Genomic DNA, 144179 nt, shown 5'->3' with positions numbered 1-144179 from the left:
CTAAACAGTGACGGGCACTTGTTAGTTCTTTGAAGTTGTCTGACGTTGTCTGTTCTTTCAGCTCGTTCGTTGAAGTGTCCAATTCATTTCGTTCGGTCACTTAGTGTATTCTTTTTTGGGTGAAATGCCACGAACGTCGGCCTCAAACAAACAACTGGTTGCTAAATATCTTCGCGAGTTTCCAGCAGAACTTTTTCGAAGTGATATAGACATTTTGTACTGCACAGCTTGTGACAAGCGCGTTTCTTGCTCTCAACGTTCCCAAATCACCCAACATATTGCCACCGGATCGCACAAAGAGAATAAAAACAGAAAGAAAGAGAGGACGTCTTATCAAGCCTTCCTTACATCTCAGTACCCACTGTGATTCACAGCCTTACAGTCTGTGGTTCACAGTTCCTGTCAACCACCTCCCAATTATGAAAATATTCCCAAAATGAAAAATATGTGAATATTTGGATTAAATATGTAGAAATATTTATTTATTTTAATCAAATATGTATAAATATGCGATAACATCCAAATATGTGGAAATATGTGAAATAAAAGTAGACTCAAAAGGCTTAATAAGTGTCAGTATGAATACTTCTAGTTGAAAAACGACTGTAAATTGCCTAGAAAAAAATATGTAAATACATACGAATCCGTTCTCTATTAATAACACTACTTTCTAAACTAACCCTGAAGATGACCTAGTCCCTAGGTCGAAAGCTCGGCATAATAAATTTTACTCGACTGAAATGGTAATTATTTTTTCATCCTATTGAAACTATGAATCAGTCACCAAAGTATGTATTTTTAAAAAAAAAGTGCAATTATATTGACTAGACGCATTATTTTAGAGGTCAGATGTCTTCAATATCCTTGTAGATGGCAGTATATATACAATACCATCCAAAGCAAATCCAAATAGTCTTTACTTGGAAGAACTGCAGTCTACTTCAAAATGTAAGTATAGTTTGTGCTCTTTTCATTTGCAATGCAAAATTCTTTGATATGCATGATTATTATTAAAGTTTAGTGGTTTCAATTTTTAGGAGCCTTTGCAATATAAAATAATCCTTTATAAAATAATTCGGAGTCTGCTAGTGTATGTTGTACAGTGAACATCGTGTCCGTCTTCAAGTCATATTTCTTTGGTTTCTGAGAGACATAAGTTGATAAAAATTTGCAAAGTGGAAGATACAAGTAAGGTGGTTAGTTGGTGAAAATTTAAAAAAAATTTATTGAACAGTTTTCATGAAATTAGGAAAGTTTGTGATAGTTTTTCGACTATTGTTTGTTAAACTTTTGGAGTTAGTGAACGGGAGCGGGTAAGAAGCAGAAGAAGACCCGCCTACTCTGTTGTAGTAAAAGTAGAATTTGGATTGTTTTCATAGAGATTATTGGAAAGTAAATAATCATTTCTTCGTTGGTCTGTAAGTACTATACTTTTGTTACGAAGTAAGAGGGGATTATTCAAGGTCATCGTAACAGCTGACATTCAAAATCAATTATATTGGCTAGACGCATTATTTTAGAGGTCAAATGTCTTCAATGTCCTTGTACATGGCAGTATATATATAATACCATCCAAAGCAATTCCAAACAGTTTTAATACAATTAATTTTGCAACAACACAGATCTAATAGATTTCGAGAAAAAAGTTGCTGAAAATGAGCAAAAACGGCATTTTCAAAAATTGGTCTTGTTCTTGTTCTTGTTGTTGTTGTTGTTGTTACCTTTTTTGTAAAAACGTAGCGCCTAAACGCGTGAACCATTCGATTCGGACTTTTATGTAGATGTGCCTTTTGGGGGTCGCGATGCTGTACATCGAATGGGAGAGGAGTTAGCCCCCTTTATGTAAGGCCTCCTCCAAAATGATTATTACTAATTACTCTGTAAATCAGGGCCCGATTTTGATAAAATTTGGCAGGATGATAGGGTTATGGCTCCCCTACGTAACAATAAAGCGACGATCTGCTCTTACACTTATTAAGGGCAAGTATAGCAATCGTTTCAAATTATCGACATGTGAACCGATTTTCATGAATGAAGTGTCATTCGAATCGAAATTTGCACTTTAAAAGTCTCGACGCTGTGCCTCATTAGGAGGGGAGTTTGCCCCACCCAAGTAAGGCCCTTTCTAAAACTATTATTACCAATATTTCTATAACGTTTAGTCCGATTTTGATAAAATTTAGCATGAAGAAGTGATTAAAGCTCCTCTACATGGCTGTGAAATGTTATCATGCTCTCACAACTACTAAGAGGAAGTAGTGCTATCGTTAAAATTATCAATGATTGAACCAGTTTATAACAATGAATTGTAGTTCGATTCAAAATCTTTGCCTTTTTGCCTTTTAGGGAGAAGTACTGTAATCGCAGTTTATTTTTCTTGCTCCTCTTAAAAGGAAGTCCCGAAATCGCAGTTTAATTTTGCTGTTTACGTACAAATACCTTCCTATTTTATTCAAAACGCTTTCTCAAAAAAATTGTTATTGAGGATGGCAACTATAATCATGCTTTAAAAAGATCTCTCCAATGGTAGTTACGACTTAACACCTTATAAGGTTATAATGATAGAATAGCTTATTCCAAAATTTAAAAAGAAATCTGTAAAGCAGATCTGTAACTTTGCAAAATAGACAAAAATGAAAATCTATCCAAAAGGTACAAAAATCTCCTTAACAAAAACTTACAGTTTAAAATGTTAAGTATAAGAGTTGATCAAACGCCAAAAGGTACACAAATCAGCTAGTACCCAACATTTCATTCATGCTTAGCTGATATAATTTAAGTAATTTTGCCTGCATTAACTTTTCCTTCACATTTTTTAGAAATTATTAGATGTCACAGAACCTTGTTACGCCACCCTCTACAAATACAAACACCTCTGGAGAAGGCAAGTTCAGTGGTGACGGGGGGGGGGGGGGGGGGGGTAAGGAGAAATGAGAAAACAAGGAAGAGGAAATATGCTGAATAATAATAAACAAATAACGATAATAGTGATTAGAATTAAAATTAAAACAATACTTTGATAATAAGGGAAAAAAAATAAAAATAAATTTAGAATACTAACTAGTTACCTAGTAACAGCTTCTCCGTTAGCAAATCTGTGTAGTGTGCCCCATTATATACTTCATTAAATAATTAAATCTATTGTCCATGTGAAATGTTGATAGGGGTTTAAATAAAGATTCAGGGTTATGAAAATATTATTATTGATCACAACAAAAAAAGTCTTTTTACAAAAAAATACAGTATCGTAAACCCTGCTAACTACTGAAGAATACAAAACTTGATTAATAGGTAATGAAATAATTGTCCTCAATAGAACCAGAAAACTAGTCTCACTCTTAACTATATTTTCTACACTTACAGTCAATCCCAGGCCTGGTTTTGCTTCAATCTACACTTCTTTCCTAGTCTTCTTATGGGAAGCTCACCACCAGTCAGGTACTATTCCTTCTAGCTACCCTTTGGAGAAGTAGAGGTTCTCCGCTCAATGAATCCTCTCCCTGAGGCAAATCCCGCCTAGGTAAATTCTTTTCACTCCAATTTGTTTTGGCTCCAACCAGCTCCGCACAACAACCAATTTTTTAACCCGTATTTTTTTTGAGTTGGCGTCCGTTTTTTCAATCCCCCATATGTTGCTCGCGTCGATTGTCTTTTTTTCCCTGCTGCCCTCTTCACACAGCCATGTGCTCTTCAAGTATAATTTTATCCACTTTCTTCATTTCTCTTAATTAAATTTCCTAGATTTATTTTCTTAATCCCTGATTTTACCTAAATCCAACTAACTGACCTGGACAAAATCTAGAAATAATTACAATCATACCCTCAAAATTGGTTTCGTTTGGAAAAGCTGTTACATCGTAAAAACCTTATGCTGGCCAGTTCATTCATAATATTATTTTGTTATAATTATTATAAAATGTTTATTACATCTTCGTTTTTAAATAGGTACTTTAACTCTATTCCAAATTATTCTTCGGATTTATCTTTAATATGCCCTTTATTCAGAGTAGTCACATATACATGCATGTTAAAGTAGAAAAAGACAAAGTTAGAGTCGGCTACTGTTTAAATTTGAATCACGGATTTAAAACAATATTTCAGTCTTTAATTCGTCTTACCGAAATATTCATGAGCACAAATAACACACAGTTAATAACTAGTAGATTATTCAACAATAAATTGTAATTTAATTTAGTCCCTCTAATTTTACTTATAGTAAAATACTGGAATAATTAGCTGTCCTAAAAGAATGCTTATCTTATTTATTTTATATTACAAATATACAACATTGTGAGAAGAACAGCTACATTGAGAGTGTAATTGAAGAAAACTATATTATTTGCGATAAAGCCAGATAATTATTACCTATTATTATAAACGTTTGACTACTACATAAAATAACAATTACTTTGATCGATGTATGAACTTAAACAGACGATTTAAAAAAAATAAATAAATAAAATAAAATCATTGATGTATGTTGATGTTAGCATTTTTTAAATTTTATAGCCTCATAATTTTTTTTTTGTAACTTTTTCTTTTTAACCTGTAATTAATAGTTTGATTATTATAGATTAATAGATATTAAAGTCAATCTACAGTGCTACTTGAACAAATATTTTGAAGATGAAAATGGTCAGCATAAGGGTCTGTGACATCTAATAATTTCTAAAAAATGTGAAGTAAAAGTTAATGCAGCAAAATTACTTAAATTATATCAGCTAAGCATGAATGAAATGTTGGGTACTAGCTGATTTGTGTTCCTTTTGGCGTTTAATCAACCCTTATACTTAACATTTTAAACTGTAAGTTTTTGTTAAGATTAAAACTTTCCGGTAGGACAGTTGTATAAGGGTTGATCATAAAAAACTGCACGAAAAAGCGAAACGTTGAAAAATACCCAAATTTGACAATTTTTTTCTATTTTTCTATAAAAGATAAAATTCCCAAATTTTCTTTAAAATATAGGGCAAGTCCTCCTTTATAACAGTAATTTTTTTGGCCAAACCTAGATTTAGTAGATTACGAGAAAAAAGTTGCTGAAAATGAGCAAAAAAGGAATTTTCAAAAATTGGTCTTGTTCTTGTTGTTACCTTTTTTGTAAACAACGTAGCGCCTAAACGCGTGAACCGATTTTATTGAATAAGGTGTCATTCGATTCGGAATTTTATGTAGATGGGCATTTTCGTGGTCTCGACGCTGTACATCAAAGAATAGAGGAGTTAGCCCCATGTAAGTTAGGCCCCCTCCAAAATTATTATCGCTAATTACTCTGTAAATCTTGGCCCGATTTTGATAAAATTTGGTAGGATGATAGGGTTAGGACTCCCCTACGAAACAATAAAGCGACAATCTGCTCTTACATTTTTAAGGGGAAGTGTAGCAATCGTTTCAGCTTATCGACACGTGAACCGATTTTCATGAATGGTCATTCGAATCGAAATTTTGTACAGATTTGCACTTTAAAAGTCTCGACGCTGTGCCTCATAAGGAGGGGAGTTTGCCCCACCCAAGTAAGGCCCATTCTAAAACTATTATTACCAATAATAATTTCTATAACGCTTAGTCCGATTTTGATAAAATTTAGCAAGAAGAAGTGGTTAAAGCTCCTCTACGTGGCTGTGAAGTGCCATCATGCTCTTACACCTACTAAAAGGAAGTACTGCAATCGTTAAAATTTTCAATGAGTGAACCGATTTTCATCAATGAATTGTCGTTCGATTCAAAATCATTGCCTCTTTGCTTTTTAGGGAGAAGTACTGTAATCGCAGTTTATTTTTCTTACTCCTCTTAAAGGGAAGTACTGAAATCGCAGTTTAATTTTGCTATTTACGTACAAATTACCTTCCTACGTAAATAGGCTGTGTGAATGTTGGTGGCGGGTGTGTGAATGCAGTGTAGATAAATTTCCTGTACCATGTACATAGCTTAGTTATACATATACAGAAGCGAGAAAGCGTTCCTTATTAGTTCCCATCATGCGCTTGATAAAGCAACATCACACCCTCTCTGTGCAAAACCTTGACGACCGGGTCTCTTCCAAGAAATGCTCCAAACACGGTCCGCTTTTCCCAGATTCCATTAGATGTTTAATATGTGGACCGTCTAATTGTGGGAAAACTAACCTGATGTTGAGTTTAATATACGATCCAAAGGGGTTGAGATATGAAAATATATATTTGTTAGCAAAGTCATCACAACAGCCCAAGTACCGGAAGCTAGCTCAAATTTTAGAACCTTTAAAAGATATTGGGTACTTTGAATTTGAAGACAATTCTCAAGTTCCCCCACCTAAAGAGGCCCTGCCAAATTCAATAATTATTTTCGATGATATAGCATGTGACAAGCAAGATAATGTAAGAGCCTATTTTTGTATGGGGCGCCACAGTGGAGTTGATATATTTTATCTAAGTCAAAGTTATACTAGTGTTCCTAAGCACTTAGTAAGAGAAAATACAAATTTCCTAATACTCTTTCGGCAAGATGAATTAAATTTGAGAAGAATTTACGATGACCATATCAATTCCGACATGGAATTCAAAACATTTAGAAAAATTTGCCACTGGTGTTGGAAAGAAAATAGATATGGTTTTCTAGTGTTAGACAAAGATAGACAGATTACTGAGGGAAGGTATCGAAAAGGTTTCGAAGCCTATATAATACCTTAACTATGTACTTGAAGATCATTGTTCATTGAGCCATGGAGGGGTCAACTAGTGACGTTGTTATGCGTGAAATAATCGAAACCAGAAAGGCGATTTAAGAAAAATGTAATTTATTGAAGAGAAACAGAGAAGAGACCGATGAATATTTGAAAATGAAATATCAACCTTTATTGAGTCCATTGAAAGCATTGGTGGAAAAGCAGGAAAAGACACCACTTGAATTGAAACAATCTCCTAAACCGGAAGTAGCTACTAGTGAAACACCCCTTCCACCTTCAAAGAGACTAAAATTTCTGAGGCTCGAATCGGCTACAACACCGCCGTGAAGATTAACAAAAACATGGCATGAAGAACTTTCAACCCCAAAACGACCGGAAGTTCTAAAGTTATCTTCTACTGTTTCTGCTGAAGCAACAAGCCCGCTTCAAGAGGTACGAGAACAAGCACAAACTCCCGAAGGGAAGGAAATTTCAGCAAAATATTTGAAAGAAGTTGGAGAAATGTCTTCAAAATATATCAAAAAATTTATTAAAAATGAGACCAAGGACTTGGATATGATATATGGTATAGTTTATGACGGCCGGAGATTTAGTATTGGTGACACAGTGGTCTCCATCAGCAAAGATATTCTATCTGTTGGTGATAATACCTATTGCGGCACACCAGGTCTTTTCGAGTTATTATTCTTGACAAATCCAAACTTGTCTATGGTGAAAAAGACGGATTATATCAATTATAAGAGCATACTGCAACAGACGAACGCTTATAGAGAAGGGCACAGCCCTTCCGAACCGATTAAAGTTCTGAACACAAACATGAAATACAAGAATGTGCTTTCAAAATTGTTTTCAACAAAAAGAGGTGCCGGATATATTGATCCTAACATGCTTGTAGATCGATTAAGAAGCTTACTTGGCACCAACAATGCCAGCGCGGAAATAAAAAGTATTGAAACCCAACTGAGAGATGGAGGTATAATAGCGTAGTGTGGACATGAGCAAGCTTCATTTCATCATGGCCTCTGTTAAGGAATAGATTGTAAACGAGTTGAATAGACCAGCAAGAAGAGTGTTCAAGAGAAGAGCAGTCCTTCTAAAGGGCTTAGATGACCTATCGCAAGCCGACCTGGTGGAACTAATACCCTATGCTAGATTCAATAAAGGCTATAAATATCTGTTGACCGTGATTGATTGTTTCTCCAAATATGCATGGGCGATCCCACTGAAGAATAAGACAGCCCTGGAAGTGAGTCAAGCATTTGAGAAACTATTAGTCGAACGGAAGCCAAACAATTTGCAAACGGATAATGGAAAAGAGTTTTACAACAAGATATTTGGCAAGCTGATGAACGTGAACAGTATAAATCACTATTCTACCTATAGTAACTTTTTTTTTTTCTTTTTTTTTTGGCATTAGCTTACACACTATATAGCCATTTACGTTAGTAAGATTTTTAGGGAAGTTTTAATTATTAGTATTATTATTGTATATAAAACTCTTTTTATAATTCATATAAAAAGTGACTATTGCTTCTAATACCTCTATGTTCTTCCTTAAAATGATTGTATTATTATTGAAGGGACATGTTTCATGTTTAGTTATTATATTAAAGAGAGGGTCTCTTGCAGTTCCATAGTACGGGCATATCATCATCGCATGTTCTAGATCTTCCCAAACCCCACATCTGGGACATAGCGGAGAGTTAACTATTTTTAACTTACTCAAGTAGGCTCTACATATAAGGTGATTGCTTCGTATTCTGCATATACTGGTCGCTGTTGATTTACTAACTGACATTTTAGCAAACCACGGGCGTCTCTTTAACTTGGGGAATAAAAGTTTATAGAATCTTCCTTTCTCTTTGTTATTATTATACTGTTTTTGCCATTTTTCTGTTATGGAAGATCTAATAGTTGAGGTGAAATCTTGGAATGGAATTTTTATTGTTAAGAGTTCTCCATTGGTAGTGGCATCCTTGGCCAGCTGATCTACTAGTAACTTAAAAGCTTCAATAGTGGAGAGATTCAATCGTACTATGAAAGCGGCAATGTGGAAAAAATTTAGTCTCCCAGGATCGTACGACTGGTTAACCAGTATTAAATCGCTAGTGAACAAATATAATAACACTAAACACAGAACGATTAAAATGACGCCGGCTTCGGTACGGGGAAAAGAAATAGAAGAACAGCTGTTACGTGAAGTATATGCGAAGAAAACTTTGAAAAACGCCAGCATTCCCAAGTTCAAAGCTGGTGATCATGTACGCATATCCAAATATAAAGCGCAATTTGCTAAAGAATACTGCCCTTCATGGTCTACAGAAATATTTAAAGTTGCTGAAGTGAAAAATACCATACCGGTCACATATCATCTGAAAGATTATAAGGGGCAAATGATTGCTGGAGGTTTCTATCAAGAGGAACTGCAGCTGGCCAAACATCCCGACAGTTACCTAGTAGAGAAGGTTATTAAACGGAAAGGTGATAGAATTTTGGTGAAATTGTTGGGCATAGATAATTCACACAACAGTTGGGAGAATGTTAAAAATGTTCATATATAGTATAAAGCCAGAAACAACTAACAACGATTTAGTTTATCATGAGATGTGCTAAAGATAAGAAGAAAAAGAAGAGAATCATCCCCACTCCTAGACGGATGGGTGGCAAATCTTCAAAATTGAGTGGAAAAGCTAAACGAATGCTGGATACGCTACCTCGCCTGCGGCTAAGTAATTTTGATCTAATTAAGTTGGCGAAATCAAATAAAATTCCTCATTTCAGAGGAGTATTCATGATTGATGAATTTCCAAAGAAACCTTGGAAAAATGAACGAGCCATTTTTAATTTGGATAGCAGCGTTGGCAGTGGTACTCACTGGGTTTGTTACAAGAAGAGAGGAGAATATGTTCAATTCTTCGATAGCAGTGGTGCCAATCCCCCTGCTGAATTTGTCCGATATGTAAAGGGAAGTCGAATTTCATGGAACAGGAAGCAGTATCAGAAAGTTGGCACTAACAACTGCGGTCAGCTTTGTCTACTCTTCCTGCAGGATATCTTATAAAAGAGAGGCTCACAACTGAAGTTGGCCATTTGATCACTAGACTGAGATGGGTTTAGACTTTAGAAGAGGCGATAAAAGAACAGTTGCGGAGAAAAAGAGCATCATTCCAGTAAGAACAGTTGCCGAGCGAACATCGCTGACCAACAGCAGTATCCGATTTCTTCAGGCAGCAGGTTACTACGTTCTATCATCATCATGGAAGTGTTAGATTTGGAAGAGAAATGTCAGTTTGACAATTCAATCGAGTGCATAGAATTGCATTCCCATCACCCATATGCTTCTTCAAAACTACTGCCAGGCGAAGAAATATGCATTAGTGTAAACATCAAGATCTATATACGCTACCCAGTCAAAGTTTGCTCTACTTGGAAGGCAAGTTTTTAAAGGAAGACGGCTCTGCAGTTCCTGTTTCATCCAAATTGACCAATAATGTTTTTGCATTTCTATTTGATGAAATAAGATACGAACTAATTGGAGTTGAAATAGATCGAGTAAAAAACCCAGGAATAGCTTGTACACTTAAAGGGCTGGTTTCGTTTAAGGCAGGCTGTCAGTATATTACAAACTGGTGCTGGTGCTATCCTCAAAGCGATGCTCTCAACATCACTTCAGCAGAAGGATGTTTTAATTTATGCATTCCGCTGTCATCGCTGCTGGGATTTTGTGAAAATTACCAGAAAATTGTGATTAATGTTAAACAAGAATTGATACTTGTTAGAAGTAGACAAGATGGAAATGCCTATAAATTCAACAGATTGAATGAAGAACAAGCGGTGGAGAGGTGTAAAATTGAAATGGTGAAGCTTTGCTGGATGCTGCCCTATGTAACAGTCAACGAGATTGGCTCTTATGCGTCATCTTAAACCTGCTAAGGTATTTGCTCTAAGTTTTAGAAATTGGGAACTCTATGATTACCCTTTGTTGCCGGCCACTCAGAGGCAAACTGGTCAGTAAATACTTCTAGTCAAATGGAAAAGCCTCGATATAACATTCTAGCTTTTCAGACCGGACGTGCTAATAATGTGGAAAGCAACGCTAGTCACTTTGACCACTGTTCTATTTCAAATGTAAAACTTAATCTTAATTGTAAAGCTTTCCCATACGGTGATTTGAATGTAGATTTTTCCTCTAACCGTTTTGCCATTCTATATCATATGTATGCTTCCTTTCAAATGTCATATTATGGAGAACAAATGTATCCTCTAAGTTCTATTCAAAATTTCAAAGAGAAAACACCCTTAATTGTAATAGATTGTTCTAAGCAGTGTGAATCTATCAAATGTGGCCCGGTAGATGTTAGATTGGAATTTGAATCAAAAGAAATGTTCCCGCCCAACACCACTGCATATTGTCTTATTATACACGACAGAGTGGTAGAATATAATCCTTTAACAGGTATTGTACGTCGTATGGTATATGAAGGCTTGAAGAGCTAGTTCAGTGTTCAGTATGGCTCAAACAGGCGTGCTGATAGCTGACTTCCAGTGCTTTGTAGATAGTGTAGGAGGTTATATTGTTAAAGAGCTTTCTCTATTAGACTATAATTTTCAATCAGTCAGACATTGGATATTCAAACCACCTGTCCAACATAAACAATGTGAAGAACCAATTATTGGCTAGAAAATTATCATCATAAAATTAAGTGGAATTGTGGGGATATTGAATATGAAATGATTAGAGATATTTTCAAGTTTATTGATTGTAATTATAAATTTGTGTTTGTTAAGGGTTATGAAAAAAAAAGATTTCTTTTGCAAAATCTATACAGTTGTTGTGTAATTAATTTAGAAGATTACGACTGTCCGAAACTTGATTCATTAGAAACAGCAGGAAATCAGTGTATTATACACAATACTTGTAAAGAGAAATGTACGCAGATCGAATTAAAGCCATCGATTGCTGGCTCAATTGTAAGTTTGGTTGGAATGAGACGGAAATATTTTTGCCTTGAAGAACGAATGTGGTCACTGGCGAATGCATTGAGTTGCACACAAACCTGAATGTTGGTCACTGGCGGGGTGTAAAATCCCCGTAAACCATGAATGGATTTGTGCAGATTCTGTACAATGTATGAATGCGATTGATGCAAGGCAGCTAAAATTCCAACAACCTTTAAAATAAACTGATTCTATAGCAAAACATTTCTTATTTATTTCACTTTAATGTACTAATTAGAAATTAAATATTTTTTTTGCATTTGAAGTTGATTTTTAAGTTTTTATATTTTTCTGTAGATATGTATCTTTTTAAGTTTTATTTCAATAAATGTATTAAGTTAAATTATTGCTTTATTTTTCAATTATTCCTTTTATTATTATAAAATTATTTAAAAAAAAATAAATTAAAAAATAAATTAAAAAATAAAACAAAAAACAAAAAAAAAAAATAAAAAACAATCTTCCTCGATGACCTCCACCTTGACGTGGTGAGGAAGCTTAAGGCGGAAGCCGAACTAAGAGGGGCGCATATACAAAATTTATTTAGAAAAAAAAGGAAGAAAAAACTAAGCTGCAGCTTGTGCACGTTGAGGATATGACAATGGTATGAGTCATCATTATTTTTACTTGCCTGATCAAACATGTAGTGCAAGCTTGTTAACATTTTTTAAAAAGTAAGTTTTTAAGTCTACAAACATTCAAAGTTTTATTATTTATAAAGCAATAAAAGCTAATAAGGGCAAAGTTCAGTTTCAAAAATATTGTTTTTTCTAAGAAACTTATACATATGAAGTTAACGGACAGGTTGAGTCCTGCATCAAAGGTGGGAGGTATGAATCACTTTATAGAGAGAGACACTTGCAAGAGAGAGAGAGAGAAAACAAGCACGCAATTCTACTGGCTAACTATAAGTGACGTCAAAGAGTGGGGGGACATCCGTAACGGTAAAGTAGTGAAGCATGTAAGGTAATTCGTCATTCGTTGCCCACAGCTCGAGAGGCTAACTTCATACTTTAAAGGTAAGTAATCATACTTTTTTAAAGAAACAATATTTTGATAATGATGTGATACTTTCATATAATATTCTTCCTTTAGATTTCTAAGTTGGCAAGCTTTTTGAATGATGTAAATACAAGGTCTGCGGGCATTGGCAAATTATCAGATCTAAGAACCGGATACTCATACGAAGTGAAGCAATTCGAAAGAATCAACACTAAATTTGGAGATGCCATCGTTGTCCATTTTCATTATATTGGCCCGACAATGGACTACCCAACGAGGATCTTCCTTCCACGCAGATTTGTGGCAGTGATAACTGATGAAATGGTGGAAGATTACCAACAATCGAAGAAAAAACTGTTAATAATGTACAAAGGCTTTAATAATGGAAGATATGACATAGAATTTAAATAAAATTTATACTGTGAAATAAATTTTGTTATTTTACTTGTATACTTCCTTTAAATAAAAATAAAATGTTTTAATTAATGTTTGTTTATTCTTAGTTTTCCTTTTTACACTTAAAATTACAGGAAAGTTTTATGGGGTTAAGGTAAATAAATTATTAAATATAACCGGAAATAGTATGAATCATTCAATTAGGGTAAGAAAGCAGGGGAAAAAGGACATGCTCATATAGGTTTGTACGTAAACGGAAGATACATATGTTAATTAGTTAAGGTTGCTACAAGTTGCGTCATAATAAGTTCAAATTTTATTAAATTAAAAAAAAAAAAAATTAATAAATGCAGCGCATATGTATTTGGGTGCAATTGCCTTCTGTATTAAGGTCTCACACAATTTACTGGAGTTTGCGCATGCGCAGATGATTAAGTTAGCAGTGTAAAACATATTCTTATTTAAATGGCAATGGTTATATATATATATTACTTGAATTAAGAAATAAATCGATATTAATCAATACATATAGTCGATGTGATAATCGATAGGGAGTTCTGTGTTTACCTTCAACGTTTTCACATCGCTCTTTATTCAACTTGTTTTTTTTATAAGTTTAAGTTAATCTAGGGGCTTAAAAATTTACTAATTTGTTTCATTTATCATTAGGATTAATAGTGCGAAATTTTATTTCGGTAGCGCTAGTATTTGAAGAGTTATTGGTGATTAACTTTAATGTTAATAAACTAATAAATTATTTATCAGTGGACAAGAGGTGATGTGTGCAGTTGGTGTGGTGGGAGAAGTTATCATTACATTCATACTGAGATCTCCGAGCTGACTGGTAAATACTGTTTAAATTATAGAAGTTATTTTTTATAAAAGAAAAAAAACAAAAAAAAAAACGCATTTATCATAAAGAATACAATTATCCATTTATTTTCTGCAAATTCAGCATGTCTTCTGAAGTAACAAACGAGCAACTTGCTGCATTAATTGAGAAAATGAACTTAAATCTCCAAGGTGAAATTCGCAAAAACTCTGTAGAAATAAAACTCTTTAGAGAACAATTAGAAGTGACCAATAAACATATTATGGAGGTTGAACATGCTCAATTAGATATTGTTAAACAATTAAGTGAACAAGAGAGTCAAATTAAAAAGTTAAATAATCTCTACAGAAGAAATAATATAATTGTATTCAATTTGGAAGAAGTAACGGAAGAGAATAAGCTTAATCTAATGCAAACTATTACAGAACTATTCTCTACTAGAATGGAAGTCACTCTGACCCCACAAGATATTGATGATGTTTTTCGTTTGGGAAAAAGTAGAGGTAATAGACCAGTACTCCTCAAATTGCATTCTTTTTGGCAAAAGACGGTGATACTTAAAATGGCCAAAAAACTTAAAGGCACAAAAATTGTTGTTTCAAATGACTATTCAGAAGAAGTAAGAGCTGTAAGAAGGAAATTAATACCATATTTGAAAGAGGCTCGCGAAAATAACAGCAAAGCATTTTTAAGACATGACAGACTAATTATTGATAATAAGGAATACAGGTTAGAAAACTGCGAGAAAGGTCTACATAGAAATACGGAAAATCAGACACCAAGTGTATCCGCAAATATCGGTACCAAAGAAATTACAACATATACCAGTGGAGGTGAAAAAAATCTTAAGAATAAGGTCAACCATCCTAAAGTTAAGAGGAATCAGTCAATGAAGAGGAAAACTGTACCTAATGGCTCATCGTCTGGGCAGCTCAGAAAATTTGGATCGCTTGAGTCATTCATCAGAAGATTCGAATTTGATCCTGAAGATAGAGCTTTGGCTAGTCAATCAGGTAAAGATACGGTATAGCAGAGGCCTCATATCGACAGGAACACCCAGGTATCAGGTAATCGGAATTATAAATCAGGCTTAGGTAAATTTGATCTTTTAAAGGTTTGTTTTTGGAATATTGACGGGTTTCAAACGCTATTTAATTTAGATAATAAAGAAATAGAATTTTTATGTAATTATAATATTATTTGTTTTGTTGAAACATGGCTTACAACATCTGACATAACTCTGCCCTCTTATCTAAAACACTATACTTTGTTTACTTCAAAAGCTATTAGAGAAAAATCGAGAGGCCGAGCCAGTGGTGGCCTAATTATTTTAGTTCAAAATTCTATAAATAATGTAAGAGTCATTGAATTTAACGAACTATTTATAGTACTTGAATTTTCTCTAAAATATGAAACTTTCATTCTATGTAACGTCTACTGGCCTCCTCATACTGATGTTGACGTCTACTGGCCTCCTCATACTGATGTTGAACTCTGTACTGAAAAGCTTGATCTTCTACTGCTCAATTTAGAGGCTAATTTCCCTAATAGTGTTCACAAAATTTTCTGTGGGGATTTTAACTGCAGAATAGGTAATCTGAATGATTTCGAAAACGAGTTCTTTGAGGGTCTCAATATGAATGGAAAAAGAATCGTTTTAGATGGAATAATAAATTACAGAGGGAGAAAATTAGTGGATACTATGGAGGCGTTCGTCTGTAACGGAAGAAGTAATTCTGATAGTCCGGCGAAATTTACCTATATTTCCGGTAATGGTAGTAGTACAATTGATTTGATATGGGTGGATCTACTAACTTTAAATATTGTTAATGATTTTGAAATAATTTATTTTAGTGTACAATCAAAACATCTATTGTGTGCCCTAACATTAAATTTAAATAATTACAATAATAAAAGCATTAATGATAAATTATACACAAGAAAAGAGCGTATCAGATGGGATAATAATAAATTAAATTTGTTTCAAAAAAACTTATTGTGTAATAATATATATTTTAACAGTAGAAATGTTGACGAATTAAATAATAATATGTTAGTAGCCGTATATAAATCAGTAATAAAGAGTGACATGTTAGTAAAAAGCCGAACATTCAAAAATATCTTTAATTACAACAATAAACCTTGGTTTAACTCAGAGCTTAGAGACATGAAAAGGCAGGTAACATGTTTGTATAAGAATTATAGAAAAGATGTAAATAATTCTGATCTGCTCTTTGACTTTCTATTGTTTAAAAAGAACTACAAACAAACATTAAAAAGAGAGAAAAATAAGTATACTCTAGAAATGATGTCTAAACTTGGTAATATTAGAAATAGTAAAGATTTCTGGAGTACAATTAAACTTTACAATATGAAATCTGTGCAATACGATAACATTGACGTAAATACTTGGATAGATTATTTTAAAACTGTTTATCCGCCGAGAAATAATGTAATTTATTCATTTTACTCTGTAAGCCATCCGTTTCTTGACCGAAGTTTTGAGTTAAGTGAAATGCAAACAGTAATAAAATATTCAAAAAACAACAAATCTCCCGGTTTAGACAAAGTACCCAATGAAGTATTTAAAAATCTGACACCAGAATGGCAACATTACCTTCTTAATATGTTTAATGTTATCTTAGAAAATGAACAAGTTCCCAAATTATGGAGTAAAATCCAATTAAGTCTTCTGTATAAAAAAGGCGATAATTCCAATCCTGAAAATTACCGGGGAGTTGCTTTAATCAATTGTATATGTAAACTTTTTACAGGAATGTTATCAAAGAGAATAATGCAGTGGGCAGAAGAGAACAACAAACTCCCTGAGGAACAAGCCGGCTTTAGAAGTAGCCGGGGTTGCCTCGATCATATTTTTACGCTCCACGCAATGTTGGGAATCAATACGCGTCTTAGAAAAAGTTATTTCAACGGCATATTTGTCGATTTTAAGAGAGCGTTTGATTCCATAGACCAGGAGAAGCTATGGAAGAAGTTGTATTGCCTTGGGTTGAGCGGAAAAATAATCAGAATTTTGAAAACAATGTATGACAACGTAGGGATGTTTTTAAAAAATAAATCTCATAAAGAAGAGATAGAAATCACGCAGGGGGTTCTACAGGGAGATTGTCTGAGCCCGTTACTGTTCATCTTGTTCATTAGTGATATTATTGAATTTTATGAAGAGCGTAATTCCAAAGGTTTAAATATAAATAACAAAAAAGAGTTAATTATGTTGTTGTTTGCCGACGATCTGGTGTTATTTAGACAGTCCTGGTCTGATAGTGTTACAAAATTAAAATTATTAGAAGATTATTGTAGAAATAATTCGATAACATTAAACCCTTTAAAAACTAAGATATTGCCGTTCAGTGCAGCTAACCGTACAAAAAACATTAAAAATGTCTATTGGCAAGGCGAACCTCTGAAAATTGACAAACAGTACATTTATTTAGGAGTCCCTTTCACTACTAATTCCAAATTTAAATATGCAGCGCAGTATTTTTTTAGAAAAGGCTACCCCTCAGATTGGGAAAATTATAAATATATTATGTAAGAGTAAATGCAGAAGTTGGGAAGCCAGACTAAAATTATTTGACGCTATAGTCTCCTCTACACTGCTGTATGGCGCGGAATTTAGGGCATCACAATATTTACATTCTGTAGAAAGAGGGCAGGTAAGGTTCTTTAAACAGCTCCTTTGTTGGCCTAAATGTACTCCCGACTATATAGTCAGACTAGAAACTGGAAGGGTGCGCTTAAGCGTAACTATCTTTAAGAAAATGTTGTCTTTTTGGATTAGAGTTCTGGCAATGGAGGAAAATCGATTACCAAAACTATGTTTTGAAAGACTAAAAGAATTAGATAGAGTAAGTGATAAAGGAGCAGAGAGAAATTGGTTCGGTCAGTTGCGGAAGTGGCTAACAATTATCGGGGAAGAAGATATTATCTATAAAACGGAAGTAGATTCAGTTAAAAAGATGCTACCTGATCTTATAGAGAAGTGGAAAAACCACGAAATTTCAGTAGATGTTCAGAGGGCTATTAGTTCAAGTTACAGCACTGTTTATAGACATATAAGTGGGTTAGGTGCGATAGAACAATATGTAACTTACAATAGTGCGATAGATAAAATTAGAGTGGTGAGCCAGCTAAGGGTGTCTAGCGACAAAATAATAAGAATATGGTATAGAGCTGGGGGCTACCACTTTATTGACACTCAATCTGTTTGCAATGTCTGCAATTTAAATAAGTTTGAAACTCTGGAACACTTTTTACTAGAATGCCCTAATTATAGCCCATTCAGGAAGCGTTATTTTTCTGAATTTATCGCCGATAAAGTCGATATTCATTGGCTCTTAAACATACAAAATAGGAACCATTTAGACAAAATATATTTTTTCATTATAGCAGCTCTAAAATTAAGGTCATTCTGTTTAAATGAATGAAAGTAAAACATAAATAGTAGGGGCAATTAATTTTATTTAATATGTAAAGAAATTTATAAATTCATTGAAAAATTATGGTCATTATTTTTGTTTTCATTTTTATTTTTAAGTTCAAGTATTGAGCAAAATTTAAGTAAAATTAATGTATTGAGAATGTTTTTATTTGCAATGTTTGTTTTCAATTTGTTTTATTTTATTTTTTATCTGTTCTTGTGGAAAGTATTATTTTTCTTTTATTTTTATTAATATTCATTTTTATTTTTAAGTTGCCACCACAGCTATTATTATGTTTACTACTTCAATTTATATTATTATTTTATCAGTTAAACTTTTGTAAAATATTCCATGTAACACAGAACCCCTGTAATGTGTATATATACACTAAATACAGAATATTATCTATCTATCTATCTATCTATCTATGATAATCGATAGGAATAATCGATATTGCAACTGCCTTCTGTATTGCGATCTAGCACAATTGACTGTAGTTTACGCATGCGCAGTTGATTAAGTTAGCAGTGTAAATTATTTTCTTATTTAAACCAGCTGGTACAATTGACTAAGGTTTACGCATGCGCAGTTGATTAAGTTAGCAGTGTAAAACATATTGCTATTTAAACAGCAGTGGTTATATATATTATTATATTAAGAAATATATCGATATTAATCAATACATATAATCGATAGGAATAATCGATATTACAACTGCCTGCTGTATTAAGGTATCATACAATTTACTAGTATATGCGCCTGCGCAGATGAGTATGTTAGCAGTGTAAATTATTTTTCTTATTTAAAAAAAAAACAGCTGTTGGCATATATATAAATTAACAGGTATGATAAAAGCTGTGGAAGGGAAAGGGGGGCTTGCTACAGACACCTGTCCAGAGAGGTATTCATTTGGAAAAAAAGATGCAATTCTATTGGCTAGTTAGAGTGTGACGTAATTGTGGTGGGGGGTTAATGCTAGTGTAACTGGGCACTAGAATTAGTTGCTAGGTATATGTTCACAGCTGGGGTTTTTATTGGATAAAAAAGGTATTTTATTGACTTTGGGTCATTCTGAGTTGGGACTTGCTGGAATACAGACGAGGATTGAGAGATTGTAGAAAAGCCAAGTTTCCCTCTTGCTGACCTGCGACTTTTCTTATCTGCGGCCCATGCGGCGTATGTATGTTTATTCATGTATCAAATATTTTGTTAAGTAAATCCGTTAAGTAAATTCATCAGACTTATTGTTATCATAGCTTTGTTCAAGTAGTTTAGTTGTCCTAACTATCTGTGAGTGTATGTACGTGTGTGTGAGTGTGTGCTTGAGTGTGTGTAAGTGGCTCTCTATAGAAGTGTAGTTCGTACGAGGTAGCGGCTGGCCTACATTGGTGTCAGGTGTGGGGTATAGTCGGAAACCCGTAACGTTTCCCCATCCTTAGTATTAGTGCTCTGGAATTATGGAAGAGGTGAAGGCACTAAAGGAGGAGGTAGACAGGTTGAAAGAGGAGGTGCGCTGGATGAACTCCCAAAGGGAAGCAGCAAGCTTATCCTCTAATGAAGGGAGGGTTAAGTGAGATCTTTCCCTTCAATCGTTAATCATGCCTTGGAGTGGGGACATATCAGATAGGCCTATTGACCAATTTCTGCAAAATTTTTCTTTAGTGGCCGAAAGAGGCGGGTGGTCAGAGACGGATAAAATTATGATATGTCGTCTTAAACTAAAAGGGGCTGCAGCAGATTGTGTGGCTTGTCGACCGGAGCTATTGCTACCCACGGCAACATTTGCGGATATGGTTGATGTGATTAGAACTCGCTTTGCGGGGGAGGCTACGCCTGAGCAAAAGCTGTTGGAGCTTAACTCTCTTGAACAACTGTCGGGTGAAGATGCGCGTCAGTTTGCAGATCGGTGTCGGCAAGTCGGGGAGAAAACATTGCCTATCTCGGTATCAGTAGCTGAAGCAGGTGGGCTAGGGCTCAGCTTGAAAGAATTCTTATGGCTGCCTATATAAAAGGGCTCAAAGGAGAACCAAGCCGGCAACTACAATACGATCCCCCGAAAACTTTTCACGAAGCGGTGGCACGGGCTTCGCGTATTGAGCAAGTGAGGGTGAAGTCAACCTCTCCACGGGAAATATGGGCTGTGCAAGGAAGTTCCGGTCTAGAAGGGAAGACAACAGGGGAGCCCCAACGATCAGGGGGCATGTGCTTTCGTTGTCGGAGACCGGGACATTTTGCAAAGTCATGTGATCTGAGAAGGAGGAAGAGCCTTGGGTGGGGTAACCAACGCAGTGAGGCTGCTCCCTCAAAAAGGGAGACAACCTGTTTTGTTTGTGGCCAAATGGGACACTATGCGCGAGATTGCGCTCGACGAGCTACCTTAGCAAAAGTCAGGACTTGTTATGAGGGGGAAGGCCCGCACCCAAAAGCGGAGGGCTCGACCGATGGCCCGACGTCGAATGCCCGTTAAAACCGAGGGCCCCTGCCCTGGTGCCAAGTGTAGCAACGGAGAAGTCTAAGGGTTTAACAATACCTGTGTTTACAGGAAAGAGTCAGTTGGAATTACTTGTTGACAGCGGGTCAGAAATTTCCATTTTAAAACAAGCAATTCCTGGAGTGGTAGTCAAGCAGTCCCGGATTAAAGCAACAGGAGTTATGGGGAGTTCGGTACCCATTAGAGGTGAACAGGAACTGGAGTTCTTTGTAGAGGGGAGCCGGGTGAACCACACCTTTGTGATCGCTGCGGTAGCCACTCGCGGGGATGGTCTCATGGGTTGGGACCTAATGAGGAAACTAGGGTTGGTTGTAGACGCTGGCCGAGGTCAGGTCACAATTAAACCCAGAAACCCGTCAGTAGCACTGGTGGAGAATGGCTGCAAGGAGAAAGCAGTGTCCTATGGGACGGACAATCAGGAGAACAGGGAAAGGAATCCTAACAGGTCTCGGGAAGGCAGTGCAAGCGAGATCGGCGTGAAGGTAGCACGCTGTCAGAAGATACCAGGTCACAGCGAATGCTTAGTGGAGGGGAAGATAGCCCGTGACCTGGAAGGGGACATTCTTTTAGAACCCCTGATGCCGATTGAAGGGGGCTTGAGGATAGCGAGGAGTTTAAACCGCGCTGAAGGCCGCCGGGTTTGGGTGAAAGTGATAAACCTAACGGAGTCAGAAGTGAATGTTGGGAAGGGTCAGTGGGTAGCAACAGCGGAGAGGGTGAACTTAGGAAGCGAATCGTCTCACTCGAAGGTGGTGGGTGCCGTGGGTCAGGAAGTGATCCCAGAGGGAGAAGTGGAAGTCGAATGTATTGGGAAGTTAAGCCACTTGGCCGAGGGTGATCGCGGTAAATTGATGAAAGTGCTACGAACGTATCTACAAGTCTTTGTGGAGCCAGGGCCAGAAGGGTGCAAGTTATCTGTGTATCATAGAATTAAGACAACAGATGACGGCCCCGTTATCAAGCGTCCCTACCGGGTACCCTATAATCAGAGACCAATTGTAGAAGAACATCTCCTCGAAATGCTAGATAAGGGGGTAATTGCACCTTCAAGCAGCCCATGGTCCGCCCCGATCGTGTTAGTACCAAAGAAGAGTAGGGATGGCACGTGTAAGTACCGTTTCTGTACTGATTTTAGAGGGCTTAATAAAATCACGAAAGTAGACCCCTATCCTTTACCACTGATAACGGAAACGTTGGAGAACTTGGGTAGAAGTCGGTACTTTTCCACTATCGATTTGGCCAGTGGTTACCACCAAATCCCCATCCACCCAGAGGATTGCGAAAAAACCGCTTTTTTAACTAAAGGGGGCCATTTTGAGTACAAACGGATGGCTTTTGGTCTGGTTAATGCGCCGGCTACGTTTCAACGATTAATGGACCAATTATTGTCGGAAATCAAAGGGGAGGAGTGCCTGGTTTACATGGATGATATAATTATCTACAGTCCTACTCTCGAAGAACATTGCCGACGATTAAGTAATGTACTACATCGCTTGGAGCGGGCGGGGTTGAAAGCAAATCTTGGGAAGTGTGCTTTTGCACAGCGAGAGGTGCAGTACTTGGGGCATATTGTATCTTCGGAAGGCATAAAGCCAGATCCGAACAAATTGGTCGCCATCAACTCGTATCCCGCCACAAACTCTGCGAAAGAAGTAAAGAGTTTCTTGGGTCTTGCGGGGTATTACCGTCGCTTCATAAAGGGGTTTGCTGACCTTGCGCAACCACTCACCTCGTTACTAAAGAAAGATGTGGCATTCACTTGGGGCAAGGAGGAACAGTTTGCGTTCGAATCTTTGAAGGGAGCACTGTGTTCATCATCAGTGTTAGTGTACCCAGATTTTCGAGACAGTTTTATATTAGCGACCGACGCTTCGGGGTTAGCGCTAGGAGCAGTACTCTCCCAAATGTGTGCGGGGCAAGAAAGACCAGTGGCTTATGCTAGCAGTCAACTAACACCTGCTGAGCAAAAGTATTCCACCACTGAAAGAGAATTGCTAGCAGTGGTCTGGGCCACAACCCATTTCCGTTGCTATCTTTTAGGTCGGAAATTTAAACTCGTCATAGACCATGCTGCTTTGAAATGGATGCTAAGCCTGAAAGACCCCTCCGCGAAATTGACACGTTGGTCCCTAAAATTGTCCGAATTCGTGTATGATGCGGAACATAGACCAGGGATTAAACACCTTAACGCTGACGGGTTAAGTCGAAGGGTCGCTTCAGCTTCCAAGCCAGAGTTGTTCAGTGAAGTGCAGTGGGCCACGGGGAAAAGCGACCAGTTCGGGCAAGAGCAGTCTAAAGATCGCTGGTGTAGCCAAACCAGGAAGTCCTGGCCGGAGAAAACCCATGTTCACGAATCCGGGCTCTTGTACTGGACGGATGGTAAAGCCCAGGAAAACCAGTGGCGATTGATCATTATGTGGGATCGATGGGTGCCATTTGTTGTGATGGCGTACCGCTCTACTGTGCATTCGTCAACAGGGTTTACTCCTCATTATTTGTTATACGGGCGAGACTTTGAAATGCCATTTGATTTTCCGTAAACTTGGCAGCAACGGGCGGCGTCAGTGGAGGACTATGTGATGCAGTTAAAAGAGAGGCTCTCTGCGGCGTATGCCCAGGCCAAAGAGAGTGAGGCTAAAGCCCGAGAGTCGTGGACCCGTTTCTATGATGCGGGGAAGAAGGACCGGGTATTTCACGTAGGCGACAAAGTGTATTTATTGGAACCGGCCATACCACAAGGTCAGGCGAAAAATTTTATAAACCGTGGACCGGGCCACATGAGATAAGTGTACAACTTTCTCCCTGTGACTATGAATTGGCTCTGAGTACAGGGGGTCGATATGTGGTACATGCCAACCACCTCAAACCTGCCTATCAGGCCAGAGAGGACCATGGTAGTGGGCAAGCAAATGTAGAGGCTCACCCCTCAAGGGTTGCAGAGGAACCAACCACCTCAGGTAGTAATTCTCCGGCGGATAATGAGCAAGGGTGGTGGGAAGACTTGAGTGAAACCCCTCCCAAAGTCTCCCTAGCACCATCCACACCGGGTGAGGCGGTGGAACAGGGGGAAGAAGACGCTCCCGAAAGTTCCGAATTTACGTTGGCAGAGGGAGATTCATCGTGGCATCCCACCTCCGGGGAGTGGGATCCAACAGAAAACCCAAGGTCTCCTTATTTGTTACGTGGGCAGGAGAGCGAGCAGGAATCTAACTCCATTCCTAGGGAGGTTAGGATCAATCTGCGGCCGAGGCATCGTCGAGAGTGCATGGAGGATGAATAACGGCGAACTACCAGATTTGGTTCTCTTACCTACTGATTGACGGCAAAACTATTTGAATATAAGCTTATGAAACAAAACCAAAGTATTAGTATTGATAACTCGGGCTCAGATGAGCAGTATATGGATAGGCGTGTGCGGCGGTGGGGATGTGGACGAAGAAATGGCCGTGGGAAAATGAGAGGATCTACAGAGTAAGCTCAAAATGGATCTTTCACAAGCTGAATACCAGCAAAGAGAGATTTTGGTAGGCCAACACAGAAATCCAGTCAGCCATCTAAGAGCGGAGTATCTTTGAGCTGGGGAGATCATAGGGCTGAAGATTACCTTACGTAAGCCACAAACATAGGCAACGAGATCGTTGAGGCACCTAGGAAGAAAGAAACTCACCCTGAAAACCTTACCCGAAGGGAGGGGTAGCGTTGGAAGCTGTGCGGGAAAAATGGTAGGGCAAGAGGAGCCCTCGGAGCGATAGCTTTCCAGATGTTAGAGTTCGAGAAGTGGCAATATTCTCGCCAACGGGATACTCCTACATCGCATCAACTGCGAAGAGAGCGACCAGGAAGATTCCAGGTTCAGCTGCCTGGGCACTAGGAGTGAACCAGAAGCTGCGGAGTTAATTACCTCCCCTGAGCTTGAAAAGTGGAGTCCACTTTTCTTCAAAGGGGGGATAATGTAACTGGGCACTAGAATTAGTTGCTAGGTATATGTTCACAGCTGGGGTTTTTATTGGATAAAAAAGGTATTTTATTGACTTTGGGTCATTCTGAGTTGGGACCTGCTGGAATACAGACGAGGATTGAGAGATTGCAGAAAAGCCAAGTTTCCCTCTTGCTGACCTGCGACTTTTCTTATCTGCGGCCCATGCGGCGTATGTATGTTTATTCATGTATCAAATATTTTGTTAAGTAAATCCGTTAAGTAAATTCATCAGACTTATTGTTATCATAGCTTTGTTCAAATAGTTTAGTTGTCCTATCTATCTGTGAGTGTATGTACGTGTGTGTGAGTGTGTGCTTGAGTGTGTGTAAGTGGCTCTCTATAGAAGTGTAGTTCTTACGAGGTAGCGGCTGGCCTACACTAGTAATAGCTAGTATCGCAGTCCAAGGTCAGTTCGGATTTAGTTTTCAGTGAGTGTAGGTCGCGTCATTAGCAGCGAAAGCAGTCCAGGTGGAGGGGGTAAGTAAATAATTTTTCTATTACCTAAAGAGAGGTTATCCATTTTTATTTAAGTTGAATATTTTTGTGATAGTGTGGATAATGTGATAGTGTGGATAGTAGGGTTTGGGGAGGGGATGGGAGGGGGATGGCTGCCATTTTGTATTTTAGGTGCGCCAGGATCGGCAAATCCTCTCTACTCGTGATCTATGAATTTTATAAATTTGCGCCCGATGTTTTTCATGAAAAAATGCTCATTTTATTCAATAGAATGTACGACTTGGAGTGTACCCCGTCCTCTTTTAGCAGATCGCTGATTTTTCCTTTGTTCAAGAAGGGTAACGCTAATAATGTAGCCAATTACAGGGGCATTTCTTGTCTGGATTCAATTGCAAAGATTTTCACCGGCCTTTTACTTCACCGCCTTGAAGCCTTTGTTGTGGATGGATGTCTGTTGAGTGAATGCCAGTCCGGTTTCCGGAGAGGCTACTCAACATTTGACAATCTGTTTGTTCTTATGAATACCATCCAAGTCAAACTCTCACGTAGAGGGGGTAAGCTTTATTGCTTTTTCATCGATTTTAAGGCGGCTTTTGATTCGGTGGACCGAGGGTCTCTGTATTTGAAGCTCTTTAACTTAGGTTTATCGTCCAAATTTATTAATACTTTCAGAAGTCTTTATTCGGAAGCTTCATCTGCCGTTAGACATAAAATGGGAAATACCGAGTTTTTCAGTGTGAAAAGTGGGGTTCACCAGGGCTGCCTTCTTAGCCCTATTTTATTTTCCCTTTTTTTGGATGATTTGCCCTTGGAACTCGAAGGTGGTGTAAGAATTGGTGGCACTGTAATTAATACTCTTATGTATGCTGATGACGTGCTCCTTTTAGCGGAGGACCCCATAACCCTTCAAAGAAACATTCGTATTCTAGAATCTTATTGTGATCAATGGAATCTTACAGTTAACTTGAATAAATCTAAGGTGTTGGTTTTTAGAAAGGGTGGTAGACTCTCTGCAAGGGAGCGATAGTTCTTTAAAGGTACCCCCATTGAAGTAGTGAACCAATACAAGTATTTAGGTGTAACACTGACCTCCCGTTTATCTATGTCTAACCATCTATCTGAAAGAATTTCGGTCGCTAAGTTTGGTATTAATAGGCTATGGGCTGACTTTGTTTGTAATAAATTAGTCCCTCCTTCTTCTAAATATAATTTTTTCAAAGCAGTTTCTCGTTCTATTGTATGTTACGAGGCCCTAGTCTGGGGATTTCAGCATTATGATGTGTTAGAGAAGTTTCATCGTTTTTTTATTAAAAAATTATTTGGTTTGCCTTCATTTACTCCTAACTATATGTTCTTCTTGGAAACTTCCTCCACCCTTCTTCATGTATTTACTTTGAATCTGCATTTCAGATATATTATTAAAGTTATTAAATTTCCACATCATCGATTTGCCCGAATTGTAGCGCTGGAAACAGTTAAGAAGAAAGTATTTTGGTTTAAGCACTGGTTGTCTCTGGAAGAAAAATACTCTTGCGAGTTCGACCCTGGATTGGATAGTTTTGATAAGTGGCAAGGTCAGTTGTCGGCCATTGTGCAATGTTTGAGATTGAGGCATTATGAGGAGTCTGAACAGAGAACCCGTCAGTCTTTGCGGTTGTCTTTGTATAAAGAACTTGAATATTCTTTAGACGAACTAAATTTAGAGTCCAGCCTAACGGATATTTCACTCAAAGACTTGAGTTAGTTTTTTAAATTACGTTGCCAGTTGTTACAACTAAACTATAACCCTTGGTTTGAAAGAGAGCCTAGTCGCTGCTCTTTGTGTAATCTTAGTGAGAGGGAGGATATATTCCACTTTTTGGGGGTATGTCCGATACTCTCTGAATTTAGGTATCCTCATTTAGGTGCAAAAACATTATCAAAGAGTCAGCTAGTTCAACTTCTTAATAAATTTGTAAGCCTTGTTAAGTTTGCACAGCAGGCTTGGATCTATGGTCAATACTTGGTTAATGAGTTTAATTTTAATCAGTAACTTTTTTATTTTTTAACATTTTTCCATTGTATAGATACGTACATATTTTATTTGATTTTATTTTTAATGTAATTATTATTATTACCCCTATTTTTATTTTAGTATGAAGTTACTTTTATTTTTTATTTTGTATTTTTTCTCACCCTCTCTCTGTCTTTTATCTGTTATTTCTATTTTATTTTTTCTTCATTTAATTTAGTTCAGTTATTTAATTATGTACAACATTTGGATTATTTAAAGTATTACTGTATATATTTTTATGATTATGTTCTTATTTATTTTTTTGTAATTTGGATGGATTCCTTTCTTTTCTTTTTATATTTTTATTTATTTATTTATTTTATTTTTTATTATTTTATTTTTTAGTCTCATTATCAACTTCCGGCAGACGGTTCTACCATGCCGTAGAATGTGTGGAATTTCTTTATTTTTGTATATATTGCTTTATTAATAAACATTATTATTATTAACAAAAATAGGCTAGTCAAATATAAAAATTAAAGCAACTGCAGTTTTGTCGTTATCTAGCTTGACCACTGGAGTTAACATGATTCAAGAAGAAAAACGGTAATGGGTAGGAAATTATTCCTATAAAAAAAAATTATAACCCTTCAAACAAAATGATAATTACTCATAAAGAAAGAAATATTTATTTACTATGAATTGAATATCAAGCTTTTAAAATATCTTATTATTTTACAAAAAGAAAAAGCTGTGTGCCAAATCTTTAACTTAGCGGTTGGACGCTCTTTCTCTTATCTTCATTGGCGAAAGTTAAATCGTGTACAAGTCACGACAACGATCAAAGTAATACTGAGCTAAAAAATAGTATTACCTAACTGGTTTACTTACTGCTGTATCCCTCCCACTCTATCACCTATTTCACAAACATTCGTCGATTGGAAATAGGTTGTAGTTAAATATTCGTTTCATTTGAAAACAAAAAAACATTATAACGCTTTCTCAAGATGTTTTTAATTTTTAAAAATTAGTTTTTGTCCATTACTCTTATAAAATACGAAGAATTTCAAATAAAATATAATATACAAACACAAATGATCTAAAATGCAGGTGGAATCAGTCGTCGTTGCCTTGGCAATGGAACCGTTTAACAACTCCGGTTCCAGCTCCATCATTTTCTATTGGCTAGATTCAGTGAACGAAAAATGGAACGAGTCCGGTTTCAAAAGGATTTAAATCACTCCGGATTTAACTCCACCAATTACAGTGGATTTAACCAATGAAATTTCTGGTGTTGGGCCGGAGTCGTTAAACGGTTCCATTACCATGGTAACGACGACTGACTCCACCTGCACTCTAGATCATTCTGTGTTTGTATATTATATTTTATTTGAAATTCTTCGTATTTTATAAGAGTAATGGACAAAAACAAATTTTAAAAATTAAAAACATCTTGAGAAAGCGTTATAATGTTTTTTGTTTACAAATGAAACGAATATTAAACTACAACCTATTTCCAATCGACGAATGTTTGTGAAATAGGTGATAGAGTGGGAGGGATACAGCAGTAAGTAAACCAGATAGGTAATACTATTTTTTAGCTCAGTATTACTTTGATCGTTGTCGTGACATGTACACGATTTAACTTTCGCCAATGAAGATAAGAGAAAGAGCGTCCAGCCCTAAGTTAAAGCATTTTCTTTATGTAAAATAAAATATATTAAATAATAAGTAAAGCATTGCTTTTTAATTAATGAGATGGGTGTGCCTGGTGTTTCTTTGCAAGGTTCGCTATATTGGGTACGAAATTATTTTTCCTTCGACTCCCTGTCTTAGATCGACCCCTACTTTTGTTTAGAAATTAACAAAATAATAAAATGAATATTATTTTAGAATTGATATTCTAAAAAAACCTTGGAACTTATTTTATTCTTCAAGCATCAGTATTTAAGCTCGCCAGGTTTTGTATTTTGGTGTGGATTCTTCTTACAAGTTGGAATGTGTCAGTGAACTTCTACATAATAGCCTGAAGTCAGTTTTATTTTAGTGTAAACGACTACAGTATTAATTATTTTCATTTTAATTTGCCTCAATTTTTTGGGGCGGGGCGTAATCACTTTTTTTTTAAATAGGGATTTGAATCAACTCGTTCCACCATCGGACTCGTTCCAGTGGAACGAGTGGAATGAAGTGTCCAATTCATTTCGTTCGGTCACTTAGTGTATTCTTTTTTGGGTGAAATGCCACGAACATCGGCCTCAAACAAACAACTGGTTGCTAAATATCTTCGCGAGTTTCCAGCAGAACTTTTTCGAAGTGATGGAGACATTTTGTACTGCACAGCTTGTGACAAGTGCGTTTCTTGCTCTCAACATTCCCAAGTCACCCAACATATTGCCGAAGAGCACATGGTGGTGTGAAGAGGGCAGCGGAAAAAGACAAGCGACGCGAGCAACATATGGGAGAGACTGAGGCGATCGGAAAAAAAAGAGATTACGAGTTGTGAATTGGATGCGGTACCGTTTTGGTTGAGTCCCAACACAAATTGGAAGATAAAGAAATCACCCAGGCGGAATTTGGCTATTCCAGGGTATTCCGCAAGCGAAGAATCTCTACTTCTCACAAGGGAGCGGGACGGAATAGCGCCTGAGCTGTGGTGACCTTCTAATAAGAAGACTGAAGAGAAGTGCCTACTGATATCAAAACCAGGCCTGGGGTTGATGTAGGTGAGACAATTTTGTTAAGAGTGGGACTAGTTCTCTTGTTGTATTAATGACAATTTCTTTTCATAACGTTATCAATCAAGTTCGCTTCTTATTTTGTTTCCCTAAATTTAGCATTAAGTAGGGTTTCTTTTTTGTATTTCTTTGTAAAGAGAATTTTTGGTTTTGTGAACAATAATAAGTATTTTCTTAACCCTGAATCTTTTATTTGAACCTCTCCTAGCAACAACAGCACATGTATATGGAATTTAAATATTTAGTAGAATATTAGTGTGGCTGCCTGGTTCGAGTATCGGCCTATAGAGTCGCGCAACGCAGGTTCGCTAACCGAGGAGCTGTTACTAGGTAACTATTTTTTTAATTCCAATTTTACTTATTTATTTTTTTTATTTTTATTTTCCCTTATTATTATTGGGCTTATTATTAGTCATCATATTTCCTCTTCCTTATCTTCCCTTTTCTCCTTACCCACCCCGTCACCACTGTGCTTGCCTTGCCCAGAGGTATTTGTAGAGGGTGACGTAACAGTCAGTCTCCCCCACTGCCCTGGTGCATCTTCTTGGAGGGGATGGCCAGTGGTATCGCGCTCGTGCCCTGCTGGATTCAGACAGTGAGATCAACTTAATGACTAAAGCTTTTGCCAAGGAAAGCAAATTGACTTATAACCCCATGTCAGGCGCAGTTCGTGGCATAGGGGGCAATATTGCCACCCAAGTCGTGGGTCAGGTATCGACCAATTTAAGACAAGCCCCTCCTTTTGCCCAACTCAAAATCCCTTTCTGCGTAGTTACCAAGACTGTCCCAGATGCACCATCCTCCTATTTTCCTGTCAAGGATTGGTCGCATCTAATAGACAAACCTTTAGCCGACCCAACCTTTAATGAACCAAGGCCAGTGGATGTGGTCTTCTCAGCCTCAGTCTTTGATGCCATCGATCTCAGTAAGATAATTCGTTCCCAAAATGGTTCCCCTAACGCAAGATTGACCACTCTTGGTTGGATCATGTCTGGTCCCTTGAGAAGCTTCCCCACGAGAAGGGTTCGGTTTGACTCCTCCGTCAAGGACAGCAGGTCCAATTCTAAATTATATCGGACCTATTATAAAACATTATTCAAGCATAAGTATGGCCAATTGACACTCCCTAAGGTATCTTTTAACCAGTCTATCCCAGAAGATGAGCCTTCGATCGGCAACACACCTAGTAACTCCGAGTCTGAGCCAATTGTCCCTTGTGACAACCCTGAAGAGTCAGACCAGCCCAGCTTACCCAGTTTGTCAGCATCCTCCCCGCAAATCCTATCCTCTTCCTCACAGGAAGCAAATCTTCAAGAACCTCCTCGTCCCATTGTAGCTAGTCAACTCCCCTCACCGAAACCGCAACGTTCAATTAGAACGCGGCGTCCAATGCAAATTATAATAACTCCTCCTACTACCATACCTACTGCGGAAGACATTCCCTCTGAAGGTTCCGCTCTACCTGTCAATCTCTCTTTAGTCAATCCTGTGTCGGCAATTTCTTTTAAACCAACAGTACTTCGCCTCAGCTCTGGAAAAGCTTCACCACCTATTCCGCACCCCCCTGACTTAGTCTTGCCCCGTCTCATGGAAAAAATGTTCGCCCTGGAGGAAGTATCTGAAGTCTCGCCCCTTACGCCAGAGGAGTTGAAGGCCGAAGAGTGCTTCTCTAAGTCCCACTCTCGACTCCCTGATGGTCGTTTTTCAGTAGCACTACCGCTCAAAACCAGTCCTTGTTGTCTCGGCGAGTCTAGAAAGGTTGCTCTAAAGCGCCTTCTTCAGACTGAGTCTCGCCATGCGAAGTCTCCACATCTCCGCCCTCCCTATGTCGAGTTCATGCGAGACTACCTAGAGTCGAAACACATGGCGCTAGCTCCCCCCCTAAAGTTGGGTCAAGTCACTTATTACATACCCCATCACGCGGTACATCGCCCAGATGACCCCCCGGAGAAGATCAGAGTTGTCTTCAATGCCTCTCAGAAGTCCTCATCAGGCGTTTCCCTCAATGAGCTCTTACTTCCTGGGCCCAAGTTGCAACTCGACATTTGGAAGGTCGTTACCCGATTCAGATTTGACAAGTGGGTGTTCACTGCTGACATTCGTCAGATGTTTCGGCAGATACAACATCCACCGGAAGATAGAGACTTATTGCGTATCCTTTGGCGATTTGACACCATCCAACCGGTTCAGGAGTACCGTTTGTGCACTGTCACCTATGGAACCACGTCAGCTCCCTACTTAGCATGTCGCGTCCTTCAGGAATTAGCTCTTACTTCTCAGGCTTCCCTCTCCCTGGCATCTGAGATACTACGTGACCGCACCTATGTAGATGACATTTCTGGGGGAGGCCTTACTTTAGAAGCGGCATTGCAATCAAGAGATCAGTTAATCAAATTATTAAGTCAGGCTCAAATTGAACTCAGAAAATGGGCATCAAATCACCCACAATTGTTAAGTGAAATACCCTCTGAGCATCTTCTCCCTGCCATGTCCTCAGTCTGTTTGGAGAACGATGAGGAGTCGCAATTGAAAATTCTGGGACTTTGTTGGAACCCTTCTCAAGATTACTTCCATTTTCTGATTCGTTCTGTTCCTAGTGTTCAAACCAAAAGACAACTAGCCAGTCAGATTGCCAAAGTCTTTTACCCCTTTGGATGGCTAATTCCCATAACAGTTTTTGCCCGTGCAATATTTAGAATAGTCTGTCAAGCCTCGTTTGATTGGGATGATCCCCTGCCCTCATCAATTGCCCAGGAATGGGGTCAGTTTGCTGTTTCCTTGCCTGATCTGTCCAAAATTCGCATACCCAGATTTTTGTCCTTACCTAATCCTAAGTGCTATTTAGTGGGTTTCGCTGACGCGTCTGAGCGAGCCTATGCGGCAGTGGTCTACCTAGTGTCCCAGTCTGAGAACACTGTCATTAGCCTGGTCATGTCCAAAGCCAGAATGGCCCCCATGAAACCGGTCACGCTCCCTCGTCTGGAGCTCTGTGCGGCCCACCTACTTGCCCTTACGATTCACAAAGTCAGTCAGCTGTTCCCTCAGATAACCACCCAAAATATCCTAGCCTTTTCTGATTCGACCATTGCCCTTGCGTGGATCACAGCAACTCCACCTCCGCATTGGAAAGTGTTCGTGGGTAATAGAGTAGCGGCTATTTTGGAAAAGGTTCCCGCCTCGCAATGGTTCCACATTTCGTCCTCACAAAACCCCGCTGACTGTGCCTCACGTGGACTGCGACCCCAAGAATTAGTGAGCCACCCGTTATGGTGGGAAGGTCCCTCTTGGCTGAAATCAAACCACGAGTCATGGCCCCTTGGGCAAGTGAGGGCCGATTTGTCTGACCCTGTCGTAGGAGCAGAAATTCGCTCCCAGGCCCTTAATGTGTCAAGTGTAATGTCCTGCCCTGAGGAATTGGAGGCTAAATTTTCCAGTCTGTATACGCTGCAGAATGTAGTGGCCTGGTGCCTGCGATTTGCACACAATACTAGAAATCCAGTACATCGGATGTGAGGCCCATTGAATGTAAAGGAACGCAGTGAAGCCCTGCGAGTTCTAATTGTCCGAGCCCAGCAGCACTCGCTTACTGAGGAAATTGAAGACGCTCAGTCCCCCCGGCCTAGACTACGCCTAGTCAAAACCTTTGGCTTATTTTTGCACCCTGATGGCGTGTTGCGAGTTGGAGGGAGATTAAGACTGGCCGACATCCCTGAATCGCAGAAGCACCCTGCCTTGTTGCCCTCGCAACACCCCCTTACTGCCTTGATTATACAGGAAGCCCACATCTCCAATCTTCATGTAGGCCCTACTGCCACCCACGCTTTTCTTCGAAACCGATACTGGATTACCAATGGAAAAAACGTGGTTCGACGGCAGTTGTCATCTTGTAATAAATGTTTTAGCATTAAACCATCACCTTTCAACCCTATCATGGGGCAACTGCCTGAAGGAAGAGCCAGTGCTTCACCACCCTTCACGACTACGGGCATTGACTACGCAGGCCCCTTCAATGTGAAAATTGCGTCACTACGTTCCGCTAAGACGTTGAGGGCAGGTATATTGCCAATGCAGTTATTGGAAAATTTGACAGTGATGCTGATGTGGATTCAAAACCATTCCTTTTGAACTGTGAGCTTCTCGAAAAATGCAATCATTCCACCATTTCACGATTGTTCGATGCCTCAATGCATATCCTATGGCCCAGTGGAGTTTTGAACGAAAAAGTTCTTTTGTTTCTCTCTGATGCTGCCCCCAACATGGTCAAGGCTGGGAGTAGAGAGGATTTGGCGGTCCTGGCACACCTAAAATACAAAATGGCCGCCATCCCCTCCCCTTCCACCCCCTTCCCTAACCCTACCCCCACCCCACCTTATTGACCAATCATCGTACTCGACGAGAGCTTTAGGCCACGCCCCTCCCCCCACCCCACCCTTCTTAATCGACCAATCAGCGAATTCGATGACACCCCTTTTACCCCCACTCCTTCCCCCACCCTTATTAATTGACCAATCAGCGAATTCAACGACACCTCATTACCCCCACCCTAGCCCTACTCCTATTACATGACACCTACCTTTACCCCACCACCTCTAGGTCGTCGTATTCGTTGGCCTCTTAAGCTCCTCCTACAAGATGGCGGCTCTCCTAACAGCTGTAGTACATAAGATGGCCGACCTAGTACCAGCTGATGACCACAAGATGGCGGACCTTATACCTCCACCCCCCTTGCCCCTTGATAGACAGGAGGGGATTTTTTTTTTAATTATTTTTACTTACCTGGGATTCGATCCTACAACCTTCGTAATAGTAGACACGTCATCTGCACCAGTCGGCCACAGTGGTAGTCTCGCTTACTCTAGTTTTGAATGTTCTCTTATGTTTTAACTTGGAATTATTTTTTAAAAAACCTAACCCCCCTCACCAAGAATTTTTTTTTTTTTTTATTTAAATTACCCCCACTATCACAAAAATATTCAACTTAAATAAAAATGGATAACCTCACTTTAGGTAATAGAAAAATTATTTACTTACCCCCTTCACCTGGACTGCATCCGTTGCTGATGACGCGACCTACACTCACTGAAAACTAAACCCGAACTGACACTTGGACTGCGATATTAGCTATTACTAGCATTAACCCCCCACCACAATTACGTCACACTCTAACTAGCCAATAGAATTGTATCTTTTTTTCCAAATGATTACCTCTCTGGACAGGTCTCTGTAGCAAGCCACCCCCTTTCCCTTCCACATCTTTTATCATACCTGTTAATTTATATATATGCCAACATAGCTGAACATGCTCCAACAAGTCTGGACATGTACCCAGCTGCCTCTTTCGCTTTAAGAGAAGATTTGGCGGTTCTTGCACACCTAAAATACAAAATGGCGGCCATCCCCTCCCCTCCCACCCCCCTATCACTCTACCCCCACCCTTCCTCATTGACCAATCATCGATTTCAACGAGGGTTTTAGCCACGCCCCCTACCCCCACCCCACCTTATTGACCAATCATTGAACTCGACGAGGGCTTTAGGCCACGCCCCTTCCCCTACACCACCCTTCTTAATCGACCAATCAGCGAATTCGATGACACCCCTTTTACCCCCACTCCTTCCCCCACCCTTATTAATTGACCAATCAGCGAATTCGACGACATCCCTTTACCCCCCACCCTAGCCCTACTTTTATCACATGACACCTACCTTTACCCCCACCACCTCTAGGTCGTCGTATTCGTTGGCCTCCTAAGCTCCTCCTACAAAATGGCGTCTCTTCCAACAGCTGTAGTACAGAAGATGGCGGATCTCGTACCAGCTGATGACCACAAGATGGCGGACCTCGTACCAGCTGTTGACCACAAGATGGCGGACCTCGTACCAGCCGATGAAATCTATCGCACTATCACAAAAATATTGAACTTAAATAAAAATGGATAACCTCACATTAGGTAATAGAAAAATTATTTACTTACCCCCTCCACCTGGACTGCTTCTGCTGCTGATGACGCGACCTACACTCACTGAAAACTAAACCCGAACTGACATTTGGACTGCGATACTAGCTATTACTAGCATTAACCCCCCACCACAATTACGTCACACTCTAACTAGCCAATAGAATTGCATCTTTTTTTCCAAATGATTACCTCACTGGACAGGTCTCTGTAGCAAGCCCCTCTTTCCCTTCCACAGCTTTTATCGTACCTGTTAGTTTATATATATATGCCAACAGCTGTTTTTTAACTAAGAAAAATAATTTACACTGCTAACATAATCATATGCGCATGCATATAACCACTGCTGTTTAAATAGCAATATGTTTTACACTGCTAACCTAATCAACTGCGCATGCGTAAACCTTGGTCAAATGTACCTGCTGTTTTAAATAAGAAAATAATTTACACTGCTAACTTAATCAACTGCGCATGCGTAAACTACAGTCAATTGTGTGATACCTTAATACAGAAGGCAATTGCACCCAAATACATATGCGCTGCATTTATTAATTTTTTTTTTTGAAAAATTAAATAAAATTTGAACTTATTATGACGCAACTTGTTGCAACCTTAACTAATTACCATATCTTCCGTTTACATACAAACCTGTATGATCATATCGTTGTAGTCTCAATATGATGACTCATATATTATTTCCGTTTTATTTATATTTTTGAATAAATATAGAAAAAATTAAAACATTATGATACAACTTGTTACAACCGTAACTAATTAGCATATATCTTATTATTTCCGTTTACCAACTATACAAAGCTGTATGAACATATCGTTATAGTCTCCAATAAGATGACACGTATGATTACCTGAACATGCTCCAACAAGTCTGGACATGTAGCCAGCTGCCTCTTTCGCTTTAATCATTTTTTTTTTTTTTTGTAATAGAATGATTCATATTATTTCCGGTTAAATTTAAAAATTTATTTACCTTAACCCTATAAAACTTTCCTGTAATTTTAAGGGTAAAAAGGAAAAATACGAATGAACAAACATTAATTAAAACATTTTATTTTTATTTAAAGGAAGTATACAAGTAAAATAATAACATTTATTTCACAGTATAAATTTTATTTAAATTCTATGTCATATCTTCCATTATTAAAGCCTTTGTACATTATTAACAGTTTTTTCTTTGATTGTTGGTAATCTTCCACCATTTCATCAGTTATCACTGCCACAAATCTGCGTGGAAGGAAGATCCTCGTTGGGTAGTCCATTGTCGGGCCAATATAATGTAAATGGGCAACGATGGCATCTCCAAATTTAGTGTTGATTCTTTCGAATTGCTTCACTTCGTATGAGTATCCGGTTCTTAGATCTGATAATTTGCCAATGCCCGCAGACCTTGTATTCACATCATTCAAAAAGCTTGCCAACTTAGCCATCTAAAAGAAGAATATTACATGAAAGTGTCACATCATGATCAAAATATTGTTTCAATAAAAAAAAAGTATTATTACTTACCTTTGAAGTATGAAGTTAACCTCTCGAGCTGTGGGCAACGAATGACGAATTACCTTACAAGCTTCACTACTTTACCGTTACGGAGTCCCCCCCCCACTCTATGACGTCACTTATAGTTAGTCAATAGAATTGCGTGCTTGCCTTCCCTCTCTCCCTTGCAAGTGTCTCTCTCTCTAAGGTGAATCATACCTCCCACCTTTGATGCAGGACTCAACCTGTCCGTTAACGTCATATATGTTTCTTAGGAAAAAAAAAACAATATTTTTAAAACTGAACTTTGCCCTTATTAGCTTTTATTGCTTTATAAATAATAAAACTTTGAATGTTTGTAGACTTAAAAACTTACTTTTTAAAAAATGTTAACAAGCTTGCACAACATGTTTGAACTGGCAAGTAAAAATAATGATGACTCATACCATTGTCATATCCTCAACGTGCACAAACTGCAGCTTAGTTTTTTTCTTTTTTTTAACTAAATAAATTTTGTATATGCGCCCCTCTTAGTTCGGCTTCCGCCTTAAGCTTCCTCACCACGTCAAGGTGGAGGTCATCGAGGAAGATTGTTTTTTTTTAAATAATTTTATAATAATAAAAGGAATAATTGAAAAATAAAGCAATAATTTAACTTAATACATTTATTGAAATAAAACTTAAAAAGATACATATCTACAGAAAAATATAAAAACTTAAAAATCAACTTCAAATACAAATAAAATATTTAATTTCTAATTAGTACATTAAAGTGAAATAAATAAGAAATGTTTTGCTATCGAATCAGTTTATTTTAATGGTTGTTGGAATTTTAGCTGCCTCGCATCAATCGCATTCATACATTGTACAGAATCTGCACAAATCCATTCATGGTTTACGGGGATTTTACACCCCGCCAGTGAACAACATTCAGGTTTGTGTGCAACTCAATGCATTCGCCAGTGACCACATTCGTTCTTCAAGGCAAAAATATTTCCGTCTCATTCCAACCAAACTTACTATTGGGCCAGCAATTGAGGGCTTTAATTCGATATTGCGTACATTTCTCTTTACAAGTATTGTGTATAATACAATGATTTCCTGCTGTTTCTAATGAATCAAGTTTTGGACAGTCATAATCTTCTAAATTAATTACACAACAACTGTACAGATTTTGCAAAAGAAATCTTTTCTTTCCATAACCCTTAACAAACACAAATTTATAATTACAATCAATAAACTTGAAAATATCTCTAATCATTTCATATTCAATATCCCCGTCATTCCATTTAATTTTATGATAATAATTTTCTAACCAATAATTGGTTCTTCTACTTTTTTCACATTGTTTATGTTGGACAGGTGGCTTGAATATCCAGTGTCTGACTGATTGAAAATTATAGTCTAATAGAAAAGCTCTTTAACAATATAACCTCCTACACTGTCTACAAAGCACTGGAAGTCAGCTATCAGCATGCCTGTTTGAGCCATACTGAACACTGAACTAGCTCTTCAAGCCTTCTTATACCATACGACGTACAATACCTGTCAAAGGATTATATTCTACCACCCTGTCGTGAATAATAAGACAATAGGCAGTGGTGTTGTGCGGGAACATTTCTTTTGATTCAAATTCCAATCTAACATCTACCGGGCCACATTTGATAGATTCACACTGTTTAGAACAATCTATTACAATTAAGGGTGTTTTCTCTTTAAAATTTTGTAAAGAACTTAGAGGATAGAGTTGTTCTCCATAATATGACATTTGAAAGGAAGCATACATATGATATAGAATGGCAAAACGGTTAGAGGAAAAATCTACATTCAAATCGCCGTAAGGGAAAGCTTTACAATTAAGATAAAGTTTTACATTTGAAATAGAACAGTGGTCAAAGTGACTAGCATTGCTTTCCACATTATTAGCACGTCCGGTCTGAAAAGCTAGAATGATATATCGGGGCTTTTCCATTTGACTAGATGTCTTTACTGACCAGATTTGCCTCTGAGTGGCCGGCAACAAAGGGTAATCATAGAGTTCCCAACTTCTAAAACTTAGAGCAAATACCTTAGCAGATTTAAGATGACGCATAAGAGCCAATCTCTGATGTTCGTTGACTGTTACATAGGGCAGCATCCAGCAAAGCTTCACCATTTCAATTTTACACCTCTCCACCGCTTGTTCTTCATTCAATCTGTTGAATTTATAGGCATTTCCATCTTGTCTGCTTCTAACAAGTATCAATTCTTGTTTAACATTAATCACAATTTTCTGGTAATCTTCACAAAATCCCAGCAGCGATGACAGCGGAATGCATAAATTAAAACATCCTTCTGCTGAAGTGATGTTGAGAGCATCGCTTTGGGGATAGCACCAGCCCCAGTTTGTAATATACTGGCAGCCTGCCTTAAGCGAAACCTGCCCTTTAAGTGTACAAGCTATTCCTGGGTTTTTTACTCGATCTATTTCAACTCCACTTAGTTCGTATCTTATTTCATCAAATAGAAATGCAAAAGCATTATTGGTCAATTTGGATGAAACAGGAACTGCAGAGCCGTCTTCCTTCAAAAACTTGCCTTCCAAGTAGAGCAAACTTTGACTGGGTAGCGTATATAGATCTTGATGTTGTACTCTAATGCGTATTTCATCGCCTGGCAGTAGTTTTGAAGAAGCATATGGGTGATGGGAATGCAATTCTATGCACTCGATTGAATTGTCAAACTGACATTTCTCTTCCAAATCTAACACTTCCATGATGATGATAGAACGTAGTAACCTGCAGACTGAAGAAATCGAATACTGCTTTTGGTCAGCGATGTTCGCTCGGCAACTGTTCTCACTGGAATGATGCTCTTTTTCTCCGCAACTGTCCTTTTATCGCCTCTTCTAAAGTCTAACCCCATCTCCGTCTAGTGATCAAATGGCCAACTTCAGTTGTGAGCCTCTCTTTTATAAGACATCCAGCAGGAAGAGTAGACAAAGCTGACCGCAGTTGTTAGTGCCAACTTTCTGATACTGCTTCCTGTTCCATGAAATTCGACTTCCCTTTACATATCGGACAAATTCAGCAGGGGGATTGGCACCACTGCTATCGAAGAATTGAACATATTCTCCTCTCTTCTTGTAACAAACCCAGTGAGTACCACTGCCAACACTGCTATCCAAATTAAAAATGGCTCGTTCATTTTTCCAAGGTTTCTTTGGAAATTCATCAATCATGAATACTCCTCTGAAATGAGGAATTTTATTTGATTTCGCCAACTTAATTAGATCAAGATTACTTAGCCGCAGGCGAGGTAGCGTATCCAGCATTCGTTTAGCTTTTCCACTCAATTTTGAAGATTTGCCACCCATTCGACTAGGAGTGGGGATGATTCTCTTCTTTTTCTTCTTATCTTTAGCACGTCTCATGATAAACTAAAACGTTGTTAGTTGTTTCTGGCTTTATATATGAACATTTTTAACATTCTCCCAACTGTTGTGTGAATTATCTAAGCCTAACCATTTCACCAAAATTCTATCACCTTTCCGTTTAATAACCTTCTCCACTAGGTAACTGTCGGGATGTTTGGCCAGCTGCAGTTCCTCTTGATAGAAACCTCCAGCAATCATTTGCCCCTTATAATCTTTCAGATGATAGGTGACCGGTATGGTATTTTTCACTTCAGCAACTTTAAATATTTCTGTAGACCAAGAAGGGCAGTAGCCTTTAGCAAATTGCGCTTTATATTTGGATATGCGTACATGATCACCAGCTTTGAACTTGGGAATGCTGGCGTTTTTCAAAGTTTTCTTCGCATATACTTCACGTAACAGCTGTTCTTCTATTTCTTTTCCCCGTACTGAAGCCGGCATCATTTTAATCGTTCTGTGTTTAGTGTTATTATATTTACTCACTAGCGATTTAATACTGGTTAACCAGTCGTACGATCCTTGGAGACTAATTTTTTTCCACATTGCCGCTTTCAGAGTACGATTGAATCTCTCCACTATTGAAGCTTTTAAGTTACTATAGGTAGAATAGTGATTTATACCGTTCACGTTCATCAGCTTGCCAAATATCTTGTTGTAAAACTCTTTTCCATTATCCGTTTGCAAATTGTTTGGCTTCCGTTCGACTAATACTTTCTCGAATGCTTGACTCACTTCCAGGGCTGTCTTATTCTTCAGAGGGATCGCCCATGCATATTTGGAGAAACAATCAATCACGGTCAACAGATATTTGTGGCCTTTATTGAATCTAGAGTAGGGTATTAGTTCCACCAAGTCGGCTTGCCATAGGTCATCCAAGCCCTTCAAAAGGACTGCTCTTCTCTTGAACACTCTTCTTGCTGGTCTATGCAACTCGTTTACAATCTGTTCCTTAACAGAGGCCATGATGAAATGAAGCTTGTTCATGTCCACACTACGCTATTATACCTCCATCTCTCAGCTGGGCTTCAATACTTTTTATTTCCGCGCTGGCATTGTTGGTGCCAAGTAAGCTTCTTAATCGATCTACAAGCATGTTAGGATCTACATATCTCTTTTTGTTGAAAATAATTTTGAAATCACATTCTTGTATTTCATGTTTGTGTTCAGAACTTTAATTGGTCCGGAATGGCTGTGCCCTTCTCTATGAGCGTTCGTCTGTTGCAGTATGCTCTTATAATTGATATAATCCGTCTTTTTCACCATAGACAAGTTTGGATTTGTCAAGAATAATAACTCGAAAAGACCTTTCTGGTGTGCCGAAATAGGTATTATCACCAACAGATAGAATATCTTTGCTGATGGAGACCACTGAGTCACCAATAAATACTAAATCTCCGGCCGTCATAAACTACACCATATATCATATCCAAGTCCTTGGTCTTATTTTTAATAAATTTTTTGATATATTTTAAGGACATTTCTCCAACTTCCTTCAAATATTTTGCTGAAATTTCCTTCCCTTCGGGCGTTTGTGCTTGTTCTCTTACCTCTTGAAGCGGGCTGGTTGCTACAGCAGAAGCAGTAGAAGATAACTTTAGAACTTCCGGTCGCTTTGGGGTTGAAAGTTCTTCATGCCATGTTTTTGTAAATCTTGACGGCGGTGTGGTAGCCGATTCCAGCCTCAGAAATTTTAGTCTCTTTGGAGGTGGAAGGGGTGTTTCACAAGTAGCTACTTCCGGTTTAGGAGATTGTATTAATTCAAGTGGTGGCTTTTCCTGCTTTTCCACCAATGCTTTCAATGGACTCAATAAAGGTTGATATTTCATTTTCAAATATTCATCGGTCTCTTCTCTGTTTCTCTTCAATATATTACACTTTTCTTGAATCGCCTTTCTGGTTTCGATTATTTCACGCATAACAACGTCACTAGATGACCCCTCCATGGCTCAATGAACAATGATCTTCAAGTGCATAGTTAAGGTATTATATAGGCTTCGAAACCTTTTCGATACCTTCCCTCAGTAATCTGTCTATCTTTGTCCAACACTAGAAAACCATATCTATTTTCTTTCCAACACCAGTGGCAAATTTTTCTAAAAGTTTTGAATTCCATGTCGGAATTGATATGGTCATCGTAAATTCTTCTCAAATTTAATTCATCTTGCCGAAAGAGTATTAGGAAATTTGCATTTTCTCTTACTAAGTGCTTAGGAACTCTAGTATAACTTTGATTTAGATAAAATATATCAACTCCACTGTGGCGCCCCATACAAAAATAGGCTCTTACATTATCTTGCTTGTCACATGCTATATCATCGAAAATAATTATTGAATTTGGCAGGGCCTCTTTAGGTGGGGGAACTTGAGAATTGTCTTCAAATTCAAAGTACCCAATATCTTTTAAAGGTTCTAAAATTTGAGCTAGCTTCCGGTACTTGGGCTGTTGTAATGACTTTGCAAACAAATATATATTTTCACATCTCAACCCCTTTGGATCGTATATTAAGCTCAACATCAGGTTAGTTTTCCCACAATTAGACGGTCCACATATTAAACATCTAATGGAATTTGGGAAAAGCGGACCGTGTTTGGAACATTTCTTGGAAGAGGCCCTGTCGTCAAGGTTTTGCACGGAGAGGGTGTGATGTTGCTTTATCAAGCGCATGATGGGAACTAATAAGGAACGCTCTCTCCCTTCTGTATATATATATATATAACTAAGCTATGTACATGGCACAGGAAATCTATCTACATTGCATTCACACACCCAACACCAACATTCACACATCCTATTTACATAAAATAAAATAACTTAAACTAAAATACCCACCACCTTTTTTTTTATTTATTAATTTTTTAATTTTTTTTTATTTTAATAAACTATTAATTAGAAAAAACTTAATACTAAATACCAATAATAAATAGAAAAAAAAATTTACAAAAAATAATAATATATGGAAAAAAATATTTACAAAAATACGTTTAAAATAATTAATAAATAAAGATTGACTAGAACAAAAAAAAAAAGACCTACTCTAAACAAGGTAACCATGTACATAGTATATGAAATATATATATTTACAAAAAATCCACAACATTACACAGGCAAGTCCGCTATGGTAAAGTGGCCATGGGCGAGAGTATGTACACGATCGACTAGATGGCGTTTGTCGTCGTGGGGCGAAAGGGATACTTTTCTCTGTTCGACGGAAAAGAGTTTATGTTCTTTAGAAATTATTGTTCTAAACGTGGTTGTAAACTCTTTTCCTTCGAACCATATAATCATCAAAGGTGATTTTTTTATCTACGGCTGCCTTCTTTATCCCTTTCGCCCGTTTCTTCTCTAGGCCGCGGATGCGTACTGCGTACATCTTTGCGCGGAGGCCCACGAATTCAGAGACAGGCTCTCCACTGGCTTCATCCTTGAACTTCCCCAACACCTTCTTGTTTCTATTGTTTTACATGGATGTCCGTCTGGGTAGTCGCTGGTGTCAAATTCGTCCATCATTGTAGTTATATCCTCGTAAAAGTCTTTCGTCTTTACTAAGTACATGAGGCTGTCAGTGTCTGTGTATAAAAGTTTTAGTTTGTCAGGTCCGTATTTTGTCAGCATTGTAGCTTAGTGAAAGTCATACATCCGGACTTTGGACAGATCAAGAATGGCCATCCCAACATAAATTGGTTTGTTCATCGTGATCTGTTCAAAGTCCAGATGTACAGCAGTCAGCGTCTCTGAGTAGATCGTCCTGTCTTTAAAAGTAGGTTTCGCTATTAGTTTCCGTATTCTACGTTCGTCAGTTACCAGTTCTATTTTTGTTCGTTTTCGTACGTCCTCCATGAATTTGCCAAATACTGCGTTGTTCATCTCTTGTAGAAGTCTTTGTCAAAGTCGTTGGTCGCCTGTTGTCTCATTTGGGTGTTGAGGTCGATGTAGGGGCGAAGCCAACGGGACTGCCTGAATCGTAGCGCTCTGTGTACACGTACCAACCGCAGACCTAAACCCATAGCCTGCCTCAAGTTGACGAAGTGAACAACGTATTTCTCCCTGTTGGTCAATGGAGCCAACAATTTCTTATTAACCTGTCCCGGAGGCACCCTATTCTCCGGGAGAAGGGGGAAATCGTTGTGCAGTTCGTGCAACTCGGCCGGATACTCAATATCGGCTTCGACAATATACCCGAAGGTACCATCTTCCTGCATATTGCCCCAGTCTAGAGTATCCGGATCTGATACCCATTCGAAATCCCCGTAAGGAAGCGGATTTGACATTGCCCACCCGTACAAATTATTTGCATCTAGGTAGGCAATGTAGCTAGATTCCTTATGGGGATCTCGATCTGGGTACAGATAAGCATTGTCAGCTTTACCATAGCGAAGACTGCATTGGCAAATGCCACCCCTAATACCCCGCTCAACCATCAGGAGCTGGTCATAATCAGTGAGTAGATCTAACTGTACCCCTGTACACTTCAGCATGGCATCCCAAGCCAGTCCTGGGGCCGTGAAATACCAGGCAGGGTCCAGCGAATATGCTCTTATGCAAACATCTCTGAAATTTTCAAAGATGTCACATAAGAGCATTACGTCTACCTTAAGGTAGAGTTCGCTGTACCCCCCTAGGGTTCTAATTTCAAAGGCCTCCCAAACTGACTGGGCATGCTGATAGTCTTCGTCCGAGATGTGGCATTCATTAAGGGTGCTATAGAATCCCTCCTTAGGGGGTAGACCCGTCTCCCTAAGTTTCTCGAACGAATCTGTGTAGTCATAGGGGTACACTCCTTTTCTTACGACCAGATCCATCTTGTCGGCGGGGAAGAATTTGCCCGTGTCTATAAATTTATTGTTGGGCAAATTCTTGGACAACCTATCTAAGCTAGAAGACATGAAACGGAAGGTGTCCACAAATCTGACGGTTAGAGCGCCCACTTGCTTGCTAAATGAGATGTATTTCTCTTCGCTGTTGGGGATGACGTCAATGCGACTTGAGTCATACCCCAACTGGCGAACAATAAAGTGGGCGTCATAGCCGCTCAGATTGTGGAGGAAGACGGGAAGGAAACGAGGAGTGCGGTAGAGGATATTGCAGGAATTGTGAGCAGGACCACGATACACACCAGTGATGTGATCGTGATCCGCCACTTTAGGATCGGTTCTGTTGAAGGGAAGATAACAGAGGTGACATTTTGGGGACCGTTTAAAGTCTTCCAGCTGAGATGGTGTCAGGGGTAGCATTGGCCGCTTAATGGAGTACACCAGAGCCACCTTCTCGGCCACCGCCTTTATGTAAGCCATAAATTTCTCTGCGGAATCTTCACCCGTATAGATGTAAGGTTCCGCAGGAAAATCGGCAGGAAGGCAGTGGCATATGTCTTCTGCAACTTTCACATAAGTGCAGAAACTCATAGGAAGGTGGCTCTGGTAGGGAGTTGTGTACGACCGGCCCACATTGTTTCCGTTTGTATCCATTTTTTTTTAAAATTGCCTCAAAATCAGCATAAACGACGAATGGAACCCTCATTTGGTTTTGTATTTTTGTGAAAGATATTTTTGGAGGGGTCCCATCGTCGTTACAGGCTGGCAATACCATCCGGGTCGGTCTATTTACTCCACAATACTCCATATGTTCCCTCACCCGCTCGGCGATGCTTTCACCATCCATGTTGAAATGGGTAAAGCACCGCTTGCAAACGTGTACCCTTTGTTCATGAGCAGTAATTTGTCGGACCACTAATCTATTAAAATCTTTGATGTAAGTGTAGTGGCTCCGTCCATTCTCTAAAGTCAGGAGAAGGAGATCGCGATGGTCTTGCTTCTCCTGTTTTACCACCTTTAAAGGGTACACGTTTCCTTTCTCTCCAAGGGTGAAAACATTTATCGTGATGTTGTACTTTTCAAATTTTTTCACCTCATGGAGAGGAGTGGGGAAGGAAATGCAGTCAAAATTGTACCTGTGCTCTATGTTAGCATACTTACTAACGCGTTGTGGATTCTTTGTGATGAAGCAAGAGAGTAACGCGTACTGAAAACACCGGTCATCTGTATTTTGGACATTGATGACGGCTTTTTTATTGGCAATGTGAGGAGGAAGCGGAATGAAGCTGGAGCCGCCGAGAGGGGAAAATTTATTTACTTTTAAGAGGACTCCGTCGAACTCTTTTAGGCACCAGCCGCTCCCCTTTAGTGTTGACTCCTCCATCTCTACTATAATCTTCTTGAAGCTCTCATTAAGAGAGTCGTCGATGGAGGAGTCTTCATAAATTACTTTGTTCTTAGTCTTGAAGGCGCGATCACAAGTTTCACCTTTGATGTTTTCAAAGGTCGCCTCCAAGACCAAGTTATATTTCAGGGGAGAATCGCTGTCTGCCATTACTTCCTGAAGCAGACGACGCAATGTTTCTATCTGACCTGTTAGAAATTCCATTGCGTCGACTGCCCCGGAACTTGGAAGGAAAAAAGTTCGAAGAGTCCTCCCAAAGGCTGACTCCACTTCGTATAAATGGCCTTGAGCTGCCTCAATACGAGCTCGTTTTGCCATGACTGGTGTTTCAGTACCGCAGCGTCGCAAATGAGCAAGCATCGTTTTTCTAGAAGAATAGCTTTCTCTACAATTCGGGCATTGACGAGATTGCTCATTTGCGGCGCAAGCACGTTCATGACGCTCCTTATAGTCCCCCCGTAAAAATATTTTTCCACAATACTGACACTCCATTATCAATAAAATAGTACGTAACACGAAATAATAAATACAAATATATATATATTATCAAAGCACGAATATTTAAAAATTACTAATAAAAATTAATAAGAATATAAACTAGACTAAGATATTACTAATTAAATATATACAAGAAATAAAATTAACTATACAGAATGAAATTTAAAATTGAAAACTTAGAAAAAATGAAATATAAAAAAAGTGAAATAAAACGAATATATATATTTGTTGAAAAATAATAAAAATGTACTTACAGTTCAAAGAAGGCAAGATGCTGGAAAAGCTGTTGACACTAAGAACACTAAACACTTTATGACCGCAGCCGAATTCGGAGCGACTTTTATATCATCAGAAGGATCGATTATGATAATCGATTATTAGTAAAAACATGAAATGCTATTGGCTAACTATAAATGACGTCATACCCAAGGGTGGGAGATATCAGTTAGTTACTGACCAATACAAACAAGGCATGCTCAGACAAGCAAGTTGAGCAATATTAAGCCATATACAAATAATGAGATAAATAAAGAAAAGTTAATTAAAACTTATTTATATTTTATTAATAAGTTCAAAGTTCAACTTACTTTTAACTTCATAATAACAAAAAAATGATTAAAGCGAAAGAGGCAGCTGGCTACATGTCCAGACTTGTTGGAGCATGTTCAGGTAATCATACGTGTCATCTTATTGGAGACTATAACGATATGTTCATACAGGTTTGTATAGTTGTAAACGGAAATAATAAGATATATGCTAATTAGTTACGGTTGTAACAAGTTGTATCATAATGTTTTAATTTTTTCTATATTTATTCAAAAATATAAATAAAACGGAAATAATATATGAGTCATCATATTGAGACTACAACGATATGATCATACAGGTTTGTATGTAAACGGAAGATATGGTAATTAGTTAAGGTTGCAACAAGTTGCGTCATAATAAGTTCAAATTTTATTTAATTTTTCAAAAAAAAAAATTAATAAATGCAGCGCATATGTATTTGGGTGCAATTGCCTTCTGTATTAAGATCTCACACAATTTACTGGAGTTTGCGCATGCGCAGATGATTAAGTTAGCAGTGTAAAACATATTGCTATTTAAACAGCAGTGGTTATATATATATTACTTGAATTAAGAAATAAATCGATATTAATCAATACATATAGTCAATGTGATAATCGATAGGAATAATCGATATTGCAACTGCCTGCTGTATTAAGGTATCACACAATTGACTGTAGTTTACGCATGCGCAGTTGATTAAGTTAGCAGTGTAAAACATATTGCTATTTAAACAGCAGTGGTTATATGCATGCGCATATGATTATGTTAGCAGTGTAAATTATTTTTCTTAGTTAAAAAACAGCTGTTGGCATATATATATAAACTAACAGGTACGATAAAAGCTGTGGAAGGGAAAGAGGGGCTTGCTACAGAGACCTGTCCAGTGAGGTAATCATTTGGAAAAAAAGATGCAATTCTATTGGCTAGTTAGAGTGTGACGTAATTGTGGTGGGGGGTTAATGCTAGTAATAGCTAGTATCGCAGTCCAAATGTCAGTTCGGGTTTAGTTTTCAGTGAGTGTAGGTCGCGTCATCAGCAGCAGAAGCAGTTCAGGTGGAGGGGGTAAGTAAATAATTTTTCTATTACCTAATGTGAGGTTATCCATTTTTATTTAAGTTCAATATTTTTGTGATAGTGGGGGTAATTTAAATTAAAAAAAAAATTCTTGGTGAGGGGGGTTAGATTTTTTAAAAAATAATTCCAACTTAAAACATAAGAGAACATTCAAAACTAGAGTAAGCGAGACTACCACTGTGGCCGACTGGTGCAGATGACGTGTCTACCAGCACGAAGGTTGTAGGATCGAATCCCAGGTAAGTAAAAATAATTAAAATAAAAAAATTCACCCTCCTGTCAATCAATGGGCGAGGGGGGTGGGTGGAGGTATGTTTCATCGGCTGGTACGAGGTCCGCCATCTTGTGGTCAACAGCTGGTACGAGATCCGCCATCTTCTGTACTACAGCTGTTGGAAGAGACGCCATCTTGTAGGAGGAGCTTAGGAGGCCAACGAATACGACGACCTAGAGGTGGTGGGGGTAAAGGTAGGTGTCATGTGATAAAAGTAGGGCTAGGGTGGGGGGTAAAGGGATGTCGTCGAATTCGCTGATTGGTCAATTAATAAGGGTGGGGGAAGGAGTGGGGGTAAAAGGGGTGTCATCGAATTCGCTGATTGGTCGATGAAGAAGGGTGGGGTAGGGGAAGGGGCGTGGCCTAAAGCCCTCGTCGAGTTCAATGATTGGTCAATAAGGTGGTGTGGTGGTAGGGGGCGTGGCTAAAACCCTCGTCGAAATCGATGATTGGTCAATAAGGAAGGGTGGTGGTAGAGTTAGGGGAGGGGGGTGGGAGGGGGAGGGGATGGCCGCCATTTTGTATTTTAGGTGTGCCAGAACCGCCAAATTCTCTCGACTGCTGGGCAATCTAGTCAGGTATTTTATCCTAAGATAATTCATGTGACGTGTATTGCTCATGCCTTGCATCGAGTAGCAGAAACTGTCCGATCTTTGTTCAGTGACGTAGATTCCTTAATCTCCTCGGTTAAAAAAGTGTTCTTAAAAGCACCAAGTCGCATTAAAATGCTAAAAGATCTCTATCCAGACTTGTGCCTTCCACCAGAACCATTATTGACAAGATGGGGTACTTGGCTGGAAGCAGCTCAGTATTACTATGAATACTACAATGAAATCAAGAATGTCCTTTCACATCTCGAAGACGAAGCAGTAGCGATAAATACAGCCAAGTCTTTATTCGAGAAACCTAATTTAAGGAACGACCTTGCGTTCATTTCTGACAATTGCGAATTTCTTGCACAAGCCATTTCCCAACTTGAGTCCCAAAATGTTCGACTGACAGAAAACGTGTCCAACGTTAAAAAAGTCATCGAAAAGGTGGAAGGAATACCTGGGAGTAAGGGAGATCTGATCAGATCAAAACTGGTAGAAGTACTGAGCAAGAACAAATGGTGGGAGACCATCTGCCAGATTTCTGATATTATCAGTGGAACAGAAGTCACCTCAGAATATCGTGTACCCTTAACAAACAACGAGATAACTTCTTTCAGCAAGGCGGCACCTATAACATCTGTAGATGTTGAACGATCTTTTAGTCGTTACATGTCCATCTTACGCCCAGATCGTCGTCAATTTACGTTCCAACATTTGAAATTTCATGTGGTTGCAAACAATTTCGAAGAGTGAAGTTTTCAAAATTGAAAATTTAACACATCTTTTTATAAATAGTAAAAATGTTCTTTATTGTATAAATCATTATAACTTGTAAAAACAAATTATTTTGTACCTAATAAATTATTATAAATTGTAAAAATGTTCTTTTCTTGTATAAATAATTATAACTTGCCCCTCCAAAAAAATTCCATTTTCATAAAAAAAATGTCCATTTTACTTAAATATTCCAGAAAATATTTTAAGAAAATCACATATTTTCCACATAATTGACGAAAATAAATGCATATTTTAATTAAATATTTGGCATTTTTAAATACATAAAAATCCGTTCCTTATTTATTACATTTCACCAACCCTGAAATGTAATAATATACTTTCTAAACTAGCCCTGAAGATGACCTAGTCCCTAGGTCGTAAGGTCGGCAAAATAAATTTTACTCGACTGGCAGTTATTTTTTCATCTTATTGATTTTTTTATATTTAGTCTCCAATACTGCAAATATTTTTTTTTTTTTTCTTCCCTTCTACAACTTTGGAAATAACTATTCTAATATTAACAAAAGTTTTTTCGTTTTGTTCTGCAATACTAAGCAAAATATTCCCGTGTCAAGTTGGTCTTGCAACTTTTTATTTTTGGATTTTTTTTATAATTTGTTTGAGTTGGCGATTTGCCAAATTTTCGCTTGGTTGCTGAAAAGTTAATGTAAGATGTGTACTTTAAATAATAATTTCTTTTATCATCAATTACTACGTTTCCAATGCAAGATGAAAGTAATTGCATTCCTAACATAATGTGGCCTTTATATTCATTCATTGTTACTTTTTTATCTTTAGAATGCATTCTTGGTTTTCGTAAGAAAAGTTTTTCTTTTCTGAGTAATCACATACACATGCAATGAAAATGGCAGAATACTTACTGTTCGGCCCTCCCCTGGCTTGAAATTCCCGTTTTCCCCAGTTTGCGGAACTGTGAGTGAGAATGAGAAGGGGTTAGCTGGTGCAGCGTCTCCTAGACCAGCAGTTGCCCTTTACTATAATAAGAAATCACATGTCTGTAAAACGTCTGGTGTAAAAATTATAAAACACTCACTCCGCCATTAAAAAGCCTCGCTTGTGCGCGTCTCCCCAAGTTGTCGACTGTGTTGGTGTTTATATTAAGCTGTTCCCTTTTGTCTATGTTTTTTAATTTAGTCATTGTCAGGCTGTCTTTGCCAGATAATATAAAACAATTTGTCAGTTGTGTAAATTGGTGTATTAAGAATAGACGTCATTCTAAAAATTCATTCTTGCCAGGCAAGTTGTAATCTGAACTTTATGTATATAGAACTTAGACTTAAGCTGTTGCCTTGTCCGAATAATTTTAAGAATAAATACCATTGTTTTCTATTTCATTGAAATATCCTGAGAGTTGGTGACGTTCCCCACCCTTACCTGCCTTCAGTTGATTGCGTCTTATTTGTAAGTATAACAAAATTGCAAGTACAATTGTCCTCCTTGCCAAGGCACTTATTTTCACTTACTTAGTTACTGTAGGTTAGAGTTGAATTTTGAATTAAGGAGTTAAAACAAAATTTGAATATTGTGTTGGTCTTACAGAAGTATAAGTAAGATAATTACACTAAATTATCAAATAAATTAGTAAGCAATATTTATTCATTCTTAAATTAAAATTGAATGCACTCCCTTTAATTACTTGTACTAAAATAATTTACTAAAAATATGCGTATCTTTACCTATTTTATATTATATGTACAAAACATAGTGGGAAGAACACTTACATTAATATTGAAGAAAACTATATTATTTGATATTAACCCAGATTAATTAATACATATTTTTAATGATTGGCTACACTTAATAAAATAAAGTAAAAAATCAATTTCGTCTGAGAACGAACTTCAACCGATTATTTTTATTTACAAAATAATTAATACAAAAAAAAGATTTTTTTTTCTCCCAAAGGTTGACGAATGGAAGACAATTTTTATTAAGGAACATCATTTTATACAAGTTCTTCCTAATGTTTTACAAATATTTTGGAAACCAAAAACAATGAAATGAAATGAAAGCCATTTATTAAATCATTTAAACAATACATTTAAATATTTAAATCAGCTAACGCTGTGGCACCCCTAAGGGTAATTTGAGTTGCTAATCATTAAAAATAAAATTTATCTGTTCTTAGTTCAAATCAAATAATCTTCAACATAAATGTACTTTTTTTTTTTTTTAATTCAAAATTATTTAAATTTATATAGTCTTAATAAAATAGTTTAAAAAATATTAACTTACACAAAAATACTAATTTAAACAGAATTTTACAATTTCAGAGGTTATCATTTTTTATTTTATTTACATCTTTATTCACACAGAGTATTACACTAATAGACCAACATATTTTAATTTAATTATTTTTGCTTCTAATTATTTTAATTTTCACCGAATTTATTGCTAATATTTTGTATTGTTTTTACTTCTCCTGTGGTAGCCAGGCTTCAACATATATTGCGCTCATTCTCCTCCATTCTGCTCTGTCAAGGGCGACTCTCTTCCATGCTACTCCGCCGCAGCATTTCCTCATCTCGTGATCCCATTTTATTTTAGGTCTACCCCTCTTTCTTTTTAAACCCAGGGGGCACCATTCCAGTATTTTCTTGGCCCATCTGCCATCCTCCGAACGCACAATGTGGCCAGCCCATTTCCATTTTTTTTCGCAGATCACCTTTATAATATCATCCATTCCAGTCTGTGCCCTTATCCATTTGTTGCTTTTCCTTTCTCTCCTACTTATCTTCATCATGCTTCTTTCCATCTTTCTTACTGTCTTTCTTATCTTCTCCAAATCTTTTCTAGTCAGACTCCAAGTTTCGCATCCATATGTTAGGACTGGTCTCACTACGCAGTTCCATAGCTTCTTCTTTACTGCGATACTCACGTCTGATCTAAATAATTTTCTGTATTTACTATACATTCCCCAGCTTAGTCTTATTCTTCTGTTAATTTCTTTATCTATTTTCTCTTCTTTATCAATGAGTTGCCCTAAATATACATTTTCAACTACTTCTTCTATTGGTTCTTCGTTTATCATTACCATCATATCTTCAGTGTTATTTATTTTCATTATTTTAGTTTTTTGTGGATTTATTTTTAATCCGAGTTTTTCGGCATATTTAACTAGGTCTTTCAACATATTCATTATCTCTTCATGAGACTTTCCAATCAGCACTAAATCGTCTGCGAACTTCATAGTGACCAATTGTTCACCATTCACTTTAATACCGTAGTTATGCCACTGGCAACTCTTAAAAATTTCTTCCATTACTACTCCAAATATCTTTGCAGAAGGTACATCTCCTTGACGTAGACCTCTTCGTATTTTAATATTCTTTCTTTGATTTCCAATGTTAACTTGCAGTTCGGCGTTTTTGTAAATAAATTCTATAATTTTAATGTATTCATATTTAATTTGTTTACTCTTTAAGGTTTTCAAAATTGCTTCGGTGTACACACTGTCGAAGGCTTTCTCGAAGTCTATGAACAGTAGTAGCAGGGTGATTCCATAATCTTGTGCTTTTCTTATTAGTTCACGAATCACCAGAATAGCATCCAAAGTGGAAAAATTCTTCTTAAAACCAACTTGATCCACAGGTGAATCGAAATCCAAATGTCTATCCATTCTTTTAGTTAAAATATTCATAAATAGTTTGTATATTACAGATAAGAGGTTTAATGGCCTATAGTTTTTAATATCTAATTTATCTCCTTTCTTAAAAAGTAAGATTAATTTTGATTTCAGCCAGGACCGAGGAACGCTTTGTTCTTGTAAACAAACATTGAACAAATCGCATAGCTCAATTGCTAGTTTTTCACCACCCACTTTCAGCTGTTCGTTCACAATATCGTCTAGTCCTCCAGTCTTACCACATTTCAATTTACTTATAGCATTTTCAACCTCGCAGGGTAGTATCTTTTGAAGTTCCGCTAGGTCTTGATTATCGTAATGCACTTGATCTATCGGTTCTGGTGCACTATATAGTTCACTATAGAAGTCGCAAATAATATTTAGTATATCCTCCTTTTCTGTTTTAACTATCCCATTCTTATCTTTCATCGCTATAATGCTTTTCCTTCCTAACATTTGAGATTTTATACACTTCTTTAAGCTACTACCTGTTTGTATGACTTCTTCCATTTCTTCTATCTTTTTCTTTGAGTTCCATTCATTTATCATTCTTCTTATAGTTTTAGAAATTTCTGTGAATTCTCTTTTCTCTCTTCCTTTCCTCTTCAGTTTACGTCTTTTCTGCATCAGTTTATTTATTTCATCAGGAAATCTTCCTTTTTTCTATTCTTATTTCCTTTGTTTCCGATTACTTCCTCTGTTGTTTCCTTTATGGCTTTCACTAATCTCTTTTCCATTCTATTAAGGTCTTTAGTTGTGTCTTTCTCCTTATCCAGGTTTAATATTAATTTATTTTCGAATTCTTGCGACATTAATTGTTTCTTATCTATTTCACTCTTTCTACTTTGCTGATAAGTTTTTCTTCTGAATTTTAATTTAACTGTAGCTTTAATAGCTTTATGATCACTTCCGATATTGATATTGTCTTCAGTATCTACATCAATCACTATTTCTTTTCTATTTACTATTACATAGTCTATCTCATTTTTAGTATTTCCGTCTGGACTAATCCATGTCCATTTTCTTTCTGGATCTTTTTTGAAGAAAGTGTTCATAATTGCTAGGTTATTAGCCTCAGCGAACTCAACCATTTCATTACCTCTCTCATTCCTTTCTCCAAATCCAAACCCTCCCACTGCATTCTCTCCTTCCGTTTTTCCCACTTTAGCGTTCCAATCACCTATTATAATGGTGAATCTGCAGGGATCTTCATCTACTGCTGGTTGAAGTTTACCATAAAATTCTTCTAGTTCTTCTTCTGTAAAGTCACTTGTCGGGGCATAAATTTGTATTATCTTAATTCGTCCTATTTTCTTTCTACCAGGGTTCCATATTAGTTTTGATACTCTTTGTGAGTAACTTTTAAATGATGTTATCTGGTTTGCCAGGTGCTTATTAACTAAAAAACCAGTTCCCCCTATACTTCCATTGCCATTGTAGTAAAATTTCATATTGTTTTGCAATTCTATACACTCTTCTCCGTTTCTTCTTACTTCAGATAGTCCAGTTAAGTCCCATTTTACATTTTTCATTTCTTCTATTAATTCTAATAATTTATTATTATCTTTTAGTGTCCGACAGTTATAACTATATATGTAGATAATGTTTTCATCATTGATACTTTCTTCGTTGCAAGTATCACTTTTCTGTAATTGCTACACCGCTAGATCATGTTTAATTTTCTTCATTGATTTATCTAAACCCTGATAATTCAAATTAGATCCAGAAATATTATTTAACACAGTTTTCTTTTCCTTTCTAGTTTGTTTTCCTTTAAATTCTTCTGGTGACGTTTTTTGTGAAGTTAAATTGTTTTCTTTCTGCTCTGTCCATTAATTTAGTGACATGCATGAATTTACCATCAATTACTAGGCCGTTTTTCCTTAATTTACTTATATGGCCTAAGTCTTTGAATTTTAAGTGTTCTTTTATTAGTTTTTTCCTCTGTAGTAAGTCCTCCTTGTCGTAATCTTCGGCGATAAATATATTCGAACCAATCAGTTTCGAGGAGTTTTTCAGTAATTTTCTTTTACAATTATTAGAAACACAGGAGAGTACAACAGGACGTTTTTTCCCCTTATTCTTTCCAAACCTTCTAACATAGTTTATGTGAGATTTATCTAGATTTACTGACATCACGTTTGTACAAACGTCTACGATAGTATGTTCTAATTTCTCATAATCCTCTTCTTCCTCCTCTTGTATACCAAAGAAAACAACATTATTTCTTCTTTTAATGCGTTCTATTTCTCTTGTCTGTTTTGATATTAAATCAATCAGTTCTAAATTTTCTTGTTCTAATTGTTTATATTTTTGATTTTGTTCCTTGAGTATTTCTGTAATATTCAAATTGGATAATTCTCTACGAATAACGTTCATAAATTCCTCTATAATCTCTGTTTTTAAATCATCAAGGAGTTTCTTTAAATCAAAAGTAATTTGGCTAGTCATATTTCACAAAGTTGGGTTTATATATTTACAAATAAAATAATAAAACTATTCCAAACGAAAAGATAAAAGAACAGTTTACCTGTATTTTACTTAACCAAACAGAATATCTGAACTTAAAACTTGACCAGTAAACAAAGAGTAACAGTCCGTTGCCGTGATCTTGATCACCACCAGAATTATGTCCCCCTCCGCTCCAATACTATTACTGTTCAATTCCAACCTACACTTCTAGTTATTAAAGTTTTTATTTAATAATTAAACATCAGTTACGAGGTGTGTTCAAAAAGTAACGGGAATTTTTAAATTTCGCGGGTTTGGAGAGTCTGATTGTAAAATTTTTTTTTTATTATATTGGTACACATGCCCCTGAAGTACGATAAAATTTTCAGTAATATTCATTGTTTACTTCTTAAGTGGCAGCCGTTAAGGTTAGACGTGTTTTTCGAGCTTGGCGATTTTTGTTTGTTAAAAAAAATGGATCAAAGAATTTGTATTAAATTTTGCGTAAAAAATGAAATAAAGTGTGTGAAATGTTAATAAAGGCATATGGTGAGTCTGCTATGAGTAAAACAAGGATTTACGAGTGGTATAAGCGTTTCCAAGATGGCCGCGAAAACGTTGAAGATGACGAACGACCTGGACGTCCAAGCACATCAACAACCGATGAAAACGTGAAAAAAGTGAAAGAAATGGTTATGAACGATCGCCGAATCACAATCAGAGAAGTCGCTGATGATGTTGCCATATCAATTGGCTCATGCCATGAAATTTTTTCGGATGTTTTGGGTATGAAACGTGTGGCAGCAAAATTTGTTCCAAAATTGTTGAATTTCGAACAAAAACAGCGGAGAATGGAAGTTGCTCAAGAGTCACTCAATGAAGTCGACAACGATGCGGATCTACTGAAACGTGTTATAACAGGTGACGAAACATGGGTTTACGGATATGATGTCGAAACTAAGGCTCAATCGTCCCAGTGGAGGCATTCTGGATCGCCAAGACCGAAAAAGGCTCGACAAGTGCGGTCGAATGTGAAGGTTATGCTCACTGTGTTCTTCGATTTTAATGGCATAGTGCATCATGAATTCTTGCCACAAGGTCAAACAATCAATAAGGAGTACTACCTACAAGTTCAACGCCGTTTGCGTGAAGCAATCCGAAAAAACGCCCGGATTTGTGGCAAAACAATTCATGGATTTTGCACCACGATAATGCACCTGCTCACACTTCATTGCTTGTTCGTGAATTTTTGGCCAAAAACAAAACTTTAACGATGCCCCAGCCTCCATATTCGCCAGACATGGCTCCATGTGACTTTTTTCTATTTCCAAACATAAAGAGAACATTAAAAGGCCGTCGTTTTCAAGCATAGATGACATTAAAAGCGAATCGCTGAAAGAGCTGAAAGCTATCACAAAGATCGAGTTTCAGAAGTGTTTCGAGGATTGGAAAAAGCGCTGGCACAAGTGTATAGTATGCGAAGGGGACTACTTTGAAGGCGACAATATTAATGTAGATGAATAAATAAATATTTTTTTCAAAAAACGAAAATTCCCGTTACTTTTTGAACACACCTCGTACACCAATAGTTCTAAATTTTTAATATATTACAGATAAAATTATTTAGATCACTTCTATCATAAATTTAAATCAATTAACTTTCATTGAACCACTGAAAAAAGTGTTTTAAACAGAGCACACCTAAACACGTCTGACCTGTTTCTAGTCTAGTACGCAACTCCAAGGCACTTATTTTCACTTACTTAGTTACTGTAGGTTAGAGTTGAATTTTGAATTAAGGAGTTAAAACAAAATTTGAATATTGTGTTGGTCTTACAGAAGTATAAGTAAGATAATTACACTAAATTATCAAATAAATTAGTAAGCAATATTTATTCATTCTTAAATTAAAATTGAATGCACTCCCTTTAATTACTTGTACTAAAATAATTTACTAAAAATATGCGTATCTTTACCTATTTTATATTACATGTACAAAACATAGTGGGAAGAACACTTACATTAATATTGAAGAAAACTATATTATTTGATATTAACCCAGATTAATTAATACATATTTTTAATGATTGGCTACACTTAATAAAATAAAGTAAAAAATCAATTTCGTCTGAGAACGAACTTCAACCGATTATTTTTTTTTACAAAATAATTAATACAAAAAATTGGATTCACTCTCTTCTGAGATTACAGCTTTCAGAAAAGAACAATCTTCTCTATGTACTGATATGCAAACATTTAAAAGAGAATTTAAAAAACTCTGCTCTAATTTAGAAAAGGACCTGGAAGTTTGTAAAAAAAAAAAATATCTCTGAACTCTTCAATGAGAATAATTATTTAAAGAAATACATTTTTTTTTTTTTTTTTTTTTTTTTTTTGCGCATCAACAGCTGAGGTCATTAGCGCCCGGAGCTTTTTCCAGTGCACTGCCGGCCTCCGGACAGTGTTCTCTCGTTACAGACAACACTGTCCATCACCGGACAGTGAGCTGTAAGAAGCTCCTAGGAAGAGAAAATCTAAGGGTCAGCTGCTGGATTCGAACCCGGGACCTCCGCGTGGGAGTCCAGTATGCTAACCTCATAGCTACATTACTACATTAATACATTAATAATTTGAACAAAGAGATGTTATTTTATTCGCATACTCCTTATTCAAATACCGTCAAAATAGATAACATTTCTGTATCAGAAAAGGAAAATCTTTATTCCATCATTGAAGGTGTTGTATACTAATGCGGCCGAGGGATGAAGTCCAGTATACAAGCTTTTCTTCTCACCGCTCGCAGGTACAAGTGACTGGACGGCCCTGAAAAGGACCGTTCACAAAAAATATGTCGGCGCTTGACTCGCCTATGGCGCTCCCCAGCGGGGAAGCCGTACAGTTGGGTGGCCCTGAAAAGAGCCGTTCACACTGTTGGTTGAAGTGACTGCGCCGCTCCAAGAATGGCTTGCTCCCAGCGCGAGGCCACAGCCAAAGGGAGGTGAGAGGCCCTGAAAAGGGCCGTTCGCTAATACCAGTCAACCGGCTTTGGGAGCCCCGGCAGTGTGGCCAGCACCCCGATAAACCCCGGTACCAATTGGCCTGGTCCTCGCTCGTGTCTCACCCTGTGGCAGCGCTAGTGATTCGCTTGCCTCCGTAGCTGGTGAACTAAGGCGTCTCGTGTGCGGCACTTCCTTCTTTCTTCACAATACAGGGGTTAAGTGATCGATTTTTTGTTCTGGTCCGGACAGTGAGGTCCTTTGGCCGGTACAGAGATCCAGGTTGAGAGTAAGGCCCAGTCAGCAATCTTCCAGCTAAGGTAGCTATTGTGGATGTTTTCCCGTTGAAAAATTATCTTGGACTGATGCAGACACGGCCGATTCTGCCCTTTTTATAGCGAAGTCGACCGTGCCGCGCCCTGGCGTCGCGACTGCGTCGCTATCTCTGTACCGTCCAAAGAACCACACTGCCATTCCAGAGCCTTGAGAAAGACTTTTTAAAATGGGCTATTTGCCTCTTTTCCTTTTTTATTTTTCTTTAATAAACAATTCTATATACATATAAAAATTATTTTTTTTCCTATTTACAAAAATTATGTAGCTGTTCAATTATGCAGCAAAGTGAAGTTGGGGTTCCAACATGCCTCCGCCCTAATTGAAGAGCTACGTTGCAAATCGCACTGGCCGCCTGATGGTCCTCGATGGTCTAGTTGACCGATGCTCGCTTCCTTCATCGTTGGCGGTGGAAGGCTCCGGAGGTTTTGGTGCATCCTGTTGGCTCTCCTCCAGTAGGTAGGCTGGCTTGAGGCGGTCCAACGAAACTCGGTCTTCCCTGCCGGGTAGCTGCACTGTAGCCGTTTTGTCATCCCGACTCCGCACTAGGTACGGTCCTGAATAAGGGGGTGTCAGTGACCGCTTGTGAACCTCTTCTCGTAAGAATACATGTGTGCACTTTTCCAGGTCCGGGCTGACAAAACATTTCGTTTGCGTTGGACTGATGGTTCGTGCCCATTCCTGCCGTAACAGTTGTAAACTGGCGTCTGTGGGTTCTTGAGTTCGAGGAGGCATGAATATTTCTCCGGGCAAACGTAGTGGCTGTCCCAACACTGCCTCTGCTGCGCTTACCCCGGTGGTTCTCCTTAAAGCCGACCTTAGTCCTAGCAGGACCGTAGGCAAGGTCTTTGTCCATTTGCTGGCCTCTTCTAGCCTCGTCCGAAGTGCGCTCTTCAGGGAACGGTGCCATCTTTCTACCATTCCATTGCTTTGTGGATGGTAAGCCGTTGTTCTGAGATGCGTGATCCCTAGAAGTTGCGCTAGCTGGTTGAACAGCATCGACTCGAATTGCCTTCCTCTATCAGTTGTTAGGCGGACTGGTACTCCATATCGAGCTATCCAGTGGCGGTAGAAGGCCTCTGCCACAGCGGTAGCGGTGATGCTAGTCAGAGGTATCGCTTCCGGCCACCCGGTCGCTCGGTCGACCATTGTCAGGAGATATTCTTTCCCGTCTGATGGTGGGAGTGGTCCGACTAAGTCTAGGTGAACGTGTTCAAATTTCTTGGACGGCATGAAGGTCCCAAACGATGTCGAGGTGTGTCGGTTGACCTTTGGCCCGTTGACAGGGTATGCAGTGTTTTGCCCAATATGCTACGTCCTTTTCCATGTTTGGCCAGAAGAATCTAGCGGTCACCAGCTTCCTTGATGCTCTGATCCCTGGATGGCTAAGGCTGTGCAGATTCTCGTAGATTGGCTTCCTTAATTCCCCTGGTACGTATGGCCTGGGTGTTCCCTTTGTGGTCTCGCAGAAAAGACTGTACTCTGCACCAGGTACCGGAACTAGCTGGAGGCGAAGAGTCTCCCTTTTCTCTTGGGTATCGATTTCCTCGTCCCGTTTCTGAGCTTCCGCTAGATTCTGAAAGTTGTTCAGTACAGTTACCTCCGCAATCCTCGATAAAGCATCAGCCACGGTGTTGTCCTCTCCCCGCTGGTAGCGTATATCCGTGGAGAATTGAGAGATGTAGTTCAAGTGCCGTAATCTCCTGGGACACAAGGTCTTATTGCTCTGTAGCATTGCGTAGGTTAGTGGCTTGTGGTCGGTGTATATTAGGATATGCCTGCCCTCAATCATGGGTCTGAAGTAGCGTATTGCCTCATACACTGCCAGAAGCTCTCGGTCGTAGGTGCTGTAGTTTTGTTGCGCCTTGTTGAACGCTTTAGAGAAGAACCCTAGCGGCTGTATTGTGTCATCTTCCTGTTGCTGTAGCACTGCTCCCATGCCGATGTTGCTGGCGTCACAAGCTACTGATAGCTGAGAGTCCGGTGAAGGATGCGCTATGCATGTTGCATTCGCAAGGTCCTCCTTGGTCTTCTCGTAAGCCGCTTCTGCTTCCCTCGACCACACTATAGGCGTCTTATCCCTGCGTTTAGCGTGGTGGAGATATTTGTTGAGCTCTCTCTGGGTGGTGGCTGCGTTGGGAAGGCACTTCCTGTAGAAGTTTACCATCCCAAGAAATCTCCTTAGCTCATAGATGGTGGCTGGCTTTGGTAGTTCCCGAATAGCTTTCACCTTCTCCTGGAGCGGGCAGATCCCTTCTGGTGACACGGTGTACCCCAGGAAGCTGACTGTCGGTTGTCCCAGTACACATTTATCAGTCCTTAGCGTCAGCCCTCGCTCACTCAACCGCTGGAACACCACTTTTAGGTGCGCCTCGTGTTCTCGCTCGTCCTTGGACGCAATGAGTATATCGTCTACGTAGACGAACACGAATGGTAGGTCCCTAAAAAGGTGGTCCATGTATCGCTGAAAGGTCTGGGCTGCGTTTCTTAGACCGAACGTCATCTTGACGAACTCGAATAGGCCAAACGGTGTGATTATAGCCGTCTTCGGAATGTCTTCTTCCGCCACTGGTATATGATGGTACGCCTTGTTTATATCCAGAGCCGAGTAAATCTTAGTGCCGTATAACTGAATCGTGAAGTCGTGCAAGTTAGGCACATTGTATCGGTCTGGCACGGTCTTGCTATTCAGCAGGCGGTAGTCACCGCAAGGTCGCAATGTTCCATCCTTCTTCTCAACCACATGCAGTGGGCTGGCCCATGGGCTCTTGGATGGCCGACAGATACCGTCGTTCATCATTTGCTGGAACTCCTCCTTGACAGCTTGATACTTGCCTGGCGGCAATCTGCGCGCCCTGCTGCATACGGGAGGCCCTGTAGTTTCAATGTGATGCAATATCCCGTTGTTTTGTCGTATCTTACGTGAGCGAACCTTCGTTAAGGTAGGGAACTGTAGCAGCAACTCCCTAAATGGTACGTGCGGTGGTACAGTAGATAGCTCTAGTAGCTCCACGACTTCAATGGACCCTATAGTTGCGAGTCCTGTGGTCCGGTCTATTAGACAGCGCTGGGCCAAATCCACCACCAGATTGCTTCCGGCGAGAAAGTCTGCCCCAAGTATGTGCTGCGTGACGTTGGCCACGATGAAATCCCACACGAACAGTCGGCGTAAGCCAAGATCCAAGCTCTTCCTTTGCTCTCCATAAGTTGGGATTGGAGTGCCGTTAGCCGCATACAGGCTGAATCCTGAGTCTCGTTCCCTGGCCTTGTTACAGTTGGGGATGATGGATATCGCCGCGCCAGTGTCCACCAGGTATCTTGTCCCTGTTTTTATGTCAGTGACGAAGAGACGGCGGAATTTATTAGCGGTAGCGACTTCCGCCTTCCCGTCTACCGCGTCCCATTTGTTGACGGCTGGCTGGTGGTCCGCCATTTGCAAGGTTTCTTGCACTTTGTGGCCTTCTCCCCGAACTTGTGGTGGTAGTAGCAATACCCATCCTTGGGAGCTCCTTGGTCACGGTTCCGGGACCTACTTCTTCCACGGTTGCTGCGCTGAATGGTAGTGGCCAATGAAGAAAATTGCTCGTGCAAATCTTGCAGTTGCTTCTCCAGTCGAGCCAGTCTGTCGCCGTCAGTATCCCTCACAGCGTGAACAGAGGTATTGGAGTCTACCTCCATTACCTTGTCTGCCACAGTGGCCAACTTGTCTAGGTCGTCCTGTTCAATAGCGGCTAGAATCCCTCTCACTCTCTGCGGTAGTGCTCGCAGCCAAACGGTACGTAAGACGCCGTCCGACATCACTGTACCCGCTTGGTTTTGCATTTGTCGCAACAGCTGTGAAGGAGTCATGTCGCCAAGCTGTGTTTGTTCCAGAAGCCTTAGTATCCTTCTCTCCTGGCTTTGACTGTAGATAGCGATCAGTTTTTCCTTCGTTGACGTGTAAGGCACTGGACCAGGTGACTGCACTGAGCCGGCTATTTGTGTAAGCACCTGATATGGTAGCTGACCAACCAGGGCTTGAAATCGTCCAGCCTCGCTTTTGATCTTGTAGGCCCCAAATAGAGCTTCGATTTGTAGAAACCATAATGCTGGATTTTCCTCCCAGAACTGGGGTAACTTCACGAGGCTTACAGCTTCTGTGTTCGGTGCAGGCTCGAGCGGTGCGTCCCTCGCTTCAGTCATCACGTCGGGGTCACCAATTGTTGTATACTAATGCGGCCGAGGGATGAAGTCCAGTATACAAGCTCTTCTCACCGCTCGCAGGTACAAGTGACTGGACGGCCCTGAAAAGGACCGTTCACAAAAAATATGTCGGCGCTTGACTCGCCTATGGCGCTCCCCAGCGGGGAAGCCGTACAGTTGGGTGGCCCTGAAAAGAGCCGTTCACACTGTTGGTTGAAGTGACTGCGCCGCTCCAAGAATGGCTTGCTCCCAGCGCGAGGCCACAGCCAAAGGGAGGTGAGAGGCCCTGAAAAGGGCCGTTCGCTAATACCAGTCAACCGGCTTTGGGAGCCCCGGCAGTGTGGCCAGCACCCCGATAAACCCCGGTACCAATTGGCCTGGTCCTCGCTCGTGTCTCACCCTGTGGCAGCGCTAGTGATTCGCTTGCCTCCGTAGCTGGTGAACTAAGGCGTCTCGTGTGCGGCACTTCCTTCTTTCTTCACAATACAGGGGTTAAGTGATCGATTTTTTGTTCTGGTCCGGACAGTGAGGTCCTTTGGCCGGTACAGAGATCCAGGTTGAGAGTAAGGCCCAGTCAGCAATCTTCCAGCTAAGGTAGCTATTGTGGATGTTTTCCCGTTGAAAAATTATCTTGGACTGATGCAGACACGGCCGATTCTGCCCTTTTTATAGCGAAGTCGACCGTGCCGCGCCCTGGCGTCGCGACTGCGTCGCTATCTCTGTACCGTCCAAAGAACCACACTGCCATTCCAGAGCCTTGAGAAAGACTTTTTAAAATGGGCTATTTGCCTCTTTTCCTTTTTTATTTTTCTTTAATAAACAATTCTATATACATATAAAAATTATTTTTTTTCCTATTTACAAAAATTATGTAGCTGTTCAATTATGCAGCAAAGTGAAGTTGGGGTTCCAACAGAAGGTTTGTCAAAACAAATTGATGTTGATCTGAGAGAGGAAACAGTCGATTATATTTATCGATGGAAGTTTGGTCAAGGTAACTATCCACCCTCAATAATTGTTAAATTTTTGTATTCTTCTATTAAAAGGAAATTTGTAAGAAACGCCAAATTAAATAAAGATAAATTAAAGTGTCTGACAATAATCAACAGATATATATCTGTTAATAGATATACATATGTTAATGACTTGCTTTCACCGTTTGCCTACAAGTTATTTGTTCAGGCCAGGGAGCTAAAAAAGCAAGGCTTATTATTTTCGGTTTGGCATCGTGACGGCCGCATTAGATTAGATTAGACTAGGGCGGCCTGAGGGCCTACGCCACTGCGACCCCTTTGGGTCTATTGTGGCTCCCCTAACTTTAAAGCTCACCCTCCAGACCTGTCCTTTTAATTAGACTCTTAATGCTGGAGAGTGACTTTTGGGTAAAGCTCACAGGCCTTGGTTTTTCCTCCCCGAGAAGTAACATCCTTAGCCACACGAGCCCCTCACACTGACACAACATGTGTAGTGCCGTTTCCTCCTCTTCCTGACAGAACCTACAGAGGCTATCATCTACCAGGCCCATGCGATGCATGTGTTTTCTGAGTCTGCAGTGGCCAGTCAATAGGCCTACAATCATCCTGATAGCCCCACGGCCTTGACGGATTAATTCTGCAGTCAGTCTCGCCTGTCTCTGCCCAGTGGTGGCAAGCCACCACTCCTGAGACCTACTCTGCACCCATAAGTTAATGGTCGCAGTCTTAACACACTTCGGAACCCCAAAACAGGGCTCCGGGCCAACGAAGTATCCCGCAGAGCCTTCCCGGGCCAATAAATCTGCCGCTTCGTTACCCTTATGTCCTGAATGACCAGGTACCCAGACCAGAAAGACCTTATTTTGGTCACTAATCTCCTTCAGGGCACCCAGACAGTCCCAAACCAGTTTTGAGTTAACCTGATAGGAACTAATTGCCCGTAGAGCAGCCTGACTATCCGAGAAAATTACGACCTTAGAATTAATAATTCCTCGCCCTTCAATCTCGGTAGCACAGAACCTAATTGCAGCTAGTTCAGCCTGAAAAACTGTAGCTAGTTTCCCTAGGCTAACCGAAAAGCTACATTTCGGCTTCACCCCGTACACTCCCGCTCCCACACCCTCCTCCATCTTGGAGCCATCAGTGTACCACATTGAATCTCCCACCATTGGGGGTCCACGTCTTCAAGCCTCCCGGTCTCCAATACAGACTTTGAACGGCTTGTCGAAGTTATATTTGGGAGTCATAAAATCCGAAGGCAGGCCCAAAATAGGATCGGCCTCCAGCTCCTCGTATAACTCTTGATATGCTCCTCCATGCCTGACGGTAATAGGAGCTTGTCCTTCCATAAGCCTAACGACGACGGCCCTTGTAACGCCCTGAATGTTTATGTGCAGTGGGGGCAGATTTAACAAAACCTCCAAGGCCGCAGTAGGGGAAGTCCTCATGGCACCAGTGACACTCAGGCAAGCTAGCCTTTGAATACCACTGAGCGCCTGGACTCCACCCTTGCCCACCAAACCACCGCCCCATGTGACACCATGGGTCCTACTACACTCTTGTAAATCCAGAGTGTCATCTTAGGGCTTAGTCCCCTAAACTAATGATTAATACAGGATATATAGGCAACAGCAATCGCTTTTCTCAATTTCCTTTTCAAGATTGCCCACGTCGTAATTTACTGATATTTGATGAACCCAACGTTGAGCCAATGGCGTTAGAAAACTTTAAGTTATTATTTGCTGGTACACCAACACCAGCAAATATTAAATACGAATCCCAAAACCTCATTAATCGTACTCCTGTTATTGTTACCTGTAACCGAGATCCATTCCCTAAGACACCTGAATTTCAAACGCGCATTCGTAGGTTTTATTGGACCCATCGTATCGATAACAATATTAAACAATTAACAGCTGAAATACATCCATTAGGTTTATTTCAGCTGTTAACAAATACATCAACTGCCATTACACCACCTAATGCAGAAGATGATATTATTGATTATGACTTTGGCTCCGATTATACATATATGCATGCCAATTTAGAGGAAGATCATACACAAACAGCAGCAGATGTTATCAATAATTTTAATTTAGATTTATTATAAAATATATAATTACATACTGTATCATTTATAAAATAGTATCATAATGATCAATAAATGGATATGTGTACATATATGACTTTAATTTAAACTTGGTGCAAACCCTAAAATACTATTATTATACATCATACCAATACCAAATGGTTTACTACCAAATGGAGTCCTATTAGGACCATATAAGGAATTATGAATATAATCCTGATTATAATCGGTAACTAACTCAATTCTGGTTTTTACCTCCCATGTAGCACAAGCAGTAACATATTCCTGTAATTCCTTATCTGGAGCATTACTTTGAATTGGTAAAATACCAATATGTAATGATGGTTGAGCATGGCCTGAATTTGGAGGCGTATGATCTAATATGGTTACAGAATGACATTGCTCAACACATTCCTTTATATAATTATCATAACTATTTTCTGTACGTTTAATACTATTCAATTTATTTATTCTTGTAATAGTAAATGCCTCTTTATCCACCTTTCCTTTATATAATGAAATATCCTCACCACCCATAATACATTCATGATGCGCAGCATCATCAATATCTATCTGCGTTTGCTTAGCCTTCAATACATTTGTTTTAATATCATAATGATAATGAACAACAGGAATATCTATATGATCTAAATAATTATACATTTTTAAATGCTTATTTAATTCAGGCCACCCAGCAGATACTTGTTTATTTTTATCAGTATCTTTATATGGCTGCAAGATACCAGCATATAATTTTAATGCACGCGAAATACCCATACATGTTGGAATAGACACATCGTAATTATCATCATACATATGATGTCCCCATAACCGTTCACTAATATCATGTGTTTTAGGAACATTAAAATTATCAATAACCATAGGTGCGGTTGTATTACGCTCAATTTCATAATTGCGTATCATTAATTTATTATTCAAACCAACGGCACATTGACCAAATACACCTTGTGTATTATTAGCAGACGATGTAATGGACGTACCTGTATCAAAACTAGTTTTAAACCCTTTAGGTGTAACAATACATTCTACACGTACAATACGTGTACCATCGGGTAAATTCTTATATTCTGCATAAGACATCCAAAAACAAACTGCAGATACTGGTAAACATGCTAAACTAGTTAACATAACCTTTGTTTTAAACTCTGTCCCTGGAGTAGCTACTTTATAGGCATTTCCCCATGTATTAATTAAATGTACATGTTCAAATGCAAAATGCGCCATACCTGCCTTAGCAGCAGAAATATAACGAATATCATTATTTATACCACCTGTCGCAGATGATCCACTTATAGCAGTTGTCTGATTGCCTGCAGTCGTTTCTCGGCGTATACGGGATGCAGGTAATTCTTCATGAGATTGATTCACTGTCATTTCTTCAATTTCTTGATCACTTGGTTGTTGCGCCGATAGGAATTCTTCAAAATGTGATTCTCCTGTTGCTGGTTTGCGTGACGGTCCCTCTTCCGGTTCTTCTTCCCTACTTTCTTGAATTCGTTCAAAGCGTCTTTGCCTTCTACGTCTTTGCGTTTCTTGTGCACGTCTTTGTGCTTGTCTGTAGTAGACTTTATAACCCCACCGATAATTGCCTTCGTTGAATGGTTTACCGTCTTTTCTGAGTTTATTTTCCGCTGTAAATTAGGATATATATTTTTATGTAATATACCTTCAACTACATATTTACTACCAATCCCAGCGAAACCAACTAACGAATGCCAATTACCAGTTGTTATAAAATCTTTACCAAATTGTTTTATTGCTTTCGCATCACTTACATGAATATCATCAAATGAACGTGCACGTTCATATAATAAATCATGTTCCATAGCAATACGATCATCAGCATCAATTGGCCGTTGTGTGTAATCGCTAGGACCAGGACCGAAAAAATTATGACGTGTCCACATTACCTTGTATGCGCGCTTTATATGAAGAATAATCTTCTACAGGTATACCCTCTCCTTCAGAATCAGAACTTGACATCCTGTAAGTATACACTGCATGAGTACATAGTCTAATAATACAATGTAGCATTGTCAATACGTATATAAACATAAAGTGTGTACTTACTTGTTGGATTGATCATTTTGGTACTGGTAAGTACACACTTTATGTTTATATACGTATTGACAATGCTACATTGTATTATTAGACTATGTACTCATGCAGTGTATACTTACAGGATGTCAAGTTCTGATTCTGAAGGAGAGGGTATACCTGTAGAAGATTATTCTTCATATAAAGCGCGCATACAAGGTAATGTGGACACGTCATAATTTTTTCGGTCCTGGTCCTAGCGATTACACACAACGGCCAATTGATGCTGATGATCGTATTGCTATGGAACATGATTTATTATATGAACGTGCACGTTCATTTGATGATATTCATGTAAGTGATGCGAAAGCAATAAAACAATTTGGTAAAGATTTTATAACAACTGGTAATTGGCATTCGTTAGTTGGTTTCGCTGGGATTGGTAGTAAATATGTAGTTGAAGGTATATTACATAAAAATATATATCCTAATTTACAGCGGAAAATAAACTCAGAAAAGACGGTAAACCATTCAACGAAGGCAATTATCGGTGGGGTTATAAAGTCTACTACAGACAAGCACAAAGACGTGCACAAGAAACGCAAAGACGTAGAAGGCAAAGACGCTTTGAACGAATTCAAGAAAGTAGGGAAGAAGAACCGGAAGAGGGACCGTCACGCAAACCAGCAACAGGAGAATCACATTTTGAAGAATTCCTATCGGCGCAACAACCAAGTGATCAAGAAATTGAAGAAATGACAGTGAATCAATCTCATGAAGAATTACCTGCATCCCGTATACGCCGAGAAACGACTGCAGGCAATCAGACAACTGCTATAAGTGGATCATCTGCGACAGGTGGTATAAATAATGATATTCGTTATATTTCTGCTGCTAAGGCAGGTATGGCGCATTTTGCATTTGAACATGTACATTTAATTAATACATGGGGAAATGCCTATAAAGTAGCTACTCCAGGGACAGAGTTTAAAACAAAGGTTATGTTAACTAGTTTAGCATGTTTACCAGTATCTGCAGTTTGTTTTTGGATGTCTTATGCAGAATATAAGAATTTACCCGATGGTACACGTATTGTACGTGTAGAATGTATTGTTACACCTAAAGGGTTTAAAACTAGTTTTGATACAGGTACGTCCATTACATCGTCTGCTAATAATACACAAGGTGTATTTGGTCAATGTGCCGTTGGTTTGAATAATAAATTAATGATACGCAATTATGAAATTGAGCGTAATACAACCGCACCTATGGTTATTGATAATTTTAATGTTCCTAAAACACATGATATTAGTGAACGGTTATGGGGACATCATATGTATGATGATAATTACGATGTGTCTATTCCAACATGTATGGGTATTTCGCGTGCATTAAAATTATATGCTGGTATCTTGCAGCCATATAAAGATACTGATAAAAATAAACAAGTATCTGCTGGGTGGCCTGAATTAAATAAGCATATAAAAATGTATAATTATTTAGATCATATAGATATTCCTGTTGTTCATTATCATTATGATATTAAAACAAATGTATTGAAGGCTAAGCAAACGCAGATAGATATTGATGATGCTGCGCATCATGAATGTATTATGGGTGGTGAGGATATTTCATTATATAAAGGAAAGGTGGATAAAGAGGCATTTACTATTACAAGAATAAATAAATTGAATAGTATTAAACGTACAGAAAATAGTTATGATAATTATATAAAGGAATGTGTTGAGCAATGTCATTCTGTAACCATATTAGATCATACGCCTCCAAATTCAGGCCATGCTCAACCATCATTACATATTGGTATTTTACCAATTCAAAGTAATGCTCCAGATAAGGAATTACAGGAATATGTTACTGCTTGTGCTACGTGGGAGGTAAAAACCAGAATTGAGTTAGTTACCGATTATAATCAGGATTATATTCATAATTCCTTATATGGTCCTAATAGGACTCCATTTGGTAGTAAACCATTTGGTATTGGTATGATGTATAATAATAGTATTTTAGGGTTTGCACCAAGTTTAAATTAAAGTCATATATGTACACATATCCATTTATTGATCATTATGATACTATTTTATAAATGATACAGTATGTAATTATATATTTTATAATAAATCTAAATTAAAATTATTCATAACATCTGCTGCTGTTTGTGTATGATCTTCCTCTAAATTGGCATGCATATATGTATAATCGGAGCCAAAGTCATAATCCATAATATCATCATCTGCATTAGGTGGTGTAATGGCAGTTGATGTATTTGTTAACAGCTGAAATAAACCTAATGGATGTATTTCAGCTGTTAATTGTTTAATATTGTTATCGATACGATGGGTCCAACAAAACCTACGAATGCGCGTTTGAAATTCAGGTGTCTTAGGGAATGGATCTCGGTTACAGGTAACAATAACAGGAGTACGATTAATGAGGTTTTGGGATTCGTATTTAATATTTGCTGGTGTTGGTGTACCAGCAAATAATAATTTAAAGTTTTCTAACGCCATTGGCTCAACGTTGGGTTCATCAAATATCAGTAAATTACGACGTGGGCAATCTTGAAAAGGAAATTGAGAAAACCGATTGCTGTTGCCTATATATCCTGTATTAATCATTAGTTTTCCTACAATGTTGGCAAACCAAGTTTTACCAACACTAGGAGGACCACTAATTAATAAGCAATTGCACTTCTGTGATTCATGTTTTAACAAAGAAAATAAAAAAGAAAGAAATATAGCAGTATCATGAGTAGACATTTGAAGTGTTAGAATGGTATATATAAATGTAGCGGAGTCTGTAATGGATAATAATGTATGTGGGTGTGAGTAATACTGAATATATTGAACAGAGTCAATATATTCCATTAGATCTATTAATGTCTTGGTAGATAATGTAGTGCGATGAATCTTAAGAGCACTTTGAAATACAGGATCACGCTCTGTAATAAATTGATATTCGCTGTCTAACCAAATAGCAGAGGAGGTTACGTCATGATCAGGAACGATTACATGGCTTTGTAACCACCGGAAAATCGCCTCAATGGCATATTGCTTTCGAGACCAGATCCCGTGTCGGTTACTTTTTCCATTTCTCGAAACAACTGACGTAGTAAACGGATTTGAGGAGTATGTTGGAGAGGATTTAGAACTACCTGAGCATATTTCTTCGTACATTTGTAGCGTTGTGTTGGATCCATCGTTTTCGCTTGTTGGTACGGCATAATTCGTATTTGTACAAGACTCGACCCAGGCGTGGCCATCGACCGACGTTGCGAGCCGTTGGCGCCCTTCCAACGTTGTATAATGTTGTAGATTCCTGATGTAATGGGATAGACGTTCGAAGGTTCCTCGTCTGACGACTCGTCTGTTATAGTGTTGTTTGCGCCCTCTTTTATATTGGTGTTGAATTGAAGCGATCGGTCCGCAACGACAGCTTTTGTTGGAGTATGCACAGTCATGGACGAAGTGGATGTGTGGGGTGTCGGAGTTATGTTTAAAGCAGTACCAGAATCCATCTGGTCGGATGAACCTAAGTACTGCTGTAACGACGTCGTTACACATTGAGTCAAAAGATTGAGCTCGTCCAGGGAACCAGACATCATGAACGATGAATCGTCTGGTTCGTCGGAAAAGTAACTTTGAGCATCTGTGGAATCCAGATTGGTATTGGACGAATAAATCTCCAACATCTGGTTCCATAGAGTTTGAAGTGTCGGATAAGTCTTCAATACCTTCAATGAAATGGTCTTTAACAGTTGTGGCATTTGAAGATGCGTCAGAAGCTGAAGGCGGATGTATGTTCGTATGAGTGTCCATATTGGTTTTATCGATATTTTGCGTTTGGGAGATGTTTTCATACGTTTGACCGGCGGTTCCAGAGCCTCCAGAATCGCTGGATCCTTCATCTGAGAGTTGGGCATACATGTGTCACACTGACAGTTGCTGGTATGAACTTCGTCAATATGATCGGATGTCGACATATCTATAAATATACACTGCATGAGTACATAGTCTAATAATACAATGTAGCATTGTCAATACGTATATAAACATAAAGTGTGTACTTACCAGTACCAAAATGATCAATCCAACAAGGATATGTGAACGAGAGAAATCTTGTGATAGTATTAAGTGACTCCAAACAATATATATACTCTTTGAGCGACGACCTACTGATCGACTCGACCCGTTCTCCTTGAACTTTAAGATAAACGGCGTAAACAAGTTATATAACCAACGACGACCTACACCTATGCTATCGTACCGTTAATCAATGCTTTGCAGATTGGTACAGCACATTTATACCACCTGTCGCAGATGATCCACTTATAGCAGTTGTCTGATTGCCTGCAGTCGTTTCTCGGCGTATACGGGATGCAGGTAATTCTTCATGAGATTGATTCACTGTCATTTCTTCAATTTCTTGATCACTTGGTTGTTGCGCCGATAGGAATTCTTCAAAATGTGATTCTCCTGTTGCTGGTTTGTGTGACGGTCCCTCTTCCGGTTCTTCTTCCCTACTTTCTTGAATTCGTTCAAAGCGTCTTTGCCTTCTACGTCTTTGCGTTTCTTGTGCACGTCTTTGTGCTTGTCTGTAGTAGACTTTATAACCCCACCGATAATTGCCTTCGTTGAATGGTTTACCGTCTTTTCTGAGTTTATTTTCCGCTGTAAATTAGGATATATATTTTTATGTAATATACCTTCAACTACATATTTACTACCAATCCCAGCGAAACCAACTAACGAATGCCAATTACCAGTTGTTATAAAATCTTTACCAAATTGTTTTATTGCTTTCGCATCACTTACATGAATATCATCAAATGAACGTGCACGTTCATATAATAAATCATGTTCCATAGCAATACGATCATCAGCATCAATTGGCCGTTGTGTGTAATCGCTAGGACCAGGACCGAAAAAATTATGACGTGTCCACATTACCTTGTATGCGCGCTTTATATGAAGAATAATCTTCTACAGGTATACCCTCTCCTTCAGAATCAGAACTTGACATCCGTTTTCGGCACGTATTTAAAAAAAAAATTCATCCCTCGGCACGGAATCCCACACCTTGAATTGGGGGGGGGTTTCCAGAGCTGCCCCCGGGGACACCACCCTGGTGACGAGTGACTTCCACCCTAAGCCACCCGGGATTTTTATCGACATCCATGTCTAGATCCGCCGAGTTTAGTTATCCAGGAGGGCCACCTCTTGCAGGATGTAGTATCACTTGATGCTACGCTCGGACGGTCTTGGTGAATAGAAGGTAAAGCTTTGACTATTCACCCTGGCGGAGCCCCCTGAGCATCCCCCTTGGCCCCGTGACGGCCGCATATTCGTCAAGAAAAATGTCGAGGGCGTACCGAAAGTAATTAGCAGAAATTCGCAGGACTTAGTTGTAAACAACAGAGGCAAACTCTTGGTGGATTTAATGAATGAATTCGGTTTATTTGTTTGTAATGGTAGAACGCCAGGAGATGAAATCTTAGGCCGTTTTACAAACATCAATAAACGAGGTTGTAGCGTTGTCGATCTGGTTTGGTTCAATTTAAGCTGTGCACATTATATTTATAATTTCGACATAATAAATAATTCTCAATTCACAGATCATAATCTATGTATTTTGTCAGTTAAAATTCCTTCTTTAAAACTCGGATCTTATAAAAATGTTATCTCTAATTCTACAGTGCATTTTTTGAAAAGAGATAATGAAACCTTAAGAAAGTTTAAGTCCTTATTAGCCGATCCGGACGTTTCTAATGCGAGCCAAGTTTCAATTTTAAATGAAAAGTATTCTTTTTTTATTAATCATATGCACGTGGTATTGAAATCTTCTGGTAGGTTGACAGTTAGAAATTATAATTATTCTTCGTCTAAAAGGGGAGTTGACAATAAACCTTGGTTTAATCATTCCTGTCATTTAGCGAAAAGAAAAGTTAAAGCTCAATTAAAGATCTGCAAGGCAAGATTGTTTAGAAATATTTCTTTAGCCGAGTACCATAAATTAAAAAAAGATTATAAAAATACAATAATGTCCAATAAGAGAAATTATTTTGATAATATAAAGGTGACTTTAAGAAATGTTAAAAATACTACTGAGTTTTGGTCTGCAGTAGCCAAGTTTAGGGTTAAATCATATAGTCCAGATATTCTTTCCTGTCAGGACTGGGAGAAATTTTACAGTGGTATCTTTTCTCCGAAAATTGTAGATAATACTAGCTTTTTTGGTTGTTACGATCCTATTTTGGATAAAGATATCTCTTTGGAGGAGTTACTTTCAAGTATTAATGATTGTAAATTAAAGAAGGCGGATGGGTTGGATTTAATTTCCAACGAATGTTTTAAAAATCTTAGTTCCTCTTGGGTTGAATTTCTGTTGACTTTATTTATTCAGGCTTTTCATTCAGAAGTTCTCCCTAAATCTTGGGCTTCAATAAAAATGAAGTTATTGTATAAGAAGGGTGATCCTTCTGACCCGAATAATTATAGGGGTATAGCGATTTTCAATTGAATTACCAAGCTCTTCACCAAAATTATTTATAATAGGCTTTATGATTGGGTCGAAAAACACATCTTGATCCCCGAGGAGCAGATGGGTTTCCGCAAGGGTAGGGGATGCCACGATTGTGTTTTTGTACTTTCTTCTATAGTTAATATCAGCCTTAGACTAAAGCGTAGTAGTGTTTACGGTCTTTGTGGATTTTAGAAGAGCTTTTGTTTCGGTTAGTCATGGGAAATTATGGCATAATCTCTATGGTCTAGGTGTAAGTCGAAAGATCCTACAAGTTATTAAAAATCTGTATGACAATGTTTCGATGGTAATTCAAGCCGTAATGATTATTCTAAAGAGATACTCCTTTCGGAGGGGATTTTACAGTGCGAAATCTTCAGTCCTCTTTTGTTTTCTTTGTATATTACAGATATAGTGGCTTTCTTCAACTCTAGAAACTTAACTGGACTCACGTTAAATAAAGACAAAGATCTGTATATGATCTTGTATGCAGATGATATGGTCCTTCTTGCCCCCACTTGGATGAGTTCCCAAAAGCAATTAATTGTTCTAAAGGAGTACTGAGAGGAGAATTTATTGAATGTCGATATCAGCAAGACTTTTGCAATGGTCTTTTCGAAGGGTGTAAATTTATCAAATGTAAAGCAATTGTGTAAAGGAGAGAATAATTTAAATTTTTCTAATACCTTCACTTAAGATAAGATAATAGATGGGACGGGACCTTACGCCCCTCGGCACCGCAGCCACAAAAGACTTATTGTTCCAGTCCCTTCTTAGTTCTAGTAGGCGAACCCTCCCCTCCTAAAGAGGTTGAGGACCATCCCTACTAGTTCTTTTTGAGCTACTATCTCCTTCGGCCTCAGCGTTCCAAAGGTTTCATAGCGCAAACGCTCGATTGGAACACAATCGTACAGCAGGTAAGAGGCCGTTTCCTCCTCTTCCTGACATAATCTGCACAATGGTTCCGAGCTAATAAGCCCCAACTTGCGCAGATGCTTCCTGAACCTACCGTGCCCCGTGAATAGGCCTGTAATCAGAGTAATCTGATTTCTACCCAAATACAGGGTCTCTTTGGTTCTTTGCTTACACAGCCAAGGCATCATGGTCTTGCTGTGTTTAACCCCTGGACACATCACCCAGTTCTTTTCGTGCTCCCTCCAGATCCAGTCTCTGAGGGCCGCCCGAACCGAACCCCTGGTGATCCCCAGAACAGGCTCCGGACCGATAAAAGGAGTGTTAGATCCATTCCTGGCCAGATGATCAGCTTTATCATTCCCTTCTATACCCACATGACCCAGCCCCCATTCCAACCGAACATTTTTGTGCCGCGCCAGTAGTTCTAGGGCCTTCCTGCATTCTCAAACCAGAGAAGAGGTCATTCTGAAGGATACAAGAGCCTTCAGTGCAGCCTGGCTGTCCGAAAAGATGCGAATCTCCCTATTCCTAGGTTCCATCCGCAGGTTTTCCTCAGCACATATTTTAATAGCAAATACCTCGGCCTGGAAGACTGGCGTATCTCCCAAGAGACCTCACAATGAGTACCTCGGGTTTAACCTCATACACTCCAGACCCAATCCCACAGTCCATCTTGGAGCCATCGGTAAACCAAATGCCTCCCTTCCGGTACTCGTCCATCCAGTTCGCCCGCCATTCAGTCCTAGGTTTAATCTCCTTAAAAAAACTTACAGTTTAAAAAGTTAAGTATAAGGTTTGATAAAACGACAAAAGATACACAAATCAGCAAGTACCTATCATTTCAATCATACTACAGCTCGTAATAATTTCAGCTATTTAGGAACATTTTCAAAAAGCTTATTTTATTTAAATTGGTTTCTAATTTTTCCCCATTTTTATAAAAGATTTCTCTTACTATTAAGTTTTCCGAGAACATTCCCCTGTGAACAGTGTCTTAATGTATCCTTACAGAAGATATTAGAAAAAGAATCCATTGTACTTTTGAAACAATTGATATCATTTAAGTATAATTTTACTGCATTAAATTTTCATTAATATTTTTTACATTCTATTACACGTCACAGACCCTTATGCTGGCCATTTTTTTATCAATAAAATATTTTTGCTTAGGGAAGAGTAACACCCCTCTAGCTCATACTGATTGTTATAGGAGTTAATAAACGATTAATGTACAGGTTTTTTAATGAGACGCTATTCTATTAAACAATTCAAAAAATCATAAAACGTTTTTAAGAAAATTCACCTTACCAACATACATTTACGAAATTATTGTTATTATTACTTTTACTTGTTTACATCTAAGTGCAATTTAGGAAATTATACATCGTCGGTTTAAGTTCATCCTTTGATTAAACAGATTGGCACTATACTGTACCAAATGGTCAAATGTTAATTAAAAATAAGAGTTAATTAATTACAAATATTTATAGTAATACAATATATTAATGTATACAGCTTCCTTTAAATCTGTCCTCATCTGATTATACATATGAATTTTCTTATGCTGCGAAAATATTTTCTGCTAATATAAAAATGCAGTTTACATTACGGCTTAATAAATGTTAGTAAACAGGCATTTTAATTTAACTCTGTTCCCAATTGTTATTTTTTATCTTTACTATGCTCTTTATTTTGAATAATCATCACTCGACCTGGCAAACCCTACTCAAATCACACGCGCAATGAAATAGAAAAAGATAAAGCTAGAGTTTTTCTATCACTGTAGTATGCAGTAAAATTATACTTAAATGATATCAATTGTTACAAAAGTGCAATGGATTCTTATTTGTTTTGAATATCTTCTGTAAGGATGCATGAAGACACTGTTCACAGGGAAATGTTCTCAGAAAACTTAATAGTAAGAGAAATCTTTTATAAAAATGACGAAAAATTAGAAACCAATTTAAATAAAATAAGCTTTTTGAAAATGTTTCTAAATGGCTGAAATTATTAAGAGCTGTAGTATGATTGAAATGGTAGACACTTGCTGATTTGTGTACCTTTTGTCGTTTAATCAACCCTTATACATAACTTTTTAAACTGTAAGTTTTTGTTAAGGAGATTTTTGTACCTTTTAGAAAGTTTTAATTATAGTTTCATAGTCCTATTACGTACATTATTTAAACTTCATAGACAGCTCTGAATATGATCTCTCTGCGTACAGTTTACCTTTATATCTGCAACATAATGAAACGGACCCCTCATCCTTTTACAACCGGGGCTTTGGACCGGCTTCGGCGGATTTAGTCCGTCAGTTAGTTTTAGTCACACATAATATAATAAAAAAGTACAATTGCTGTAAAAAAAATAGTTATATAGAACAAACATTTCACAGAGAGGATTATTTATTTAACAATATGTATTTAGCTTCCTCTGAATTAGGTATGCAATTCTTCCTACAACTTCATCAAACAGAAAATTAATTTTGGTTGGAAATCTAAACTTTTCTGCATTATTAAACAAAAAACAAAAAACGTAAGATATAAAAAAAATCGGTAAAGAAGTTGAATAAGAACAATATAATTTCCGTCCGTCAAGTTGGTATGGCCACCACTGAGTTTTTTAAACAAATTTCGCACATCGTTTGTGCCGGCGATTCACCAAGTTTCATCGTTTGTGCCGCTAAATTACGGAAGTTATTAGCAAAACAAAGTGGCCAAACCAACTTGACGTCAAGTTAGTATGACCACCTATTTATTTTCAACTTATTAAAATTTTCTCTTTAACAATCGTTTGTGCCGCGTTCGTGCCGGCGATTCACCAAATTTTGTCGTTTGTGCCGCTAAATTACGGAAGTTATTAGCAAAACAAAGTGGCCATACCAACTTGACGTCAAGTTGGTATGGCCACTTTTTATTTTTTGAATTTTTCAAAAATTTCTTTTTACCATTCGTTTGTGCCGCGTTTGTGCCGGCGATTCACCAAATTTCAGCTTTATAGCTTAAAAATTAAAAAAGATATTAAAGAAAACTTTCCCTCGCACTGAGAGCACCATAGCGGCAAGTTACCTTACTAACACTTATTTAAGAATTTCTTCAAAAACACTTATCAAACACAGCAAATATTAGTACTTTTCTTTTACCTACAAAATTAGAAATAACTAATTTATTAAAATCAAAATATATTTTCGTTTGTTGCGCCATACCAAGCGAGATATTCGTATGTCAAGTTAATACGACACAAATTGATATAACTATTTATTTTTTGAATTTTTTCAAAATTTCTTTTTGCCAATCTCTTTGGCCTCGTTTGTGCCGCTGATTCGCCAAATTTCATCGTTTGTGCCGCATTATTAAGCGAGATATTCGCATGTCAAGATGGTATGGCAACTTTTTATTTTTGAGTTTTTACTAAATTTCATTTTACCATTCGTTTGGGCTTCGTTTGTGCCGGCGATACACCAAATTTCATCGTTTGTGCCGCATTATTAGGCGAGATATTCGCATGTCAAGTTGGTCTGGCCACTTTTTATTTTTTGAGTTTTTTCAAAATTTCTTTTTACCATTCGTTTGTGCCGCGTCTGTGCCGGCCATTCCCCAAATTTCAGCCATTTAGCTCAAAAATTGAAAAAGTTATTAAGGATTTAAAGTGGCCATACCAACATGACGGAAGTTGGACATGCGATTTCGCTTGTCTTTAAGATTTTTCAAAATTTCTTTTTGCCAATCTCTTTGGCCTCGTTTGTGCCGGCTATTCACCCAATTTCATCGTTTGTGCCGCAATATTAAAGAAGTTATTAAAGAAAAACTGTTACTGACATACTGAGGCCAGCAGCGCATTTCTACGTCAACTAAAGTAACTAACTGCCAGCATACACCAGCGGTAGATGGGTTTATAATTTATCCATAAATACATATCTATTACAGCAAATAATTGTATTTTTCTTTTACCTAAAACTTTACTAATAATTATTTTAGTAATATTAAAAGTTTTTTTCGTTTGTACCGCCATATTAAGCGAGATATTAGCGTGTCAAGTAAATATGAGAAAAATTGATATAACTTTTCATTTCTTGAATTTTTTCAAAATTTCTTTTTGCCAATCTCTTTGGCCTCGTTTCTGCTGGTGATTCGCCGAGTTTCATCGTTTGTGCCGCATTATTAAGCGAGATATTCGCATGTCAAGTTGATATGACCACTTTTTATTTTTGACTTTTTTCAAAATTTTTTTTTACCATTCGTTGTGGCTTCGTTCGTGCCGGCGATTCACTAAATTTCATCGTTTTTCCGCAATATTAAAGAAGCTATTACATAAAAGTTTTGCCCATGTAAGAATTAAAAACCGTCGACTTGCGCGCACTGCTACGGCTAGTAAACTAACTGCTACAGTATATGAGAAGACGAATGTTTTATATTTAGTCTCCAATACTGCAAATATTTTTATTTTTTTCCTCCTACAGCTTTGGAAATAACTATTTTTTATTTTTCAAAAGTTTTTTCGTTTTGTGCTGCCATACTAAGCGAAATATTCGCGTGTCAAGTTGGTCGTGCGACTTTTTATTTTTTGAATTTTTTTGCTTTTTATTATTTGTTTTTGTCGGCTATTTGCCAAATTTACGCTTTGCTGTTGAAAAGTTAATTTAAAATATGTACTTTAAAAAATAATTTTTTTTACCATCAATTTCTGTTTCCATTACATGATGAAAGTAACTGCATTCCTAACATGATGTGGTCTTTATTTTCATTCATTGTTACTTCTTTATCTTTAGAATGCATTCTTGGTTTCCGTAAGAGAAAGTTTTTCTTATGCCTTTTATTCTGAGTAATCACATACAAATGCAATGAAAATGGTGGAATACTTATTAGTTTTACTGCAGGTTACAGTTGAATTTTGAATTATGGAGTTAAAAACAATTTTGAATATTGTGTTGGTCTTACAGAAGTATTCGAGAGCATAAATTACAATAAATTATCAAATAAATTAGTAAGCAGTAATTATTCATTCTTAAATTAAAATTGAATGCCCTCCCTTTAATTACTTGTACTAATATAATTTACTAAAAATATGCGTATCTTTACCTATTTTATATTACATGTATAAAACATTATTTCTGGGAAGAACACTTACATTAATATTGAAGAAAACTATATTATTTAATAATAACCCAGATTAATTATTACATATTTTTAATGATGGTCTACTACCTAATAAAATAAAGTAGAAAAAAAATTTCGTCGGAGAATGAACTTCAACCGATAATTTTTATTCACAAAATAAATAAAATAAATAATACAAAAAAAAGATTTCTTTCTTTCTCCCGAATGTTGACGAATGGAAGACAATTTTTATTAAGTAACATCATTTTATAGTGATTGACCAACATGTCAATTTGTAGATTTGACCAAATAAACGAAAAATAAGAAAAAAGTCAACTTATTTTCTTATCAATCCACCTTAGCAACAGCTTGTTTTTTTCCTTGATTTTGAACTTTTAAAACAAATAACCGTCTACTGATACCAAGGAACTTTGCAATAATTAATATATTACTGGAGCTGCTGCCCAAAGGCTTCTTAATAACGAAATTGAAAGAATCACCTCTAAAAACGGCTCATATCCCATATAATACCCTTTTGTTGAAGGGGTGTCAATTACTGGTGCCCAGTCAATTACTGGTCCCTTCACCCTAAATACTATCACGTAAAACTGATTAAATCTTATGAAACCATATGTTTGTCCTAATTTATTTTCTGCAAAAGATGGTAGGAGGATAATTAAACAAGCAATGGGGTGGGAATAATAAAAATTCTCTCACATTCTTGATATGTAAGTTTAAAAATATCTCTTGCTACACCCGAGCAACGAGGGAGGAAAAAAAAATGTCCATGATAGTGAAACTTGTTAAAATTGTAACTGGACCTCGGGCTCCAGCCAGGAATTTTATTTCCTTGTTGTTCTTCTTCTTTTGGAAACTCCACAGCAATGTCAGTTGAGTTTTATGGTGGCTGGAATGAAAATAAATAGTAATTAAAATAAAACAGTAAAATAAAAATTTATATCAGTGACACTTGTAAAAATTATAAATTACCTCTGGCTTCTGCCAGGAATTGCATGAGTAACATATTCCACCTCTTCTTCAGGGCTCTCCATTCTTCTTTTGGGAACTTCACCAACAATGTCAGTTGAGTTTTATGGTGGTTGGAATGAAAATAAATAGTAATTAAAATGAAACAGTTAAATAAAAATTTATATCAGTGAAACTTGTAAGAATTATAAATTACCTCTGGCTTCTGCCAGGAATTGTGTGAGTAACATATTCCACCTCTTCTTCAGGGCTCTCCATTCTTCTTTTGGGAACTTCACCAACAATGTCAGTTGAGTTTTATGGTGGTTGGAATGAAAATAAATAGTAATTAAAATGAAACAGTTAAATAAAAATTTATATCAGTGAAACTTGTAAGAATTATAAATTACCTCTGGCTTCTGCCAGGAATTGTGTGAGTAACATATTCCACCTCTTCTTCAGGGCTCTCCATTCTTCTTTTGGGAACTTCACCAACAATGTCAGTTGAGTTTTATGGTGGTTGGAATGAAAATAAATAGTAATTAAAATAAAACAGTAAAATAAAAATTTATATCTGTGAAACACTTCTTCAGGGCTCTCCATTCTTCTTCCCTCTATCCCTCAGGTTTCGGATGTGGTACTAACCGATTTATAAGACTACCCGTAGCATCTACTGACAATACAGTGTAATTTTCAGAGCTATACTTCTTATATAACGTAATTTGGGAGGATGTCCAATAGTGAACAAAGAAAGGATCTAAACCACAGCTGTGGACACTGCCAATATATGGGAGGGTATACTTCACGGACCAGATTGCAAGTACAGGGTTTCTATGCAATCGTTTCTCTAAATTACTCTCATACTTGGCTTGAAGATATACCTGATCTGAATGGACATGAGAAAGTTCTTTATCTCCAAAAGTCATCAGCTCATTAGCCAGTTCTCTACGATATGAGGTAGCAGTCATTTTACTTAAACTATCAACAACCTGCAACCTCTTTATTCCCGATAATTTTCTCTTTACTGCACTATCGTGTTTCATTTCTGGATCGTAATCATAAACTGAACAGTGCAATTTAATGTTACTCTGTTCTTCATCAAGTACCTTAGCTATTGTTAAAGTGGCTCCACACTGTTTGCATTTGGACTCAACAAAATTGTTTCCTGTGCCTGGACGAAATATCCATCCAACTACCCTTTGGAAGAACAGTCCTCCTTCTGAACTTAATGTTTGGCCTACATGTTTCATTTCTCGCAGTAAAAATAGAGTGTGGTCTTATCAACTGCCACTGCTCTGCATTTATATGTAAATCAAACTGACAAGAAACGCTAGTACTTGAATCGCTTTTATCAGCTTCCTCCTCTTCACTAGAAATGCCTTCTTGCGAAATATTTTCCTTCTTTTCTTCTATTTTATTCAAAAGCTGTGGAGTTATTTCAATGGCGTTTCTTCTTAAGAAATTTTACACAGCTTTTGCGCTGACTTTATAATCTAAGTCGGAGTTGCACTGTTGCTCTGGTCGAGTGAACATCGTTCTCTTTGTGTATATCTGTTTTTCAGTAAAAACCCTATCCTGCTCGGATTTGAACAGTGAAAATTGGTGTAAAGTTAGAGTGTTGTACTTAGAGTGCGGGGTGGAAATTTGAGAAAATTTCATCGAACAGTTTGTTATTTATTTTAAGTTGAAAATTAACATTTTATTAAATTTGATATAACTTTGGCGAGATTTATGTGAAGGCGTGGTCAGGGTGGGGATACGGCTTGGATAGGAGTTACCCCCGCCAGGTAATTACTGCTTATTAAAGGTAAATATTAAAAGTGAACTTATCCACAAAACTCGGCACCATCGCAGAATAATCTGCCTGCTGTCAGTCAATAATATTTGTTTTTCTTTACTTATTTAATCTGTGAAGATGGCTGATTTAGAAAAGATTTTCAGCGCAATCAGTTCATTAAAAATGAGTGTTGATGACAACATAAAAAAACCGACGAAATTAAAAATATGTTGGCTGAAACAAATAAAAAGTTCGACTTAATGGAAAAGGAGATTACAACGATAAAAAAAGAGTGCACCGAACTAAAAAAGTTAAATAAGAAACAGAGTATAAAAGTAAAATTACTAGAAAAAGAAGCTCGAGCAAAAAATTTGGTGTTGTACGGTTTAAAGATCGAGTCCGATAATATGAAGGATGTGTTATCAGAAATTGTACAAGTATTTAATTCTAAATTAGAAGTCAGTTGTTTGGAATCTGACATTACTTATATTCGTAAGCTGGGAAACAGTCCTAATAAGCCCACTTTGTTGATTAGATTTGAAAGTGAAAAAAAAGAAACGAGATTTTGAATAAGAGATTTAGTTTAAAAGGAACAAATTTGGTTGTAACGGAGGTGTCGCGTATTACTACGCGAATTTATAAAAAAAGGGACACCAGAGGGGGGACTCTCAATTTTTCTATACATGATTGACTGGCCACACTGTTCGGTAGGCAGTGCTGAGTTCAACACCCCTGGCGGCTAGTAGTAGTAGTCATCTATCGTCATTCGTCATTGCTCTATCAACCTTTTAACTGTGTGCTTGTACAGTACAGCCTTTTACAACTGGACCGGAACGCCATCTTGCCTTCTACCAGCACATGTCTGCCTTTTGATCATTCTTCATTTATCTGCCCTAGACGGCCTTTTTTGTGGCAGTGGTGGTTCCTTTTATACTGTGCCATTCAACTTAGTAAAGCAGCCTTATTCTAATTCACTTCAAATATTGGATTAACAGGTGAATCAATTCGTCAATCGGTAAGTCAGCCTATTTTATCCTTTACATCCTCCTTACCCCTGGGGTATTATTCTTATTACTATTATCATTATTATTATTCCTTATACCTGGGAGTTGTCTGGCTTGCTGGCGGATGTTTATTCACTCTTTTACATCATTCATCAATTACGCTACACTTCCGCTGCTTCACCTAATTACTCGGCACTACTTACAACTTGTGAGCACTGTATTACACGCATTTTGCATCATTATTACTACCAGCTATCCCAGTGTTCAAGGGACATTACGTCGGAAACCTGGTAGCTGTACCTACATCTCAACAGTGTGCGTCCAGTTAATCTCAGCCTCCTTCTTAGCGCTGATTCAGGGTAGCCTCGTCCTCAAGGTATTTCCCACTTTATATTTGTTATTTACTATCCCAGGTGATTTAAGGGCCTTTTAACAATTATCCTCTATTTTATAACTTTTTTGCTCTGATCTTTTCCATAGGCCAGAGCTGGTCCTCCATTTCATAGGAAACCGGATTGTGGGGGCTTGCTTCTACATCTGCCGTTTCCAACCTTTCACACCAGCACCTTGGATCTGCATGGGCTTCTACAGCTTAATCCAGTCCATTACCAGTGCGCCTGACATCGGCGTTGCCGGCTAAAGACTGGGTTTTGGGTTATCATCACCAAAAATGATGTAGTGAAGAAAAATAAATGCATGGTCGTTGTAAACACTAAAAGACTAGTTCTTATTTTTCGACCACCTGATTCCTGATCTTTAGCAAGTGGGTATTTCCAGTTTAAATACTCCACAGGAGGACTTCCCCAAAGAAATTAGAGAAGAAAGAAGAGTTTTATATAAATATTACCAACTGGCGAGAGAAAAAGGTGAAGATACGAAGATGCGTTACGATTATGTTGTCAACTCAAATAAATTTTTCTATGAAGATATAGTGAACGCCAGCGGGGCTACCAAAACATCGCAGAAGAAGAAAAAAATAACGCCAAAAAAAAGATCTACAAGGAAAAGGAGTAGTGAAAAGGAAACATCGCAGACAGAAGACTCCAGCCGCCCCCCTACGCCGAGAACTAGCCAATTAATTCAATGGTTGAACACACCAGATCGAAACAAACTAGAGCAGGTATTGAAAAAGGTAAAAACGTCAAGGGATAGGCCTATTTCGGAATAGCAACTAACTCCTCATTATCCAAAAAATAGAAAGCATGAAAAGAGTAATACAACTGAACAGTATTCCAAAACAATATTTCTAAAGGTAGCGTTTCTTAATATAAACGGCTTTAATAATATGTTTAACTTAGATAAAACGGAATGTATGGAATTTCAGTCATCCGATGTTATCTGTTTGTCAGAAAGTTGGTTAATTAATGAGCCCAAACCCCTTACATATTTGCAAAATTATAATTTAATTACAGCCAGCGCAATAAAGGAAAAATCTAAAGGTCGCCCAAGCGGAGGCCTAATGATTTACGAGGTGTGTTCAAAAAGTAACGGGAATTTTCGTTTTTTGAAAAAAATATTTATTTATTCATCTACATTAATATTGTCGCCTTCAAAGTAGTCCCCTTCGCATACAATACACTTGTGCCAGCGCTTTTTCCAATCCTCGAAACACTTCTGAAACTCGATCTTTGTGATAGCTTTCAGCGATTCGCTTTTAATGTCATCTATGCTTGTAAAACGACGGCCTTTTAATGTTCTCTTTATGTTTGGAAATAGAAAAAAGTGACATGGAGCCATGTCTGGCGAATATGGAGGCTGGGGCATCGTTAAAGTTTTGTTTTTGGCCAAAAATTCACGAACAAGCAATGAAGTGTGAGCAGGTGCATTATCGTGGTGCAAAATCCATGAATTGTTTTGCCACAAATCCGGGCGTTTTTTTCGGATTGCTTCACGCAAACGGCGTTGAACTTGTAGGTAGTACTCCTTATTGATTGTTTGACCTTGTGGCACGAATTCATGATGCACTATGCCATAAAAATCGAAGAACACAGTGAGCATAACCTTCACATTCGACCGCACTTGTCGAGCCTTTTTCGGTCTTGGCGATCCAGAATGCCACCACTGGGACGATTGAGCCTTAGTTTCGACATCATATCCGTAAACCCATGTTTCGTCACCTGTTATAACACGTTTCAGTAGATCCGCATCGTTGTCGACTTCATTGAGTGACTCTTGAGCAACTTCCATTCTCCGCTGTTTTTGTTCGAAATTCAACAATTTTGGAACAAATTTTGCTGCCACACGTTTCATACCCAAAACATCCGAAAAAATTTCATGGCATGAGCCAATTGATATGGCAACATCATCAGCGACTTCTCTGATTGTGATTCGGCGATCGTTCATAACCATTTCTTTCACTTTTTTCACGTTTTCATCGGTTGTTGATGTGCTTGGACGTCCAGGTCGTTCGTCATCTTCAACGTTTTCGCGGCCATCTTGGAAACGCTTATACCACTCGTAAATCCTTGTTTTACTCATAGCAGACTCACCATATGCCTTTATTAACATTTCACACACTTTATTTCATTTTTTACGCAAAATTTAATACAAATTCTTTGATCCATTTTTTTTAACAAACAAAAATCGCCAAGCTCGAAAAACACGTCTAACCTTAACGGCTGCCACTTAAGAAGTAAACAATGAATATTACTGAAAATTTTATCGTACTTCAGGGGCATGTGTACCAACATAATAAAAAAAAAAATTTTACAATCAGACTCTCCAAACCCGCGAAATTTAAAAATTCCCGTTACTTTTTGAACACACCTCGTATATTAAGAAAGAATTCAAATGTGAAGTATTAGAGATCTCCCTCTTTTGGATATTTATAAAAGTTATGTTGGGTAACTCTGAAATGATAATAGGTAGTGTCTATTTCAGACCAAGCGATAACATCGAATATGTATTGGAAATGTTTTACGATAGCTTGCTACAAATTAGTGACAAATTTTCTGATTTAGAAATATTTATCGGTGGGGACTTTAATTGTAGAGTAGGGGAACTGGACAATGATGACATATATGTTTTCGAAAATTCCGAATTGTATGCTAATAGGTGTTCATGTGACTTAATTGAAAACAAAAGAGGTTCAGAATTAATGAATACTATGAAAATGTTTGTATTTTACTTGATTAATGGTAGAAGTTTAAGCGATCGTGAAGGAAATTTTACGTTCATAGGCGCTAATGGGTGCAGTACCATAGACTTAATTTGGGCTAACTGTCAGGGAGTATATAAAACTAAAGATATGATTGTATCACACTCTATTGTTATATCCGACCATCTTGCCTGCATTCTATTTATTGATGATATAAGTGCATCACTCCGGGCTCATATCGTTTATTTACAGATGGGTCCAAAATCAATAATAAAGTCGGAAGTGCTGTGTATGATCCGGTTCGGAACTATTTTACGATAATTAAATTAGAAGATGAGGCGTCCATCTATACAGCGGAGCTAATTGCTATTTTAACGGCTTTAAAATATATTTATTCGTTGTCGGAGAAAAAATATACCATTATTAGTGACAGCCAGAGTGCGTTGTGTAAATTATCACATATACACAACCAGTCTGCAGGAATGAATCACATTATCGCAGAGATTGTAGAAACTATTGCCATTTTTAAAGAGAAGGGAGTCTGCATTAATTTTTTGTGGGTAAGAGGTCATTGTGGTATAAAAGAGAATGAAATTGTTGATACACTTGCAAAGGAAGCCACCAATAGTGGGGAAATGGCTAATTATAAATTACCACACACCGATATCAAGCGTATAATTGCAAAAGCAGCACTACAAAAATGGCAGACAGATTACAATAATGGTGATAAAGGTAGATTCTATAAAACTAAGGCAGATCAGTTACCTAAACAACCATGGTTTAAGGGAACTGGCACTAATAAATGGGTTGTTACGACAATAAGCAGGCTGAGAGCGAACCACGCGGTGTGCGGATCGTATCTACACAGGATCAACAAAAGGTCCTCTCCTCTTTGCGTAGATTGCAATGAGGAGGAAGATTTCAAACATGTAATAATGATATGTCCACGTTATGTGGTAGAAAGGAAACGAATGTTTGACGATATATACAGGTATTTAGATGCACCATTTCGCTACGAAGACATTATATTCTCCACCAACAGTTATGTGCATAAGTCGATAGCAGAGCTAGCAATGAAATATGAATGTATTTAGAAGCTATAGCCGAATTAGAATGAATGGAACAAAATGCTTAGAGAAGGATTACGTGATTTTAATTTTGGTTAAGCGAGAAGGATGGCAGGAGCACAGAGTGCTGCTCCATCCATTAGCAGTACTTTATGTAAATAGCGGTATATAGTAGAATGATGAATGTGTGAAGCGAATGTATTTGTAGGTAAGAACGGAGAGTAAGTGATATTCTAGTGATAAGCACCTAGACGATGCTGGCTGTATGGCGGAAGCCAATGCCAAAAAAAGAAAACAAAAAAAAAAAAAAAAAAGTGCATCACCTGTATTTGATGACATTGCTTTAAAAAAGAATACTATAGAGGGTACTAAACAATTGTTGGAATGGAGTGACGATAGTTTAAAAGTGTATATTAGCTCCTTCCCTAACTTAAACGAGTTTGAAAATCTGTCGGCGGAGGAAATGTGTAACGCTTTGATTCAAAATATTAAACAGGCGGCTGATAACTTAAATCTGGTGAAAACAAAAACAAGCTATAATAAAGGGTTCCAGAAAAATCGGTATAATAAAGTGTGGTTTAATTCAGAATGTCAAAAGGCTAAACTGCGAATGAAACGGTCACTAAAATTATTCAAAAAAAATAAATTTGATAACAACGTTAAATCGGCATTTTTGCAAAATAAAAGGGAATTTAAGTTGATAATCGCAGAAACAAAAAAAATATATTATTATGATCTGAATTTAAAATTACTAAATACAAATAATAGTAAAGAATTCTGGACTGTAGTATCGAAACATAAATATTCAAACAGGGCAAATAATAATAAAATAGAACTGAGTGATTGGAATAAATACTTTCGGAGTTTGTACCCAGATAAACATATAGCCGATTTCAGGGTTTTGGATGTAACACACCCATTTTTCGATGTACATTTCAGTAAAAATGAAATAATAAATGGTTTGAAACAATTTAAAGACAAAAAAACGCCTGGCCCGGACGGGATACCTATAGAATTCTTAAAGAATTTGCCGTTACACTGTATAATTTTTATTAGGAATTTGTTTAATAAAATTTTAGATACCGAGAAAATCCCTGAAACGTGGGGTAATAGTTATAGAATTCAATTATTTAAAAAGGGAGACCCTGAAAACCCAGAAAATTATAGAGGAATTACACTAATGAACAATCTGACTAAATTATTTACACGAGCTCTAAGTAATCGATTGGTCGATTGGTTAGAATACGGAAATCCGCTCACACAGACTCAAAATGGTTTTCGAAGGGGAAGGAGTTGTAGGGATAGCATTTTTTCTTTGTCGTCATTAATTTGTATTAATCTGAGGCATAAAAAGAGAAAATTATATTGTACGTTCGTCGACTTTGAGAAGGCTTTCGATTCGCTAGAAAGAAATATACTGTGGCGAAAACTATATAATTACGGCGTCAGTAGAAAATTTATTCAAATTCTGGTTAGTCTTTATAATAATATGCACACTAAGATTAGAAGGGAAAACGAATTCAGTGAGTCATTCTTTATAAGTAAAGGAGTTTTACAAGGCGACACAATATCACCGTATTTATTCTCGATATTTATCAGCGATCTCGAGGTCTTTTTCGGAGAAAACGGATGTGCAGGCGTTAATATCGATAACAAGAATAGTATCTCAGTCTTATTTTATGCTGACGATATTGTGCTTTTATCAGATACGCCTATAGAGGCTCAAAGAAAAATTAACGTACTAACAAAGTATTGTGTAATTAACTCACTTAAAGTTAATATTAAAAAAACTAAAATGATAATTTTTCAGAAAAAAAGAAGAAGAAAAGATGAGCAATTTATTTATGACAAGAATGCTAAAATAGAAATTGTGAAGTCCTTCTCTTATCTGGGTGTTAAATTCAGTAATTCGGGGGTATTTCTAAATGCATGTAAAATGGCGTCTAACAAATGTTTAGCCGCGATTGCATCTGTCAGACAAATTTTAATAAACACAAAATGCACTTCTTGGGAAGCTAAGATGCTCTTATATAATAACATTGTAAAAAACAACCTACTTTATGGTAGTGAAATTTGGGGGCTTAGATATTTTGATTGTATAGAACAAACGCAAGTAAAATTCCTTAAACAGCTGTTAGGTGTTCCTTTAACAACCCCAGGGTATATGCTGCGTACAGAGTGTAATGTATTGAAACTAAGTGCTAGTGTACTTAAGAGAGCTATCGACTGGTGGTGTACTTTGTTATCAATGCCTAATTATAGAATAGAAAAGCAGTGTTATAGCAGATTGGTGGAGTTAGACTCATCTGTTAATAACGATGTCAATTATAATTGGGTCAGCCAAATTAAACATATTCTTGGTGATTTGGGCTGTGAGTGGTTGTGGATGGAACAGTGCCCACAAACAGTTAAACAATTCAGGCAGCAATTAATAGAAAAGTTTAATGAAACAATCAGGCAAGATGATCGGGATAGGATTCAAATTTCCTCCTATAATGGAACATTTAAAAATATTAAATTAAACATTAATAGGCCCGGTGACTATTTGCTTTTCAACGGTGTACCATTTGTAAAAATTTCACTAATTTGTCAATTAAGAATGATTAACGAAAAAAGAATTAGTTTATATTATAACCATAATAGACACTGTTGGAACGCAGACGATATTTGTACAATGTGTAATACACTGGAGGAAGAGAGTTTAGGACACTTTCTGTTCAATTGTCCGCTTTATAGCGCTCTAAGGAAGCTGTATGTTGACAAATATACACAGAATGGCGATAAAAGTGTTCAACTTACACACCTACTCACAATTAAAAATGCCCAACAGGTAAACGACATTTTCAGTTACTGTTCAGCTGCACTTAAGTTAAGAGCTTTTATTTTCACCGAGTAATATTACGAATTATTATCAAAAAAACGAAAAAAAAAAAAAATTTGGTTTGTTTATTTCAATATATAGTTTTATTTTTATACCTATAAAAAAGAAGAGATTGTTTTCATTTTTATTCTTTATACTTTTTTTGTAGACTTATTATGTCTTGTTTATTCAGATTAATCAAGTGTAATTGTACGTGCAACTCCCACTGTATACCGAATGGTTGTAACAGTTGTATAAAAATAAATAAAAAAAATAATTATAATCTAAGTCTTTGATAATTTCCTTATAGATGGTATTACTTGGCACAGGGATTCTACCACAATGCAATATCCCAGCTACATGTTCGCTATAGCACTGCGTAAAACTTTAGAAGAAACATTTGGTTTTTTAGGCATTTTTAATGAAAGAATGTTAAGAAATGTAATAAGTAAATAAAAGACTACTATATTACAACAACAAATACACTTATTCTAGAATGAATAAAAAAAGTTATAGTTAATAACAAATATATGTATGACACAATTATAGATAAATTTGTGGAAGAACTAAATTTAATCAATGAATTAAAATACAATAACAATTACAATAGTAAAAAGAAACTAATTTAATAATTAAATAAAAAATGTAATGAGTAATAGAGAAATACTTAGAAGCAAGGACTAGTAAAGTAAGGTGCTAGATTAAATATACAAGTGTATTACAGTTACCGGAGCGGTGTTAGATAAAATTTCAAAAAAGAGAGAAATGAATTCTTCCGTTACAGGGGTTTTTCCGATGGATGAATTTTGATTGCTAAACTGCGGTACTACATGCATGCAGTTATTAGTTTATTAGTTTTGGAGATATTTTGTTTAGACACTTGACATACAAGGGTCACATACATATGTACAGGCCATTTTCATAAAATCAATTAGTTTGACTGAGAGGAACTCAAAATTGATTTCCACTTAAATATGGAAAAAAAGAATTGATTTTAATAAGTTTGAATATTATATTTATTGTTTCATTTTAATGAATAATTAAAAGTAAAAATTTAGCAAAATTTTCAGTAGTTGAACTATTTATTACATATTTTGTTAAGCCCTTCAGTGCGTATGTCTCTTAAGAAAATGATAGTTACTAACCACTCTCCCACTCTATCCTTCTCCAAAGGAAATTCAAAAAATGGCAAGAAGGGTCAGTTCTATCTGAACTTTGCTGTCTTGCATAGCTTAATTTCTTGCTAACAAGTTAAAAATTCTTTCATTACAAGTTTAAAATATTATATATTTATTTGTTATTAAAATTAAACTTTTTTTATATAACATAAATTTCTTAATGTTACTTCACTTCACTTCTTCTGGTTGAGATCATCTACTTTGCAGACTCCAAAACAACAGTACATCTCTAGAAGTGAGTTACAACACGTTTTTACGCAGTAAGTTACATTACTTTTTATTATTTCAATAAAATTTGTAAGTGTAGTATTTAGTGCTGTTTCTCTGTAAGTTTCTGATTTCTATTTCGCACACTGTTCTAGTAACTGTAATACACTTTTATATTTAATCTAGCACCTTACTTTACTAGTCCTTGCTTCTAAGTATTTCTCTTTCACTCATTACATTTTTTATTTAATTATTAAATTAGTTTCATATTACTATTGTAATTGTTATTGTATTTTAATTCATTGATTAAATTTAGTTCTTCCACAAATTTATCTATAATTGTGTCATACATATTGTAACGAAGTTGACCTGGGCGGAGAAGAAAGGCCTAGATTGTTCTAGAGGTTGAACGACCAAAGTCAGTAACAGGCCGCCACTGCATAAACAAAAGGGGCGGTATCTACTTGTGGCAGAAAAGAAAGGCCTAGATTGTTCTAGGGGTTAAGCGACTAAAGCCGGTAACAGGCCACCACTGTGTAGACAAAAGGGCCAGTCTATACCTGAACTAGAAAGGAAAGGGCTAGATTGTTCAAGGAGTTAGTGACCTGTGTAAAAGCCAGCTAAGAGAAAGACCTCAGTTGGGGTGGTGGCATATGTGTTTTCCCAGCCAGTGATTGACAGGTAGGAGCGAGACATTGAGTAGGAGGAGGGCGGCCCCAGCTGAGGTGGTAGCAGTTAAAAGGAGGCCGACACAGCTGGAGAAGTCAGTTTTAATCAAGTTTTAAGGAGTTCTTAACGAGTGTTAATCAGTTTTAATCAGTTAGTTTTGAGTGAGTCTTTGAGAGACAATTTTGGGAGACACTTTGGAAGTGGTAGTTTTGAGAGAGTCAGTGTTACGGAGTGCTTCAGTGTTAGCCAGTTGGGCAGGTAGTCAGTTCGTGAGTAGAGCTTTGCTAGTGCGGTTGAGTCTAGCGCAATTCGGTGCAGTGTGGACCAGGGGTCAGTCGTGGAACAGTTTTGTGGCGTTACGTAGTGAATAAGTAACAGTAAACTGTTGTGACTGTTGTAAATGGTGACTGTAATGGATAGCATTAGTTGATAGTAAATGTTAATGTGAGTAAAGGTAATGTGTTAATAAATCAGGTTATTACTTACAACTTTAGCGAGTTTTATCATTTAATCAAACCCACATATTTAACGTAACTAGTGGCAGGCATTAGTTGTGTAAGTAAAGTTTTTTTAGAAAAACTTTACATTGGTGTCAGAAGTGGGATATAGTAAAACCGCTAAACGAGTAAGTGTTGATTCTATTAGCGCGGGTGAACTGCCGGAAAGTTTTGGAAGACAGACTAGTGTTATATGCCCGTGAGTACTAAGATGCCCAGCATGGAGGAGTTAATAGCACTGGCGAAGGAGATAATAGAAGATATGAGAAACTGGCGGGACGAGACGAAAACAGGCCATGACGGAATAAAAGGAGAAGCAAACGAGATACCAGAAGGAATGAAGGCCGAAACAGAAAAGGTCCAAGAAGCAGGCAACATCCAAGAAGAAGACGAAGGTGGCAAGGATGATGCAGGTAGTGGAGATAGCAGGTCGCAATGTATAGGTGAATTTGACCAGATTAAGGGAGGACGTAGCCGGGTAGAACTTCAGGAAGCTGCGTGGGAAAAAGAAAGCATAGCAGTGCTAGAACACTGCGGAGGGCAGGAAGAGAAAGAGCAAGGTAAGGGAACTTTTGTTATACCAGTTGTGGAAGAAAGCCTTGAAGTGTGGACAGCGAGGAAAGAAGAGGGAGATAAAGTACTCCTGCCAGGATCGGAAAGGGAAGAAGGGCTATCGGACATCCACAGAGGTAACACCGGGATCCAGTTTGCAGTGAAGAGGACAAGGGCCAAGCAGAGGCGGCGGTTCTCTTTAATAGGCTACCACGAGAACGGTGTAGACTGGGCTAGTCGGTGCACCGAGTGGGTAGCGAGAAAGGGAACCAGCCGAGAAACCAATGGCGCCCTGAGGCAGGACAAGATTGGGTTACCGCTCAAAAGGATAGCCAGCGATATGGCAGGACCTTCTCCTGATTACAGAAGAAGAATGCGCTGTAATCTGGTTGCGATGGACCACGTCAGTAAGCGGGCAGAGGCCCACGACTTAGCAGGTCAGGACTCGTCACCGGCAGCTGCAGCATCGGCGGTCTACCAGATCCTCGGCGTCAGGAGGAAAAGGACAACGCCGCTACACCCTCACTCTGACGGCATGGTGGAGCCACTCAACAAGACTCTAGGAGGCCATCAGAGGGCTTTGGGGAAAGATCAACAGGAGAATAGGGATGTACATACACCTCCCATAATGATGGTGTACCGATCGGCAGTTCAGGAGACCGAGGGCCGAACACCTGCCAGCGTTGTGTTCGGTAGGGAGCTTCGCCTACCCAGTGAACTTTTATTTGGCAGCCCAGAGACGGACGAATCGGACGGTGACAGCTATGCTGCGGAACTTCGCCGTAAGTTGAGAGCTGTGCGTGAAAAGGTACGCGACCAGATGAAGCAGGATGGTGACCGGAAGAAGGAATTGTATGACAGGCAGGTCATCGGAAGAACGTTCCGGAGAGACCAGAAAATTTGGGCGTTTAAACGTGTCCGCAAAAAGGGAAAACCTCCTAAGTTGCTGGGAAGGAACTTGCACCATTGCCTGTCGGCTCAACGACCTGGTGTAACGGATTCAACGCACGCCCAGATCCATAATGAAGGTGGTACACTTGGACCGATTGCTGCCCTACATCACGAAGGAGACTTCTGTTCGGGACGAACAGTTCTAAGAGGGGAGCAGTGTAACGAAGTTGACCTGGGTGGAGAAGAAAGGCCTAGATTGTTCTAGAGGTTGAACGACCAAAGTCAGTAACAGGCCGCCACTGCATAAACAAAAGGGGCGGTATCTACTTGTGGCAGAAAAGAAAGGCCTAGATTGTTCTAGGGGTTAAGCGACTAAAGCCGGTAACAGGCCACCACTGTGTAGACAAAAGGGCCAGTCTATACCTGAACTAGAAAGGAAAGGGCTAGATTGTTCAAGGTGTTAGTGACCTGTGTAAAAGCCAGCTAAGAGAAAGGCCTCAGTTGGGGTGGTGGCATATGTGTTTTCCCAGCCAGTGATTGACAGGTAGGAGCGAGACATTGAGTAGGAGGAGGGCGGCCCCAGCTGAGGTGGTAGCAGTATGTTTTCTCCAGCCAATGAACGTCAGGAGGGCGTGGAAACTTATGCTCAGAGAGTTGGAGGAGGGCAGTCCCAGTTGGAGGGAGGCACGCAGTTAAAAGGAGGCCGACACAGCTGGAGAAGTCAGTTTTAATCAAGTTTTAAGGAGTTCTTAACGAGTGTTAATCAGTTTTAATCAGTTAGTTTTGAGTGAGTCTTTGAGAGACAATTTTGGGAGACACTTTGGAAGTGGTAGTTTTGAGAGAGTCAGTGTTACGGAGTGCTTCAGTGTTAGCCAGTTGGGCAGGTAGTCAGTTCGTGAGTAGAGCTTTGCTAGTGCGGTTGAGTCTAGCGCAATTCGGTGCAGTGTGGACCAGGGGTCAGTCGTGGAACAGTTTTGTGGCGTTACGTAGTGAATAAGTAACAGTAAACTGTTGTGACTGTTGTAAATGGTGACTGTAATGGATAGCGTTAGTTGATAGTAAATGTTAATGTGAGTAAAGGTAATGTGTTAATAAATCAGGTTATTACTTACAACTTTAGCGAGTTTTATCATTTAATCAAACCCACATATTTAACGTAACTAGTGGCAGGCATTAGTTGTGTAAGTAAAGTTTTTTTAGAAAAACTTTACAATATATTTGTTATTAATTATAACTTTTTTTATTCATTCTAGAATAAGTGTATTTGTTGTTGTAATATAGTAGTCTTTTATTTACTTATTACATTTCTTAACATTCTTTCATTAAAAATGCCTAAAAAACCAAATGTTTCTTCTGAAGTTTTACGCAGTGCTATAGCGAACATGTAGCTGGGATATTGCATTGTGGTAGAATCTCTGTGCCAAGTAATACCATCTATAAGGAAATTATCAAAGACTTAGATTATAAAGTCAGCGCAAAAGCTGTGTAAAATTTCTTAAGAAGAAACGCCATTGAAATAATTCCACAGCTTTTGAATAAAATAGAAGAAAAGAAGGAAAATATTTCGCAAGAAGGCATTTCTAGTGAAGAGGAGGAAGCTGATAAAAGCGATTCAAGTACTAGCGTTTCTTGTCAGTTTGATTTACATATAAATGCAGAGCAGTGACAGTTGATAAGACCACACTCTATTTTTACTGCGAGAAATGAAACATGTAGGCCAAACATTAAGTTCAGAAGGAGGACTGTTCTTCCAAAGGGTAGTTGGATGGATATTTCGTCCAGGCACAGGAAACAATTTTGTTGAGTCCAAATGCAAACAGTGTGGAGCCACTTTAACAATAGCTAAGGTACTTGATGAAGAACAGAGTAACATTAAATTGCACTGTTCAGTTTATGATTACGATCCAGAAATGAAACACGATAGTGCAGTAAAGAGAAAATTATCGGGAATAAAGAGGTTGCAGGTTGTTGATAGTTTAAGTAAAATGACTGCTACCTCATATCGTAGAGAACTGGCTAATGAGCTGATGACTTTTGGAGATAAAGAACCTTCTCATGTCCATTCAGATCAGGTATATCTTCAAGCCAAGTATGAGAGTAATTTAGAGAAACGATTGCATAGAAACCCTGTACTTGCAATCTGGTCCGTGAAGTATACCCTCCCATATATTGGCAGTGTCCACAGCTGTGGTTTAGATCCTTTCTTTGTTCACTATTGGACATCCTCCCAAATTACGTTATATAAGAAGTATAGCTCTGAAAATTACACTGTATTGTCAGTAGATGCTACGGGTAGTCTTATAAATTGGTTAGTACCACATCCGAAACCTGAGGGATAGAGGGAAGAAGAATGGAGAGCCCTGAAGAAGAGTTTCACAAATATAAATTTTTATTTTACTGTTTTATTTTAATTACTATTTATTTTCATTCCAACCACCATAAAATTCAACTGACATTGTTGGTGAAGTTCCCAAAAGAAGAATGGAGAGCCCTGAAGTAGAGGTGGAATATGTTACTCACCCAATTCCTGGCAGAAGCCAGAGGTAATTTATAATTCTTACAAGTTTCACTGATATAAATTTTTATTTAACTGTTTCATTTTAATTACTATTTATTTTCATTCCAACCACCATAAAACTCAACTGACATTGTTGGTGAAGTTCCCAAAAGAAGAATGGAGAGCCCTGAAGAAGAGGTGGAATATGTTACTCATACAATTCCTGGCAGAAGCCAGAGGTAATTTATAATTTTTACAAGTGTCACTGATATAAATTTTTATTTTACTGTTTTATTTTAATTACTATTTATTTTCATTCCAGCCACCATAAAACTCAACTGACATTGCTGTGGAGTTTCCAAAAGAAGAAGAACAACAAGGAAATAAAATTCCTGGCTGGAGCCCGAGGTCCAGTTACAATTTTAACAAGTTTCACTATCATGGACATTTTTTTTTCCTCCCTCGTTGCTCGGGTGTAGCAAGAGATATTTTTAAACTTACATATCAAGAATGTGAGAGAATTTTTATTATTCCCACCCCATTGCTTGTTTAATTATCCTCCTACCATCTTTTGCAGAAAATAAATTAGGACAAACATATGGTTTCATAAGATTTAATCAGTTTTACGTGATAGTATTTAGGGTGAAGGGACCAGTAATTGACTGGGCACCAGTAATTGACACCCCTTCAACAAAAGGGTATTATATGGGATATGAGCCGTTTTTAGAGGTGATTCTTTCAATTTCGTTATTAAGAAGCCTTTGGGCAGCAGCTCCAGTAATATATTAATTATTGCAAAGTTCCTTGGTATCAGTAGACGGTTATTTGTTTTAAAAGTTCAAAATCAAGGAAAAAAACAAGCTGTTGCTAAGGTGGATTGATAAGAAAATAAGTTGACTTTTTTCTTATTTTTCGTTTATTTGGTCAAATCTACAAATTGACATGTTGGTCAATCACTATAAAATGATGTTACTTAATAAAAATTGTCTTCCATTCGTCAACATTCGGGAGAAAGAAAGAAATCTTTTTTTTGTATTATTTATTTTATTTATTTTGTGAATAAAAATTATCGGTTGAAGTTCATTCTCCGACGAAATTTTTTTTCTACTTTATTTTATTAGGTAGTAGACCATCATTAAAAATATGTAATAATTAATCTGGGTTATTATTAAATAATATAGTTTTCTTCAATATTAATGTAAGTGTTCTTCCCAGAAATAATGTTTTATACATGTAATATAAAATAGGTAAAGATACGCATATTTTTAGTAAATTATATTAGTACAAGTAATTAAAGGGAGGGCATTCAATTTTAATTTAAGAATGAATAATTATTGCTTACTAATTTATTTGATAATTTATTGTAATTTATGCTCTCGAATACTTCTGTAAGACCAACACAATATTCAAAATTGTTTTTAACTCCTTAATTCAAAATTCAACTGTAACCTGCAGTAAAACTAATAAGTATTCCACCATTTTCATTGCATTTGTATGTGATTACTCAGAATAAAAGGCATAAGAAAAACTTTCTCTTACGGAAACCAAGAATGCATTCTAAAGATAAAGAAGTAACAATGAATGAAAATAAAGACCACATCATGTTAGGAATGCAGTTACTTTCATCATGTAATGGAAACATAGAAATTGATGGTAAAAAAAATTATTTTTTAAAGTACACATTTTAAATTAACTTTTCAACAGCAAAGCGTAAATTTGGCAAATAGACGACAAAAACAAATAATAAAAAGCAAAAAAATTCAAAAAATAAAAAGTCGCACGACCAACTTGACACGCGAATATGCATTCTAACCAAGAATGCATTCTAAAGATAAAGAAGTAACAATGAATGAAAATAAAGACCACATCATGTTAGGAATGCAGTTACTTTCATCATGTAATGGAAACATAGAAATTGATGGTAAAAAAAATTATTTTTTAAAGTACACATTTTAAATTAACTTTTCAACAGCAAAGCGTAAATTTGGCAAATAGCCGACAAAAACAAATAATAAAAAGCAAAAAAATTCAAAAAATAAAAAGTCGCACGACCAACTTGACACGCGAATATTTTGCTTAGTATAACAGCACAAAGAGAAAAAACTTTTGAAAAATAAAAAATAGTTATTTCCAAAGCTGTAGGAGGAAAAAAATAAAAATATTTGCAGTATTGGAGACTAAATATAAAACATTCGTCTTCTCATATACTGTAGCAGTTAGTTTACTAGCCGTAGCAGTGCGCGCAAGTCGACGGTTTTTAATTCTTACATGGGCAAAACTTGTATGTAATAGCTTCTTTAATATTGCGGAAAAACGATGAAATTTAGTGAACCGCCGGCACAAACGAAGCCACAACGAATGGTAAAAAAAAATTTTGAAAAAAGTCAAAAATAAAAAGTGGTCATATCAACTTGACATGCGAATATCTCGCTTAATAATGCGGCACAAACGAAAAAAACTTTTAATATTACTAAAATAGTTATTAGTAAAGTTTTAGGTAAAAGAAAAATACTATTATTTGCTGTAATAGATATGTATTTATGGATAAATTATAAACCCATCTACAGCTGGTGTATGCTGGCAGTTAGTTACTTTAGTTGACGTAGAAATGCCAGTATGTCAGTAACAGTTTTTCTTTAATAACTTCTTTAATATTGCGGCACAAACGATGAAATTGGGTGAATAGCCGGCACAAACGAGGCCAAAGAGATTGGCAAAAAGAAATTTTGAAAAATCTTAAAGACAAGCGAAATCGCATGTCCAACTTCCGTCAAGTTGGTATGGCCACATTAAATCCTTAATAACATTTTCAATTTTTGAGCTAAATGGCTGAAATTTGGGGAATGGCCGGCACAAACGAATGGTAAAAAGAAATTTTAAAAAACTCAAAAATATAGAGTGGCCATACCAACTTGACATGCGAATATCTCGCTTAATAATGCGGCACAAACGATGAAGATCGGCGAATCACCAGCAGAAACGTGGTCAAAGAGATTGGCAAAAAGAAATTTAGAAAAAATTCAAGAAATGAAAAGTTATATCAATTTTTCTCATATTTACTTGACACGCTAATATCTCGCTTGGTATGGCGGCACAAACGAAAAAAACTTTTGATATTACTAAAATAGTTATTAGTAAAGTTTTAGGTAAAAGAAAAATACTATTATTTCCTGTAATAGATATGTATTTATGGATAAATTATAAACCCATCTACCGCTGGTGTATGCTGGCAGTTAGTTACTTTAGTTGACGTAGAGATGCGCTGCTGGCGTCAGTATGTCAGTAACAGTTTTTCTTTAATAACTGCTTTAATATTGCGGCACAAAGATGAAATTTGGTGAATGGCCGCACAAACGAGGCCAAAGAGATTAGCAAAAAGAAATTTTGAAAAATCTTAAAGAAAAGCGAAATCGCATGTCCAACTTCCGTCAAGTTGGTATGGCCACTTTAAATCCTTAATGACTTTTTCAATTTTTGAGCTAAATGGCTGAAATTTGGGGAATGGCCGGCAAAGACGCGGCACAAACGAATGGTAAAGAGAAATTTTGAAAAAACTCAAAAAATAAAAAGTGGCCAGACCAACTTGACATGCGAATATCTCGCCTAATAATGCGGCACAAACGATGTTATATCAATTTTTCGCATATTAAGTTGACACGCAAATATCTCGCTTAATAATGCGGCACAAACGATGAAATTTGGTGAATCGCCGGTACAAACGAAGCCGAAACGAATAGTAAAAATAAATTTTGAAAAAACTCAAAAATATAGAGTGGCCATACCAACTTGACATGCGAATATCTCGCGTAATAATGCGGCACAAACGATGAAACTCGGCGAATCACCAGCAGAAACAGGGCCAAAGAGATTGGCAAAAAGAAATTTTGAAAAAATTCAAGAAATGAAAAGTTATATCAATTTTTCTCATATTTACTTGACACGCTAATATCTCGCTTGGTATGGCGGCACAAACGAAAAAAACTTTTAATATTACTAAAATAGTTATTAGTAAAGTTTTAGGTAAAGAAAAATACTATTATTTGCTGTAATAGATATGTATTTATGGATAAATTATAAACCCATCTACCGCTGGTGTATGCTGGCAGTTAGTTACTTTAGTTGACGTAGAGATGCGCTGCTGGCGTCAGTATGTCAGTAACAGTTTTTCTTTAATAACTTCTTTAATATTGCGGCACAAACGATGAAATTGGGTGAATCGCCGGCACAAACGAGGCCAAAGAGATTGGCAAAAAGAAATGTTGAGAAATCTTAAAGACAAGCGAAATCGCATGCCCAACTTCCGTCAAGTTGGTATGGCCACTGTGAATCCTTAATAACTTTTTCAATTTTTGAGCTAAATGGCTGAAATTTGGGGAATGGCCGGTAAAGACGCGGCACAAACGAATGGTAAAGAGAAATTTTGAAAAAACTCAAAAAATAAAAAGTGGCCAGACCAACCTGACATGCGAATGTCTCGCCTAATAATGCGGCACAAACGATGAAATTTGGTGAATCGCCGGCACAAACGAATGGTAGAAAGAAATTTTAAAAAACTCAAAAATATAGAGTGGCCATACCAACTTGACATGCGAATATCTCGCTTAATAATGCGGCACAAACGATGAAACTCGGCGAATCACCAGCAGAAACGAGGTCAAAGAGATTGGCAAAAAGAAATTTAGAAAAAATTCAAGAAATGAAAAGTTATATCAATTTTTCTCATATTTACTTGACACGCAAATATCTCGCTTAATAATGCGGCACAAACGATGAAATTTGGTGAATCGCCGGCACAAATGAAGCCCAAACGAATGGTAAAAAGAAATTATGAAAAAACTGAAAAATATAGAGTGGCCATACCAACTTGACATGCGAATTTCTCGCGTAATAATGCGGCACAAACGATGAAACTCGGCGAATCACCAGCAGAAACGAGGCCAAAGAGATTGGCAAAAAGAAATTTTGAAAAAATTCAAGAAATGAAAAGTTATATCAATTTTTCTCATATTTACTTGTCACGCTAATATCTCGCTTGGTATAGCGGCACAAACGAAAAAAACTTTTGATATTACTAAAATAGTTATTAGTAAAGTTTTAGGTAAAGAAAAATACTATTATTTGCTGTAATATATGTATTTATGGATAAATTATAAACCCATCTACCGCTGGTGTATGCTGGCAGTTAGTTACTTTAGTTGACGTAGAGATGCGCTGCTGGCGTCAGTATGTCAGTAACAGTTTTTCTTTAATAACTTCTTTAATATTGCGGCACAAACGATGAAATTGGGTGAATCGCCGGCACAAACGAGGCCAAAGAGATTGGCAAAAAGAAATGTTGAGAAATCTTAAAGAAAAGCGAAATCGCATGTCCAACTTCCGTCAAGTTGGTATGGCCACTTTAAATCCTTAATGACTTTTTCAATTTTTGAGCTAAATGGCTGAAATTTGGGGAATGGCCGGCAAAGACGCGGCACAAACGAATGGTAAAGAGAAATTTTGAAAAAACTCAAAAAATAAAAAGTGGCCAGACCAACTTGACATGCGAATATCTCGCCTAATAATGCGGCACAAACGATGTTATATCAATTTTTCGCATATTAAGTTGACACGCAAATATCTCGCTTAATAATGCGGCACAAACGATGAAATTTGGTGAATCGCCGGTACAAACGAAGCCGAAACGAATAGTAAAAATAAATTTTGAAAAAACTCAAAAATATAGAGTGGCCATACCAACTTGACATGCGAATATCTCGCGTAATAATGCGGCACAAACGATGAAACTCGGCGAATCACCAGCAGAAACAGGGCCAAAGAGATTGGCAAAAAGAAATTTTGAAAAAATTCAAGAAATGAAAAGTTATATCAATTTTTCTCATATTTACTTGACACGCTAATATCTCGCTTGGTATGGCGGCACAAACGAAAAAAACTTTTAATATTACTAAAATAGTTATTAGTAAAGTTTTAGGTAAAGAAAAATACTATTATTTGCTGTAATAGATATGTATTTATGGATAAATTATAAACCCATCTACCGCTGGTGTATGCTGGCAGTTAGTTACTTTAGTTGACGTAGAGATGCGCTGCTGGCGTCAGTATGTCAGTAACAGTTTTTCTTTAATAACTTCTTTAATATTGCGGCACAAACGATGAAATTGGGTGAATCGCCGGCACAAACGAGGCCAAAGAGATTGGCAAAAAGAAATGTTGAGAAATCTTAAAGACAAGCGAAATCGCATGCCCAACTTCCGTCAAGTTGGTATGGCCACTGTGAATCCTTAATAACTTTTTCAATTTTTGAGCTAAATGGCTGAAATTTGGGGAATGGCCGGTAAAGACGCGGCACAAACGAATGGTAAAGAGAAATTTTGAAAAAACTCAAAAAATAAAAAGTGGCCAGACCAACCTGACATGCGAATGTCTCGCCTAATAATGCGGCACAAACGATGAAATTTGGTGAATCGCCGGCACAAACGAATGGTAGAAAGAAATTTTAAAAAACTCAAAAATATAGAGTGGCCATACCAACTTGACATGCGAATATCTCGCTTAATAATGCGGCACAAACGATGAAACTCGGCGAATCACCAGCAGAAACGAGGTCAAAGAGATTGGCAAAAAGAAATTTAGAAAAAATTCAAGAAATGAAAAGTTATATCAATTTTTCTCATATTTACTTGACACGCAAATATCTCGCTTAATAATGCGGCACAAACGATGAAATTTGGTGAATCGCCGGCACAAATGAAGCCCAAACGAATGGTAAAAAGAAATTATGAAAAAACTGAAAAATATAGAGTGGCCATACCAACTTGACATGCGAATTTCTCGCGTAATAATGCGGCACAAACGATGAAACTCGGCGAATCACCAGCAGAAACGAGGCCAAAGAGATTGGCAAAAAGAAATTTTGAAAAAATTCAAGAAATGAAAAGTTATATCAATTTTTCTCATATTTACTTGTCACGCTAATATCTCGCTTGGTATAGCGGCACAAACGAAAAAAACTTTTGATATTACTAAAATAGTTATTAGTAAAGTTTTAGGTAAAGAAAAATACTATTATTTGCTGTAATATATGTATTTATGGATAAATTATAAACCCATCTACCGCTGGTGTATGCTGGCAGTTAGTTACTTTAGTTGACGTAGAGATGCGCTGCTGGCGTCAGTATGTCAGTAACAGTTTTTCTTTAATAACTTCTTTAATATTGCGGCACAAACGATGAAATTGGGTGAATCGCCGGCACAAACGAGGCCAAAGAGATTGGCAAAAAGAAATTTTGAGAAATCTTAAAGACAAGCGAAATCGCATGCCCAACTTCCGTCAAGTTGGTATGGCCACTGTGAATCCTTAATAACTTTTTCAATTTTTGAGCTAAATGGCTGAAATTTGGGGAATGGCCGGCAAAGACGCGGCACAAACGAATGGTAAAGAGAAATTTTGAAAAAACTCAAAAATTAAAAAGTGGCCAGACCAACCTGACATGCGAATATCTCGCCTAATAATGCGGCACAAACGATGAAATTTGGTGAATCGCCGGCACAAACGAAGCCCAAACGAATGGTAAAAAGAAATTTTAAAAAACTCAAAAATATAGAGTGGCCATACCAACTTGACATGCGAATATCTCGCTTAATAATGCGGCACAAACGATGAAACTCAGCGAATCACCAGCAGAAACGAGGTCAAAGAGATTGGCAAAAAGAAATTTAGAAAAAATTCAAGAAATGAAAAGTTATATCAATTTTTCTCATATTTACCTGACACCCTAATATCTCGCTTGGTATGGCGGCACAAACGAAAAAAACTTTTGATATTACTAAAATAGTTATTAGTAAAGTTTTAGGTAAAAGAAAAATACTATTATTTCCTGTAATAGATATGTATTTATGGATAAATTATAAACCCATCTACCGCTGGTGTATGCTGGCAGTTAGTTACTTTAGTTGACGTAGAGATGCGCTGCTGGCGTCAGTATGTCAGTAACTGTTTTTCTTTAATAACTTCTTTAATATTGCGGCACAAACGATGAAATTGGGTGAATCGCCGGCACAAACGAGGCCAAAGAGATTGGCAAAAAGAAATGTTGAGAAATCTTAATGACAAGCGAAATCGCATGTCCAACTTCCGTCAAGTTGGTATGGCCACTGTGAATCCTTAATAACTTTTTCAATTTTTGAGCTAAATGGCTGAAATTTGGGGAATGGCCGGCAAAGACGCGGCACAAACGAATGGTAAAGAGAAATTTTGAAAAAACTCAAAAAATAAAAAGTGGCCAGACCAACTTGACATGCAAATATCTCGCCTAATAATGCGGCACAAACGATGAAATTTGGTGAATCGCCGGCACAAACGAAGCCCAAACGAATGGTAAAAAGAAATTTTGAAAAAACTCAAAAATAAAAAGTGGCCATACCAAATTGGCATGCGAAAATCTTGCTTAATAATGCGGCACAAACGATGAAATTTGACGAATCAGCGGCACATACGAGGCCAAAGAAATTGGCAAAAAAAAATTTAGAAAAAATTCAAAAAATAAATGGTTATATCAATTTTTCGCATATTAAGTTGACACGCAAATATCTCGCTTAATAATGCGGCACAAACGATGAAATTTGGTGAATCGCCGGTACAAACGAAGCCCAAACGAATAGTAAAAAGAAATTTTGAAAAAACTCAAAACTATAGAGTGGCCATACCAACTTGACATGCGAATATCTCGCGTAATAATGCGGCACAAACGATGAAACCCGGCGAATCACCAGCAGAAACGAGGCCAAAGAGATTGGCAAAAAGAAATTTTGAAAAAATTCAAGAAATGAAAAGTTATATCAATTTTTCTCATATTTACTTGACACGCTAATATCTCGCTTGGTATGGCGGCAGAAACGAAAAAAACTTTTAATATTACTAAAATAGTTATTAGTAAAGTTTTAGGTAAAAGAAAAATACTATTATTTGCTGTAATAGATATGTATTTATGGATAAATTATATACCCATCTACCGCTGGTGTATGCTGGCAGTTAGTTACTTTAGTTGACGTATTGATGCGCTGCTGGCGTCAGTATGTCAGTAACAGTTTTTCTTTAATAACTGCTTTAATATTGCGGCACAAAGATGAAATTTGGTGAATAGGCGGCGCAAACGAGGCCAAAGAGATTAGCAAAAAGAAATTTTGAAAAATCTTAAAGAAAAGCGAAATCGCATGTCCAACTTCCGTCAAGTTGGTATGGCCACTTTAAATCCTTAATGACTTTTTCAATTTTTGAGCTAAATGGCTGAAATTTGGGGAATGGCCGGCACAAACGAATGGTAAAGAGAAATTTTGAAAAAACTCAAAAAATAAAAAAGTGGCCAGACCAACTTGACATGCGAATATCTTGCTTAATAATGCGGCACAAACGATGAAATTTGGCGAATCAGCGGCACAAACGAGGCTAAAGAAATTGGCAAAAAAAAATTTAGAAAAAATTCAAAAAATAAATGGTTATATCAATTTTTCGCATATTAAGTTGACACGCAAATATCTCGCTTAATAATGCGGCACAAACGATGAAATTTGGTGAATCGCCGGCACAAATGAAGCCCAAACGAATGGTAAAAAGAAATTATGAAAAAACTCAAAACTATAGAGTGGCCATACCAACTTGACATGCGAATTTCTCGCGTAATAATGCGGCACAAACGATGAAACTCGGCGAATCACCAGCAGAAACGAGGCCAAAGAGATTGGCAAAAAGAAATTTTGAAAAAATTCAAGAAATGAAAAGTTTTATCAATTTTTCTCATATTTACTTGACACGCTAATATCTCGCTTGGGATGGCGGCACAAACGAAAAAAACTTTTAATATTACTAAAATAGTTATTAGTAAAGTTTTAGGTAAAAGAAAAATACTATTATTTGCTGTAATAGATATGTATTTATGGATAAATTATATACCCATCTACCGCTGGTGTATGCTGGAAGTTAGTTACTTTAGTTGACGTAGAGATGCGCTGCTGGCGTCAGTATGTCAGTAACAGTTTTTCTTTAATAACTGCTTTAATATTGCGGCACAAAGATGAAATTTGGTGAATAGGCGGCGCAAACGAGGCCAAAGAGATTAGCAAAAAGAAATTTTGAAAATCTTAAAGAAAAGCGAAATCGCATGTCCAACTTCCGTCAAGTTGGTATGGCCACTTTAAATCCTTAATGACTTTTTCAATTTTTGAGCTAAATGGCTGAAATTTGGGGAATGGCCGGCACAAACGAATGGTAAAGAGAAATTTTGAAAAAACTCAAAAAATAAAAAAGTGGCCAGACCAACTTGACATGCGAATATCTCGCCCAATAATGCGCACAAACGATGAAATTTGGTGAATCGCCGGCACAAACGAAGCCCAAACGAATGGTAAAAAGAAATTTTGAAAAAACTCAAATATAAAAAGTGGCCATACCAAATTGGCATGCGAATATCTTGCTTAATAATGCGGCACAAACGATGAAATTTAACGAATCAGCGGCACATACGAGGCCAAAGAAATTGGCAAAAAAAAATTTAGAAAAAATTCAAAAAATAAATGGTTATATCAATTTTTCGCATATTAAGTTGACACGCAAATATCTCGCTTAATAATGCGGCACAAACGATGAAATTTGGTGAATCGCCGGCACAAATGAAGCCCAAACGAATGGTAAAAAGAAATTATGAAAAAACTGAAAAATATAGAGTGGCCATACCAACTTGACATGCGAATTTCTCGCGTAATAATGCGGCACAAACGATGAAACTCGGCGAATCACCAGCAGAAACGAGGCCAAAGAGATTGGCAAAAAGAAATTTTGAAAAAATTCAAGAAATGAAAAGTTATATCAACTTTTCTCATATTTACTTGACACGCTAATATCTCGCTTGGTATGGCGGCACAAACGAAAAAAAATTTGATATTACTAAAATAGTTATTAGTAAAGTTTTAGGTAAAGAAAAATACTATTATTTGCTGTAATATATGTATTTATGGATAAATTATAAACCCATCTACCGCTGGTGTATGCTGGCAGTTAGTTACTTTAGTTGACGTAGAGATGCGATGCTGGCGTCAGTATGTCAGTAACAGTTTTTCTTTAATAACTTCTTTAATATTGCGGCACAAACGATGAAATTGGGTGAATCGCCGGCACAAACGAGGCCAAAGAGATTGGCAAAAAGAAATGTTGAGAAATCTTAAAGACAAGCGAAATCGCATGCCCAACTTCCGTCAAGTTGGTATGGCCACTGTGAATCCTTAATAACTTTTTCAATTTTTGAGCTAAATGGCTGAAATTTGGGGAATGGCCGGCAAAGACGCGGCACAAACGAATGGTAAAGAGAAATTTTGAAAAAACTCAAAAAATAAAAAGTGGCCAGACCAACTTGACATGCGAATATCTCGCCTAATAATGCGGCACAAACGATGAAATTTGGTGAATCGCCGGCACAAACGAAGCCCAAACGAATGGTAAAAAGAAATTTTGAAAAAACTCAAAAATAAAAAGTGGCCGTACCAAATTGGCATGCGAATATCTTGCTTAATAATGCGGCACAAACGATAAAATTTGACGAATCAGCGGCACATACGAGGCCAAAGAAATTGGCAAAAAAAAATGTAGAAAAAATTCAAAAAATAAATGGTTATATCAATTTTTCGCATATTAAGTTGACACGCAAATATCTCGCTTAATAATGCGGCACAAACGATGAAATTTGGTGAATCGCCGGTACAAACGAAGCCCAAACGAATAGTAAAAAGAAATTTTGAATAAATTCAAGAAATGAAAAGTTATATCAATTTTTCTCATATTTACTTGACACGCTAATATCTCGCTTGGTATGGCGGCACAAACGAAAAAAACTTTTAATATTACTAAAATAGTTATTAGTAAAGTTTTAGGTAAAAGAAAAATACTATTATTTGCTATAATAGATATGTATTTATGGATAAATTATATACCCATCTACCGCTGGTGTATGCTGGCAGTTAGTTACTTTAGTTGACGTAGAGATGCGCTGCTGGCGTCAGTATGTCAGTAACAGTTTTTCTTTAATAACTGCTTTAATATTGCGGCACAAAGATGAAATTTGGTGAATAGGCGGCGCAAACGATGCCAAAGAGATTAGCAAAAAGAAATTTTGAAAAATCTTAAAGACAAGCGAAATCGCATGTCCAACTTCCGTCAAGTTGGTATGGCCACTTTAAATCCTTAATGACTTTTTCAATTTTTGAGCTAAATGGCTGAAATTTGGGGAATGGCCGGCACAAACGAATGGTAAAGAGAAAATTTGAAAAAATCAAAAAATAAAAAAGTGGCCAGACCAACTTGACATGCGAATATCTAGCTTAATAATGCGGCAGAAACGATGAAATTTGGCGAATCAGCGGCACAAACGAGGCTAAAGAAATTGGCAAAAAAAAATTTAGAAAAAATTCAAAAAATAAATGGTTATATCAATTTTTCGCATATTAAGTTGACACGCAAATATCTCGCTTAATAATGCGGCACAAACGATGAAATTTGGTGAATCGCCGGCACAAATGAAGCCCAAACGAATGGTAAAAAGAAATGAAAAAACTCAAAAATAAAAAGTGGCCATACCAAATTGGCATGCGAATATCTTGCTTAATAATGCGGCACAAACGATGAAATTTAATGAATCAGCGGCACATACGAGGCCAAAGAAATTGGCAAAAAAAAATTTAGAAAAAATTCAAAAAATAAATGGTTATATCAATTTTTCGCATATTAAGTTGACACGCAAATATCTCGCTTAATAATGCGGCACAAACGATGAAATTTGGTGAATCGCCGGCACAAATGAAGCCCAAACGAATGGTAAAAAGAAATTATGAAAAAACTGAAAAATATAGAGTGGCCATACCAACTTGACATGCGAATTTCTCGCGTAATAATGCGGCACAAACGATGAAACTCGGCGAATCACCAGCAGAAACGAGGCCAAAGAGATTGGCAAAAAGAAATTTTGAAAAAATTCAAGAAATGAAAAGTTATATCAATTTTTCTCATATTTACTTGACACGCTAATATCTCGCTTGGTATGGCGGCACAAACGAAAAAAAATTTGATATTACTAAAATAGTTATTAGTAAAGTTTTAGGTAAAGAAAAATACTATTATTTGCTGTAATATATGTATTTATGGATAAATTATAAACCCATCTACCGCTGGTGTATGCTGGCAGTTAGTTACTTTAGTTGACGTAGAGATGCGCTGCTGGCGTCAGTATGTCAGTAACAGTTTTTCTTTAATAACTTCTTTAATATTGCGGCACAAACGATGAAATTGGGTGAATCGCCGGCACAAACGAGGCCAAAGAGATTGGCAAAAAGAAATGTTGAGAAATCTTAAAGACAAGCGAAATCGCATGTCCATCTTCCGTCAAGTTGGTATGGCCACTGTGAATCCTTAATAACTTTTTCAATTTTTGAGCTAAATGGCTGAAATTTGGGGAATGGCCGGCAAAGACGCGGCACAAACGAATGGTAAAGAGAAATTTTGAAAAAACTCAAAAAATAAAAAGTGGCCAGACCAACTTGACATGCGAATATCTCGCCTAATAATGCGGCACAAACGATGAAATTTGGTGAATCGCCGGCACAAACGAAGCCCAAACGAATGGTAAAAAGAAATTTTGAAAAAACTCAAAAATAAAAAGTGGCCGTACCAAATTGGCATGCGAATATCTTGCTTAATAATGCGGCACAAACGATGAAATTTGACGAATCAGCGGCACATACGAGGCCAAAGAAATTGGCAAAAAAAAATGTAGAAAAAATTCAAAAAATAAATGGTTATATCAATTTTTCGCATATTAAGTTGACACGCAAATATCTCGCTTAATAATGCGGCACAAACGATGAAATTTGGTGAATCGCCGGTACAAACGAAGCCCAAACGAATAGTAAAAAGAAATTTTGAAAAAATTCAAGAAATGAAAAGTTATATCAATTTTTCTCATTTTTACTTGACACGCTAATATCTCGCTTGGTATGGCGGCACAAACGAAAAAAACTTTTAATATTACTAAAATAGTTATTAGTAAAGTTTTAGGTAAAAGAAAAATACTATTATTTGCTGTAATAGATATGTATTTATGGATAAATTATATACCCATCTACCGCTGGTGTATGCTGGCAGTTAGTTACTTTAGTTGACGTAGAGATGCGCTGCTGGCGTCAGTATGTCAGTAACAGTTTTTCTTTAATAACTGCTTTAATATTGCGGCACAAAGATGAAATTTGGTGAATAGGCGGCGCAAACGAGGCCAAAGAGATTAGCAAAAAGAAATTTTGAAAAATCTTAAAGAAAAGCGAAATCGCATGTCCAACTTCCGTCAAGTTGGTATGGCCACTTTAAATCCTTAATGACTTTTTCAATTTTTGAGCTAAATGGCTGAAATTTGGGGAATGGCCGGCACAAACGAATGGTAAAGAGAAAATTTGAAAAAATCAAAAAATAAAAAAGTGGCCAGACCAACTTGACATGCGAATATCTAGCTTAATAATGCGGCAGAAACGATGAAATTTGGCGAATCAGCGGCACAAACGAGGCTAAAGAAATTGGCAAAAAAAAATTTAGAAAAAATTCAAAAAATAAATGGTTATATCAATTTTTCGCATATTAAGTTGACACGCAAATATCTCGCTTAATAATGCGGCACAAACGATGAAATTTGGTGAATCGCCGGCACAAGCGAAGCCCAAACGAATGGTAGAAAGAAATTTTAAAAAAACTCAAAAATAAAAAGTGGCCATACCAACTTGACATGCGAATATCTTGCTTAATAATGCGGCACAAACGATGAAATTTGGCGAATCAGCGGCACAAACGAGGCTAAAGAAATTGGCAAAAAAAAAATTTAGAAAAAATTCAAAAAATAAATGGTTATATCAATTTTTCGCATATTAAGTTGACACGCAAATATCTCGCTTAATAATGCGGCACAAACGATGAAATTTGGTGAATCGCCGGCACAAATGAAGCCCAAACGAATGGTAAAAAGAAATTATGAAAAAACTCAAAAATATAGAGTGGCCATACCAACTTGACATGCGAATTTCTCGCGTAATAATGCGGCACAAACGATGAAACTCGGCGAATCACCAGCAGAAACGAGGCCAAAGAGATTGGCAAAAAGAAATTTAGAAAAAATTCAAGAAATGAAAAGTTATATCAATTTTTCTCATATTTACTTGACACGCTAATATCTCGCTTGGTATGGCGGCACAAACGAAAAATCTTTTGATATTACTAAAATAGTTATTAGTAAAGTTTTAGGTAAAGAAAAATACTATTATTTGCTGTAATATATGTATTTATGGATAAATTATAAACCCATCTTCCGCTGGTGTATGCTGGCAGTTAGTTACTTTAGTTGACGTAGAGATGCGCTGCTGGCGTCAGTATGTCAGTAACAGTTTTTCTTTAATAACTTCTTTAATATTGCGGCACAAACGATGAAATTGGGTGAATCGCCGGCACAAACGAGGCCAAAGAGATTGGCAAAAAGAAATGTTGAGAAATCTTAAAGACAAGCGAAATCGCATGTCCAACTTCCGTCAAGTTGGTATGGCCACTGTGAATCCTTAATAACTTTTTCAATTTTTGAGCTAAATGGCTGAAATTTGGGGAATGGCCGGCAAAGACGCGGCACAAACGAATGGTAAAGAGAAATTTTGAAAAAACTCAAAAAATAAAAAGTGGCCAGACCAACTTGACATGCGAATATCTCGCCTAATAATGCGGCACAAACGATGAAATTTGGTCAATCGCCGGCACAAACGAATCCCAAACGAATGGTAAAAAGAAATTTTGAAAAAACTCAAAAATAAAAAGTGGCCATACCAAATTTACATGCGAATATCTTGCTTAATAATGCGGCACAAACAATGAAATTTGACGAATCAGCGGCACAAACGAGGCCAAAGAAATTGGCAAAAAAAAATTTAGAAAAAATTCAAAAAATAAATGGTTATATCAATTTTTCGCATATTAAGTTGACACGCAAATATCTCGCTTAATAATGCGGCACAAACGATGAAATTTGGTGAATCGCCGGTACAAACGAAGCCCAAACGAATGGTAAAAAGAAATTTTGAAAAAACTCAAAAATATAGAGTGGCCAAACCAACTTGACATGCGAATATCTCGCGTAATAATGCGGCACAAACGATGAAACTCGGCGAATCACCAGCAGAAACGAGGCCAAAGAGATTGGGAAAAAGAAATTTAGAAAAAATTCAAGAAATGAAAAGTTATATCAATTTTTCTCATATTTACTTGACACGCTAATATCTCGCTTGGTATGGCGGCACAAACGAAAAAAACTTTTGATATTACTAAAATAGTTATTAGTAAAGTTTTAGGTAAAAGAAAAATACTATTATTTGCTGTAATAGATATGTATTTATGGATAAATTATAAACCCATCTACCGCTGGTGTATGCTGGCAGTTAGTTACTTTAGTTGACGTAGAGATGCGCTGCTGGCGTCAGTATGTCAGTAACAGTTTTTCTTTAATAACTTCTTTAATATTGCGGCACAAACAATGAAATTTGGTGAATCGCCGGCGCAAACGAGGCCAAAGAGATTGGCAAAAAGAAATTTTGAGAAATCTTAAAGACAAGCGAAATCGCATGACCAACTTCCGTCAAGTTGGTATGGCCACTTTGAATCCTTAATAACTTTTTCAATTTTTGAGCTAAATGGCTGAAATTTGGGGAATGGCCGGCACAGACGCGGCACAAATGAATGGTAAAGAGAAATTTTGAAAAAACTCAAAAAATAAACAGTGGCCAGACCAACTTGACATGCGAATATCTCGCTTAATAATGCGGCAATAACGATGAAATTTGGCAAATCTCCAGCAGAAACGAGGCCAAAGAGATTGGCAAAAAGAAATTTTGAAAAAATTCAAGAAATGAAAAGTTATATCAATTTTTCTCATATTTACTTGACACGCTAATATCTCGCTTGGTATGGCGGCACAAACGAAAAAAACTTTTAATATTACTAAAATAATTATTAGTAAAGTTTTAGGTAAAAGAAAAATACAATTATTTGCTGTAATAGATATGTATTTATGGATAAATTATAAACCCATCTACCGCTGGTGTATGCTGGCAGTTAGTTACTTTAGTTGACGTAGAAATGCGCTGCCTCAGTATGTCAGTAACAGTTTTTCTTTAATAACTTCTTTAATATTGCGGCACAAACGATGAAATTGGGTGAATAGCCGGCACAAACGAGGCCAAAGAGATTGGCAAAAAGAAATTTTGAAAAATCTTAAAGACAAGCGAAATCGCATGTCCAACTTCCGTCATGTTGGTATGGCCACTTTAAATCCTTAATAACTTTTTCAATTTTTGAGCTAAATGGCTGAAATTTGGGGAATGGCCGGCACAGACGCGGCACAAACGAATGGTAAAAAGAAATTTTGAAAAAACTCAAAAAATAAAAAGTGGCCAGACCAACTTGACATGCGAATATCTCGCCTAATAATGCGGCACAAACGATGAAATTTGGTGTATCGCCGGCACAAACGAAGCCCAAACGAATGGTAAAATGAAATTTTGTAAAAACTCAAAAATAAAAAGTTGCCATACCATCTTGACATGCGAATATCTCGCTTAATAATGCGGCACAAACGATGAAATTTGGCGAATCAGCGGCACAAACGAGGCCAAAGAGATTGGCAAAACGAAATTTTGAAAAAATTCAAAAAATAAATAGTTATATCAATTTGTGTCGTATTAACTTGACATACGAATATCTCGCTTGGTATGGCGCAACAAACGAAAAAATATTTTGATTTTAATAAATTAATTATTTCTAATTTTGTAGGTAAAAGAAAAGTACTAATATTTGCTGGGTTTGATATGTGTTTTTGAAGAAATTCGTAAATAAGTGTTAGTAAGGTAACTTGCCGCTATGGTGCGCTCAGTGCGAGGAAAAGTTTTAATATCTTTTTTAATTTTTAAGCTATAAAGCTGAAATTTGGTGAATCGCCGGCACAAACGAATGGTAAAAAGAAATTTTTGAAAAATTCAAAAAATAAAAAGTGGCCATACCAACTTGACGTCAAGTTGGTATGGCCACTTTGTTTTGCTAATAACTTCCGTAATTTTGCGGCACAAACGATAAAATTTGGTGAATCGCCGGCACAAACGAATGGTAAAAAGTAATTTTCAAAAAACTCAAAAATAAAAAGTGGCCATACCAACTTGACGTCAATTTGGTACGGCCACTTTGTTTTGCTAATAACTTACGTAATTTAGCGGCACAAATGACAAAATTTGGTGAATCGCCGGCACAAACGATTGGTAAAGAGAAAATTTTAAAAAGTTGAAAATAAATAGGTGGCCATACTAACTTGACGTCAAGTTGGTATGGCCACTTTCTTTTGCTAATAACTTCTGTAATTTAGCGGCACAAACGATGAAACTTGGTGAATCGCCGGCACAAACGATGTGCGAAATTTGGTTAAAAAACTCGGTGGTGGCCATACCAACTTGACGGATATTTTTAATTTAACTTTTATCGTTATCAGCTGTGAATGATTCATCTATAGGTACGTAAAATTTCAAAAATTTATAAATATAGACTAAAATTGTTCGAAACATGCAAATTAATAAAATGAAGAAATTAACTTATAAATATCGTTGAATATGACAAAATTTGTTTTAATCGCAAATATAAATGCAAATTCTAATGAAATATATATCTTCTTTGAATAGGATGGACCATTTATTACAAAAAGAAACAATAATGTATTTTCATTCCCAAAGTTGAAAAATAATATTTCGTGACAAAAAAGACTCATTGCGAAAAACATTTTATATCAATGATTTTTTTAACAGAAACATGCACAAACAGATTAATAATATCATTAAATAAAAATCTCATGCAGTCAGTCCAAATGTCCGTTACCTGCTGTCTCTCTAACGACCGAAATGAAATATTTTAAATTTAAAATATATCGTGTTTGTTTTTGTTTTCACATTGTTTTTGTTTTTAACATTAAAATGAACGCGTCTTTCAATCCCGAATTAAATTTAAAATTATAATTAATAATCTCGTCATTTAGCAAAGTCTACGAATTATTTTGACTTTTTATCGCGCAAACATAGTGACCGGAATTTAGGCCCGAACCGTAGTGATAAATCACGGACGCCAGAGTGAAATTAAAACCGTCAATTTTAACATTATTTTCATCGAAAGAACGGATTTCGTTTAAAACACGATTTTCTTGATAACGCTTTAATATTACAATTAGATATTAAATGCGATACTGAATGTAATTTACTTCGAATATAAATTTTATTTTCACCGCATTCCGAACACGTGATATCCGATAATTTATAGTCCAATAACGATAGAAAACTAACCGGCTCGTTATTTTGGACAACCCCGAATTCTAGAAAGTACATTACTTCAGGATTAATAACTATTGCATTTGAAACATTTTCTTACGAATTTAATGGCACAATCAAATAACTTGCTCGGAATGTTATTTTCTGTTTTTAAAGCGTTTATTACGAACGATAGAAATTCTTGCGCGTCTTGCTGAATATTAGCGTTGATGTTTATGTCGCTATCGTGAGCAATTAATTCGCGAAGTCGCTTAGTATTTGATTTGTTAGCACCAAGAGTTATTCCGGTTGTTAAAATATTTAATAATTCGCAAGTTACGCTCACAATTTTGTAATTATCGCGAGTTTTTGGATCCGGAAATCTTATTTTTATATTATTGAACAGGTTATTTTTTAGGTTAAATTTAACGTGATCTATATTAATTAAACACTGTGCAACAACATTCGCGTAACATGAAATGCCGTCAGAATTTGTTAAGCCAAATATTTCCGTTTTAGAACAAATTTCGCGATTATCATATGATTGAGGAAGGGATTTCTTTTTTGTTAACTTGATGGTGGGGGAAACGTTTGCGTATTATTCGCAGTTTGCAAACATGGTGATTGTATCATTTTATTCAATCGACGGTATTCAATTATCGCGTCCGTATCTACTTTTATTTTTGACGAATCGAAATCTATTAAATACAACCCGTTTAAAGTAGAGACCCGCGAGAGAGCTACATAGTGCATGCCCGGTGCAAACACTTCTTTACCTAAACTCGTGAACAAACAATCCAAGGTTAAGCCTTGAGATTTGTGGATGGTTACCGCGTACAAAAGAGTCACCGGAAATTGTTTCCCATGCACGTAAATATTTTTCAACAACAGAAATCGCGCTTGTACCCTTTCTAAAAGAAAAGGTTTATTATTTACGACGACAATTAAAGAATCAACGAAATTTCCTTTATAAACAAACCGTTCCACTACACCAATTGTTCCGTTTACAATTCCGTTAGCGATATCGATGTTTCTTTTAATCATTATTTTCGCGCCCACAAATAAATTTATAGTTTTAGATAAATTAGCTGTGCGGGAGACGTCTTCCGAAATTTTAGAAATTAACAAGTTCAAATCTTTTATTTTTTTATTCGACAGTTTAAAATTATAATCAATTTCATCGAGACTATTTATTGTCAGTATTTGTTTCGCAAATTTATCAGAATCAAGTTTATTAAAAGTTGGGCACTGAGCTTTAGTCGCGAAGAGACATAACGGATTTTTACCGGAATCGACTAATTCTTTATAGCTTTGAATTACATTATTTAAATCGTTATTTGGTAGAAGACGTGAGTTTAATAGTGAAATGTCTTCTTCGCAGATATTACCCGACCGAATGTTGTGCAAGGTATTTATAAAACCGCTTTTATCTTTTTTTTTTGTCTCACGTTAATTTTTAATTCGTCATATTCGAACATCGACCAAAGATCAACTGAACCGATAGATCCGAGTTTGGATTTACATTCGATGAGGGTTAACTGTTTAAAAACTTGATTACCTTTAACAGGCTGGAATTGTAACAAATCACCGAAAAGTAAAATATTAAAGTTACTGAAAGGTTCATTATTTTTGGCAATTTCCGTCAACCGAAGATGAATATAAGCGAAAACGAGACTCGAAACTAAACTAATTTCAGCTATTATCAACAATTTCATTTCTTGAAGAACGTGCCTAATCGCCCGACAACTTTCAACGTTTAATTCGGCGGTTTGTTCGTGCTCAACCGGGAGCGATAAAAGCCATTTACATTATATGCAGCCAGGCCGGTCGGAGCCGTTATAGCCACTGAAACAGTGTCTTTCTTAGGCGGAAATTTATTATTAATACAAACTTTTAACGCTTTTATGAGATACGATTTACCCGTACCACCTACACCAGAAACGAATAATTTAATTTGACGCTGCATTTATTATGACTTTGGTCGATAAGACTTTTAGTTATTTTATTAAAAATCCGGCTTTGATCTTCATTTAGGTTAAATACATTATTATCGCGGTCAGTATTCTTGGTAGACATCGCCGCGTAAACTTCTAATATGGCCACGTCTGCATCCTGCACTTCTCGGATAATATTATCCTCATCTAAATTTATAAAATTCTCTTCTTTGAATTCTACAATTTTTCTGTGAAGTTCCTTGATTCCTTCTTCAATCATAATTAATTTATCGTGATAAGTCATGACCACCTTTAATTCCCGGGAATAATGCTCGAACGCTTCTTGATACGTCCGAAAACCTTTTAAAATATCCGATTCATTTTACCAAGGTTTAAAAAGAAGCAAATGGGTGTGGTAATATTTGTTGCGATCTTGTTCGGTATTCAAACTTTTGTAGCCTTTAAAAATTGTAAATTACACGGCTTCACCCCAGAATCGTTAAATAACTATTGGGCTTCAAAAAAATTATACAAAAATACTGTTAAATCGCATAAAATACAATACATAAATAATAATTTAAATGTTTTGGCTAATACAAAAAATTCTGCCGAATTCTGGAAGTGTGTGCGACTTTTTAAGAGGAAATCTAATGATAGCTTGTCACTTCCACTGGATTCGCTGATTTCGTTTTATCGCTGTTTCTATACATCGCCCTTGAATGCTAATATCACATTAGACAATTCATATGATTCCTACTTAGATTCGGATATAACAATCGAAGAAGTACAGAGGGCTGTAAAATCTGCTAAAAACAATAAGGCTGTTGGTACAGATGCAATTCCTTTTGAATATTATAAATTGCTACCACCAAGTTTTGAGCATTATTTAATAAATTCATTTAACGTTATCTTCCACTCAGGTAGAGCACCTGACAAATGGTCAGAAATTAAAATTAAACCTATTTTTAAAAAGGGAGATAAGTCGGATCCTAACAATTATAGAAGCATAGCCCTCGTTAACACTATGATGAAGCTTTTTACTTCTATCATAACCCAACGACTTTCTAATTGGTCTGAACGAAATAACATTATCCCCGAGGAACAGAACGGATTCCGTGAGTCCAGGGGTTGTATTGATAGCATTTTCACATTGAGTTCTGCCATAAACTTGAATATTATTAAGAAAAATAAATATGTCTTTGCCACATTTGTTGATATGCAGAAAGCATTTGATTCAATCAAACATGCTAACTTGTGGTGCAAACTTCACTCGTTTGGAATTTCCCAAAAAATAATAATTTCATTAAAAAATATTTATGACAAAGCTAATATGTTATTAGATTATAATTATTCGCTTTCTGATCCGATTAATATTACCAGAGGTGTTCTCCAAGGAGAAACAGCTAGCCCTCTTTTGTTTAATCTATTTATTTCTGATATTGCTGATTTTTATAAATCAAAAAATTCATTTGGTATTCCAATCTCCAGCAACTATGATCTATCCATTCTATTATATGCGGACGATATGGTTTTTCTGTCAGATTCGTGGCATGAATGCCAAAAAAAGCTGAATTTTTTGAATGAATACTGTAGTAATAATTCGCTTACTGTCAACACTTATTACCCCAAAACTTGGTGGCAATAATTAAAGCTTGACATCGCTCAGTGGAGAAGGGGGTGGGCGGCTTAAATGACCAAACAAAAGAATCGAAGAGGAAGCAGAAATATAAGGGAAGAAATTAATTCAAAAACCGGTAACCGTTGAGCGCCACGCTGTTAATAAAGTGGTAACAGCGAACCACAAAAAAAAGGATAAAATAATAAAACAATAAACAGAAACAAGAAAAAAATAGAACAATAAAAGTTAATATCAAACACAAAACGCAATATGTATTTATAATTTTTTTTTTTTTTAATTTATTTATTTATTTGCTACCTGTATAAAAAATAAATATACACCAGGCAAATTGTTAATAGTAGAAGTGCAGTATAGGATGCGAAAACTGCCCGGCATAGCCGACGCACACCGCAACCGTAAGGACGCAGGAAGAGAGAAATCAGCCAGTGCTGACACTCTCGGGAATTCTAGTTGTGAAAAGGTCTAGGTTAGGAGATCACGAGGCCAACGTCGTTTCAGACGTCGTGGGGGATTATCAGGATGGGATGATGAGGAAAGAGATTGAGCTGTTGGATTGGGATGACAGGATAGGTTTTTGTGGAAATTGAGGAATCGTGAATGAATTGTTTCAGTGACAAAAGGAATATTTAGGTCTTTGTGAAGGATGATGTTAGTTACATAATAGGGAGCATTTACAATTCGGCGGAGGACTTTTGATTGGAAGGATTGGATGCGGGAGATATTGGAAGGTTTAGTTGAGCCCCACAGCTCTGATCCGTAAGTCCAGATGGGTTTAAGTAACGTCTTGTAGAGAGTTAGTTTATTAGGTGTGGTTAGTTTAGATTTAGGTCCCATCATGCGTCTTAGTTGTCCGTACCTTTGGTTTAGTTGTAGTCGTTTCAGTCTCGTGTGTGGATTCCACGTGAGTCTACTGTCCAAGTAGAAACCCAGGTAACGTACTACATTCGAGGTAGGGATGGGATTGTTGAGGATGAAAACACTGGGGCACGTTTGACGCCTGAGCGTGAAAGTTACTTGAACGCTCTTGCTTTCATTAATTTTTATGCGCCAATGGGTGCACCAGCTTTCAATTAGGTTGAGGTGCTCTTGAAGGAATTTTGAGGTTTCGGATGGTTCTGAGTGGGTAGAGAGGATGGCAGTATCGTCAGCATAAGTAGTGATTAAGGTGTTTGGGTGAGTAGGAATATCAGCAGTGTATACAGTGTAAAGGATGGGACCAAGGATGCTGCCTTGTGGAACTCCGGCGGAAATAGGTTTAACAGGAGAATATTCGGAGCCCATTCGAACTTTAAAATGTCGATCAGCCAAGTAGGAGCGTAAAATTAAATAATAAGTGCTTGGAAGGAATTTTTTAAGTTTGTAGAGGAGACCTAAGTGCCATACCTTATCGAAGGCCTGGGCAATGTCCAGGAAAACTCCTGAGCAGTACTTTTTATTCTCAAAAGCAGAAGAGATGACATCGGCGACTCTGAAGCATTGCTGGCTAGTGGAGTGGTTAGCGCGGAATCCGAATTGGTGAGATGGAATAATGTCATTGGAGTCAAGGATGGGCAGAATTCTTTTGAGGAGGAGCTTTTCAAAGATTTTAGAGAGGTTGGGAAGTAAGCTTATAGGTCTGAAAGACTTGGGGTCGTTGGGAGGCTTCTTGGGCTTAGGAATCATGGTTATGATGGAGTATTTCCATTGGATGGGGAAATGAGTAGTATGGAGAATCGAATTGTATATCAGAGTAATGTACATTATGGCCTTCTGAGGAAGATGACGAAGTATTTTGCCGTTTATAAGGTCATATCCTGGACTTTTCTTGAGAGAAGAATGTTGGATAAGATATTTGACCTCGGAAGGATGGAAGGGTTTAGGAGGAAGGCTAAGAGGAAGAGGGACGTCTAAGAATTCTTGTATGATATTACTGAGGGGTTGCGAGGAAGAATGGGGTGTGAAGGTTTCCTGGAGGTGATTAGCAAACAGGAAAGACTTTTCTTCGTCAGATCTGGCCCATGACCCATCGGGATGACGGAGAGGGGAGGGGATGGAATGATGTTTTAGAAGCTTCTTTGTTGCTCTCCAAAGGCTGTAATCATCTGTGGAGAGGGATTCAAGGAAGTTAGTATATTGTAAGGAACGATAATTAGATAATTGAGCTTGAAGTGTACGGGTGAGCTGTTGGAAAGTATTTTTGTCGGATGGGTAACGGGTCCGCTGCCAGCGAGATCGAGCTTTATGTTTTGCTGCTAGCAGTCTTCGGATATTGTTTGGAAGGAACTGTGGATGAAAAGTTTTATTAGGGGTAGCTGGTGTAGATGAGAAATAAGCAGCACGTTGGATTTGTGTAGTGAGAGAGTGTACAGCGTTTTCAACTTCTTCTGCTGTTTTTAAAGAAATTTGGAGATTTATGGAGTTACTAAGGAAGTGTTGGAATAATTCCCAATTGATAGGACCTCGGGTTAATGAAGGTTTAGGAGATTTGAGGATCGGAGTAATGCTAAGTGTAAGGAGAACTGGAGAATGATCGGAAGACAATTCATTTATGCACTGGATTGATGAAAAAATGGAGCCTGTGCCAGACGTAACAAAGAAGTCTATGAGATCTGGGACACGGTTTTGATCAGAAGGCCAATATGTAGGCTCATCAGGACTGAGAAAGGAATAGTTGTGGGAATTCAAAATTTGGTGAAGGAGGCGGCCACGGGAGTTCGCTACTCTGCTGCCCCACAAGGGGTGTTTCGCATTAAAATCACCACCAGCAATGAATCGAGGGCCGAGGGATTTAAATAAGGAGAGGAGCTGAGGATAGTACATAATTATAGAGGGGGAACAATACACTGCTGATAGGGTGACTGGATGAGGGGAGAAAGAGAGAGAGATGGCAGTGAGCTGATAGAAGTTATTAGACTCTTGGAGCTGGAGACAGTGAGACAAGGAATTTCGGATCAGAATTGCAGTGCATTTATAATTGCAGTGTATTTATAATAAAGTGAAAAAAAACAAATACGGAAAAAATGACAAATACAGTTTATTAAATTAATAATTAACTATTGGCCAATATTACAAAATGATCTTACAGCTTTGTTTTCGCAGTTTTCTCACTTCCGGTCGTCCACGTAGGTGGTAGGCGTTGCCCTAAATCCCTCAGAGGTGGTCTGCCTGAGACTCCTCCAGACAGGTACGCTGGCAGGGTACTTCTGTTTGCCTATTTTGTCCTTAAGAAAAAGTTCCTTAAAAAATCCGGTATTGACCGTATAATGGACGTCCGTCTCACATGAAGTCTTTCAATACTCTGTCCGCCGTCTCTCCCCTCTCTCGGCCTCCGCGTCCACCAGTCTCCTATTCCCCCACCGTTCTAAGGGGTTTCCGGCCTATTCCTTTTACGAGTATTAATAAAATAAATTATCTATATTTCCCGAATATATTCGGGTAATATTCCCCCCCTTACCTCCAGGACGGAACGTCCTGCCGAGAGGATCTAAGGGTTTGGAAGGCACAATAGATATTAGGGACTCGAAGGATTCGGTTTCAGGTCTTGCACATGCCAAGTCCCTAAGTTTCTTCCGTCCAAGTCTCACATGAATATTCGGGTAATACACTGACAAAACCAAAATTGTAATTTTCCATAAAGCTGGAAGAAACAAAACATTTAAACCGCTTGTCTACAATAATCAAGTTATTGAGGTTTTAAATTCCTATACATATTTAGGAGTCCAATTTAGTTCTTCCGGAAAGTTTAGGCAGGCCAGTCAGATGTTCATTAAAAAAGCTAAATATGCATCCTCCGTAGTTAAAAATATTCTGATTAAGCCTAAGTCTGATTCATGGGCTAATAAGGAGCGACTCCATAAAAGTATAGTAAACGGTTCTCTACTTTATTTTGCTGAAGTCTGGGCTCCCATGTACAGTCGTGATCTTGATAAAGTTCTGAACAATTTCGTTAAAAATATATATCATTTACCTCATCTAACTCCCAGACATTTCATTAGATTGGAGACTGGTCTCCCTCATCCAGAGACTGAAGTAATGAAAAGAATGGTCTCTTGGTACAATAAAATACAAAAAATGACTGACCAGCGGTTACCAAAAATTGTATTTAATGCTTTAAAAGCAAACGATAGTTGCAATTATAATAACGTTAATTATAACTGGTATACCCAATTTAAGAACAAATTATTGCCTATTGGTTCTCAACATATTTTAGAATTAAACTCCAGCAGCCTTTCTAGTATTGAAATAAAAAATATTGATGAGAGATTTTATAACCATTTGTTGTCCTCTGATATCGATAGGGTCATCCATTCAAACTATAATAAGGAATTTAGACATTTTAGCTCTCTAAAGGGTGGTGAAGAGTACTTTGCATTTAGATGTTCCATTAAAAGGCACAGACTGATTTCTCAAATTCGTCTATCTAATTTTGATTCGCCTTCTTTTTATCTCAATAATGAATGTATCAAGTTAAGCAGTTTGGAAATATGCCCGATTTGCAATTCATGTAGTCCTGAAAATTTATTGCATTTTGTAATGGAATGCGCTATGTATAATGACCCTAGGCGCAGATATCTATATAAGTATATTAATAAAAATTTCTCTAATTTCACAAATCTGCATAATATATTAACAGTTAATACCTAAGAAAAATTAAATGACATTTACTATTTTGCAATAGAAGCCTTAAAAATACGACAACTAATATTATTGTAATAAGATACTTAATGATAACATTGTGTGTGTTTCAACTATTATTGTCATAATTATTATTCTTTCTTTAACAAACCAGTTATTTCCGTACTCTGCCCTCTCAAACTTAATACAAAATGTACAAAATTTAAAAGTGAGCATCTTATGTTGGCATGTTAGCTTTAGCCTATTTTCTTTTTCTTTAATATTATTGTGTTCTTTTTTTTTATTGATTTTTTTTATTTATCTTTCTTTTTTCCCTGTTTTTCATGTTTTTCAGTTTTCCAGTTTTGTAAAATTTCTTTTATAATTATTGTAAAAATTTGTTACGCTCTCTCTAAGGCGAGAACGCAATGTGTTCGGGCTCGCCAGCTACCAGTGGAGAAGGGGGTGGGTCGAGGAAAAAAAAGGCGAAAACAAAAAAAGGTTGAGCGCCACGCCGTTTTTACTTCTGGCTGTGGGGTATACGACGAAACCCAAAAGAAAATTGATATACCAAGTATGGCCCCACGTTGGGAAAATGTTACTAATTTCAAATTAGTATATCACTTAAGGGTAAGAAAAATGGCGGTATAGAGGTTGTTCGTGGTTGTGGTGATTGTTTTAATAGTGGCTACCTGAGGTCCAGGAAATTTGGATTTCATTTTTGTAGGGGTATTGGGATTCCTAAAGATTGTAATTATTTGTGTATATTTTGTTGAGTTCGGTGCTGCCTGGGAAATCAATTAAATCATATGGGAATGGGTTTTTTTTTAAAAAAAAAGGGTCACCTGGATAGAAAAGAAAAAAAATAACTACAAAAAAAAAGAGACAGTTGAGTTTTTGGTGACAGGAGCGACAAGTTGTGTGTGGCCACACAGAGGAAAATCTGGTTTTGGGCTAGACGAGAGCAAGGTTGAGGTGGAAAGAGCGAGCGGAGTACTTTGGCAAGAAAAGATTGGGTGATCGCCTTACTCCTCAATTCCTTCCATCGGGGGACACCTCAAGAAATTCCTGAAAGGGGCTGGCGAAGGACCGGCTGTCAGCTCGAAGAGAGAAGGAGCATCAGAAGTAACACCTTTCCTTTGATTTATTTATTTTTGTTGGGAGTGAACTTTTGGGAACGTTGAATATCCGATTACTTTAATTATTATTATTTTTTTTTTTTTGTGTTCAGCCTTGTAATTGTTTAATACAAGCCATACTTGGTATATCAATTTTCTTTCGTTTTCTTTTGGGTTTCGTCGTATACCCCACAGCCAGAAGTAAAAACGGCGTGGCGCTCAACCTTTTTTTGTTTTCGCCTTTTTTTCCTCGACCCACCCCCTTCTCCACTGGTAGCTGGCGAGCCCGAACACATTGCGTTCTCGCCTTAGAGAGAGCGTAACAGTTTTGGCGCCCAACGTGGGGCTCGAAGAAGAAAAGAGATTAATATTTTCACACGTTTAAGTGGTTAATAACTTTAAAGATTAAGTATTCATTGATTTGTGGACGAATTAATTTTTTTTTTTTTTTTGGTTGACTATTGAATTTTATTGTCTGTAATTTTGGTTTAATTGGTTTTTTAAATAGCCCATAAAATGGATACGAATAGATTGAGTAAGGAGGAACTGATTACGAGCTTCGTATTAGAGGGCTTGCCGCTGAATCGACTGTGGATGAGATGCGCCGGAAAATTAGACCACTACTTAGATTAGAAAGGGAAGGCAAGGCTATGTTGCCAGTTTATGAGACTTCTACAGCTGAAGACTTGGATATTTGCAAAGGAAAAATTAACGCTTTAGAAGCTCTAATTACCGAGATAGATGAAACAGCTTCTGAGCACGAACTGCTGGGCTACAACATGTCACTAACAGGGTCAACAGAGTTAGACCAGAAGATAGTAATACTGAGGCATGGCAACTGAAGAGGCAATTAGCTGACAAATGTGCTGAGTTATGGGCCCTATGCGAAGAGAGGGATCCTAAAGTAAAACAGGAAGTCGAAGAAACTTCTTCTAGACCTAGCGGCAACAAGATAGAATTGGACCGTTTTGGTAAGATTTTGACAGCTATTCGGGTGCAGGTGGCATATATCACCGGAGACAGAGGAAGCCCGGTGGCTCGTCAATTGGAGGATAGGCTGGCCGATCTACTTTCCAGACTCACACTTCTTTCCACCGAGGATGAGGAAGAAGAGAATGTGCGCCTGGGCTACTTAGAGGAATCAATGGAATGTTTGCAAGAATTTGGCCGACGAATGACTCCAGGGCCAGCAGGAAAAGTTGAAAGAATAGATCCTCGCAGTGAGCCCGTGATTAAGAAAATACAAGTTCCTTTGAAAGACTGGGGAATTAAATTTTCTGGAGATGACCAGAGCGTTCACGCCTTTTTGGAAGCCATAGAAGAGATGAAGTCAGCCCGTAATGCGAGTGATGCTGATCTTTTTAATTCAGCTTTTGACATATTTTCAGGCAGGGCGCTCATATGGCTAAAAGGAATTAGACGTGAGACCTCTTCTTGGGAAGAAATCGTTCAAGAAATGAGGAATGAATTAGAACCGTTGGACTACACTGAACGATTATGGGAAGAAATAAGATCCCGTACCCAAGGAGAAGACGAAAAAATCGGATTTTACGTCAGTGTGATGAGAAATTACTTTCATCGACTCCCCCAAAAGCCTACTGAGAATGAGGTGCTCCGAATTGTGTTGCGGAATTTGCACCCATATTATTTGGAAGTCTAGGCTTGCAAAAAATTTCAAGCCTGGCAGAATTAGTTGAGAAAGGTCGCAGAATCGAAGACAATCGCTGGAGGATGCAGGTGTATAGACCTCCTCCTCTAAAAAAGACATTGTTAGAACCCGACCTAGCTTACCTTCCACCGAACCGAAAGACGCCCAGTACGGCCAGTGTGGCAGTCGTAGGAAGGACAGAAGCGACCAGTAGTTCCAATGCCAGCGAAAAGATTCAGAGTCCGAAGGAACGCCGCTCCACATTTGGTAAGTGCTGGAACTGTGACCAGAACGGACATTCTTTTAGATGGTGTAAGGCGGCGAAACAAATATTTTGCGAACGCTGCGGGAGAAAGCAGGTAGAGACAAATAATTGTCAGTGCCAGCAGAGGCAGGAAAACCCTTTGAGGGGGCGAGTAAAGGAGGGGGCAGCTCGCAAGTAACCCCAAAGACCACCCAGGATAGTACAGAAGAGATAGAAAGGTTGGCTGCGTTGAAAGAGTCCCACATGAGTTGCTCGAAACCAATAAATCAATTGAGTAGTAAGGATGGGCGTCCGTTTTTGAAAGTAAGAATATTAAGCAACGAAGTCATAGGTTTGCCAGATTCAGGAGCAACTAGATCTCTAATAGACCAGCACACATGGGGAAAATTCGCAAGACTAGGTATGGAACTGGGGGATGCGTCCAGTAGATCAGTATCAGTGGCAGATGGCTATAAAGTGATGGTAGCAGGATCTATCGATTTACCGGTAGAACTGTGTGAAAAGGTAAGAATGATCAGTTTTTTGGTGGTACCAAGGCTTAAATATCCTCTTATTCTCGGAGTTGACTTTTGGAAGAAGATGAGTGTGGTGCCTAATGTTGAAAAGGGGACCTGGTCTTTTGATAACTCAGTAATGGCTCTGGAATCCACCCCTGCGATCATTAGTCACTCTTCTCTGGAAGAAGATCAGAAGAATATTATAGAGGCACTTGTTGAGAAATGGAAAGAAAGGCGACCGCGTAAGTTGGGTTGTACAAGCCAAGTAAAACATGTAATAGAGACAGACCACCGCCCCATTAAGCAAAGGTATTACCCAGTCTCTCCGCACGTACAGGCTATATTGAATAAAGAATTGGACGAAATGCTAGCACAGGAAATAGTAGTACCATCCAAGAGTCCTTGGTCGTCCCCAGTGGTTCTTGTCAAGAAGCCAAATGGAACACATCGTTTTTGCGTAGATTATCGCCAGTTGAACGCAGTTACGAAGAGGGATGCATATCCGCTGCCGATCGTGACACAAATTTTAGACAGTCTTAGAGATGGTCACTATCTGTCGACCATAGACATAAAGAGTGCATACTGGCAAATTTTACTAGAGGAGAACAGCTGCGAAAAAACCGCCTTCACAGTTCCAGGTAGAGGACTCTTTCATTTTACTAGGATGCCGTTCGGACTACACAATGCGCCAGCTACATGGCAAAGGCTCATAGACAATGTCTTAGGCGCTGATCTGGAACCTCATGTTTTTGTGTATTTGGATGATATTGTGATAGTGACAAAAGAATTTAACAAACATATAGAAATTTTGGAGAAAATTTTCGAACGTCTTGTGGAAGCAAACCTTTCTCTGAATTGGGAGAAATGCTGTTTTTGTAGACCTCAGCTAAAATATTTGGGCTATATCGTCAACAAAAATGGATTACAAGTGGATCCTGAAAAAGTATCTTCGATTATGGATTTCCCGGCTCCAAGAACGGTGAGGCAAGTAAGGAGGTTTTTGGGTCTAGCGTCCTGGTATCGACGTTTTGTTCCCAGCTTCTCCACAATAGTGGCGCCTCTGACAAGTTTATTAAAAAAGGGGAGAAAGTATTTTTGGGGCGATGATCAGCAGAGGGCGTTCAGAGAAATAAAAGGTAAGTTGAGCTCGGCTCCTATTCTCACCTGTCCTGACTTTAATCGACCCTTTATCTTACAGACTGATGCTTCAGCTTCAGGGTTAGGGGCAATACTCAGTCAAGACTATCTGGAAGGCGAGAAGGCGATCGCATATGCGAGTAGAGGGCTGACTGCAGCCGAGAGAAAGTTTTCAACTACGGAGCAGGAATGTTTGGCGGTTCTGTGGGCTATAGAAAAGTTTAGGCCTTACTTAGAGGGCATGAAATTTTGCGTCGTTACGGATCACATGGCTCTCAAATGGACCCTCAGGGACGACTGGCCCGGTGGGCGGTGAAATTGCAACAATACGATTTTACTATCCACCATCGGGCAGGCAAATTACACCAAGCTGCTGATGCTTTGTCTAGGCTGGAAGAGGTCCAGGAGGATATCTCTGCAGTTGAATATACTGAAGAACAGCTAGACAATTGGTACAGAGATTTGTGTGCTAAGGTACACCGGCAACCTGAAGCCTACCCTGTTTGGAAGGTAAAGGGAAGAACGTTGTACAAAAGAATTGTAGATTCGAAGAAAATCCTTGGAGAAGATCGACCATGGAAGGCAGTTGTGCCAAAGTCAGAAAGGAAGAACCTTCTTTTCGAGTACCATGACAGACCGACATCAGGTCACCTAGGTTCGTTCAAAACTCTACAAAGATTGAAGGAGAAATATTACTGGCCTGGGATGGCAGCGGATGTTGCAAGGTATGTGGCAAGGTGCCCTACATGCCTTTCATTGAAACCCAGTCAGCAAGGACCAGCTGGTTTAATGGGAGAGCAGAGAGTCGCCGGAACGCCTTGGCGGATAATTACGGCAGACCTAATGGGACCTCTTCCCTTATCTACTAAACAAAATAGAATGCTTCTGGTTGTATGTGATTGTTTCTCAAAGTATTCAATACTTTTGCCCTTAAGGGCCGCTACAGCGAAGAAGGTTGCTGAACTGATTGAAAATCAAGTATTTTTGAAATTTGGAGTGCCACAAGTTATCATCTGCGACAATGGAGTCCAGTTTAAAGGACGTGAATTTCAAAATAAAATGGGTGAATATGGAACAAAGATCTGGTTCACTAACTTGTACCACCCACAAGAGGAATATTTCTATTTACATCAAATTTTCCGAACCTGCCTTTAGGAAATAGATGAGGAAATGTTAGGTAATCTAAATTTTTATCAAAAACCGACACGTAATCTCCCTTCATTTGCTGCATTTGATACGATTCAATTTCACTCGATTCCACTGTGGGAGTGAAAAGTTTAAAATCCGGTTTTGTAAAAAGTTGCAATATCTACTTTTTTTATGGAAGCCCCGGATATATCCTTAAAAGTACATTTATTACCAATATTTTCGTTAATATTGGGTAACAATTTTACATTTAGATTTACGTTCGCGTACAACGGGTTAATTTCTTTTAAAGCGGCAATCGCTTTGTAAATTTTATTCGCGCTCACTAAATCTTGCCATATGACTCGGTTTTGTGTAGGTACGCCATTAACCAGTACAACCACTTCATGATTTTGGGGCAGTTCGTTCGGAAGTAGGTCCACGTTTTTCTGCAAAGGGAGGGGTAAATAAGTGACGCGACCCTTTAACCCTTTAAGTTTTTCACTGACCGCAATTTTCCCTTTTTTCGGCTGGAGACGAATTACACATTGAAACGATTTAACTAATTGAGTCAGCATAGTTTCGAAAATATTCAACTTACCAACTTCTGCAGGCACGGGATCTACTTCTAAACAGTTTTACGCGGCGCGTCCGGGAATTCAATTTTGATTTAATTTTCGTGCACAGTATAAACAAATTTTGAGACTTCTTCGGTGAATATTATCATAATTTTTATTAATATAAAGAATTATAGATTGCAATGATTTGTTATTGTTTATCTGAAAATTTATGAAATCTTTTAAATCCTCGTCATAAGTTAACATATTGCAACATGCGCAAAAAGTCTCCGGAAAGGAAAGAGCTGTACGTTTTAAGGAAGATAAGTTTTTTTTATACTTATGCAGAATATTTATTTCATTGGTGTCGCAACTAGTAGAAGGTACATATTTCTTAAATTTGTTTATATCGATTTTAAGTGTTCCGAGAAATTTTTTTAAATCATTAACGGACCGTTAATTTATACACGATGTTACACGATTAATTTTGAAAAATAGTTTACGGATGATGTAAATCTGTCTTTTTATGTTCCTAAACGCGGTGTAGTGGACCGATAATTCCGATAGAAGTTGTAGAAGAGTACTGCATTTAAAAATGCTGTTGTGTGAGGCGCAGTGTATGGTGTGTCCTTTTTTTCGTGATATCTGTACCGACAATTGTTTGCAAGCTTTTTGATTGACACAGTATTTATAGCACCGTGAACAAATTCTATTAATTTATTTAAAATAGTGCTCATACTTTGTTTTGAAAATTTACACGTGATACCGCAAGGCCATTCTACAATATTATTACCTTTAGTAATGTACTTTTTTAAATTGTGTCCGTTCACGAAAACGTTCTGGCTATTAGCAAGTAATGTGAGGCCGGGAGGAATCGCGCTATAAGAGCTTTCGAAGAAATAAGGTTCAGAATGTGCAGTGTGTTTCTGTTTACCTCCGAATACTTTCACGATATTTTTAGGAGTTAGGGTTTTAATTTTATTGATTTCGAAGTTATTAACGGCCTCATTAACAACGGCTTTTAATTTATTGTTCAGAAATCTTAAGTATGATCGAGCGATTCCGACTAAATGATTAGAATGTTTTATCAGGTTATAAAACACTGCGTTTAGTTTTATTTTTGACAATATAATGTTTATTAACGTTACTATTTAGCTTTAAATTTGCACACAATCTGTTTATTAACACTGCGTTTAGTTTTATTTTTGACAATATAATGTTTATTAACGTTACTATTTAGCTTTAAATTTGCACACAATCTGTTTATTAACGCGCATTCTCCTTGAAACCTATTTATCTTTTTTCGAGTCTGTATCCGTTTTTTCAATAAATTTGCAAATGACACCGAGGGCTTATTTACGTTTTGCCGAGTCAAAAAGTACCGGATATTTCTTTTTAAGTTGATAACAGCTCGATTTCTTCCATCATAACGTTTTTGTCTACTGCTGACTTTGTTTCTTTTCTTTTCATTGTACTTTCTTTGTGTTTCAGTTTTCGTTTCACTGTTTGTTCTGTCTTTTTGTTCTGCTTCCTTGCTATGCTAACTTTATGGACAACATTATATACACTTTGCTTCTCTCTTTTTTGTTCTGTATGAGCTGTATCATATTCTCTCTGTTTTTTCGTTATTTCCTCTTTATGAGATAAATCGTTCTCTCTCTGTTTTTTGTTTATCTCCTTTTTATGAGATAAATCGTACTCTCTCTGTTTTTTCTTTTTTTCCTCTTTATGAGATAAATCGTACTCTCTCTGTTTTTTCTTTTTTTCCTCTCTATGAAATAAATCGTACTCTCTCTGTTTTTTCTTTTTTTCCTCTCTATGAAAGAAATCGTATTCTTTCTGTTTTTCTTTAATGTGTTCTTTATGTTCTATATTGTATTCTTTCTGTTTCTCTTTAATGTTTTCTTTATGTTCTAAATTGTACACTTCCTGTTTCTCTTGGATTTTTTCTTTTTGTCTAAAATTATATTGTCGCTGTTTTCTTACTATTCCCTCGCGATTTTTAACGTAGTACCGTTGTTGCTTAGATTCTGAAAACAAAAACAAAAAAAAAATATTTTTTAGCTTTGTAAAAAAAAAGTGATTTTGGTTTGTTGCAATAGAACTTCAAAAAGTAATTTGAAATATTTTAGTAAAAATAAAAAATAAAAAAAAAGGAACTACAGAACAATAGTTGACCATAACTACAAACAGAAATGGAAGAAAAAAATTTTTGTTATCCAAGCTGAATATGAGTTATGGAATATTAAGTTGCAGATTGGAACTTACAAAACCAAATAAAAACCCAAAAGGAAAATTCAAATTATGAAATTTGACACGATTGGAATATTTTCCACAGCAGAAGCAGAAAAAAAATATTGCAAATTAAAACTGTCCGGTAGGACAGTTGTATAAGGGTTGATCATCAAAAACTGCACGAAAAAGCATAACGTTAAAAATTGATCAATAAAGGGGACATCCATTCCGAAAAACAGACAGAAAAATAAATAAAATAAGAGGATTTGCATCAAAAAACTATATCTAGCAAGTAATTACTTTATTTTTTGATCAAATAACGAAAACAATCTATGCAAAATAATAATTTATCGTAATAAGAAACTGTTTGAAACTTAACAATTAATCAGAACTAGGCTCACTTTTTGACGACACATCAGCAATTAAAGTGCACTCAATCTTACTAAAACAAGCTCTACATATATTCAGCTAATTATTGAAGTAAATTATGTGAAACTAAGTAATAGCAAAATACCTACTTATAAAATTAAGAAGAATGTATGATATGATGTCTTCAACAAAGTTGCTTAATAAATAATAAAATCGCAAAAATTGCTAACACTTATTTCAGCAATTGTTAAAAGACGTTTGATTTAGGTTAGGTTACATCTTTACTTCTATTTTACAGTGTATACAAACCATAATGGAGAGGGGAATCACAATACTATAACCTTTATTAAGTAAAACACTATTTTTTTGTTCACAACCTCAGACTAAAGAATAAGGTATATTAAAATATATTGTAACGAAGTTGACCTGGGCGGAGAAGAAAGGCCTAGATTGTTCTAGAGGTTGAACGACCAAAGTCAGTAACAGGCCGCCACTGCATAAACAAAAGGGGCGGTATCTACTTGTGGCAGAAAAGAAAGGCCTAGATTGTTCTAGGGGTTAAGCGACCAAAGTCGGTATCAGGCCACCACTGTGTAGACAAAAGGGCCAGTCTATACCTGAACTAGAAAGGAAAGGGCTAGATTGTTCAAGGAGTTAGTGACCTGTGTAAAAGCCAGCTAAGAGAAAGACCTCAGTTGGGGTGGTGGCATATGTGTTTCCCAGCCAGTGATTGACAGGTGAGAGTGAGACAGACGGAGTTGGAGAGAGACGGAGAATGGGAGGAGGCGGTCCACAGCTGAGGTGGTGGCAGTATGTTTTCTCCAGCCAATGAACGTCAGGAGGGCGTGGAAACTTATGCTCAGAGAGTTGGAGGAGGGCAGTCCCAGTTGGAGGGAGGCACGCAGTTAAAAGGAGGCCGACACAGCTGGAGAAGTCAGTTTTTAAGAGTTTTTAAGCAAGTTTTAAGGAGTTATTAGAGTTTATAGTTATTAGTCAAGTTTATGAGTTAGTCTTGGAGAGTCAGTGTTGCGGAGTGCTTCAGTGGTAGCTAGTTGGGCAATTAGTCAGTTGATGAGTAGAGCTGTGTTAGTGTAGCTGAGACTAGTGCAATTCGGTGCAGTGCGGACCAGTGGTCAGTCGGGGAACAGTTTTGTGGCGTTACGAAGTGAGTAAGTAACAGTAAACTGTTGTGACTGTTGTAAATGGTGACTGTAATGAATAGCGTTAGTTGCTTGTAAATGTTAATGTGAGTAATGTTAACGTGTTAATAAATCAGGTTATTACTTACAACTTTAGCGAGTTTTATTAGTTAATCAAACCTATATATTTAATAACTAGTGGCAGGCATTAGTTGTGTAAGTAAAGTTTTTGGAAAAACTTTACAATATTTTATTAAGTTAGGATTAAGTTGTAAATATCAGTATAGACATATCGTTGTTCTTTTTAAAATTTTAGAAGTTTTCACAATGGGGCGCGCTAGTTAACTTATAGCAAATAATAAGGTTTAGAGACACAGAAGGTTACAATGCAAAATAAATAATACGGTGTGTCTTGGTGCTTTTTTAAACATTGGTATAATATTTTTAATAATTAATAAACATTTTTGAATAAACCAGTTGTAAAAATAAAGTCGTTGTATGTTTATTTTTAAATTTTAAACATTTTTTTGTGTTTAATTGTTCATTCATGAAAATCAGATCACCCATCGATAATTTAAAACGTTGGCAATACTTTCCCTTATTGGAGAAAGATCAGAATGGCACTTTAACTTAGGTGAGGCAAACTCCCTTCCTTGACTATCTCCTTATTATTTTCCAAAATATTCCAAACCATTTAAAGTATATTCTATAAAGTTGCTATTCTGGTTTACAGGTTTTTTTCAACATATGGGATAGGCAATAGTTTTATACATTGTACTTTAATACTTCATACCAAGTTAGTGGAAGGTAGATGTAGCATTATCAAATCAGTGAATAGAAGATAAAGACTAGAGAAAAGTTAGGGGGGAATGTTGCCAAGTTGGCAGGAAGAAAATGCAGAATGAGAATAGTTATGGAGGATTAGTGAACAACTAGTCGGAAGATGTAGAATGAAAATAAAAACATGTTACGAGTTATGGTGGAGTGGTAACAAGTGGTTGGTGGTAAGAAGATGGATATTGAGAGAAATGTTATGGGATGAAATGATGAATGATGAATACATCCCATGAAGGGGTATAATAGAAATTAATGCAGTAAAAGTTGAAACCTTTTTTCTGCCAAATTTAATCAAAATCGGGCGATGAATATTGAATAATTGATGAATATTGAATATTGATTAATTGATGAATATTGAACATTAAGATCCACAAAAGCTAACATATATCCACATAAAATTTCGATTTGTAATGTCAATTCATTCATGTAAATTGATCGGTTCACTCATCAATAATTTTAACGATTGCAACACTTCCTCTTATTAGTTGTAAGAGCATGATGGCGCTTTAAAGTGATGTAGGGAAGCTTTATCCATTTCTTCGTGTTTAATTTGATCAAAATCGGACTAAGCGTTAAAGAAATATTAGTAAAAATAGAATTCCCTCTCTACCCGTTCCTCCTCTTTTGAAGTGGCACAACGTCGAGACTTCTAAAATGCAAATCTGTACAAGATATAGATTCGAATGACGCTATATTCATGAAAATTAGTTCATGCGTCGATCATTTGAAACGATTGCCATACGTCCCCCTAATAAGTATAAGATCAGATCGTCGCTTTAATGTTTCGTAGGAGACCCTACCTGTCATCCTACCAAATTTTATCAAAATCGGGCTAAGATTTCCAGAGTAATTAATGATAATAATTTTGGAGGGGCCTTATATACATGGGGCTAACTCCTCCCCCATCTGACGTATAGCATCGAGACCCCCAAAAGGCACATCTACATAAAATTTCGAATCGTATGACTCCTCATTCTCAAAAATCGGTCGGCGCGTTTAAGCGCTACGTGTTTACATAAAAGGTAACAACAACAACAAGAAGAAGGAGAACAAGAACAAGAACATTTTCTGAAAAACCTGTTTTTGCTCATTTTCGGCAACATTTTTCTCAAAATCTACTTAATCTGGGTTGTTGCAAAAAATTACAGTTATAAATGAGGATGTGCCCAACATTATAAAGAAAATTTGGGAATTTTATCTTTTATAGAAAAATAGAAAAAAATTGTCAAAGTTGGGTGTTTTTCAACGTTACGCTTTTTCGTGCAGTTTTTGACGATGAACCCTTATACAACTGTCCTACCGGACAGTTTTAATACATACCTGAAATGGAGTCTCGAACCTGTATTTAAGACAGATACTGTCCCCTGCCATGTCAATAATCGGCCCAGGGTCGACCTTATCTGAAATACTCATATGGCCAATGCAGGAGCTGATACACCTCCATTGCCCATTGCCCGCCATTCTGTACGCACTGGCCCTTGCCTCCGCCTGAATAACATATTGAAGCGGAGCCAACCCCAGCAGTACCTCCAGCGCTGCAGTAGGGGTACTACTAAAGGCCCCCATGATTATCAGACAGGCCAGTCTCTGCACCCTTGCTAGAGCCTTAATGGCCGTCTGTTGTTCAGCCTTCCTCCACCACACCGTAGGTGATGTTAGGTATGACTGTACATGTATAGAGCCAGTGGTCATCTTTGGGCTAAGACTCCATGTCTTCCCACAGGTTCTAGTAATACCACAAAGAGCCTGTTTAGCCCTTAGTGTAACTCTATCTAAATGCGCCTTCCAAGTGAGTCTGGTGTCCAGGACAATGTCCAGATACTTAACCTCACCCGAAAGGGCCAGAGTTTTATAAAAAAAATCGAAGGTTTTTGTAGCTCTCCTTGTCCCTTCTCCTTGTAAAGGGAACCAGGGTAAATTTAGAAGGGTTCACTGAAAGCTCTACCCTTCTACACCAATTTTCTAAAACCTTGAGAGCTTCCTGCATGAGTTCAGCAACGATTGTCTCGTGCCTACCCCTGATCACTTCAGAAATATCATCCGCATAGCCAAGGACCGAGAACCCACGAAAGTCTAGCATCTCGAGTAGATCGTCAACGACCATACACCAAAGGAGCGGAGATAAACGACCCCCCTGAGGGCACCCCCTAACTGTCGTTAACTCCAGCGATTCCCCAAAAAGGCTCGCTGTGATTCTCCTTGACGATAGCATGTTACAGATCTATCTTGAAACAGTGGACTCCACACCATGTCTATCTATCGCCAAGGCAATTGACCAGTAGGTAGTTACTGAAGGCACCCTCAATATCCAGAAACATGCTCACAGCTGTTTCCTTGCAAAATACTGAAGCCTCCAACTCCTTAACCAGACAGTGGAGGGCTGTCTCGCAAAATTTGCCTTTCTGGTAGGCATGCTGATTGGCATGCAGAGGCCGTTGCTTTAAAGCTACCTCCTTAATATACATGTCAATCAGTTTTTCTAGCACCTTCAACATGAACGATGTAAGACTGATTGGTCTAAATTCCTTAGCCTGGGTATGAGTCCTCTTCCCAGGCCTCCATGCCCTAGGGCAGGGGTCGGCAACCTATTTTAAGTAGAGAGCCATTACTTCTTAAATAATTTTAATAAATCTTACCAAGAGCCGCAAGGATGATAGTGTAAATAACTCTGTAGATCATTTGTATTCACAAATTATTATTTTATGATATTTAATAACATTAAAATGCTTTAAAACTGTCCAGTAAGACAGTGGTAAAAGGGTTGATCGTCAAAAACTGCACGAAAAAGCGTAACGTTGAAAAACACCCAATTTTGACTATTTTATACATTTATTTTCACATATTGCAAAGTAAATAAGCAAATAAATAATAACTGAACCTGTGTTTGAATGAAAATGGCGGCAGTCATTTATAATTACATGCTTTATTTTAATATAATTCTATTCAATTTCAAACCTATCACATTTAAAATTCTTTTTGAAAAAAAATCTTTACTTTAATAAATGAAATTTTAATTTGTTTCAATAAAATTGAAATATACAATTTATTTTGGACAGGCTGAAGAGCCACACAATTTGGATAAAAGAGCCGCATGCGGCTCGCGAGCCGCGGGTTGCCGACCCCTGCCCTAGGGACATGGTTGAGTGCCAAACTTGCCCTCATTATCCTGCATAAAATAGGACTAATTAAATCTAAAGAGCAGGAAAAATGCCATCAGGTCTCGGGGATTTATAGGGCTTAAAATAGTTTACAGCCCAGTCCACCTTATTGAAGGTAATGCAGTCTTTTGCCACGGCCCAGGTTTCCCTGGTCCCCCGACACCTATCGGGTCCCAGAGCATCCTCACCATGCTGTCCTGACTCAATTACCTTCGAATCGGGAAAATGAGTTCTCATGAGACACTCCAATGTGTCTCTCCCCGATTTGGTAAAAATCCCTTCCTCGTTCCTGATGGTACCCAGGGCACCCCCTGGACTTTTTGATATTATGCGATGGAGCCTAGCCCTCTCCGAGGTCATCTCTACCACTTCACAGAGCTTTCTCCATGCATCTCTTTTAGCCTTCCTTATGGCTATGTTGTAAGAAGTAAGGGCCTCACGGTACTCTTTCCATGTTCCCCTTCTTTTAGCTACATTGAACAGTTTTCTAACTTTACTGCGGAGCTCCTTCAGCTGGTTATTCCACCAGCCTACTTTCCTATTAGATGTCATCACTGTCTCCGCACAATTCTCCCACTAGGCCTCCATGATGACGCCCTGAAATCTCTCAGCAGCTTCATCAATGTCCATCCTGGTCCTAAAGTTATTGTTGACTGTACCAATGTTTGCGCTGAGATCCCGTCTAAACGAGTCCCAGTCAGTTCTCCTAGGGTTTCTGTAAGTAACCACCTCCCTACAGTCAAACCCAATGTCGAACGTAATGTACATGTGATCCGAAAGTGAAGGGACCTCCGACACATGTCAGTTCCTAACAAGGGTCGATACAAAGTTAGTTCCCAAAGTTAGGTCGATCACTTCCCTACGAATAGAATTGTGAAAGGTGGGTTATTCTCCCTCATTTATAACATGCAAATTATTTGCACTAATGAAGTCCAGAAGAAACTTACCTCTCTGATTGGTTCTTGAGCTTTCCCATACCTCATTATGGGAATTAGCATCACACCCATTCAGTAGTTGCAGTCCTCTCTCCCTACACCGGTTGGTCAGATACTCCATCTCCTCCGATGGGGGAAGGTCTGTAGAGTCTTATGGAAGATAAGTCGAGGCCACGACAATCTCCTCCACCAATTTCTGCTGAAGAAGATCCGCTTGCTCCTCCGACAAAAAGTCATTCAGATAGGAGTCAAGAACGATGGCCATCTTTTGAGCACAGAGAGCGTCCCTGAAGGAGCCCGTAGGCCTTTCCTCTGGGAGTTTCACTCTCTTGCTACCCTGTGCCACCGGCTTCTCCGTCGCCGAACTTGGAATACTGACCTCCGACCTAGGCCTCTTAGGTTAGGGGTCCGACTTGTTTTGGGAGGGAGAGAACTAACGACTCTCACCTCCATCCCAATGCCTCCCCATCCGAGGAGGTCGAAGGAATCATACCTTGCCCACCTAGCTGGTTTACCACTCTGGAGGACTTCTGCCCATCTCCTTTTGCCTCCAGTCTTTCCTAGGAATCCACTCCTTCCCAGCCTCAGCGGCCTTAAGGTTAGCCAGCACCACTCGGCTTCCTAGGTGTAATGTGAATACCTTTCAACTTCTGGGAGACTCCAGCGAGTGCCTCTTTACCTGGAGGGTCTGCGTTGCCGCTCCCTCCAAAAGCACTTCCCTGTAGTCCCACCAAATCCGTCTTAGGGCCTTTCACTCTTTCCTCTTTTGGTTCTAACCCAGCCTGTGTTCCTTCCTCAGTAACCTGAGGAACACCACTGGCTGTTATTTTACAATCTAGTTTTTCATTGTAATTGCTTATCTTGTTCCCACGAGAAGTGGGGGATAGATGGTCACCTGTGACAGACCCCCACTGCCACAGGAAGGCTACAATACAATGGGGTTTCGCCCGGTGCCCCAAGGTGATCGGTACCGCACATATATTTTACTGTCCTGTACGCATTCAGCCTCGACACGAGTCCCCATCTTTGCTTGAGTAGGGATTCAAGAGGCAGGAAAGGGAGAGATAAGATCAAAGGATAGAGGGATAGACGCAAGGATTGGAAGAGGGGGTACAAGAAAGGATTAAAGGATGAGGAGATTGAAGGAGGGAAACCGATGGGGGAGACACACCGACCCGTCAGAGCCTCGTTAGTCGCAACACAAATGCCGCGTTACCAGTCCACACTACGATTAAGAGGGGTTGACTTGCCGCTTAACCTCCGGAATCGCATAAAGCTTTCAACCGGAGTCGCAACGACCTTGTGGACCATACCTTCACTTACTTAAAAACTTACTTAAAACGGGCTCAATAAAAAATATTAAAGCTTTATACTTTGGTGGTATATATCCTATTAGGAGCTACCACTCAATATTTGATTAAGAAGGTGTAGCACAATTATTAAAGTCACCAGAGTCGCCAAAAACAAAATATCTATTTATTCCAAAACACATAAAAACACACTAAATTTATAAAAATGCATATAATAAAGTACAGAACATGCGGTGCTCAAGCGGGAAAATAACTGAACAGTCACTAAGAAGGTTGAGGTATGGTTACAAACCTGTTGCCGCCACACACTCCCCTCCCAGTGATTACGGAAAGGTACTTCGCAGGGAAATGGACCTTTCTGCCCGATCTTGTGGTTGGTTCTGGTGGAGCTGATGATGCAGGTTTGGCTTCTTGTGGAGTTGGTCTGTTTGTGGTTTCTGCGGAGGTCGAATCCGGAACTGCCAACAAGGATGGTTCAGTGAGGATAAAGGCTGGTTTGAGCCTATCAGTCGTTACTTGTTGTTCTCCTTTCGCTGTTTGTATGCGAAAAGTTTTAGATGAACGTTGCAGCACCTCGAAAGGACCATCGTATACAGGCTGCAATGGCTTTCGAGTAGCGTCGTGTCGAATAAAAACGTGGGTAGAAGTCGCTAGATCTGGGTGAACGAAAACCTTGCTGGATGAGTGGTGGAGTGTCTCAACTGGCCTGAGGGATTGAACGTGTTGACGAAGCTGATGAACAAACGCCGGAACGTCCACTGTCTCTGCGTCCGGCGTGTCGAGGAAAAAATATCCTGGTAGGCGCATTGAAGTGCCATAAATCATCTCCGCAGCGGTTGTGTGCGCATGAGAAAATAAATAGGAACGTAGACCCATTAAAACATAATATG

The 144179-nt window shown here is 37.7% G+C and overlaps 8 protein-coding genes and 1 long non-coding RNA gene across 10 annotated transcripts; 2 read left to right on the top strand and 7 right to left on the bottom strand.

Moving 5' to 3' along the window:
* Positions 1 to 44717: 44717 nt before the first annotated feature.
* Positions 44718 to 46322, bottom strand: LOC141451978 (uncharacterized). Its single transcript, XM_074123797.1, has 2 exons — positions 44937 to 46322; positions 44718 to 44864 (listed from the first exon to the last, which is right to left on the bottom strand). The coding sequence occupies exons 1-2, from the start codon at positions 46320 to 46322 to the stop codon at positions 44718 to 44720; spliced, it is 1533 nt and encodes a 510-aa protein (XP_073979898.1).
* A 7822-nt stretch (positions 46323 to 54144) lies between these two features.
* LOC141451977 (uncharacterized) lies at positions 54145 to 56037 on the bottom strand. The gene is made up of 3 exons (XM_074123795.1): positions 55198 to 56037; positions 54656 to 55126; positions 54145 to 54261 (listed from the first exon to the last, which is right to left on the bottom strand). The coding sequence occupies exons 1-3, from the start codon at positions 56035 to 56037 to the stop codon at positions 54145 to 54147; spliced, it is 1428 nt and encodes a 475-aa protein (XP_073979896.1).
* A 241-nt stretch (positions 56038 to 56278) lies between these two features.
* LOC141451976 (uncharacterized) lies at positions 56279 to 56956 on the bottom strand. Its single transcript, XM_074123794.1, has one exon. It carries the CDS (start codon positions 56954 to 56956, stop codon positions 56279 to 56281), a length of 678 nt encoding a protein of 225 aa, XP_073979895.1.
* Positions 56957 to 60615: 3659 nt separating this feature from the next.
* Positions 60616 to 61434, bottom strand: LOC141451975 (uncharacterized). Its single transcript, XM_074123793.1, has one exon. It carries the CDS (start codon positions 61432 to 61434, stop codon positions 60616 to 60618), a length of 819 nt encoding a protein of 272 aa, XP_073979894.1.
* Positions 61435 to 67515: 6081 nt separating this feature from the next.
* LOC141451973 (uncharacterized) lies at positions 67516 to 73532 on the bottom strand. The gene is made up of 5 exons (XM_074123792.1): positions 73340 to 73532; positions 72966 to 73254; positions 72761 to 72895; positions 69462 to 69535; positions 67516 to 69182 (listed from the first exon to the last, which is right to left on the bottom strand). The coding sequence occupies exons 1-5, from the start codon at positions 73530 to 73532 to the stop codon at positions 67630 to 67632; spliced, it is 2244 nt and encodes a 747-aa protein (XP_073979893.1). The 3' UTR covers positions 67516 to 67629.
* On the top strand, positions 69621 to 71639 carry LOC141451955 (uncharacterized). Its single transcript, XM_074123771.1, has 3 exons — positions 69621 to 69647; positions 69734 to 69807; positions 70087 to 71639. Exons 2-3 carry the CDS (start codon positions 69735 to 69737, stop codon positions 71637 to 71639), a joined length of 1626 nt encoding a protein of 541 aa, XP_073979872.1. The 5' UTR covers positions 69621 to 69647; position 69734.
* A 346-nt stretch (positions 73533 to 73878) lies between the features above and the next one.
* Positions 73879 to 74628, bottom strand: LOC141451972 (uncharacterized). Its single transcript, XM_074123791.1, has 2 exons — positions 74556 to 74628; positions 73879 to 74276 (listed from the first exon to the last, which is right to left on the bottom strand). The coding sequence occupies exons 1-2, from the start codon at positions 74626 to 74628 to the stop codon at positions 73879 to 73881; spliced, it is 471 nt and encodes a 156-aa protein (XP_073979892.1).
* Positions 74629 to 83126: 8498 nt separating this feature from the next.
* Positions 83127 to 83626, bottom strand: LOC141451980 (uncharacterized). The gene is made up of 3 exons (XR_012457207.1): positions 83513 to 83626; positions 83320 to 83395; positions 83127 to 83202 (listed from the first exon to the last, which is right to left on the bottom strand). It is a non-coding gene; the product is annotated as an uncharacterized lncRNA (long non-coding RNA).
* A 14971-nt stretch (positions 83627 to 98597) lies between these two features.
* On the top strand, positions 98598 to 99910 carry LOC141451982 (uncharacterized). 2 transcript variants are annotated; one of them, XR_012457208.1, is made up of 3 exons: positions 98598 to 99444; positions 99562 to 99637; positions 99721 to 99910. XR_012457208.1 is itself a non-coding variant. In XM_074123799.1 (3 exons), exons 1-3 carry the CDS (start codon positions 99411 to 99413, stop codon positions 99875 to 99877), a joined length of 267 nt encoding a protein of 88 aa, XP_073979900.1. In that variant the 5' UTR covers positions 98614 to 99410; the 3' UTR covers positions 99878 to 99910. The 2 variants fall into 2 exon arrangements, 1 of the variants encoding a protein (XP_073979900.1); XM_074123799.1 differs by having other exon boundaries at positions 98614 to 99444.
* Positions 99911 to 144179: the final 44269 nt, after the last annotated feature.

Source organism: Rhodnius prolixus, unplaced genomic scaffold, assembly GCF_049639745.1.
Source record: "Rhodnius prolixus isolate KJV_2025 unplaced genomic scaffold, Rpr scaffold_20, whole genome shotgun sequence".
Lineage (NCBI taxonomy): Eukaryota > Metazoa > Arthropoda > Insecta > Hemiptera > Reduviidae > Rhodnius > Rhodnius prolixus.
The sequence above is the reverse complement of the archived record's forward strand: the minus strand, read 5'-3'. Positions and strand labels throughout refer to the sequence as shown.

Coding starts and splice junctions, on each gene's coding strand:
- LOC141451978 (XM_074123797.1), bottom strand. CDS start 46,322: ATGGATACAAACGGAAACAATGTGGGCCGGTCGTACACAACTCCCTAC. Junction 44,865..44,936: donor ATAGGGTGCCTCCGGGACAG/GTTAATAAGAAA, acceptor AACTTGAGGCAG/GCTATGGGTTTAGGTCTGCG.
- LOC141451977 (XM_074123795.1), bottom strand. CDS start 56,037: ATGAAAAATGTAAAATGGGACTTAACTGGACTATCTGAAGTAAGAAGA. Junction 55,127..55,197: donor TAAAGGAAACAACAGAGGAA/GTAATCGGAAAC, acceptor AAACTGATGCAG/AAAAGACGTAAACTGAAGAG. Junction 54,262..54,655: donor AGCTATGCGATTTGTTCAAT/GTTTGTTTACAA, acceptor TTAAAATTATAG/AATTTATTTACAAAAACGCC.
- LOC141451976 (XM_074123794.1), bottom strand. CDS start 56,956: ATGACTAGCCAAATTACTTTTGATTTAAAGAAACTCCTTGATGATTTA.
- LOC141451975 (XM_074123793.1), bottom strand. CDS start 61,434: ATGGTCGACCGAGCGACCGGGTGGCCGGAAGCGATACCTCTGACTAGC.
- LOC141451955 (XM_074123771.1), top strand. CDS start 69,735: ATGTCAAGTTCTGATTCTGAAGGAGAGGGTATACCTGTAGAAGATTAT. Junction 69,808..70,086: donor ATATAAAGCGCGCATACAAG/GTAATGTGGACA, acceptor CCTAATTTACAG/CGGAAAATAAACTCAGAAAA.
- LOC141451973 (XM_074123792.1), bottom strand. CDS start 73,532: ATGTATGCCCAACTCTCAGATGAAGGATCCAGCGATTCTGGAGGCTCT. Junction 69,536..72,760: donor GTACGAAGAAATATGCTCAG/GTAGTTCTAAAT, acceptor GTATACTTACAG/GATGTCAAGTTCTGATTCTG. Junction 69,183..69,461: donor ATATAAAGCGCGCATACAAG/GTAATGTGGACA, acceptor CCTAATTTACAG/CGGAAAATAAACTCAGAAAA.
- LOC141451972 (XM_074123791.1), bottom strand. CDS start 74,628: ATGTCAAGTTCTGATTCTGAAGGAGAGGGTATACCTGTAGAAGATTAT. Junction 74,277..74,555: donor ATATAAAGCGCGCATACAAG/GTAATGTGGACA, acceptor CCTAATTTACAG/CGGAAAATAAACTCAGAAAA.
- LOC141451982 (XM_074123799.1), top strand. CDS start 99,411: ATGTTACTCACCCAATTCCTGGCAGAAGCCAGAG. Junction 99,445..99,561: donor ATTCCTGGCAGAAGCCAGAG/GTAATTTATAAT, acceptor TTGTTGGTGAAG/TTCCCAAAAGAAGAATGGAG. Junction 99,638..99,720: donor ATTCCTGGCAGAAGCCAGAG/GTAATTTATAAT, acceptor TTTTCATTCCAG/CCACCATAAAACTCAACTGA.